Below are 144,179 nucleotides of genomic sequence, written 5' to 3' on the forward strand. Positions count from 1 at the left end.
AATATTTAGTGTTCTTCCTTCTGCATCTTTCATATAGAATTGAATTGAGCTAAAACTCTATCACAAAATTCAAAAACCTCGTAAGGCATTTTAGTGAACCACCCCCAGTTCTTTTACTACATTTCTTTTTATTCAGGTAAAGGTAATTGAAGTTCCGAGACCAGAAGTTTATTTTCATATCCTATTCCTAGGACACAATTTTAAAATATACGTCTTTAATTCAAAGAATGAGCCGTCTTACCCTACTTCCTACAGCTGTTCGTCCAACGAATGAATAATATATTCGCTCTTTTGGGGCTGATGGTGTCTGCCTGAGGAACTAGGGACAAAAGTATTCATAATTAAAATATGTCTGTATTAAGTATTATTAATACCACATATTTTGATTAGACTCTTCCAGGCTTGTTACACAAATTGGATCGGTCGTGAAAAGGCAATATTTATATTTGCCAATGATAAATGCTGGAAATATAAAAAAAGAAAGACCTTTGGGGGGGCGGTCGCCCCCTTCGCCCCCTCCGTGGATCCGCCAGTGATCCCAATGTTTTCTTCTCATTTGTGTTTATGGATATATGCAACTTTGTGCATGAAAAGGGCAGATGTCGAAAGTGTTACAACTGTGTAAACGCAATATTGAACTGATTGAACTCAAATAATGTTTGTAGTCTTGAATTCAAATAATTGTTATTTACTGTCTCAAAGCAACACAAAATGGACTCCAGTCCTTTCTACAATTATTGGTTCAGCTTTCTGAATGCCATTTTATGGAGAGAGCTTTTACAATATGTGCATTACATTTGTGAACTAATATGTAGTAAATATTGACAACTTTTTTAATTTACCATTTTATGAAGAAACGAAAGATTATTTTTGAAACAACGACGAATGCTGAATGGCATTTCATTGAAAGCTTTATTTATTTATTAAACAAACGTCCAGATGAGACTTCACAATAGTCACCAAGGCTAACAGCAAACAATGGGAAAAAGATTGATAAGAGCCTGTTTTTCAAACGTCAACTGCTGTACGTCTGTGTCAAAACTGGATAATTTCACATATAGATTTGGCTGCTTGTTAAGTATGTTTCTGTTCTTAATATGTACGAGGTCAGAAAATGCTGTCTCACAGATATGTAGTGGTAAATGATGTTACGATAAAAAGATAAACTGTCTTACACTGGAGTTAAAGCTTCTTTAATAACGATAACGAAGACGAAGGAAACAGCATTTTAAACGTCGAATCACAAAATGGTTCGATAAGTTGTTTTTTTCTTCAAGAGAAGAAGTCTATGTTCCGAGTCTAGGAAGGGAATTTTCATTCAGTTATTTATTTCAGGACAAATCGGAAAATACAGATATAGTTGAGATGCAAGTGACCAAAAATGTTTAAAGAAATCACTCAATATGTGAAGGGAATCGCGATTTCCTTCCTCCAAACCGTGCTCTACAAATTTAACTCTTGATTGTTGCTTCTGTGTCGTCTTACATTGTACCTTAAAGGCTCAAATTAAGAGTATTCAAGATGTTAGGAATATCCGCCAAACAAGCAAGAGATGTGAACCATGTGAAATCGTTTAAATAGGGTGATAACTCAAGTTTAGAACTAGAGAGGAATAACCTTACATCGTAACAAGGAAACTTTTTTACGTTTTCACATTCAATCAATTCTTGAAATCTATGGTACTTTCGCAGAAACGTAGTTTACGAAGATTTCCTGCATGTTATACTGTACATTCTGACTCCATAGAATTTCTGGTTGCATAACAAAGTAGGATATATGGTTAGTAGAGACCAATATCATTAAAAATATCTGCCGGAGGTTTAATGCCACGCTCAAAAAGCTCTCCATTGACTTCTATCCTTAGCCAACTGAATCCAGTTTCTATTCTATATTCCTATTTCTGCGAGATCCACTTTAATATTATCCTCTCATCTGTACCTAAGTCTTCCTGATGGTCGTTTTCCGATTGAATTTCCAGTTAAAACTTTGAAAGCGTTCTACTTTCTTCCATTCTGGCTACGTGACTGCTCACCTAAGCCTCCTAGACTTGATGACCCTAACAATGTTTGGTGAGCCATATAAATTATGTATGAAGTTTTCCTCGTTATGAAGTTTTCGCCATTTCTCATTATTAAAAAAATATACATTATATATATATATATATATATATATATATATATATATATATATATATATATATATAGCTGAAAACGGGACAAGTTCCGGCTTTTTAAAAACCACGAGAAATGAGAAACGGGTTAGTGTGTAAATTAGTTTCTGTTTACCTTAGCAATACCTTATGCATTCATATTGTAATGTAACATTATATATATATTTATATTTATATAAGCTATACAATATAAGCAGCATTTAACTTACAACATAGTAGGACATGATGCTGCTATATGTAAGGAATTTCGGTTCAATTCTTGCCTCTTTGTTATTATTTAGTACTTTTAGAAGGAATAAAGGTATTGAGTTTGTTATTTACTTCTTTCGCTTGTATAAAAGGGACAAATACTACTTTTTCCATCTATTGACGAGATGACCAGGCCATGCTCCTAAAACGGAACTTTCCCGGTCAAAACGGGACGTATGGTCGCCCTAGTTTGAGGGCAAAGTTGAACCAGGACATAACCCTCTATCGGAGAACTAATTGATGTGCGAAACTGAATATCTATAGCATGAACCCATAATCACACAGTTCTTGTATCTAGGAATAGTGTGGGTTAATGGAAACTTGACCCACTGGCCCAACATCCATCGTGATCTAGTTCCCACTGAACCTATTATCCACCGTGAGCTACAAACCACCATGACCCACCACCCATCTAAACCCATCGTCATTAATTCTGAACTATGATGCACACCTCCTTTCTACTGACTAAAGAGTTTACTCTTGTAATAAAACAAGAGCGTGCAATTATCACTAACCGGAGTTTGAATTTCTACGGTCAATCGCTCAAGTACTGCTTTCTTTCAATACCGGTGGATCTGACCTTTCTGATATAAAATGGAAAGTGTTTATCATGGGGCATAATAGGATAAATTTTAATTTAATTATTATATATAATTATATACATATATATTTTTCAGTGGATAATAGATTAAAAGTCTGAAATCAAGGTAAAGTAGACCAATGTAAAGAGAAGGAAAAGTCACTGTAAAATTCGACTGTGTCTCGAAGCCAAGTAGGAAGTCCTATTGCTATTATTACAATTACAAATATCAATATCGAAAAGTGTCTGAAGTTCTTTTCCCACTTGGATATACTCATCTCAAGTAAATAAACAGAAACAAATGAAAAAGGAAGAAAAACGGAGGTCTTCAAAGTAAAACGTAGATAAATTCACCACTATTCAGAAGATGCTGTCTACAATGCACTGAGCAGAGTGGACGGTGGGTCGTAGTGGGTCGTAGTGGGTCTGTCGGTCAGAGTAGATCAAGTAGGCGGTAGATCACAATGGGTCTCGTCATGTTGACCCACGACCCATCGACCCACTCACAACTTTTGATCCGTCTCGGCTTGTATACATATACACAGGGTGTTAAAGGGTGTTAATGAACTATACTGACAAACTGTAGGGCGTGATTCCTTACATCAAAATAAGAGAAAAAGTTCTTATCGACCTGTGGGGAAAAGTGCATAGTTTCAGAGCTAGGGCTGTCCAAAATCGCGAAAAAGCTAGATTTCAAGAGGACTTAGTTCGAATTCGAGAAACTATGGATGGTGATCCTTATCAGCGTAAAGGAAGTCATGCATGTCCAATCAATGGGTGTACAGAGTATTCTCTGTAGGGTGAAATTCCCAGACATGCCATCAACCGAATTTTGAGATGTGCTGTGACTTTATGATTGGTCCAAAGCAGGCAAACGATAAGTCTTGATAGCAGTGAACTCGGAATCCTTTGGCGGGATGTCGGTAGTGTTGAGGATCGCCAACAGCATGGTGCCTCGTACTCGGGAAAACGCATGCTGCGATGTTTTCTTTCGCACTTATTAGTAAAGAAAACGTGAAATATGCTGTGACGAAATACATGCCAGCACACGTTATTCCGAACACGAGAAAATACATGAAGCTGCCGGTTCCTAACACTTCCGACTTCCCTCCGAAGAATTGGGGTCCATTGTTGTTCGTGCTTGCCTCCTGCCTACTTTGGACCCTCCTTGAAATCAGGCTATACTGTATCTGAAAACTCTATTGACACCATATCTGAGAATTACATCCTCTGAGTAATACCCTGTATACCTATTGAAAATGGATGAAATATACACTTTTGGAATTTTGTATCCGTGACTTCCTTTACGCTGATAAGGACCACCATCAACAGTTTCTGGAATTCGAAGTACGGCAAAGTATATATTCGAATATATATATAAATTTCATATTCCCTCACATTTTCAAACACCATGTTAATTTTCGTTTCAGATTGTGGAATAATAACCATATAATTTACAAAACAAATATCCTCAATGCTTCTACTTCCAACTGGAGAAACTAATAACTAACTAACTAACTAACTCTATGGCGTATGGAACCCGCAGGTTCAGTGCCGCGTTCACAAAAGCTCTCCACTGACTTCTATCCTTAGCTAATTGCATCCAGTGGAGAAACTAATTTGATTTTAAATGCTATATTTTGCTACTTAACATTCACATTTGGCCTTAAAGATTTCCCGCTTTTAGGTATAAATTTGGTTGTTGTTAACAAACGAAAACTAAAACGTCTCTAAAAACAAATGAAATAATGCGGTATACTTCTCTCATTACCGTTAGTGATATATGATGTTCGATTGTTGGTGTTGGTTGCTTGTTTAATTTAAAGTTTGGCGTTCCTTTCAGCACCGAGGGTATATAAGACGTGAAATCAATGGCGTAGTCACGGATGGGCTGACTCGGCTCAAACTCCACTTAACGCAGTGATATTAAAATATATTCTGCTTACATACAATATACTGTATTCCATTTGTGATCCCAATGTCACTTTTCTTTTAGCACCTGGCGTAAGCATACGGGTTCTTAGAGGTGAGGTGATTTTATTTTAGCGCCCCTTTCAGCAGCGAGGCTATATGAGACGTGGACATACTGATTAACGTGGAATCCGAACCACATGAGCTCCCGCCGGGAATCGAATCCGGGTCTCCCACGCCAAAGGTAGGGATGCGCACGAGACAAGATTTATGGCTGTCTCGTCTCGAAAATGTGCTGTAAAAGTGATGTCTCGACTCGAAAAATATATATTTCACTATTGGAAGAGCCCTGTCTCGACTCGAATTTTGTCAGGAAAATCCTGTCTCGAATCGTCTCGTGCGCATCCCTAGCCAAAGACGCGTACGCTAACCGCTTAGCCACGGAGGAGCTCTGCGGTATCTTAGAGTTTCACGCCAAGCATTCCAAGTGTATGTGTGTATGTGTGGTACTTTATTTCTCGGTAACTATTGGCGGGATCCAAACCAAAGTTTGGAGACAAGTGCCTAAGGAATATTTGGTGGCTCGGCTACGGACAAGCTCACCTGGCATTAAACGCCAGAATTTCTGAGTTTGATTCACCGACTATATTCCTTCTTGTTATAATTTATCACATACATAAAAACTATTGTACAATTATCCTTAAAGAAATCTCTATATTTAACTCTACATAAGTTTTCAACATATTAATTACATGCAGTATTCTTCATTTTTTCGATACTATTTCTCCGTGACGTACATATCAAAATTTACTGGCCGCAGTTGCGAATATTAACATTAAACAAGAAAATGGATTTTAATATATATTAGGGGCGGATCCAGGATATGATCAAGGGAGGGGCTAAACCATATTTTGCCGCTTTATCCACTGTAAAGCACGATTGAATCCCATTTTATCCTGTGTATATCTGAGCTTCAAGGGGGGGGCTATAGCCTCTATAGCCCCCTTGGATCCGCCCTTATATATATATATATATATATATATATATATATATATATATATATAGGGTCTTTCAAAAAAACACCGACGTTTGGGAGGCAATTCCTGACACCAAGCTAAGACAAAAAGTATAGACCAACCTGGGTGTACAAATGCTTCCTTTCGCAGTTATAGGCTGCCGAAAACATAAAAAATTGAACTTTAAAGGTCCATAGCTCCAAAACTATGAGACCTATCGTAGTCGGGTCAAGACTTCACTTCCGAACTAGTATCTGCGCTATCCAAAAACATACAATACGGGTCAAAAGTTTAAACTCAATTTTGTATTTGATAGAAATGAATAAATAACACAAGCGTCATGTTGCAATTAGCATTGAAACAGCTTTATATTGAAAAAGAAAAGTACACTTTCACCGTAACAGATGTAACGTGTACAGGTTATGCGTTTTTATTGCCAATTTTTGATTCTTCAAAATATCCTCCTTTTGCCTGGATCACAGGAGCACATATTCTTGGCATTCTAGCTATTAAGTTTTTTAAAGTTCGGGATGCATTGTTAGTCCAGAAAGTTTGTAAAGCTCCCCACAGTTGATCCTGATTAGTAGAGCGCACTTTTCGAACATTTCGGCACAATTCATCCCATAACATTTCGATAGGGTTGAGGTAAGGAGATTGAGGGGGCCAGTCCATGTATTGCAATAGGTTTTGTCTTTCTTTTGTCGCAATGTAGTTTCTACATAATTTCGATACATGTTTTGGATCATTATCGTGCTGGAAAACAAACCCGGGACCCACGATCCGCTGCCCACGAGGGATAGCATGACGCTCCCAAATGATGTGATAATGTTTTTTTATCTATCGCTCCCTCAATTCGTACGAGATCTCCAACTGTATCGTCGGTAAAACTACCCCAAAGTGTAACAGTACGTATAACGCATTGCGGTGTCATGCGTTCACCAACCAGACGAACATACTGCCTACGTTTATTCCCCCACAATTCAAATTTTGGTTCGTTATTGAACAACACTTTGGACAATTGTTCCAGAAACCAGTTTTTGTGTTTTCTCGCTCATTGGAACCGTTTCGCTTGTACTGTTTCCTTAGCAGCGTTTTTTTTTCAACAGCTACTCTACATTTTAACCCAGATTCTCAATGTCGGTGTTGCACAGTACTCACAGACACAGGCTTCTCCCTAATAGCATTTAGTTCCTCGCGAATTTCTCGAGGTTTTCGAGTCCTCTGGCGCTTACTTTGAACACAGATGAATTTGGCTTCACTTTTGGACGTTACGCTAGGTCTCCTAGATCGCTGGCGGATTTTATTCTGCCCAGTGTCTCTCTGTCGTCTTTAGTGTTGCCACGAGACGAGACAGAACCCTTTTAGACGAGACAGACTAGTTGTCCCGTCTCGAAAACGAGACGGGACGTCTCGTGAAATGTCTTGTCTCGTCTCGTGTTCGAAAATCAAAACGCTGGCGGGAATGGCCAAGATTGAAATTGCCAGTGGTCATATAGATGGCAAAAGGAAAATCTCCTTTGTGAGAAAACATGTTGAAAAGCCTTCATAGAAAAGTGTCCTCTGTCTATTGAATGAAACAATCGTGATACATGAGCTTCCAAGAATATCATCCTTAATGTCTTGTCCCCAATTCCCCTTGATGTATACTGAGGAATTCACGAGACGAGACAGCCTGAAGTCTCGTCTCGTCTCGTCTCGTGGCAACACTAGTCGTTTTAAAATTGTTACAACAGCCGTCTGAGATAAGACACTATTTGTCGTGTCGTATACCCTTCCTTATGTAGTGCAACAATAACAGCACGTGTTTTCACACTCAGCTCTGATTTGCGGTCCACTTCTGTAATAAATCAAAAACAGTTGTTAGTATTTCTTGATACACATACGCAGTGGCGTATTTAGGGGGGTGGCAATCGGGCTCAAGCCCCCAAAATAAATTTGTCATATAAAAAAACTTCATTAAACTTTGTCGGCACCCAAATGGAAAGATATAAATGCTTATTTACGTGTTGTGCATAGCCCCCCCCCGAAACAAAATCCTATATACGCCACTCCACCTACGTATCGACACTTCCTGCAAACTAACGCATTTTTTAATCAATTCTGCAAACATGTTACTTATATCAACATCACACAAAATAAACCTGGCGAACACCAGAACCAATTAATTTTACATACAATTTACTTTTAGTTCAAATTAATGCAAGTTTGTTATTATGTTACACTTGCCTCCAAATCAGCATTGCCAGATACTTTTGTTCATTAAGTCATCAGTCACAAAATTAAAAAGATAATGAAGCACTAGCAAATAGTTTTCCCTTGAGGAGATATTGTACAACATTTGTTACTATTTATCTTTTGTGTGTTCTACTCTACAGTTAGAATTATTTGCTTAAACATTGCGAATTCGAATTCCACACAAGTGAGTTTAAACTTTTGACCGGTACTATATGTTTTAGAGTCTTAAGGTTGGTTTAAAGGGCCAAGTTTTGGCGATAGATGGCATTACAGTCTTCGTATCTCTCCCATGTATTTTTTATCTTTCACGAAAATTCACGATTCATCTTACAAATTTCAACCTACAGACTTCATTTTTTTTAGAAAAGGAACTTCATAATCTATCGAAGGCAATAATCCATGCCGATTTTTTATTTAAAATTTTCTTCATTGTTGAAATGGCTTGATTGTTGAAATGGATGTCCAAATCTTTAACAATGAAGCTCTTTCAGCAGTGAAGAAAATTCTAAATAAAAAATCGGCACGGATTGTTCTCTTTAATAGGTTATGAAATTCCTTCTCTAAAACTTTGAAGTCTCTAGGTTGAAATTTATAAAAGAAATTGTAAATTTTCGTAAAAGGTAAAAAATACATGGGAGAGATAGGAAGACTGTAGTGACATCTATCGGCAAAACTTGTCCCTTTACACTAACTTTAAGGTACTCACACAACAATTTTTGTAGAGGGAGTTTGGCTACGGTCATAGAATTTGAAGTACTCACCAACTACCTCTATAAAAATTGTTGTGGAACTACCGCAGGATTCTGAAACTTGGATATTTGGATAGGGCACATATTAGTTCCTAAGTGAAGTCGACCTGACTACGATGCTCCATGCCATAAGCGTTGGTGGACCATCGATGAGCAACTAGCGACATCTCGCCAAAAATTGGCGCCCCGCAGCGACCATCCGCGGTGGCCCTAATTCAGTTTTGAAAATCATACCACCAATGGCCTACCATCGACACAGACGCGACGAAACGCCAATGAATCACAAAATTACTCCCCCAAAATGTTAAATCGTCTATATGCATGATCTGTTTGCGTTAAGGTGAGTCTAAACAACACACACACACACACATAGAAAAGAAAAGAAAAAAAAGAAAAGAAAAGAAAGAAAGTATCCCGGGCAAGGGCGCCCATGTTGTGGTTTCCAAGGGGGGCAACTATAAGCAACATTTCAAATGTAGTCTCAAATTTTGCGGTAACTATTCTAAAAATCTATTGAGTTTTCGATCTTTCGAAGTACAGTACCTTGTCCCCCTGATGGGCGCCCTTGACCCCGGGGTAGGCGCGAACTACCAACCTTATGACTAGTACGTGCGTGTTCTTCCGACTTCGTCACGGAGGCGGTGAAGAATGCCGATGATAGTGGTTAGGCCCAAATTAGCGCCTGTGCTGAATAGGCTGGAGATTACGGCCACATATTTGATTCTCTCTGTACTGGCTTCCAGCGTTATATTTCTGAACTTTCGAGATCAGTATGTTGATGAGTTGATTTTGAGTTTAACGTCCCTTTTCAGCAGCGAGGCTATATGAGACGTGGACGTACTGATTAACGTGGAATCCGAACCACATGAGCTCCCGCCGGGAATCGAACCCGGGACTTCCACGCTGAAGGCTGGTATGCTAACCACTTAGCCACGGAGGAGCTCCAGATCAGTATGTGTAATGACATGACTTCTATATAATGCGTTGCTATATGTTATGGGCAGGACACGAAAGTTCAAATCCGAATTCAGTAACGAGATCAGAGAGCTTAATCGCCATTTTTCTCTCACAGAGGTAATTTATACAAATGCCTATCGTTAACCTAAAATATTTAGTCACCAATAACGACCTGCCAAATCGAAACATATTGGTGACAAATTTGATACATAGTCGTACATGTTTTGGTTTTAAATTAGCAAGACACCAGACTTGTAACCCCAGTCGCCATGACGACCTGGCGACCAGGATTTCTTAAGTTATATATATTTTGCTGTGTGTATGACCACCCCTTGGTGAGTTTCTGGCTATGCCCCTAAGTGGATCTATAACTTCAAGTAAAATCCGAACATGAGCTTCCACCAGGAATCGAATCTGAGTTTACCATGCCGAAGGCACGTACGCTAACCATATATGTCTACGAGGGACTTCAATTGTTGGTGTTGATCCAGTATCGAGTGTTGAGACAATTGTATTTCTACTTTTATCTTCCTTCCTTTCTTTAAGTATTTTGGGGCACGTAAATTAGATATAAAAGCGTTATTTATTATTATTATTATTATTATTATTATTATTATTATTATTATTATTATTATTATTATTATTATTATTATTATTATTATTATTATTATTATTATTATTATTATTATTATTATTTTGAAGTTTAGAACCCCTTTTCGAACAACAAATGCCATGAGACATAAATCTACAGCTTAGGGCCAGGACGAACTACATGAAATTTCAACGGGTTTCGAGCCTGGGAAAGGTGTAGAGCCGTAGCTATAAAAATTGGCGTCCGCTACACTCGTTTTTCTTTTTTTAAACATATAAAAAAAAAGCTAGCTTTTGTTGTTACGCTACGCTCAATTTCTATCAAGCTTCTTGGACAGACCACTGCAATATACAAAATCGTTCGTTATGTATGCTTTTACAAATAAGAGCTGCTTTCAAAAGGCTTTTAAAATGTTCGAAATGGGTGACAGCATTTATTTCCAGTAATAATTATAAACTTTTGTAATTTTACTCTGTATGTGACCACACAAATAGTATTTTAATTTCGATTCTTTTACGGTTAAAAATATTTTGTGAAATGTAACGGAAGTTCAGAAGGAGTCTTCTTTGTGAATTTCTCTATATTGATCTATGGAGGTGAAGAATATGTTTAATGTTTGTATTTAAAATCAAAAATGCAGTTTGGCTACTACATATATTTGAATTTTAATTACTTAATTTCTTAATGAATGAAGTTTGAGTTGTCAGTTAGAGCTACTTTTAAGAGCTCCAAACTCTGGGATGGGTTTTGTTTATATATAAAACAAGAAAGTTTCCTCTTCTGAGGGGCGATCGCCCCCTGGATCCGCCCCTGGTAAGGGTGGAGTTGCAATTTATGTTCATTCCTTTAACTTTCTGTGGTCACAAAATGATTCAACTCAGAACTGATAGAAATGCAGATAATTCCTACTACTGAATTGGCAACTCTGACTGGAATGCATGGGCGTCACCGTTGTGCCGGAAAATGCCGGCTGATTCTTTTATATCTTCATATAACGTCGTAAATAGATTTGTATTGATGTTCGCTAATATAATAGCTGATATTATGAAGTAAAAAGCATTTATTGAAGAAGTGTAATTGCAGAAACTGTCTTTGGCAATGAGAAATCAATACTTGCGACATGCTATTTAGTTGTAGACGCTGTATACATTTTCAATTTATTATTCACATATTTGTGTAATTGATGAGTAAAGACAGCAGAAAATTGTGTTCGAATGATCATAACTTACATAGGGATTGCAAAAGTATTTTGAGTATTGATTTAACCAATACTTGTAAAATTAATGTCATGTGCATTAAATAGACAGTAATAATAGCTATTCCACTAAAACTGCATAGTCTGCTAGCCTAGTTGTTACTGATTTGCTGAATAGTTTTTTTTTTTTTTATCACTATATTTTTATCATTTGTGATACACAACTACGCAGATTACTCCATGTCCGCCCTAGGATTTGTTTCAATACTTTTGTCTGTGAATATGGCTAAGAATGATATATTATTTATTTTCTTTTAAAATCGAACATACCCCTTTTGGGAACATCAAGACATGTCTCATTTACAATAAAAACACATGTCACATGGTTTCGAGGCCCTTTGATTGACAACTTCATGGGAGGGAAGGGAATAGTAGCTCAAACTGTACTACACGTGAAAGGGTGCTAGTGTAGTAAACTTGCGAGAATATGTGAGCTTCAGATAATTTAAATTGCAGTTTCCTTTATTATATGATATCGAATAATGAATGTCTGTAATAGATAAAGTAACTACTTTCATCCTATATTAATATTCATTGACGTAATTATCACATAATTGGAAGTTTTTACAACGTATTAGAAAATATTATGATGTAGTTCCAAATTCTCCTTTAACTTAACCTGCGTAAGACGAGCACAGCTGGCAGATGTTTATCTGCAGCTTCCCGCGCGTCGGGCAGTTCACATTTTACTCCTTATTTCGTACACACTTGAAACATAGTTCTTTGCTAATATACAAATAGTTGTGTTAATACAAATATTATATGAAAAAGACACACAAATCAGTTATAACAGCACAATTTTAAATTGCTTTTGTTGAACATCTGATCTGTAGGGTCGAGAACGTGTTTTGTAAAGTCCCTGAAGGGCGGAGGAATATGAATTACATGGTCACACTGTTCAGCTGTTTCCCGCCAAAGATCGCCATTACGGAACGCTTGGAGGCGTTGTATGTGTGATTGATACCGAAGATTTTTAGTGAAAAAAGTGTCTATAATTCTGTGTTTGATAAAGCTCATAACGTTGCAATAGCAGCAATTATAGAGAAGATATGTCAGTATTTAATAGAAGTGGGGAGAAGCGACGTTTAGAAGAATTACAACATCAAGATCAGGAAGTTATCGGTAGCCTGTGCAGGTAAGCAAACCAGCCGCCGCATGACGCTACAACTGGGAGTTTTTTTGTATGCGTTTAAAAATAGAGAATTTTCATGTAATTTGTAGACTTTTCTTATGCTTAGTGCATTTGATGTATGTAACTTACTGATCTAGAGAAGTTGTAGAATCATTTTGTAATCGTATATACAGGAAACATTTCGAATATGTGAAGAAACTTGCATTTAAAGCCGGTGGGTGTAGTCTCGAACGTGGCGAACCCGCCGGTTGGTCAGCTGTTTTGCCCGCGCCATGTTGTGTATATATACAATCACATGTTTTTATTACGCGTTTGTATAAAAGTTTTGTATTGAAGAGAGTGCATTACACTATTTTGTTTTATTGTTTAAATAAAAATGTATCATCTTTATATTATTTCTTTTTGCTACTGGAGTTTCTAAGCTTTTTTTTGCGGGTTAACTACAGGTTGTAAGAACCACGTGGCTGATTTTTACTTCGCGTAATTCAGAAGTAGAAATGTACGTTATTTGTAGTAGAAACTGTACGATAGGTGTTTATCACTGAACTGATTGTGTATATATGTTACCACAGTGATCCTTTAGTTGTATAGGAGCATTCAAAATATGCAGGTCGCAATACGTCCTCCAGTGTGTGTTGTAGAAAAATGTGGAAGGCGCGATGTTACAGTTAAGAATTGCTGTGTATTTATATCGAGTTCTTGTACGTCAGAAAATTTGTAAACAATACATGACAGTTGCATTAAAATATCTGCAGTTCCTGGCATAGTTGAACATAATTGTGCAATTTATTTTTAGTGTTAATGGCAGATAATATGCAGTAATATTTTATATGGATTTAGATTGTTCCTTTTATGAATGCATTTGAACAAGGCTAAACCTTACATGCCTATGCAATTTTTATTTTTCAAATTTTAGGTTCGGTTTTGTTTCAATATAGGAGCTTGAGGTTACACAATTTAAGTAATTTTACGCTATCATTTGGATTTAATAGGGAGGGATTGCCATGCATGAAATAAATCTGAATGCCTACCCTGTAAAGCTTGCACATATTGTGTGATGTGGTGGTGATGCATTGAGTGGGAGTTTGACTTGATTCACTAGCATGTGATGCTTGCGTCAGTGCCACGCCTATGCTACTGTGAAAACAAGCGAAGATAAGATGAGAGTAACTTAAGCTAAAGATCAAAGTTCGGCATTCTACACATGTAAAAAATAATGTGTAATAAAAACGAACTCTTTTATTTTGTTGTATACACATATGCTGGGGCACTCAGCTTGTTACATGCTTACATTTTAAATCTCCAATGAGTCGAGTTGCGGTGATTGAGCATTTAGTGTTGCGCATAGTTATGGAACGACTATAAAGTGATCTGCATGTCTTCTCTTATAAAGTGGTTGTATTATTATTTTCGATTAGACACTTAATTATTATTATTTAGCAGAGTTTGGCGAAACTTGTTCAGGAATTAGTGTAATTATCATACTGTTTAGCTCTGTAATTATTTGTTTATTATGGCTAATTAATGAATGGAATGAGACGTGTGCGAGGACAGCTCATAAGTATTTTGTAATGTATGCAAATGGATGAATTGAACATGGTTTCTCGTGCAACTCTGGAGGGTGTTGTAATATCAATCCCGTAGTCAACTGAAAGTTGTATAGGCACAGTATCTTGAATCATTCATTATACAGTTTTATAGAGCATGGAAAAATGTACCATGTCCCTGCCGTGTCTAGGTTTGAAATGAGATATTTTAGTTAAATGTCGCACTATTATGTTCTTTGAGCTAAGGGAGACAATGATTAGGACAAGTGAATGATGCTGCAAAAATTAGCTGAATGAGAAAGTGGGAGTGCCCCGAGAAAACCCACGGTGTTTACTATTAACTAACTTGACCGGGGATCGAACCAGGGACACTACACACCAGAGATAAGCGCTCTACCATTGAGCCACCGTGTCTAGGTTTATTCAGGATTATTCGTGGAATTATGTTAATAATTTTTTGACCTGCCTTGCGTAACTTTACACTTTTATGTAGCTATTCATTGCAGCCTGAATTGCAATTTTTCTATGCTTTATCTAGTTTGTCAACATTGATAAGTTCTTAAGGCTGGTGTCATATGTTTGCTTAGGCAATAGTTTCTTCTACTGTTTCTTTCCTTTAGTTTTTATTAAAGTTTTTATACATTCCATAGAATCGTATGCTAATAGAATTTAACGGTATTTCGTAGGGATCATTACTATGAAATATGTATTATCACTTTACTATTTTAACTTATGAAACAGTAATGAGCAATCACTATTGCTGTACATTATTGTAGTAAGTTATAATTTGACGTTGTCTATGGCTATGTAGCTGATTCGACAATAAAATTTATTATTATTATTATAAACAGTGGAACTACTGCATTGCAGTCACTCGGGTGCTACTTTAGTATTTGGGAGGTAGTTATTACTGGTTGTGTGTGTATATCCTAGTGCCGTGAAAATTATTCGAATTCTACTGGGAGTACTTGCTGCTTCAAAACTGTAATTTGTATGATTAGTTCAATAGCATTATGTTTTGGGAATTATCAAGTGGGAGACAATCGCTGGCCGTACTGACATGTAACATGTTCACTCTGATTTCGCGGATATTTATTTAATTAGTCAAGAGAAGACTGGTGGACAGAGATAAATTTATTAAGTTTTTTTTTTTTTTCGTTTTGTTTTGTTTCGGGTGTGACAGGAAAAACCTTCGTAAAAAGCTCCTACGGAATGGTTGGTGCAGATTGGGTTAGTCCGTGGTGTATGGCATTTTTAACACAGAACATTTTTATTACCCGAAGCGTAATTAACGTTCATATGATGTAACAAGAGAAATGTTATGTATCCGACCTTGCCTTTTGAGGTGACTCTTGTAAGGAAACTTGTGCCTCGGAGATTGACCTCCTGTTGGAAGTGGTTGCATCACAGTTCTTTACCATTTCGACATCTTGTAAACAAACCTCTGGTCCTGAATTGTTACGCGAGGGCGGTGCACAACCAAATGCATTGCGTTGTTGGAAATTTGATGTTAGGAAGAGTAAGCTGCACGGTTACTACTACTACTGCTTACTGAGAACCATTTAACGCTTGACAAAGACTGACGAAGTCTCCCCAGCCGCACGAATTGACTTCTAATTTAATTTTAAATTTAAATGCAAACTAGGCCTATTAATATTGTGTTTGTATACATGGTAGGGGAAAACTGGGACAATCACTTTGCATACGGTGAGTTTTTGGTAACGAATAATAGTAGGGAATTGTTAAGGATTACCGTTTAATCTTTTTCTATAAAAATCTTGTTTAGGGGACTTGTTACATTTACAGTAGGCTGCTGAAGATTAGTACGGCTTTCCGTGGAGTATTGCGAAATGTAATTTTATTGAGTATTCCGTATTTTCTTTCAAGTATGAGTGATCTCATTAGAGGCTGGGTTAACGGTCACAAACTATTAGCGTTCAGCTTCGCTTTTATTATATTCAGAAGTGTGTATCTGCATTAAAAGACTATTCACAAGAGTTATTATTATTTTTAAAAAGAGGAGAAAAGACATTTTAGACAGGTTATCAGCCGAATTCGCTGAGATCAGAATTTTAAGTACGAATGATCATGTGTATTTTATCAGATATTTCATTAATTTGAGAATATCATTTTAAACTTGACTGGTTCATTTTCCGTTAAATGTCAGTTGAGTTTAAGCTTGATTAGCATTTTTAAATAGAGAAATCATTGTTCAGGCTTTTATTTGTTGCAAATGTGTTACTGTTTTATTTTCTTTTTAAAATTTATTTATTAAAGAAACTAGGAAGTTGAGCTATATTAATATCACCGTATATAAACCAAGTGCATAAGTAAATTTGGAAAGGATGCGCAGATTCTAAGATACCCCCCCCCCTGATTTTCGCAAAAATATCAACTGTCATTTTATCTTTGTAGTATTGTGTTATTAGCTTATTTGCAGTTCGTGATATGTACACTCATGTTCAAAATTATTGTCGCATGTCTATAAATATGTTGTTGTAGGCATATAATTTGATAACGAATTCGCCCGGTATTTTTTATAATGTTAGTATGTGTATAATCGACAAAGACATGTATGTGGCAAATTTCATGTCAAAAGAGCAGTAAATAAGAACAATAAAACAAAAATAAAACTTTCTTCTCCATTTAACAAAATTTTGTTTTACTTACTTTAATTTTCGTATTTATAATTCTTTTCGTATGAAATTTACCACAGATATACATTCCCCGATTACGCACACAGTATCAGTATTAAAAGTATCCTGCAAAATCATTATCAAATTATATTCTTACAAGAAGATAGTTATAGATATGCGACAATAATTTTGGACATGAGTGTACATAGGTTTTTGGGTTTGAATTCGTAATGTCGCATATTCTAAGTTTTACATAGGATTAATCCATTTATCCCCCTCTGCTTGAGCCAGTTGGTGAGTTTGAGTCATGTAATTGATATCAACTATCGGAAACCTCTCCATGCTTTGAGTTTAGCCGTTGTATAGTTGGGAGATTGTTCATAAAATGTGAGAAAGCAAGTTGGTTGTAGCCGTTAATTCCTCTCCCCGTCTCCAGGGAATCTTTGAGATACATTCCCCTCCTCCAAAGTTATGTCTTTTGAAAAACTCAGCAGTGCTGTATGCGCTTCCTTACCTTTGGTTGAACGAGCTTTGATTTCTCCCTTTTGAGGTTTGGCTTTCAATGGTCTTTTTCTTCTCAGTTTAAAAGCTCTTCTTATTTTCCATTCCTGATCTTTCTTTTTCTTTTTCTTACGGGAAGGAGGGGAGAGAAGAGAAGGTTGATTCAGGTGTGTGACGACTTGGTAATGTTGAATGAGCGCTCGTAGCTTGGAAGGGAGGAAGAACCTTTTTTGCCCTATAACGGACACTACACACATTTCGTTTTGGAGCGTATCACATAATGGCAGACCATGGGAGACGCGTCCATGGATCTTTAAACATAATTAGTCCTGATCTCGTATATATTATACAGATTTTTTAAAATGCTATTTTCAGTAGTGATACAGGCTATTATCTTACTTGATTTCGTACGTATATGTATCAATATGAACGGAATCTGTATCGATGACATCTTTAAACCGGAGGTAAAGAAATCGTGTATAGGCGACACCTTGGAGGAGGGGAAAATCGCTTTTGGTACAATACAATAGAAGGGTCGAAGGGAAGAATTGACGTTTTGGGATGACAGTCATAATGTATTTCTGAGAATGTAATTATTGATGTTCCTTCCTAATTACTATGAAAGAATTTCAGAGAGGGGGGGGAGGGAGAAAACATGCCAGGCACTCATCAAAATTTACTCTCGTAAAGATTGAAGAATGGACTTGATGTATCCTTGCGCTGGGCGCTTCAGCTTCTTGCGGCAACATCTCCATGAATTGATTGTTCAAACAATGTATAGGCGTATATATAATTTATTTCAGAAAACATTGTTGATTTCTGTGAATTTATGTCGAGGTAGTTTATCAAAATTGTAACATAGGCTGCATTAGTTATGTGTATAGTTCAGTTAAAGAGAAAAGGTTTTACAACTAGTGGTCGCTAGACGCGGATGAAATTTGTTTGACATGTGGTAATATAAGAATCCAGTTTTCCATTGAACATCTAAACAACGATGAAAGGAAATCTTCGAGTGTTACGTCTCACATTTATGTTGGGTGGACTAAAGGAGCCCGTAATGAGGAGAAATGAGTGAAAAGGTGGAATAAAGAAAGTGGGAGGAAACGGGAGGATCCTGAGGGAATCAACGCACACAGTATTTTTGCACCACAAGGGTCACTTGGCGCTAGCTGGGATCGAACCAGACCCCACACATCAGAGGTGAACGCTTTCTCAGTGAGCCACTGCGGCCCCATGTTTTAAAACAGTATACTACTGTTCCATCACTATACAAATGGCTGGTACTGATCGTTGCTCTTTGCCATGGCACTTCCAGTACGAAGATATAGCCTATTACGCTGACATCAAGGGCTTGGAGGAGGAAAGAGGGGGGGGGGACTGATAGTACTGGCCTAGTGGACTTCAGCTTCTATAGTAATAGTCAACCGTTGCTTAACAGTCGATTGGTGACCTGCCTCTTTCCAGAGAAAAACGAATGCTTCCCAAGTCATTGTGTTAAAATGTAGGAACTGTGGTTTGAGGTGCAGGTGATGTGATCAAGTATTATCAGTGGTTCTCAGTTGTGCAAATGTGTTCTTTACTTATCAAGTGAACCTTGTTCTCACAGCAGCACCTGCTTCTAGTTGCTGTATAACCCAACACATTTTAATAACACAACACGCCGAGGGCTATTTCTTTTTCTTTCTTTCTTTTCTTTTCTTTTCTTTTTCAAATTTGTACTTGTATCTTTCTAGAAGTTTGTTTTGTTTGGTGTTCAGAATATTATGCTACATTCAGGAGCGTGAAGTGGGAGAACAGATAGCTAGGCAATGGGTAAACTTGGTCTTCCTTTCTCCCAAAGCCCTGTAATCTTATCCATAATTCGAATTAAACGATTGCGAATCATCAGTGGTTCGTACGGTTGCTGGGATATGGCTTTTGAAAGAGAGATGGCTCGGTCTCTTCAGATAAACAATATGTAATTTAAAAAATGAGGTAGAGCAATCGCGTACAGTGGTGCTGCGGGTCGTGGATTGGATTCCAGACTGTACGAACATAGTTTAAATACCAGTTGGTGGAGCCCTCCTACTTTACTTACATTTCTATGTCTCTAATCTAAGGGCATAAAGCGTAAATATATATCATTTCAATAGATGGCTTTACGAGGCAATCTTCACGCATGACTATTTTATTTAAAGACAATTTCTTTCTTTTTTTTTCATCTTTGGGTCGACAGCAGTGTGTAGCCGGGCGTGTTTACAACTGAGAATATAGGATTATGTACGGAGCAAACTGTACAAATGCAAATTGTCTATCAGCGCATATCCTTCCGCCAGGCTTAACCATATGGTATTAAGCTAAAGATTCGTTTAATTTAATACTGACAATTAATATATCTAAAGTATTCTTTACTCTGTTCTGCCAAGAAGTTATGATTCTCAAGATCGAACAATTTCGTAATATTTCAGATTAGCGGATAGCATTCTAGGGCGTGAAAGAAGGTAATAACTGAACCGGTGAAGAAATTCTGTGCCATGGAAAAATATCATTAGCGCAGAATGTAGTATCTGGAATGCGTGCTGCATTAAGAACAAATTGTGAGTTCTGTGTATTTAACGGTTGTTGCCTATGAACAACGGTCTGCATTTCATAACTACTTTTATTCATTAAAAATTTTGACAAGAAAGGTAGTATTTCGGCAGGTTTATATTTTTGAGATATGTACTTGAACATTATATGGACAAGAAATAGTGCGATGTTTATTAGAAGTAGATGATCTTCGCTTACATGTGATATGATCTTAAGTATAGTGGTGCGTGCCACAATATGAGCTACTTCGTTTACTTGTATTGATTGGCAGTGTACATATTTTATTGATCGTAAATAGTATGTTGGACGGGAAGCTAGTTCCAGATTGCGAGTGGGAGTTCCAATCCAAGTGTGGGAGGAGAGATTGTTGTTAGGTATTCAACCGAAATTGGGTTCCGTTCGCACGACTTCCGCCTCCGTAAGGCGCAGTTCATCTGAGAATTATAAGGGTGGACAAACAGCGATGTGTTCTATTTAAATCAGTTTATACGAATTGGTATAGTGATTCAGGAAGAGTGCATATGTTAAGATGGAAGGGAACATATACCAAGAAAGAGGGTTTTCATTAACGTGTTTATTTAAATGTAGCGTCCCTTTGCAACACCGAGGCTGTATAAGACGCAAACCCACACTTTAATGCGGTCTGAGACACCGTAATGCGTTCAGATTTGAAGGCTGTACCACCATGAATCGAACCCGGGACGAAGTGTACCAAAGGCTCGTGTGTTAGTCACTAGACCAGCTGAGAGGGTTATGAACGATTTTTGGAGGGTATATGCCAAGAAAAAGTTGTGTATTCTCTTAAATGTGTTAGAGGGTATCGTGTTAGTATTATTATTAACAAAGAAAGTTATTGATCCGGGGCTGATACCTAATTCAATTAGTAGCTTAAAATGTACATTCTGGGGGGAAATGAAGATAAAATGGACAGAGAGAGAGAGAGCAATAAAGGAAGATGTTTTAAAACGGATAGGAGAGAAGAAGACACTTCTAGCCAGCATCATTCGGAGGAAGGCCAATTGGATTGGACGTATCTTACGAGGAAATTGTCTTCATACGGCCATAGAAGGAAATATGAAAGGAAAGCGAGAAATAGGAAGAACACAAGTGATCGATAATTTAAAAAATAGAATTAAATATTGGCAGTTAACAGAGGAAGCTGAAGATCGAAACACGTGGTAGAAGAAACATTTCCAGACCTAAACTAAAGTTGAAAGAAAAATCATTAGTCCTAGGACATGCCGAAAGGCAGAATACTTAATAATAATAATTCACATTCTATTTCTTTTCTATTATTTTTAAAGTACAATTAATATGTATTTGCGTATATGAAGTCAAATGTAACGACATTTTTAAATTGTAGGTAAATTATTCATATTATTTTGTTCAGTTATACTCAATACTACTACCTGTTTTACTTATTTATTTAATATTCGGTTAGAGTTTATACTCATATGTAACTTCATGGGAACGTAAGACAGTTAAAAAGCGTATTTCACTGTTCATGGAAAATGTGAAGCTTAAAAAATAATTTATCCGAGTTTAGAACAAATAGACGAGTTAGAGCCACCCTTGTGTTTACATGCATTGTTTAAACCAGAATATTGATTATCAAAATTCATACACTGAAGTCCATATTTCGGAGTACAAGATGGAAATTATCTGTAATTAAATTTCGAATGTTGTTTAGAACAACAACTAGATATTCCAGTTGTTTTCGAATCAACGTTACATGTGACATATGTATTGAGGCAACCAGTATAGTGGATGTACGATAGTTTTTTTTAGAACAAGCATCGCAAGAATTACGGAAAAAGTCATGGTGACCGGTAAACCTGTGATCCAGCGTATCAGCTGGTTGTCAGTAATTGTGTAATGTGTTTTTCTCCTGTTCCACTGATACAAGCAATCGGCCACAGTTCCCCAGTGGGAAAAGAGGAGAGTAGGTTTTACACCCTTTCACTGTGAGTTATCGACATCTCACCTGAGGCTACCAGAAAAGGGATTGGCTTGGCAGCAAGCCAAACAGCCGACGAGACAACCAGAAAGGTATTCAGCGCTCGTAGCTGACTCATGGCGGAGTGCGAGAAGGTCCATGGACTAAAAATCTGTGGGCGCTCGCAGACAAACCAATGAGAGACGGCCTTCGCATCCTCCCCCCCCCTTTCTCCGTCTATTTTTAATACTTCCAATCCGTGCTGTGACCAGCTGAAGCGGGCCGACAGATTGTTAGTGTTTTGATTATTATTATTACTACTATTATCGGTATTCTAAATTAAGATAAAACAGATAATCAGTGTTGCCTGAGGCATAGAGCAATCGAGGAATATAAGGAGGAAACGATAGGAGCTAACGAATCAAACTATTTTGAGGTTACACCATTTGATAGTTTGGACTTAGATCAATTTGGATAGACATAGGCCTATGTTGTGTGTTTTGACCACGGGATATGTAATTATCTTTTTCCGCTGACACCGTTTATAGATACATGACATGTCAAGAATTTACAGTGCATGGGGATGAGAGAATTGGTAATATCCTTTGTATCACTTATTAACAATTAAAATGTATGATTAACTTGAAATTACAGCACCACTGCTTGGAATATGCGTTGTGTCTGAAGCCAGACTGAGATTGTGGATCGGATTGTGAACTCAATTGGCACCCGTTTGGCTATTTGAAGCTGGGCGCTGCAGCCAGACAGTCCCGATATAGCAATGCCTGTGCCTGTGGGATACGAGAAAGATCATCCCACTCTCCACGGACCAAACCTTATTTTGCTCTGCTACTACTTGACACGCTCTCAGCCCACGCCGTGGGAGTTTTGGACGCTTCCCAAGTAGCTTCATGTTATTCAAAGTTTCTTTCACTTTTTTTTTTTTTTTTTTTTTTCGTTAGCCTACGCGTCGTATGACTTATGAAACATTTGCCGAAGAATCATAACAGAAGTTGCCAGTGTTAAAAAGCTAGTTTCTTACACAGAGCTCCTCCGTGGCTAAGCTTTTAGTGTACGCGCCTTTGCCGCGGGAGACCCGGGTTCGATTCCCGGCGGGAGCTCATGTGGTTCAGATTCCACGTTAATCAGTAGGTCCACGTCTCATATAGCCTCGCTGCTGAAAAGGGACGTTAAACTCAAAATCAACTCAACTTAGTTTCTTATACAGGGCAAATGTTAAAGAATTATTGGTTTTTGATTAGTCTGTACAGTTATGATTATCTTTTTAAAACTATATTCTGGCTCAGAGGTAGTGTGATAGCTTCTGGCACGAGGAGTCCCTGGTTTGGTTTAAGACAGGGGAGTTTGTGATGAACATCATCTTTCCCGTGAATATTCTCCAGTTCCTTCCCAATTCTTTGATAAGCATTTACTGCAAGTTCATCCGAGGACACAAATTAGTAAATTAAATATTTCAGTTGTAAGAATTCGTTAAATTATTTTATGCTTTGCAGGTATTGCGAGTTTCAGAAATAAAACTGAGTTTTTTGTAATATGTATATTATTTATAGGATTTTCCCATGGTCGATAATTGATGAATTTTCCGATTTATAGTTGAGAGTACTGTCATTGTAATAGAAAGCAGTTGTAACACAAGGGCTCGAGTAATGAATCAATAAGTCAAATAAAGGACACCCTAAAATATAAATTAAAAGAAAATTAATATCTTGCTTTCGAGCAATTTGGAAGTTCTCTACCAGCGAGCTATTCCATTGTATTTACATTTAACTTTAGTAAAAAGGAATTTGATTTGTTGAGTCGTTTTGTCCGACATCGAAAGGAAATAAAATGGAGAGGACGTCGAATGGGCGCGGGAAGCAGCTGCGAGCTGAAGTAATTTGAGCCACTTGCTAGTACTTCCTGCCGCCTTTGCAAGCTGTCAGGATGGATGCTTCAAGACCACAAGGGAAGCAGCCGGCCACCCTTTCTCTTCCTGTTAGCAGTAACCTCAATACATCTACAGTCCAGGATTCTTAACATGGGAATAGGACAAGTAGAGTACAGAAAAATAGACTGCAACACATGTTTATTCGATGTTATTTTACCGAACCTTCCTGTTTCGTTTTTGCGCTGTACTTTCATTATATTTTTTCTTCCTTAAATGTTGCCCTTGCTTCGAGAAATAATCAGTTCAATCATTTTGCATTATCCAAGTAGTTTCAGTTAAAAGTAACCGAATATAATTTAGATCCGCAATTGTAAAGTATTAGGTTCGTTAAAGATTTAAAGTGTATTTGTATGTTTGTGATGGTTTGAAACTAATATTTTCAAGTTTGAATGTCGTATTCCGGGAGACACTTCATCATATGAATTTCTCAACTTGATAAAAGAATTAGAACCAATTATTTTCCGTCAAAGCTAGAATTATCTGCCGCTTTCCTTGGTTTGTAACCTTAGTAGTTTCTACGCGACAGCGGTTGTTAAAAGTAGATCCAATGCAACGCTACCTGGCGTCTTTTGTTATTTATTGTTTTTGGAGGTTATCCATGAAGTGTGTGTGTTTTGACGCGTATTGGTGTTATGCTTTTCAATGACAACATTGGTCGAAACTTGCATGTTAACGTTGCGTAGGAACGAAAAGAAAGTGTGGGGGGAAAGGGACGATGTATGTTGTGACCTCGTTATGATACCCTCGTGCTCTCCCCGTGCCCATTACATCGAAGTGAGCACGCAAGCCTCGTATTGTCCACCTGTCCGAGTCGCTCATTCCTCATTGACAACAATTGTAGTAGGCACCTGATCGATAGACTGTGCCGCACAACACGGGTGGTCAGTCAGTTGTTTATATTTTTATAAGCCACTGAAAGGAAGGGGGAGGGAACAGCATTGTTAGTGATCAAATTAAGTAATTATTATTAAACAATTTCTTTACCCTCTGTGGTGGGGACCCGAATATTCATTTTTCTCTCTCTCTGTTTGTACCTGACATCTATTTCTTTGTCGAATATTATGTCCACTTGTTTTCTGATTACATTCACTAGTATTTTTATTGGACTATGTATGTGCTATTGAGTATAAATGAGGGTAAATATACTCAGATTCTTTCACCTCATTGGTGTTCATGTAGGCGGCTCTAGAGGAATGGACAAATGGGATTTCTCTTGCTATGTGACTTTGTTTTTATACTTCTTGTATGTAATGAGTCATGTGTGTAATAATGGGATGATGGTGTCAAATTATTGGGGAAATAGAAGTGGGAAGAAAGAGGAGAACCCTTGAAAACAGTACTGTCCACCACAAACAGTAGTGCCCCACACCAGAGATGAGGAGATTATCTTTAAAATGGAGATGATTTCTAGGATAAGTGGGGCTAACGAAAGCTGGAATCAAGCTCGTAAATTAAGTGGAATCTGTAGCTGAGTGGCTATATTGATTCCCTGTTGGCGATAGTAAATGGTGTGCTGTAAGGAGGATATAGGCTTTGCCGAACTATGCCTTGGGATAAGAGGGAAGCACTCTAAAAAACTTCAGCCATCGTTACACTTCCAGTTAGTGTTGCCCAGCCTTTTTAAAATTCGAGACGAAATGACAAGTATATCTAGTCTCATGGTCAACACTAGTTCAGCCAAGCCTTAGACCTCAAACACTTGTAGTGTTGGCATAATTCGTAATATAAAAGTTGTAAATTACCATACTGAAGGGCATATGTCAGTGTTTAAAGGTACGGAAATCATTACACAATATTCTTCACTTATGTCACCCTTCGTGGACCTCTGGTGACGCGGAAAGATTCTAATAGCTTTTACATGAAATTAAGAAAGGAAAAATAGGACATAAATTTTGTACATACATTTACAAAATGACAAAGATAGTATTTTCACATTTATCGGAGTAAAGAGCGTCACCGATTTTTCCATTCCAAGAAATGTTTTTGAGAAATGTCCTTTTGAGAGAGTTACCTTGTATCTTCTACGTAGTATTCAGGTTTACTTATCTGAAGACAGAATTTTATAAGTGCTACCTACACAGATCACACATTCTGCTCGAATTTTAATGTAAGAGTACAGTTTCAAAACTGTTTTCTTGTTACGGAAAAAAATTTCGTTGAGCTATAAGGAATGCGGAAACAAGTTGTTCCCCGAGGAAAAGTTTTGTTTTATATCAGGGTTCATACACTACCTGGAAATCTCTAGTACTATCATATCTAGTAATAAATAAATAAATAAAAAGCGGAAATATCAGGGAAATTGAATTCAATATTTCTGCATATTTTGAATGTATTCGGGTATGGAACAAAAGTATTTACTTATTAATTCCCTTACTAGGTTTCTCAACTTAATATTTTTTCAACTTAAATTTTATTTATTTTAATTATTTATTTTCTTGTGACTCAATATTTAATTGCAATCGCTCATTGGGGAGAAATGTGGCCATTCTTAAATATATAAATATATTATTCTTAAAATTTGTGTTCTTTTACTGTTAGTTTCTTCCACAAGACCTGGAAATTGCAAAATTAATATCTGAAAAACCTGGAAAATTCAGGGAAATTGAGTTCAACATTTTTGGATGAACTGTGTCGTATTTAGATTCGAACATTATAAATGTACAATGTTTCTATATTTTCCCTCTTAAGTTCATTTTAAGTCTACAGTTGTTCCTTGTATATTGATTGCGGTGAGTGTCACAGCCGGAATTGAATTTCGCCAGCCATTACGATTAACTTGATCAATTCGGCTGCTTTGCGTGGTACATTTTTTTATAAACATAATAAAAGTGAAGGAACTTGATGGTTTTGTGGTTGTGTGTAATTACGTAAGACCTGGCAATTCTTCATAATAATGTTGGATAAGTGTCAGCAGAATTCATCTTAACCAAACTTCTGCTTTCTTTGTCAGCATTTCCATTCCAAGGTTTGTGGACGCAAGCATGTTGGTGCTCAGGAAATTGAATAGCCCTGCACGTCGCACATTATTACATAATGTACATGTGGGCTTCCACGAAGGTCAAGGGCTGCTGTTTGAACTGAAGCCAAGTGTTTTCATTAGTTTTGTCAACTTCCTTCTGATTCTTACACCTTGGCATGTTGCTTGTAGAGCTTGCTTATTACTCAATATTTTCAGTTGCATTTTACGTCGCTCTAAGAAATAATGCAGTGTGCCTTGGAGCTAACAATTTCTTTTCAAATTTTTATTTACATGAAGTCATTTCGCATCCAATATCTTGTAGATCGTGTAAAATCGGCTAAATATATATTTTAAAATTGCTCAATATACTATACTGTATTTGAATATTGAGTAGTTTTCTACGCCACTTGGTGGTCACTTAGGAGTTGTCCCAAACTGAATTCGCATTGGAATCAAACCCGAGTAATATATGTAGGAAAGCATTTCATTTCAATTTAGGGCACGATCCTGACAGGTTCGTACATATGTAAAGAATCTATTAAAATTAAGCTAGAACATCCAGCAAATCTAGGTGGATAGGTTTGTTGTATTTAAATTTTCTTGCTTTTATTTCTAGAAGAGTTCCACTTAGGAACTTTCTGTGCGTGCTCGCGCGTTTTTGTATGTAGCAAAATGTCCCGTGCAGTATATCATTGCCTGAATGGGTCCGTGGTGAGTATAGTAGAAATGAGATTGAGATTGAATTGGAAACATTATTTTCAAACATTCCCATGATCAGATCTTGTTGTTGAAGTAGTTTCACACATACATATGCAAGAATTCGAAATTGAGGTTCTTTGATTTGATCTAGGTCACACGCGGGTCAAGTTTGAGAGATATGTAATCTTACAAATAAAATAGTAATTAGCGGGGAAGGGGGGATTTGTTGTTCCTAAGTTATTTCCTACTTCTAGAAATAGGATTATTTCGGAAGCTAGTTAAAGAAAGGCATTTCCTTTTATACTAGTAGTTGTTTCCCAGAAGTCTTCGTCCTAATTTCCAAATTCCCTTTTCGTAAGCTACGAGATACCGCAGCTAGTTGCATGAAGCGTCTTACTTTTATATATAAAGATGCTTCTAATATTGATTAACAAATTTCCAGAGACAACTATGAAGGCAGTTTTACATTAGAAGAACAATGAGACAAAGATATAAGGGGGAAAATCTTCATGACGCCTGTTGCTACTGAGGAAGAATTTTGTAAAGGGAACTTGGAAGACTGCGAGGTTTGAATGTGAGACCTTACGATTGCGAATCGAGGTCAATAACTGTTTATTTACGTGACTATATTGTACTTTGAAAGTTACTGTATTTCAAAGGCATTCGATGTTCAGTATTAACGCATTAGTGCTACTGAATTTTATATATATTCCTGCGAGTATGTTTTTGTCTAGTGTTTCAGTGTGGTAATTAAATGATGTTCTCAAGAAACTGAAATCGTTGCCCAGTTACGTTACTTGGAGAATAGTCCCTTAAGCTACAGGAACCCTCCCCTCACCCTTCTCATTAACAAGTTTGTGTATTGAAAGTGTAATAAATATTATGAAATTCACTTTGTACGTTGGTTGTTTTATATATATAGTTTAAAAGAGAACCGTATTCTGGTTTTAAATATACTTATTCACGGCTATGTGATGATCTGGGAGGGATGCTGGTTGCCGTCCAGGAAGAAAGGGAAACAGCTGCATCATCTGATGAAAGCGTTGACTCGTCGTCAGCTGGTGTGAGTCAGCCGTTGTGGGCCTTGAGCAGGAATCGTTAGTGACGTGTGGGAGTGGGGGACCCTTCCCGCTGTTTGGCGACCGGTTCAATCTACGCAATTGTGTTACATTGGGCGGTTTCACAATTGCATGTAATTCTCGGAACATTGATTTCACTGTGTGTTCATGTGAATAGTTCGTAAACGCTTGTTAGTGCTTCGGATGTGTAGTAGCCAAGCGCTGCAGTGGTTAAGGTATTTGTTGTTCATCTATGGCTAGTGCATATGTGTGGTGTCGTATGATGTGTATTACTATGTGAATCGTTGGAAACTTCTGTGTGCAGTGAGAAAAAAAGTGGATTACTCTTTATAACGTTACTACTCTCCTTAAGTAGCTATAACCCCCCTTGTATCGAAACAAATGAGCTGGGAAGATGTGTATGCTCTTCCCTTAGCAATGTGTACCCTGTTGTTTTCGGCCTTAACCCTACATAACAGGTGTAAAGGTCTATAAAGTGTCAACAGTTGATTTTTTTTTTTTTTTTAATTGGGTATATGTGATCACTACTCCAGTGTATTGTTTTCTGTTCATAAGAGCGTAAAATATTTTTTATGACGAATGTTGTTGTTCTGTTTTCTTATCGAATAATATTAGAAAAATCACGCAGGGGGCCGCGGTGGTTCAGTGGTAGAGCGTTCACCTCTGGTGTGTAGGGTCCCTGCATCGATCCTAGCTAGCGCCAAGTAAACTGTGGTGGACAAACACCGTGTGCGTGGGTTTTCTCCGGGCTCTTTTCTTCCCGCTGTCATCTTTGCACCATTTCATTCATTTCTAATAATCACCGTCTCCTTGATTCTAGCCGGCATAAACGTAGGACGTAAAACTCAGATTTCATTTCAAAAATCAATCAGAAAGCCCCCCCCCCCTTCAATCCATATCTGGTCCTACCACGATTAAATAACCTGGAGTTTACACTTCGGTATATGTGATACCACTTAGGCCTACCTCTTGTTGCGAAGATTTCGTCGTTCAGTGCTATACGTTTATGTTGTGATTTTTTTCATAGTTCTTCTCTCTCTATAATCATTCGCTTCCACTTATTATCCCAAACTAAAGATTGCAGAATAATTTTTTTATATGAGACATATTCTATATTTGGACTCAGTTTAATTTTTGAAATAAATATGTGGCTTGTCCGTTCAAGCTCTTAAGAATATTTTTAATGTATTTTGAAGCTTACTAAGAACTTTAGACAAAAAGTGTGTATGTCTCAAGCATTTGCAATACTCTAATAAAGTAGCTTACATCATTGTATTTATTATCGATTTCATGTAGTTCAAAAGAACCAGTAAATAGAAGTTCGGGGAAATCCGTGAGGTTCTTGCTTGCGTAAATAAATGGGAAGACAAGAACATCATGAAACAAAATGTTGTTTTGATTTCGTACGCTACATAGTACAAACCACAATAATGATACTCTAGTCGAAAAAAAAAAATATTTAGTTTTAGAAACTAGAATTAGGAGATGCCTGTAAAGGAAACACAATTATCATACAAACCATATTCACCAGAATATTTCAATTTGCCATTCCGTCATTACCTAGCTCCTAAATGAGGAATGTCACGGTTATACAATATGTCTAAAGTAACTAAATGGCATCATACGCTATCTTCGGGGTTCTTACCATGTGTAACATCGAGGCAAATTTCACGTGTTGCGAAGTGCTATTAAGTAATCACGTATTTCAGTGTATTTCAACGTGTCGCAGAATTTATAAGGAACTGACTTTTATTGAAGTAATGGTAACCCTTGTCAAATTTACGTCCTAGTGGTAAAACTGTTTAATTTTTTTTTTTCGTACCGAATGAATTTAGTGCTGTTTTTGTCCCGAGCTCGAATCTAGGTCAAGTGGACGCCACATTGTGTAGTCTGCTAATTTGACCGAAGGTCGTAGAGTAATCGTGCGTGTGGTAGGTTGTGAAGTTGCAAAGTAAGTTTCACGTTCTTTGCCTCCAGCTGATAGTGGTTCGGTGCTGACAGTCTTAAAATAATCCAATAATAATAATAATATAGTTTGACTTTCTCTGGATCTTATTAATAGACAAGATGGGGACTAACCTAATGAGACGTAGCCTATCCAGTCGAAATTGGAGAACCATAATTCTCTGTTTTCATTTAGATTAAGATACCTCAAATCTGTAAAGGTTTAACTCTTTTTGGCTCCGCGTAGCGTAGTTGCTAACGCTCTCGCCTTCGGTGCGAGCGGTCCCGGGTTTGATGCCCGGGGGATGGGGACACTCGGTAGAAAAAGTGTAAAAAAAAAGGATTTCAGTCCAGCCATCCTGAATAAGGTTTTCCTCATTCACACCAGGCAAATGCCGGTGTGGAACCTAACATAGGTCCCAGGCAGCTTTCTTCCTTCCTTTTCCCCGGATGGTGTTGCCGCCGAGGGTCGTCATCCCTCAAACGTGACGGACTAACAAGGCCATAACTGTCAAAAGCCCACAAATCTAAATTCTAATCCTAATCGTTCCTTGTTCATGCCTAATTTCGAAAATCGAGGTTATGTCCGTTTACAGTAATTTCTAATTTCAGCTGCCTTCCCTGGGGGCCGCGGTGGCTCAGTGGTACAGCTTTCACCTCTGCTGCTAGGGGTCTCAGGTTCAAACCCTGCTCCCGCCAAGTGAACTTTGTGGTGGACAAACACCGTGTGCGTGGGTTTTCTCGGGGTTCTCCCGTTTCCTCCCACTTTCTTCATTCCACCATTTCATTCATTACTCATCATCACCGTCTCCTTTAGCCTAACCGGCATAACCGTGGGACGTAAAACTCAAAGATTTCATTTCATTTTCTTGTCATTCACTTGACCTCCAACGACTATTATTAATATCATTCATTCATTCCTGTTATATGGTGACTTCTTCCAAAACAATATTCATGACTTATTCAACAGCGATCACATTTATAAAATGAAGTTGCTTTCAGTTCTAATACCATACGTAAATAACATTTGATGTGGGGAACTGCAGACCCTGATATTGTTGAAAATGCTTTTAAAAAATGTAGCTGAAATTTTTTAACGTTATTTTCTATTTCAGATTGAGCAACAGGCCCATCTCCCCGAAAAGTCAGATGGAGCAAGAGAAAAGAATTCGTCGTGAAATCGCCAATTCCAATGAACGACGGCGGATGCAGAGTATCAATGCAGGGTTCCAGTCCCTCCGTACGCTGTTACCTCATCACGAGGGCGAAAAGCTTAGCAAGGTAAGTTCGTTTCTTCTGTGATACGTAATATAGAGTCACTATATAAGCCACACCATCAGTTACACATGTTTATTAGGGCTTTCCAAAAGGTGTCTAAAAAGGGTAACAGATGTAATTTTTAATAGGTGTAAATCAGCAGTTTACGGAAGTTCCATTAATTGCACTAAGGGACACACGCTTGTAACTGAAAATGCTTAATTTGAAAAATAAAAACTGATCAACATGTGATCAATACTGTGTTCGGATTTAGTAACAGAAGGGCATTGTTCATCAAACTAAATTTTCTCACTTCCATTTTTACAATGTCATAGAGCAGCGTTCCTCAAACTTGTTCACGTACCATAAATGGTCTTCAATGTTGCCCTTGTGATCCTCTTTGAACAGGAGAAAATATAAAATTCAAGTGAATTGGTATCACACACTACAGCTGAGAATCTCAAACAGATACAGATTGTATAAATATTGGATTATACAGTTTAATGAGATGAGGATTATATAAATTCTAATAGCTTGTGACTTAAGGAGATAATGAAATGCAACTTACCACAATCATAGATAATGTTATTCTGTAACAGAAAATATGAATCTGAAGAATTTTCAGTGTTGCCAGAATAACAGTTCCCCCAAAATCTAAACGGTGTGACATACATCTTGGCATTTGAAGGCGGCGCTCCAAGTTCCCTTTAAATGCTGCTAGCAAATGAGAGGCCAGCGGTATTGCCACGTTTATTTTGTACACATCCACGTCTATCCCCTATCACCTGATTGCGCTGTAGTATGTCTGCTTAGCCATAGCCACACCCCTTAGCACTCGGCAACATCGCGTCAGAGCTTGCGTTTTATTCGTTTAGCTGAAATGCCAAGATGTTTGTCACAGGCAGTTAAGGCAGCGGCTAGAGGAACGAACTCAACTGCATTTGATTATGTGTCATGTTGTTTTGGTGTCCTGTGATTTACTTTTTAAATAACATATTTAATTTTAATAACTGTATGTTAAAACTATTTTGTTTATTACAAACTAAATATAATTATTATTTAAAAAGTAGTTCACGGGATTCCAAGACCTGGTGATACGTAACCAAATGCAGTTGAGTTCGTTCCTCTAGTCGCTGCCTTAACTTACGAGGAACGGACATAAACGTGTATCTGGACATCCGAATCAAACCTAGTCCATTCGATAAAAATAACAAAGATATGTTAATGCACAGAAAGTGAGGTGCCATGGACAACGGAGTGAGTCCCTGGGGCCCTTTAACCCTGTTAATACGTAAAAAGAAAATCGTATACTCACAGTGAAATAGCTATTGCATCAGTACTGTTCATTGGAAAGTCATGGTTTATAGTTCATTCTCTCCAGCATGAAACAAGCTTTCCACAGGTGTACCAAGTTTTGTATTGATAGAATAGGTATGAGGGTAAAGCGTAGTTGATATGCGAACTTTTCCTGGTATCTATTTTGTCTATCAAAATGAAACTTTGTACAATCATTTCTTATTCCCTATAGTATTTTTCGAGATACATTTGGATTGTGAGTTTTTACTCGGCCTCACCAGAGGAATCCAAAGTTGATGGGAGGGATTTCTGAAGGGAATTTTCCAGACATTCTTCTAATTTTCCCTGTTCAAGTACGTTATTTGCTTCAGTACATAGCACAACTGGAAAGCTTGTTTCATGCTGGAGTGAATTAACTATAAACCATGACTTTCCAATGAACAGTGTTGATGCAATAGCTATTTTACTGCGAATATACGATTTTCATTATATAACCAGGGTTAAAGGTCCCCAGGGGCTTACTCCGTTGTTCATGGCACCTAATTTTTTGTGCATCAACATATCTTTGTTATTTTTATCGAATGGACTAGGTTTAATTCGGATGTCCGGATAACAGGTTCATGTCCATTCCTTGTTAGATTTTGGGGTAAGTGTTATTCTGGCAATACTGTAATTTCTATGGATGGCAATAGTGAAAATTCTTCAGGTTCATATTTTCTGTTGTAGAATAACATTATCTATGGTCGTGGTAAGTTGCATTTCATTATCTCCTTTCACTTAACGAAAAACAAGCAAAAGAAAAATGATAAATTGTATTATATTTAGTAAAGCAGGCTCTTATGGTGGAATCCGATACATTGTAATGCCGTCAATTTTTTTTAAAGACAATGGGGTATCAAACGTGACACCGTACACCAAACACCATCCACTGCGTGATGTGTCTTTTGTTAATACGAAGATACAATAAAGAATTCTAATTAATACTTTTTTTTTTTTTTATAAATATAATCATGCGAGTATTAACATATACTGAGTAGGATGGTATTTAAAATATTCTAACTAATAGCAGTAGTTCTCACTTGAAGTTTGAGAAATGGTTCTCTACAGTTACTACTGACGCATTTATTTCGTGAAAGAGAAACAGAGCAATCTTCAAAACTTCGAAGGTCTCCAGAACAAAATTTACTAGGCCTACCAAAAGTAAACAATATATATATTATATAGATATAATTATAATATGAATTGCGTAATATTGAGGGCTGCTAATGACGTTTTTATCTATTTTTGTTTGTTTGTTCGTGTAGAAAATCGTCTGAACATGAGATTTCCCAGTACTCTCTGGAATTTTGAGAAAACCAGTTTTCCCGTATTGTTGTATCTTCTGCCGTTTTACCTATTACGGGGAGAGCCGAATATTGTTTATATGCTTTTGACCATATTTTCTGAATGATTTGTGTAAGAAGTTAGTATTGGTGCTATTCAGCTGGTTCGCTAGAGAGTTCTTAGAACCTTTTTTGTTTCAAGGAATTTGAATAGTCCCGTGATTACATAAATAGTAATTTAATAGTATTCCAGTGATGTTACTTAATTCTGGTTGCATGGATGTATTGTACTTTGAAAGTGAGTGAATGTATTGGCGGGAACAAGCCTTTGAGCGTCGCGTGCGTCGCCTTCAGATTCAGGAAATAGGACAGGAAAATAAAACGGCAGGTGGCGTCTGTTGTCATTCCCTTTCCTCCCTCACCTGTAATGCGTTGTTGCCTAGTTGGCGTATGCAGACAGCTGGTGCTCCCCGTCCCATTCTATGAGTCACCCAATCTCTCACCTTTTGCATTTATTGACAATCGATAAAAATGGCAGGCGTGAAGAGAATTAGATGTGATTTTTTTCAGAACAGAATTGTTCTGTCGTAGGTAGTCTTTCAAGACTGTAATGTAATCATAATACTAGTGTGTTTAGTTCAGTTTTGACATCATCAATTCTCTTGACTGAAACCTTTGCCACGAACTGACATATAAAGTTAGAAAACTTAAAATAAGTCGTAATTTAGCCTTATTGTGGAGCAAATAAATTTTTAAAAGCATCTTTGGCAACACGCTAACAGTCAGTTTGTAACAGGAAACAAACTTCATTTAACGATATTTGTGTTAGTGCTTTGTGTACTACTGAATTGAAAGAATTGAATTACAAACGAACATAGTAGAGGAATGCCTTTAGTGATGAGGCGTAAACATTTCACTCATGTTGACTGAATTGTTTAGTTAGATGTAGTCATCAAATTGTAGTTTGCAACTATGAGAAGAAGAGTTAAATAGTAGTAATTTGTGCACCCAGCCCTTAAAGAGCTTCTGTTTTGAATGTCCTGGTAATGGAAGTACCTAGATAGTTATCGTAATGATGTCTTATTTGGTCGTATGTTGAAGGGATATGATTCGACCTTGACCTAGCATCCTTGCGGAATGGGGCGGATGGATCATTTTACGGGCTACGATGGTATCGAGTGTCTTCGGTTGGGTTGTCGACCTGCAAAGTTTTCGGAAGCGCTCTCATCCCTTTCTCCGTGCTTGTGTAGACACTTACCGGTCGATAAACGTCGCGAACGGAAGCCGTCTTAAATAAGCTGTGGAGCTTGGCTGGGTTTGGATGGGACAACTGGGGTCCTCCGTTGCCATGGGAACGCTTGGCGCAGTCTGCGACGGAATGGGATGAGGAGATGTTTGGCAGAGCAACGCCCTTCACAGTAGCCCCGATCTAATAAATGGGAGAGACAGACATACTGCAGTAATTTCTTTCAAGAATCTTTACGATTGTCCACGCTATTAATACAGGTTAATCACTTTTTCAGATAGGAACAGTAAGATTTTTTTTATGCTTAAATCCATCATGTAATGCAAGATTATTAAAGAAAAAAATCTCAAGTTGGAAATTTTAATGTTTTATATTGAAATCGTAACCAGGCTATTTCTGAGAAGTTCAAACACCTTTTTATCTGTTAAATTAGGAGATAACAGTAGAGATTCCAGCGCCACTAAGTGGTGTGCCTTGGAGAAATAGATTGTCTGCAACTAAAGATGCATGAATTAATCTTCCTGTATTATTATTATTATTATTATTGTATAATACGCTGTTATGTGAAATAAGAAATAAAGATATGGATACTTCCGCGTATTTAAGTTTGATTTGAGCGTTGGTCATTTCTATGGCCTACCGAAATTTTCTTGTGGACGGTGAGTTTCTTCAGTTGCTTACAAATTACATGTTCTTGTAGTTTCTTCAACTGGAAATACTTTCTAATGCACTCCATACATGTAGTTGATAGTCACCAGTCACTAGTAGAAAATATGTTTTAAGTTAAAATCATTAATGTGCACTACATAACCACGTACTTTTCTTCAAAACACCGAGTACGATGGTGTTTTGAAGAAAAGTAGTTATCCAGAGGAAAATGTCAGTAGGGCATTGAAATAATGGATGCTTAAATCAGTTCAAATACACTAAGGTATACGACTTTATTTATTATTTCACATAATAATGTATTACACAAAAATAAAAAAAAATAACATTCTCATGCTTAGTTTTCGAGTTGTGTTGTATCTGTATCTGCTGTTGCTTGTTTTCTTGTAGCGGTGGTACATACATACTTCTAAGCGACGCATAAACTACTTGTAAATTCATAGAACAAAATTACTTGCTTTTCGGCGCAGGAGATCAATGGAAGCTCAACTCAGAATCAACCAGTCAACCCAAAATACTTGCTTTACAGGAAGCGATGTAGACTTTTAGAGGAAGTGCATATTTAAGTATCTCTGCTCGAGAAATTATTCCAGATTCTGTTCTTTCTATGAAGAACTCCCTTCATAGTATTTCCAAGGCTTCAAATCGGGTAATCAAATACGAAACCTGTTTCATTTTTTTGCACACTTATCCGTTGTGAGAAGAATCATTTGCCTAGCTTCTTAACAGGAATTGTATAGTTTTATTATTAGTGTTATTATTACTATTTATTTCCAAATTAGAAAATTATTCACGTGTTTTTCTATACGAGATAATACCAATTTGTGCTTTCTGTACAGGGCAAATTGTTTACTTAAAATAATGGTGTTCCTGCAGTTCTCAAACTACCATTAAAATACTCTCTCAAAGTTCAAAGATCCACTGGACAAAGAATTTTCGGTCAATAACTTCTGATTAATTAGATTGCAGAGTTCGATTTTGGTGGGACGCTACATATTCGTTTTTATCTCAGCATCGTAAGAGAGTTGGCGTTAATTGAATTGAACGTGTAACGAATTAAGAGTGATGTGATGAGATCACCCACTTAAAGGCCATCTGGCCACCCATAACCTTTTTGGTAATCTAAAACCAGTGGAATTTAATAGTAATGCTTTCTGATACGGGACAAATGATTGGGACAAGTACTATACAGGATTAGCGTTGATAATGCTTGTTTCAAGATGGACGGGTTTTCGTTGCTACAAGAAATAAAACTGAGAAACTTAACAGGATATTGAAGGATTAAATATAAATTAATTTTCCTGTTTCTCATAAGGGTTTGTGCTGCTGCAAAGAAAATGAAATTTATCAGTGAAATGGGTTAGTTCTATGTTTAGAACCAACAATTGTTCTTTTTTCGTTGCTCTTCATTTCTCGTTGGAAGAATTAAAAAGAGCCTTTGAGATGTTCGTACTACATGGAACGAGGCCATAAATGCCACACAACTGTTCACTAGAAGTCGTAAACGTTGGTGCAGTAAGAAAGAAGTGGGGCTCAAATAAGGCTTATCGTAGTTGCATTTCGTGGGTTGAGACAACTCACGTGACCACCAACGACTCGAAATGAGAAGTCAAGAGTAAGCAACATGGAATGTCACTGCAATAAATCAGGTGGCGCTAAAGGTGCAAGTATTCAATGTGACTGCGAAAGAAACTTTTTTTTTCTTTCTTTTTTAAATTTTAATACAGTAATTGAACACCAGTTAGGTTACTGCTAATATTTACAAATGAATGTTACACGTTTCAGCAGTTGCTGTGTCCAGACTATTTTTTTTTTTTTTTTTTTTTTTAATGAATTGCAAATTGAAAGGCTGTTTTGTGGAATGCAGATGTACTTTGCTAACATTTGTTTTATTCAGCAGTGGCCAATATGTGAATAGTGGCCTCCGTCGAGAATTGAACATGGACTGTCCGGTTTGTAGGTAGATGCCTTAGCGATACGAAATAGCTGAATCATTTAATATTTCATGAATCTGGAGAAGTGTAATAATTTAATATTCTCTAATTTACTGGACAGAAAATAGAAAGTGTAGCTTTTCCCGCACATATAGTAAAAGGTTTGAGTGTGGTAGATTGAATTGAAATTGATGCTCCAGTCGATATTGCTTGTATATTTTTGTTCGTCATCTTCATGTTTATTTATCAGCATAGGTCACAAATTATTTATTACACAGATGCACCTCAGTCTGTAGCCTGATCTGTCCTCCGTCGAGCGTTCACCTCTGGTGCTTGGGGTCCCGGGTTCGATCCCAGCCCCCGCCAAGTGAACTTTGTGGTGGACAAACACCGTGTGCGTGGGTTTTCTCGGGGTTCTCCCGTCTCCTTTAGCCTAACCGGCATAACCGTGGGACGTAAAACTCAAAGATTTCATTTCATTTCATTTGTCCTCCGTCGAAAACAGCCATCATACATCAATCGACAACGAAATAGATGATCAAGTAGTGAGAGGGTGGGGGAATTTGCCGAGAAAATTATGTACGTGGTAAGGAAAGTATACGATTTGGAAGTAGTCCAGTTGAGAAGAAACTCTTATACATTCTTAGCATTTGAATTTTAATTAACAGAAGTAGTCTTAAGAGATTTCACGTTATTTTGAAGTGGGTGAAGTTATGCGTCAGAATGAATGACACTTGTATTGGATAAGAATTGGCAAGTAATGGGAGCCACTGATCGTGGAGATTAGTTTAGAAAAAAAAAAAAACTTGTGAACAATTGGAACGCTTTCTGTTATCTTGTTACGACTAGTTATCATGTGTTTGAGTCAGCTGATATCTGTGGGAGTGTCACTAGGGCGGTTGGTGAAGGAGAGCGACTTAACATACGCTGTTCTGGTTACATTAGAGGAAATGTTGCTTCGTGTACATTAGCCGAGGCGCTGCTTCAACAAGATTTTGGCACAGATTCAAACCAAAAATAGTTCACAGTTGTAGAGGATCGTTTATCAACTCAATACAAGAACGTAGATGGTTTAAAATAGGTGTTGTTCTTTTCTCGCGTGATGCACGTATCTGGTTTCAATTGGCAGTGGCGATGATGAGTTCCGTTATCCGTTTGTTGTGTTGTCTTTTGCTTGATATCGTGACACACGAAGCATAAACTAGCTTACCTTGGATTTATACTGTCTAGGCCAAAATAATTACACAGGTTAATCTATACTTGTACACATTCTGTTGGGGGAATGAGAAGAGCATCGTAAGTGTAGAAAGGAAGGTACCATCTCAACATATGTCTGGTAGGACGAACGTTTTCATCCTGCTTGTTCTAACAGCAGATTGGGTAAGCAACGATGTTGACTTGTTTTCTTATACAACGTAGAAGATTCTTTCGATAATTACTTTCGGAGTTGCGTATTTTGCAACAAATTATTTTTTTTTACAAGTTTTAGAGAGAAAGAAAAGCAACAGTCAGTAGACCCATAATAAATGTTCTGCGTTTGGCCATACAGTCGTTGTCTCCTGACTTTTAATATGCTTCAGATCCCTATGAGGTTCTAAATAGTAGGTCACGTGGCTGTTGTACAAGAAAGTAAAATGCAATCACGCTGTCTCGAATATCTTGATCGTAATGTAATATTTTGTAACATTCTTAGTTTTTGTGGATTTTGCAGTCCTCTGCCTGTAGTTTTCTATTGAAGCTTTCAGTATAAACATACGGAACTCCAAACAGTGTAATTATAAAATTCTGAAGGGCGCTAGTTCATAAGTTTCCATTCTGTGTGTACTTTAAGGAAAACCTTTCAAGAAAGAGAGGGAATCACTTGAGAACAGATGTCATCCCTATATTTCACCAAAATAAACAAATGAAGCGTTATCCAGATAAATCCTTGCTTAAAAAGTCTCGTTAGTGATTAGGAAAGCTTCGATAGGGGACGCAGATTTTGCACCAAAATTTGAGTTTCTGGATGTATGAGTATGAATGCTGTTTAAAAACTAGTATCATAATACTCCATGAAACATGCTTCGCTGGTAATAAAATATTGCGAAGTATCGGTATATTGAAAATAAAATTTCCATCTGTACATTTTTGAGTATCTTGTATTCAAGCATAAAAAATATACACATATCTATACACTTACAAGAAAGTCAAACAACAATAGTTTCATAATGTCATGGATATATAGAAAGTAGAACTCGTACATGCCGGTAAATCTAGGGGGCACAGGTTTTCAAGAAAGACAGCTATGTAATCGTTACATATGATGTGTTCATATAGCGTCAAAAGAATTTTTTCTTTAGTATTTATATACACATGTACGCGCATTATCATAACATAGCTCGTTGTGTATTTGTTGGACAAAGCCAAATAATTATTTATTAGCATAAATGACGTCATACTTTTAAGGAGGCTCGACGCTGCGTCAAGAAGCTGGAGGTGTGTTCGCAGTCGTGCATCGCCCTAGACGGCCTTGGGAGGTAAGTGGGTGGAGGGGCCTTGGAGCGGAAGCCATGGTTGTTCAGTTTGGAAACTAGTCAGTGTCAGAATCACTTCACATTAATTATTGCGTGGGAATTTGTGTGCAATTTTTTTTTCCCTCGTGGTTATGTTATCACAAAAGCCTTCCAGAATCCACGGTTCGATTTACAGTAGGAGTTCGTGGTTCGGGCCCCATATGAAGCTATAGATTCATGTCTGATATAACTCTGCTGTAGAAAGGAACGTAGCAGATAAGATTAATCTGCGATAAAGGATCGATCTTTATACCGTGTGGTTTTCTTAATTAAGAATGTGTAGTTTCATTGGAAAGAGTTCAATGAAAGCAGGTGTTTCCAACTACTAGCCCGCGGTTCATGTGCAGCCACATGAAACTTGTAAACTTCGTTGATAATACGGAATAACATTTGATATCCTCCCCACGTTACTTTTCCGACACCTCACTCGAGAGGTAAATATTTTAACGTATCTTTGTGTGCAGCAGATGACATTGCATGTGGCGGGGATATGAAGCGGATGAAATTGAGGGTAACAGTCTGCGATATTGATTGACTAGTGCAAAATATGTTTTTCATTAGATTGACACGGGAGTTTGCGAAATTCAAAGCTTAAGTTATTTTTATCGTTCTTGAGATATACGAAACTATTAAACGTAGAACTCAGAAATTTTGAAGAATTCTTGTACCCTAAGACGAAATTTTGCGAAACGTGACCTCTAAAAGGGGAAAGGAAAAGTTTTACTGTTCCCAGATTTCTGAAAATGTTTAAAGTACAGTCCGCAGCAAAAAACCTGCAACATGGGCATGTAAGTTTATTGTGAAACTACGCCTAACAGCACAGGGTATCAACATAACGTCTAAGTGGCACGAATCACGCCAGGAGAAACCTCGGCGTCCTCCAATGCACACGTATTTTGGAGCAAAAGACTTCGTTGTTTCACAATAAATTTACATGCTCATGTTGCAGGCTTTTTGCTGCGGAATGTACAGTCTTGAAATTTTACATGTACCCAAGGATGGCAAGAAGATGGAATTTTACGAAATATAACCTGTAAAGGTATTGGTGGGATCATTTTACAACAACTCCAGTAAAACCGAATTTGCATCAACAAGTATTTTGAAACTAGAAAAAATTGTACACATCTTTCAGGCATTTTCCAGAAACTTGTCCGTTCTTCGCAAGGGAAGTCATCATTTTTTTTCTATATTATAACATTCTCTGCACTTCTTTCATGTTCAAGAAATGAGTTTTCACATTTACTGTTAGAATGAAGATACGAAATGCTGTGAGAAGTTAGAGTGGGTATGCTTAAATGCTGTGAGTTACGGATTGTATCTGGTTACGATCCCATTAGTAGGTATCGTCTTCACAACAGACATATAATATCAGGCCATGCTGTTACTATTTTTCTGTTCATTAAGCAGTGTCGTTGTACCGACATTTATCTGTAATGGGTTGACGGTGGTTGACTAAAAGAAATTCACTCTGCGAAATACGAATAAATACGAATAGATCAGCAGCTTCTGTATATGTTGTTCTGTGGTTTTGATTTAAAATGATTATTTTCATCAACTGTAGTATAATGTTATCCGTTGGTCGAGTTGGAACTAAATCTCATGAAATGTGAAGATAGATGACTTGACAGTGTAAATTTTAACTGTATATTACGAGCTACTAGGCTAGTGCGTAATCAACTCTTAAGAATTCAACATTTACTAGTGTATATCGTGTATCAGTCGTACTTGCTGCGAAATCTCGCTGTAAATACTGCAATATGTGTGTTTCTAAAGTCGTTTGTCGTTGGTTTGCTATCGTTCTCTGCCCCATCGCTCCAGCAGACAAGGGTTTCGATTTTTCAGTACTTTTGGTGACGTTATGGTTGCTATAGCGACGTATCGATCCGTCGTTTCCCGCCGCATTGTAGGCCCAGTTCTTATGAGCAGGTCGGGGGAGAAGGGGGTATAATTGAGATTGCATTAAGTTGTCTTTGGACGGCACACGCTATCCATAATAAATAGTACGTCTTCCATACGCTAGATCTAGAAGCTGGGAGTTACATCTTCTGTAATTACAATGCTTATTCGAATTTCACATTATGTCTACTTTTGACAAGAAATTTGTATTCTTCATGTAGTGTAGTCTGTTTCACAAATCCTAAAGCTATTTCCGTCTCATTTTTGAACTTTTGTAACGTTTCGCTATTTGAACTAACAAGGGAAATCCATACCTCAACCTGATTTGGAAGTTAAAACGTGACTTGTCGATTAACTGAACTAATCTTGCCATTTACGATTTATGTTTCATTTCTATCTTTTAACTCAAAATCGAAAACTTCTCTCATTGGTAATCCTTTGTAACTAAATAGAACTTTTGCAACAATTAGAAATCTCCGTGAATTCATTGAACTTCTATGAGACAGTAGGTAAGACGAAATATAGTGGAAGTATATTGTTTGGTATTTCATAGATGTCAGGTACATAAGTAGCTGTTATTACTATTCTCACTTCACGTACAGAGAGAGAGAGAAATGGATAGAAACATGTGGGTGAGACTTACTTCATGAAGTTAAGCGTTGCTTAGTGAACAGCTGAGTGATTTTGTGCAGAAAACTTGTTTTTGTGGTCGGCATTGTACGATGCATTGTTTATAACCAGATGAATTGCAATCGGAGCGACGTAATATCGCTCCTATTTTTGTCTGCCTGTTCCGTTGTGGATGACTTGTTTTGCGTGCTTAACTACAATACGAGGTCAGGGGCAGTTAGCTCGACTTGAGTTGTGGTGTGCTCAGCCTCTCCCTCCTGTATAGCTAGCAAGCACCTTGACCCCTTTCTATTTGTGGATCACCTGTCTGCTTCCCAGGCTAATTCCTTTTTCTCAATTTTACAAGAGAATGGCGCATCCCAGCACTAACACATGGAAATCTAATACTAATGCTTTGATATATTGTTTGCTAGTGTGAAGAAGAGAATTTAGAATGACGTGACTTGGAAAAGAAAAACATAATTCCATGTACGTATACATTTTGAATGAAACCGTGGTTATGCTTCTTCTGTATAATAGAATGAGATTAGACGGAATACTTATTATTTCAATATAAATTAACTATTTTTCGGATTATTCAGTTTTATTCTATATCCTGATGGCAGGGTTACGTTTAACTTTTTAAAATGTGTACTGACTACTTGTACACGATCATTGGAGTCGATCTGTGAATACTAGTTAACATGTATTTTTAACGAAACTAAAATTGATCTGTGACACGCAGCATATGAGCGCTTCTTAGTAGCAAGCGCAGAGTGGGAAGGGAAGGGAAGGTGGTAAAAAAGAAAAGAAAAAAAAATAGAATACATTTCACAGCTACTTGAATTGTACGTAGAAGATAACACACCTTGCTCGTTCTTTAAATACCCTCAAAAAGCGGCCTTTTTAAATGCAGGAAACTCGAATTGCACTTACTTTGGAGGGTTTATGTAACTTGAAACTCAGTCGAAATCTATCAGCTCATCTCCGAGTGGACTGAAAGACATAAAACAAATTATTGGGCTCTGCTTTAGGTATATTTTATTCTAGAAATGAATGACATCATGTTTTTTTTCCATGAAACCGGTTGTTATAATATCTATTAGTATTTTGCATATTACAAATTGTTGGCTATTAAATTAATTGTTACAAATGTGGAGAAACATCGTTATTAATAATACTATACTTTATACTATATCATAATTTTATATATTGCATATATAACCTGAAATCTTAATGAGAGCTCAATCATTGATTCATCCGTGCTCTTGATCGATGAGTAAAAACGTAATAATTTAACATAGAGCTGAATCGTGTGACTAGTGGTTGTTCCCAGGAAGTATTGTAGAAGAACGTGGGAATTCTCATTTGTTTCCATGGCGACCGGCATCGTCCATCTTTACCTTCCTCACGGTCCCGTTGCTAGGGCAACCGTCAGTTGTAGCTGCGTGGGTGGAGAGAAGCGCTCGTATGACCTTTACAAGCTTTGGCGGTGGCGGGATGCTACGTGGACCAGACCCAGCCGGGTGCTCGAGCACTGCATCGATCGGTCACGTGATGGCGGGATTCTCTTCCCTTCCCCTCTCCACCTCTGGAGTTCCCATACTTGCCCTCCGCAGTCTGGAGGTCGAGGAACCAATTCGCTATCGAGATGGCAAGGACATCAAATCCAGATGCTACACTCATTCAATTTTTTCCCCTTTACTTTAAATGAGAAGCCCATTACTCTCCATACTCCTCGTTGGCATTTCTAAGATGAAATGACATCTCAGAAGACTAACGCGTATACTATTGTAAAAGAAAAATATTTTTTCTTTCTTTTTGAAGGTCACAATTCAAAAGTAAGTGGTTATTAAAAGCAGTTAAGTGTGCAAAAAATTAATGCATAATATTGACGTTTTATGTACGGAAGCCCATTTTACAGATCCCATATGGCTAAATTGTTAATTTTTTGACTTTGGTACGCGAGACCTGGGTTCAGTCCTCATTAGAAGCTCATATATAGTTCGGATTAAGTTTTCACATAGACACGACACTGAAAATAAAGATTTGAACTTTGGTCCAAGCAGATGACGACCTGAAATGGCAATGTTTTCTCTATTTCTTTATTTGAAATTTAATTGTTCTGTCTCAATAGCCGAAATTCATTATATTTATTTTGGATATTTAATAACCTTATAATATAGTTGAAAATTAGTGGTGCACTAAAAAGATTATTGATAGGTTTCGTTCTACTTCAGATATTTTGTTTCTGTGAGTTTTGTTTCAGTACATTCAGTGCAAAATATTAAAATCATTGGATGGGGTTATTATTGAAGAAACATGATGATTTTATCTTTGACAGTGAAATGGTGAGTTTATGTTATTCTGCAGAGACAAAAGACGTCATTTATGAATTGAAATGAGATAATGCATAGGAAGCTAACTGGAAATTAATTTAGTAACGCAGTATTGTTCAAGTGCGAATAGTTCCATATTCGGTATGTTAATCTTTTTCAACAGAGAGAGAAGGGGGGCAAACGTACTAGTAACCAGCCGACAGCCAACCGCATCCTCCGAGCCCAACCCAGATCGATACAAGCGCCACTCGAGAACTTTATAAATAGCAAAAGTCTGCCAACGTACGAATTTGTGCTGTTAACGTAAACTGGAGCTGCTGCTCTACCCATCACTTGGATGGAACCATTTCCTGAAATCTCTGTGATTAGGGGTTGGGTTTTTGGTTTCATTTGATTTCATTTGTATGGCAGTATACACACTGCAAAACCAGAATCCACGGTTTAATATCAGCATATAACTAAAACGTTGTCAATTAATATTTTAAAATTATAGCAATCACACAATTAAGTTAGTTGATCAAATACGTTTTTGGAACTGGTAGGGGAGCGGTATTTTAGATACTCCAGGACCAGTTTAAGTACAGAGTTTCTGGGTGACATCTCATAATTCCTCAGTTATTCTCACGATCCCGCTGCATTGCCAATATTACCAGGTTTCCTGCAAGCCATCTGTCAAACTGCTGATCCAAACGCAGTACTTCTATATCCATAACGAAAATCCCTACACTAGCGTGGAGAGGGCGTAATGAAGTTTGGAATAGGTGAAGATACATTTAAAAGGATTGGCTAGGATATTCTACGTACACTTAATTCTAAAAGCTTGTGTTGTAGGTATTTCCATCCATTCATCCCTAAATTAAAAATAAATTTATGGGTCACGCCTGGCGGAGGAAGAGAGGCATCCTGTTATCATTACTGTATATAGATTCTGAGCGCTTTTGTGATACTGTGGATCGTTTCTAGTTTTTGTATTTATTGCTGCATGATTCAAAGTGCACGGCGCTTTTATCAAACTTATAGGATCCTTTATTTTGCTTTTTTATTTTTTATTCAAAAACTTTTATTTTGTAAATGCGCCCTAGACACAGGCCTAATTGGCGTAATGGGAAATACAAGCCTTGTTCTGAGCGTAGCAATAGGATGTCCAGTGTATGAGAAATTTCCAGATTGAATCACTTTCCTTAAATACTTGTCTCGATAAAACAATGTGGACGTTCACAATTTCACATCTTATAAATCATAGTTAATTTGCACGTGTATCGATCTTGTCCATAGAATTCTTGTGCGTGAAGAGGACGAAACTTTTTTCCCTTGCAGTCGGATGCGAAAGCGTATAGCAGAGATAACATGAAAGAACCTGGCGCCAACTCCCATGATTTTTTTTTTCTCCCTTTCCTTCCTCGGCTGCCAAAGCCAGTCAGTTGACACGCAGCTGTTTGGAGTACGAGTTAGGACGGTAAGGGGCCAGTCCAAAAATGGTAATGAAGCTGCACTCATGAACGTAACTGAGGCGTGGACGTAGCATTTTTCTTGGAACGGCCCGTGCCATGCCTGAGATGAATGGAAGGAGGCTGGAAAGATGATAGTATGTGTCCATCATTTCCCTCGCGCTTTTATATATGTACTTCCGGTGTTTTCAGCCAAAAATAACACATTGGTATTTGTTTTCAGCTGCTTGTAAGATATTAGGCCATGCTGTAGCAGCTATACGTAGGTTATTTATTCATGTTTGTTGCAATATTATTTTGAACTAAAGTGAAACGTGTTTAATGCGTTATAGACCACATCTTCATTCAGGTAGCCTTATATTATATATGCTTTCAATAATGCAAAAGAAAATTTCTAATATGTCAAGAAAAGTAAAAGGCATTAAGAAATAAAATCCTATGAATACTGAAAGAGAGGGAGTATTCCGTGAGTTCAGTATGAATTAACTTGGCCAAAGAGAAGTTTAATTCGATTAATTGTTTTTCCAGATCCATTTTTAATCTTTGTCAGACCGAGATTTTCCCTATAATACTATTGGATATATTAACTAGCATTTTCAATATTGGATTTAAAAAGTTTGTCAAGTGCTATATATGGAGCATTGAACTGTATGGTTCAGAGACGAACATTACGGAAATTTGGAGGAAGATGGAGAAGATAAGATGGACAGAGAGAGCAACAAACGAAGATGTTTTAAGACGGATAGGAGAGAAGAGGACACTTGTAGCCACCATCCTTCGTAAAGAGGCCAATTGTATTGGATACATCTTGCGAAGAAATTGTCTTCTTCACACCGTCATAGAAGGAAAGATGGAAGGGAAGCGAGGAATAGAAAGAAGAAGAACACAGCTGATCGATGATTTGAAAAATGGAAGAAAATATTGGGAGTTAAAAGAGGAAGCTGAAGATCGAGAAACTTGGAACAAACCTTTCCAGGCCCAAATCTAAAATTGAAAATAAAAATCCTCATTAATCCGGGACCTGCCGAAAGGCAGAGTACTTGATAACTGAAGGGCAGGTAATTCGAAAAATGAATGAATTAAACAAACATGCCTTTGCACTATGAGGAGAAAAAAAAATGAAATGAAATCTTTGAGTTTTACGTCCCACGGTTATGCCGGTTAGGCTAAAGGAGACGGTGATTATGAGAGATGAGTGAAATGGTGGAATGACGAAAGTGGGAGGAAACGGGAGAACCCCAAGAAAACCCACGAGCACGGTGTTTGTCCACCACTATGAGGAGAAAAAGTGAGTTCCTCAGTTATAGAATTGAAGTGTCATCGTCCTTTGATAATAACTGCAAAGCGTTATTGTTCCGGGTTGATGAGATAAATCCCAAATTCTAATTCTCGAATGGGTTGCAAGGAACGTGAAAGTCAATAGGGTGTAAATAGTATTACTTATTCGTGCTGGTACAACAAAATCTACTGGAGAGAGAGGTTTACACTTCAAAATCATCACAAAAATCAGATTTGAAGGTTTAAAATTTATATTAATTTTAAATTTAGTTCAGGTTATATTAAAAAAAAAAAAAAAAAAAAAAAAAACTCGTACATTGAAAATTGCTAAACCTTTGAATTGAAGAGGTAAGCAGAAGGCCTCCCTTTGCTATTTAAAAAATAAATAAATAAATAAATAAACGTTGTAAACTCAAGTAATCGTAGATTCCGGTGAGAGAGCTTTGTCTGCCGTCTCAAAGGAATGAGAAGTGAACAGTACTTGTTCGACGGCCCACCTTCCAAGAAACTCGTTCTTCCTTCTGGCTATCTGTGAGCTACACACTTTACCAAATGAGGCCAGGATTTCAGCGACTAGGCAAACACATCTGGACATTCTACACATGCCGAGCGTTTTTCTCTTTCTTTCTTTTTCTTTTTTCTTAATGTATTATTAATGAATGATGTGCTTCTCGGTTATTTCTTGTATTTAGTCAGTCTGATAATTACTTTCTATAGTCTCACATTCGAAATGTAGCCTCGCTCGTTTCCATATCTTGCTAATAGGTTTACAAAACATTGTGCCTGCTTTTCTCTCAGAATGGACTTACTCTCATATACTCAGCATTGCGTGTATTGCTATGGTTTCGAGTAGCCAAATAGTGATACTTACGGTTCTGGATTCAGTTCCATCTCTTAAGTGTATAACGCATTCGTAGAAAGAAAACTGCATTTATGTTCAGTGTGACTTTTTTCCCTCCAGTTGGGAGCAGGTTTTACGTAGCATTGAACATCCAAATATGTCTGTATTTGTTTGTCGATAAATACACAAAAATTGACCAATTTTGATCTAAAATGTGGTACTCTTCCAGTAATCTCGCTTGATAAGGGCTGAAAGAGGATGAATTTACGTTTGTATCGCTGTTTGCTTCTAACGATTAGTAAGAAAGTGTATGACGAATGTAGGCACTTGGAGACATGCTGTGGTATTTAGGAGAAGCCTGTTTATAGTAGAAGACTACAAAGTATCATAAAGAACCAGCCACTCGTTTATTTATTTAAAATAAAATAAGGAAACTGCTTTGTAAATAAGGTACCTACAGAATGTTATGCATTTTAATATTGGAGTTTATAATTTTAAATGATAGTGGAATATGTTAAGTATATTTTATTATATAACCTTACAGTTGTGTTGTGTACCTAACGTACTCTCTCATGCATTGTATGTGAAAGCCTGGTAAAGCTTTTTGAAGTGGGACCGTACTGTCTGGGCTCTTCACGGTCACGTGACGCTGTCTGGATATAAATTACCAAGCCGTGCGAGTAACTGATCCCATGTAAAGTCATTGTAGGAAAGTCACTTAACCATTAACTATGCACGCGTGTTAGAGAAAAGAAATATTATCCTAATTAGTCGTTAAGAAACCGTGGAAAACTTATATAAAATGTAGTTTCTTACACCATATCCTTTATAGGTGAGATGAAGTAGTTCGATGTAACCGGATATCGAACCCGGTGTCTGGCTTATGAATAGCAGTTCTGTAACCGCACATGTAATCATTTCCTGACCACTGGACATTTTTATTATGAAGTCGATTCTTTACTATTCTTACTAGACGAACTGTCATAACTCTGTTGTACTTGGAAAACCCAGTGACTATATATTAATTAAAACAACGCCAGTTGAATTAGATATTATATGACAAACGGAAGAAACTAGTTTTTTTTTCTTCACTATATCCAAAGATGTTCAATGAAATTTAGTATTAGAAAACATTGATTGTGAGATACAACCAGTGCTTTTTATCACACTGTACCGACACCTTTTTTCTAAGTTAAAAAATGTTTTCTTTTTTATTTTAAATAGTATTTATGAAATGATTTTTTCAGTTCAAATCAATTTGAAGACTAGAACAACAGTATACTATATGGCTGGCATTTCCTTCCGCTTTAAGATTTAAGCGCTAGAATTTGTCTCAAATGAAAAAAGTATATAATGGTTTTCGTGTCTTCAGAAAAAAAATAATCTCGAGCGTACTATTTCCTGTAAAGCAGAGTTTGGGATTTATTGCAATAATGTCCAGCGAATGTGAAAAGGAGTTGTCTCAGAGGAATGTTCCTTAAAGGTTCCAATGATGACCGACAAAAGAGTAACATCAGTTAGTAGAGATGGTAGGACCACCTCCGAGTCATTTTGCAGTTCATAGCAAAAGGAAGAAGCGAAGGCCCTATATTCAAAATGTAAACGTTTCGTAAATGAAGCTTTTATTTATTTATATTTTCAAGCTTTGGATATACCTAATTAAATCTTGTGTTCATTAATATAGGTAGTATAGGTTGTCTAAGCACGAGAGGAATTACCATTATAATCCATTGTGATCTCAGTGATTCAGCAGTGAAAATATCTGGCTGTTGCTAGAATAGATGGGTAGCATAATGTAGTGGTTTCGGACCGGTGTGTCACGAAATTTTATACCATATAATTTAAAAGATAAATTTTGTGCGATTTAGCAAGTCGCTATACAACGTAATTTATACTTATCGTGAAACCTTGGATACGGTAAAATTTATTTGAGACATTGTAAGAGCAGTATCTCGATATCTTAAGTGTTGAGTAAAGTGTGTCGTGAGTCAGAAAAGTTTGTAAACTACTGGCGTAGTGGATTCGTATATTAAGCCAAAGATCTTTGTTCGGTTCCCACTCCAGCTGTACATTTTTCACTCATTGAATTTCATTACATAGTGTGTTTTGTAAAATATTGAATCAAAGGTTGTAGTGAACACTTTTATGAATAGAGAATTGATTTGATGTTAAGTTTAGAGCCCCTTTCAACAGCGAGGTTATATAGGACGTAGACCTACAGCTTAACGTGGGATCCGAACCACATGAGCTCCCGCCAAACCTATAAATAAATGTGTTTGAGTTAGAGTTGCATTTAGATTCTTTCTGACAACGACAAACTGAATGAGAATTTTCAAATCAGTTCTTATATATTATACATCGCAAAACCAGTTGCCTTCGAACATTTTTCATTATTTCACTAATCTTCATGCTCCTAGTTGTATTATCTTACATCATTTTTTTGTTTGTTTGTTTGCTTAAGGATTAAAAGTAGCATTAATTAAAAGTTTAATACTTATACATTCTTCTGCTAGTTTTTATATTAAAAATTATTATAATGTGAAACAGAATATTGCATACCAATCTCATTTCACGGTGTAGAGATCGTTATAGTCTAATCAAATAAAGGCATGTAATATTTATTGGATATTAAGGCAGAGAGAAAAATACCTAAGGACTTCTATATGAAAAAAAAAAATCCCCACATCGTTTTCCTCTTAAGGACGAATTTTCATAATGTGAGAGTAATGAAAGTATCTAGCGAGGGAAGTACTTTTTATTCTCTACAAAAATCATTACCATTCTCGCGTGATTTTTCTACATTTAAAAGAATGTAAACAGCAGCAGGAGTATATTCTGAAAGATCATTCCTTTATCACTAAAATAATTACTTTAGAATGCTTCTGTTTACAACCAATTTGATGTAACACAGAAACTTTCAAAAGAGTATATCGTACTCTTAAAAAGAGTACATCTGATCATCTTATATAGACACACGTGTGTTTCAGTTCGGGAAACATAGAAACTCGTGACTTGATAAATGTTATGAATAGCATTTTACGGGAAGTTTTATTTAACGAAAACAGTTTTTGTCCACATCAATGGACAAATCTGTGCTGTGGAAACGAGCTACAGGTTGCTGCTCCTAGTGAATGCCTAGATAACACGGATCATTGGGTATCAGTTCATCCGACAGGAAAGGAAGATGATGTGTAACAGATTTAGATAACTTAGAAGACCGTTCCCTCCCTGCCGTTGCGAAAACGGCAATGTGCTGAAAGTAGTGGGGAGGATTCTGTATCGAATTGTGGAGTGGAGTTGCCAGTACCAGGTCTTCAGAACACGCAATCTTGGCTGGCTTGCGTAATTTTGTTTCATTCATGTGTACGCGCCAGTGACGCAATCTTTTCCCATTTGGTGTCCTTTGGCTGTCACAAATTGCATATATCCGGTGGCGAATGAGAGATCAAGGGAAACCGCCAGTCTTGGCTGCTCTAGGCGTGTGCTCAGTTAGTAATGCAGATCAGCTGGTCGCCTATTTTATATTTTGGTGCGTTCATGTGCATCATAACGTTAGCAGTAGCAGTAAATGTGAATGAATCCTTTAAGTAGCTCCAATCCGCTTGCTTTTATGTAAACCCATTTTTCTCCTTGGAAGCGGGCAAGCTCCTCCCATCCTACAAGAGTTATTAATTAGTTTCTGTACAAACTTATCCGTATCTAGAATGTTCATTCACACAAAAACGCATGCAAAAAGAGTACACTGTAGCTTGGAGACACCTTTTTGCAATCAGGTGGTGGGCTAAAAGAAACCTAGGACTGGAGTCATTGATTTCATTGCCCTTACAAATAGAAATGGCGTCGCTGGTTCCATTTCATGATTGTTTACTTGCAGTGATGTAATGGTAGAATTTTTGGTGGGTATACGCTGAACCATTTTCAAAAATATAGCGTGTACCAACCTTTGTATACGTTCGTTGTTTCGCAAATTTGAGATAAATAAACGTTGGGTTATTTTAAAATTTTGGGTGGGGGTGCGCTCCATTAAATCCCTGCGTTTGAGGCTCAAACTGTATAGGTTCTCATATTAACCCAGATGTGGTAGATGTAACGCAAGTTTAGAATGTCCACAAGTTTATTAAAAAAAAAAAAGTATAATTCAGACAAGAAACCACATTATAGTTACAAAGTCATTTGTATGTGTTTTTATATACTCAAACATAGTTTATGTGGGTTTTCTCACGGTTCTCCAGTTTTCTTTCCACCTGTTTCATTCAATATCATTACCGTCTTCCTTAGCTTCGTGGTACGTTCAACTGAAAAAAAAAAAAAAAAGCATGCTTGTAGGTAAAAACTACGTAGGCTATGTTAAAGAAAGGAAAATGATGAAATGATGGAGAACCGATATGTTTATCCTCATTGGATCGGTTTAATATTTTTAACGAGTTCTAAATAGTTTAATACACGAAATATTGAGGCAGCGAGTGGCACGATTTTAAATAGCTTTCTTCGGCATGTTTGGAACCTGGATCACATAGCAGTCAACTAGTTACTTGAGATGCTGTATAGCGGGGCGCTTAAAGCAGTTGTCGGGTCAGCCATTATGCAAAAATAAATGGCGCTAATGGCATATGCAAAAAAAAGTGGAGAATCGCATAGTTGTCGTCCTTGATCGGTCAAACGCCAGTAGGTACGAAAGTCATGAGGATGTCTTGTTGCTGTTCTATCGAGCCGACGAAACGCCCCCTTCTCAACGGCTGTCCTATGCTGAGAAGCGGGGCGTGTGTACTGAGAATGGAAGAGCCCGGGTGAATGAGCGTTGGAACGTGAGGGAATGCGCGGTGGGTGGGAGAGAAATGATTTCATGTGGAATGCGACGCCGGGAGCAGAAGAGGAGGCCTAGCTGGGTGGGAAAAACATTTTCTTCAAGAAATAGATTACAAAGAGAAGTACCGACCTTGAAAGTGCAAGTTCAGGACAATTCATGTTGCTTCTGTGGGTGAGAATGCAGTGTTCTTGTTTACATGTTTAATGCAGAAAGGACTGTATGCGACCAAAGTATTATTTGAATTTATTATTTCCCCAATCTATCTATATATATAAAAGAGAACGCACAAAATCCTTTGTCCGCTCATCACGCTAATACGGCTGAACCGATTTCTTTCATTTTTGGGGGGTTGTTAGGATTTGGACCCTAGATGGTTTTTATCATATCACTTTAATTTTCAATTACCAGTGTCTTGAGATAATTGACCAATCAGGTGTCCATACGTAGAAAAAATCCTTTATCCGCTCATCACGCTAATACGGGTGAACCAATTTCTTTCATTTTTGGGGGGTTGTTAGGATTTGGACCCTAGATGGTTTTTATCATATCACTTTAATTTTCAATTACCAGTGTCTTGAGATAATTGACCATTCAGGTGTCCATACGTACAAATCCTTTGTTATTAGTTCATCATAGGTATAAAAATAAACGTATTTATATGCAACCCGCATGACCCTGTGACTCGGCGGGTTAACATACATGACAGGCGCTATAAATCACTTGAAAGCGAAAAAGTAAAAATTATCTAAGTAACAAAGTTTATTGCGTTCCGGGATGACCGCAGCGAAGCGGGGCGGGTTGGGGTGACCGCAGCGAAGCGGGGCGGGTTAACATAAATGACGGGCGATATAATGTTAACATTAGTGCAATCTTCTATGGTTTTTATCATATCACTTGAAAGCGAAAAAGTAAAAATTATCTAAGTAACAAAGTTTATTGCGTTCCGTGGTGACCGCAGCGAAGCGGGGTGAACGCTGCTAGTATTCCATAAGCAAAAGAAGAAGAAAAATGAATTTTGAATTGAAAACAGCTGAGAGAAACAAGTATATTCGAAAGTCGACCTTCTCCAGTTCCTATTAAGCCTTCAATGTTTGCAAACGTCGATTTACTCATTAAAAGAAAAAAATCGACCATAGATTTACTGTAATGCGAGTTTTCACTTCTAGGATAGTGTTCACTTATCAGTCTGCCATGTTATAGGAAAGAACTAGCTGCATCACCATTATTTTCAACGAACTTAAAAAGTTCGTTACCAAATTCTCTGTCTGTCTGTCGATCTGTCTGTTATTTGCGATTTTTTTTTCAATTTCCAACCCTGCATTCGATAGAGCATCAAAAACTATATGAGAAAGTGATTAAATTTTTTGCGTCACTCTTACCGTTCCCGAGATAGAAAAAAAAATGGCCGATTTCTAGAGATTTAAGGAGCCAAGTCTCGGGAACCGTAAATCATAGAGAGATCATTTTTGTGTTGATCAATACCTAAGAGGATGGTAAATGTTTTGGTACAAATAGACCTACCAACAGGCCATCAATTAATATCTGCACCAAAATGTTTACCATCCTGTTAGGTATTGATTAACACCAATATTATCTCTCTATAACTTACCGTTCTCGTGATATTGGCCAAAAAATGACAGATTTACAGGTATTTAAGGAGTCATATCTCGGGAACCATAACTTATAGAGAAATGATATTGGTGTTGATCAATAACTAACAGGATGGTAAATATATTGGTACCAAATAGACCTACCAACCCTCCCGCATTTCGACTATCACTGCCGCTCTCCCGCAACGAAGTAACAAACTCCCGCGTAGTCGTAATACGAGGGCTGCTATATATATTTCTGGCCTAATAATGAAAATACGAATATTTATCAACGAAAATGGTTTTATTGTTTTTCAAAATATTCTCCATCAAGATTTATACACTTTTGCATGCGCTCAAACCAATTTTCGAAGCACTTTTTCCACTCCGATTGAGACACCTCCAAAACATGGTTTTTGAATGCTTCAACAGCATTTTCTGGCGACGAAAATCGTTGACCACGCATTTTTTTCTTGATGTGTGGGAATAAAAAGAAGTCATTGGGTGCCAAGTCAGGGCTGTACGGCGGATGACCCATCACTTCGACGTTTTGGCCGGTCAAAAATGCGCTGGTTTGAGCCGATGTGTGAGAGCTCGCATTGTCATGGTGCACAATGATTCGTCTTCTCTTGTTCATTTTTCGAATTTCTCCGAAGACTTCAGGCAAACAAATGGTGGTGTACCACTCAGAATTGACCGTCCTACGTTGCTCAAGCGGAACAGTCGCCACATGACCAGTTATGCCGAAGAAACAGGCGACCATTTGCTTCGAAGTGCTTCTTCCACGAACAACTTTCGTTGGATTTGGCTCGTCTTGGAAGACCCACACGGTCGATTGCTGTTTTGTTTCGGGCTCATACGCATAGATCCATGATTCGTCACCTGTGACGATCTTATAAACGTCTTTTGAAGCACCGCGATCGTATTTTTTCAGCATTTCTTTACACCAATCCACACGAGCTTTCTTTTGAGCGATTGTCAAATTGTGCGGGATCCAACGAGAACAAACCTTTTTTACGGCCAGGTGTTCATGCAATATCGAATGTATGCTGGTGGAAGAAATGCCTAGGCATGCCTCTATCTCACGGTAAGTCACATGACGGTCTTGCATTATCAGTTCACGTACGGCATCGATGTTTTCTGGCACAACGGCTGTTTTTGGACGACCTTCACGGAATTCGTCTTTGAGCGAGCGTCGGCCACGATTGAATTCGTTGTACCAGTTTTTCACAGTGCTATAGGATGGTGCTTCGTCGCCATACAAAGATTTAAGTTCATCGATGCACTCTTGTCGTGATAATCCACGTCGAAAGTTGTGAAAAATGATCGCACGAAAATGTTCACGAGTTAATTCCATTTTTTTGCCAAGTTGATTTCTTCAAGTACCTGTAAAAGAAAAAAAAATTGTCGTAAGTCAAAAAGTTCTGAGTACATTTATGCTACAAAATGTCAAACTTTCCAATGGAAATGTCAGATTGCACCTGGCAACACTTAGTGTTGCCTAGGCCAGAAATATATATAGCAACCCACGTAGAGTAGTGGGGAAAGTAACTGCTTAACTTTTTTTTTTTAATACCCTTAAAATTTCACCTAATTTATTTTTCGGCGGAAATAAAGTATACATTGAACTACAATAATAGTAGGTACCTGCTCCCCATCCATAGGCACCTGTTCCCCATCATTAGACAATTTTGTGTTGGTCACTCACAGTAGAAACTAACGGATCGAATTTAGGGCCGAGCTGTGTTTACACCTGTGCGTGTGTGTGTGTGTGTGTGTGTGAGAGAGAGAGAGAGAGTGAGTGAGTGAGAGAGACAGATAGTCTATCCGTCTTCCGACGGCTGCTACTATTATTGTTTATATTTCGAGGAAGTCTCCCGCCTAAAATTCCTCCCAGGTTGGCAGGTCTGAAATAGTAACCGATTTGGTCAGTGGCCACCAATTTATATCGGTACCAAAATGTTTACCATCCTCTTAGGTATTAACACCAATATCATCTCTCTCTGACTTACAGTTCCCGTAATATTGGTCAAAAAATAGTTCCGGTTTCGGGAGATTTAAGGAGCCTGTTTCAGGAGCTGTTAGTCATAGAGATATGATATTTTGCGAAAAACAGTACAAAGTGTGGATAAAAAGATTTACTATTACATCTAGGAACAATCACAGTTATCCTCCCCGCTCCATCTCTCCATTCTTTTTAAGTTCGTTCTGAAGCATTCTCAACTGGTTAATTTTGCATCCATGTTTATGAACAATATATTAATACCAAGAAGTGTACGCTTACTGCTCTTTTGAATGCCAATGCATGAACAGACTTATTTTAGGGTTGTTTCCAGCAAGTCCCAAAGAATCATGCTAATAAATATCTCAATGAAAGGAAGAATTTGTAAGTAAGGAAACCCCTGTATGCATATGAAAATACACTGGTCTACGGTTTCTTTACTATAAACGTATTATTTGGAAACGAAAGTGTGACTTCTGGAACCTTGCTCTTGTGTGGACAGCGCAAGTAACGAAATTACTTCAATCATTCAATCTTGTCTTCTAGTTCAAGGGCATACAACTGTACATCTACTTCTTCGCTTCATTCCTTCCTTCCAAAACCAAAGTATTCAGGCTGCTGGAGTTGTAATGTTGGAAGCTGCTGTACCTTATGGTGTTCGCATCCTAACAGCATTGTAGTGTAAAGAGGAGGTGATTTTAAAAGTTACCAAATACAACTTAGTATATAATTTTCCTTTGTACTCTAAGCTTAAAATTCGGACTAGCATTGTTCTTACTCAAAGTGCAAATCGCGTGCTAGTCGGCTTTCAGCCCTTCTGGTCTTGACAGGGAGTTTGTCATTTGATACAGATGATGATTTAAGTAGTTGCTCCATGAAGTTGTCGAATGCGAAAGGTACCTTTTTTGGCAACATTGAAAATCTGAGGGAAAATTGTGAAAAGTCAGAATTCACTTAAGCTCTCACTTACACAAAATATTTTCGCTTTTCGAAGATAGTGTTAAAAGTTTACAACATAACATTTTAATTGTAATAAAATACATGCTGAACCTGTGCTATTTACACAGCGCACAGTTCTAATATGAGCGTGAATCTTCTTCCCACTTCTTACTATATCTGTGAAAGTCCCTTTACGAACACAAGTAAAGAACAGGAAGACTTTCAAAGGGAGTGAACATATAAATGTAGTATTTTAATATATAGAATGTTGGGGGGAGTTTGTGGCAAACTTGGATAAGTGATTGATTGTACCAAATGCATTTTTTAAAAATTCCATATCAGAGTAAGTAAGCCTCATTGTGGGTCCACAAGCCTTTGAAGTTGCCAGTTTGCAATAGTTTTCCTCGTTCAGATTAAAGCAAAGCGCCTGAAATGTCCATCAACCCGCTATACGTAGCTCCTCTACTGGTTGCCGTTCATAAAGATATTTTCGCTTTTCGAAGATAGTGTTAAAAGTTTACAACATAACATTTTAATTGTAATAAAATACATGCTGAACCTGCGCTATTTACACAGCGCACAGTTCTAATATGAGCGTGAATCTTCTTCCCACTTCTCACGATATCTGTGCAAGTCCCTTTAAGAACACAAGTAAAGAACAGGAAGACTCAAAGGGAGTGGACATATAAATACAGTACTTTAATATATAGAATGTTGGGGGGAGTTTGTGGCAAGCTTGGATAGATGATTGATTGTACCAAATGCATTTTTTTTTTTTAATTCCATATCAGAATACGCCTCATTTTGGGTCCACAAGCCTTTGAAGTTGCCAGCTTGCAGTAGTTTTCCTCGTTCAGATTAAAGTAAAGCGCCTGAAATGTCCATCAACCCGCTATACGTAGCTCCTCTACTGGTTGCCTTTCACAAGGATATCATCAGTCTTAACGTCCTAGTGGCAATATTAAACTAATAATAGGTCAAAAACGACGCCTAAAATGTGGAATTGTAAAATAAAGACTTAAAAAAAAAAATGAATGAGAATGGCAAATTACACAAAATTTGGATCGACCAGCGAAAACGGCACGTTCTAGCACTCATGGTTTTCGAGATCATTGTCGAAAGGATTGGAGACAAACATTTTAATATATAGACTAGATTTTTTTTTTTTTTTTTTTGTAAAATTGGGAGTAATGAGTTGGTCCCTTCTATTACAGTTAGAGATGATGCTCCAGAATCGTAAACGTTTACAAATTTGTGAATCATCGATTTTTTTTTCTGCGGCCGATTAAATGTTATCTGTTTACGCAATCAATCCCATTGTGTTGTGTGAGAGTGACTGAACACAGGAATTTTTCTCGTGTCAGATGGTTACTCATTGCCTTCTCACAGCGACTTTTTTGTAGTTGTGATGAGGTCGCGACTTGCAAGTATCTTAACCACACCTAGAAGTCGCTGCTGACGGTCTCACGGGATGAACACGATGGGAACAAGCTCTTGGAAGTGTCTGTGTGTGAGGACAACATTATGACAGGAAGAACAGCAGCTCTTTGTGTTGCTTGCGTGAGACAGCGAGATGAAAGCATTTAAACTTCCCCTCTTTCCCCTCACCGTTTATTGTTGCCGGATGTGACCGACTGTAGTGTTTTGTTTTTCGTGGGAAATTTGTTGTTGTATATGAACATCAACAATCAGTTGAAGCTTACAGGATAGTTCTTCCATACGTAGACCATTGGAGAAATAAAAATAGCACCATCTTCAGTACCCTTATATCTGCCGTCGGTGAAATAATTTCTACACTAATAGTTTTTGGCAGTGGAAATCTTCCGTGGACACCTGCGTTAATGTAGCTTATATGTTGTTAACTACAGGTTCGCCAGAGCCTAAAAACAATTGGTAGATAGGTGAAGAACCGAGGAAATAAGCAGCATGAAATGGTTATTCCAATAACAATTTTACTGAAGATAGTGTGTGAATAACCAGAATACGAATATAGATAACAAAAAATAAATAAATAATAAAAACAATGGTTAGTACATAGAAGAAATGAATTTTTAGTGAAACGTCCCACGGTTATTTTTGTCAGGCTAAGGGAGACGGCTGATTTGACTTCATTTACGTTCTTTCTGATGCTTATTAAATGAAATACTGCGGTATGGGCGCAGGAGAAGCAACGAAAAAAATATTCTAAAGTTGCAGAAGAACAATCTTTAAGTTGATCCTGTTTTATTTTCATTTTTTTTTCAAAAAGTAGTTTATTTTCTTCACTGTAACCTAGTAAATGTATATCTACAGTACAATTCTTAAGTGGGCTTTACTCTAAGTATTTAACTAATACCGTCCAGTATACTTTAAATTTCAAATTGTTGCTAAAATTGTGTACCTTTTACTATTGTGTTCCGTTTCTTCAATTTACAAATGTTAGGTTGACGCGATATAGGCGCAATATTAATCTTTGTGCTAAAACACCCTCTAACCAAAAATGTGCGAGATTTGCGCCTAAAATCCACTTTACTAAGATACATCATCAACAAAGGAATGCTTTTACGTGGAGTGCGCTTTCAAGGAGATACGCACGATTTCATTACAAAAAATGCTATATGCCATTAACTCGGCAATGTATCCTTAAATTAATTTTCAATTTCCTGTAACAGAAGGGACATTAATATGAAATTAACCGAGCTCTCGGATATGGACGGGCGATACCGTGAACCTGTTTGTTCTCTTGTACAAGTCGCGATACAGCGCTCACTGAAACAAAGATAGAAATCAAGTTTTGTGTGAAACTCTCAAAGTCTGCAGCGGAAACTTTTCCAGTGGTTCAATAGGCCTTCGGGGATGAGTGTTTATCGTAAAGGCAAATATACTGAAGGCAAAATTTGGTTTTGGGAGGCCGGGAAGAGGTCGACGTCGAAGCCCGGACTGGACGCTCATCAGACTCCTCAAACGACGAAAATGTGATTCGTATAAAAGAACTTTTGCACATGAGAAAAATCCGCGAAGCTTGTCTCAAAAATTTTGACCGGCGACTAAAAATTTCGCCGAGTGGAACTTTGTTAAGACGTTTTGGAAGTGTGTGAAAATGATCTTTGCTTTTTGGAGAATGTTACCACGGATGATGAAACGTTGATGTTCCAGTACGACCCCGAAACGAAGGGGCGAAGTGGCACATCTCGGCATCCCCTCGCCCCAAGAAGGCTTGAATGAGCAAATCAAGATCACAACCATGCTCATTGTATTTTTGACATCAAGGGGATCGTCCAAACTTTTTTTTTTTTTTAATTGTGATATTACTTTCCGGACAGATCTTGTTAAGTTTCCAGGGCATGGAAGAAATGAAATAAAATTTTCAAAATATGATGTATAAAAAAGAAACAGATCTTAACTGATTATAATCAAGGGTCGTTTCAAATATACTCAGCCACATATAAAAGGCTAATATGCATAGGCCTATGTTACATGGCCTAACGAAATAAGAGAGAGGAGACGTTTAACTGTTATCAAAATTATTGTAAACGATGAAAATGCTAGCTCTGCAGTTAATATACTGCAAATGTGTAACAGGCTGAGTGAAATGAATTCACTATACAAAAGCAGATTAATGAATGCAATAGAAACACTTCTTAACTACCTTTTATGCCAGACAGGGACGTTCTGCCACTTTAGATGGATAGATGAGGGCACGAATCATATTTTATGAGAGGGCGATATACGTACTTCAGTAAATTTAAAAAGCACATTTGTAACAATTACAGTGTTTTTCTTCTACTGTAAACAAAGTAGTGAACTTGAAATTCGTGGCTGAAAAACGTATTAGGCCTAGTGGATTTTTTTTTTCATTATTATTATTGACCACCCTATTCAGTGTTAGGGACTTAACGATAGAAGTAAGATTTCACTCGATGAGATCATTAATATAGCCTAATTCCGGAATTTTATGTTATTAGGGAATCACTATGTATGTATTGACAGCAAGTATTGATCTGTGCGTCGAGGAACCCAAGTACCACGAACTTTTCCATTCACACTTTACGTAGGTAGCAGGAGCGGATCCAGGACGGACTTCTGGGAAGAGGGTTTGTAATACTGCTACTTAAGTTTAAGAGCTTCAAACTCTGGGATGGGTTATATGAGGCACGATCGCCCCCCCTGGATCCGCCCCTGGTAGGTAGTCAACATAAATTTATACTGAATCCCAGTGGCGTATTTACGATTTTGTTTTGGTGGGGGCTTTGCCTGAAAATGTTAAAATTCTGCAAGATATTTCATATACTTTACTGTAGTAAGCCCGGAAGCCCCCTCCCCCCGAAATACGCCACTGCTGAATCCATTTTAAAGCCTAATATACTTACTGAATGGCGTTTAAAGGTTAGGTTTTGTAAGATAGCGATCACTTTCATGGGTAGCTTAGTGCTCATGTAGTTCATTGAATCAACATGACATACAGCGTTGATTCGTGCCAACGTGTGCTAATAAACAGCCATCCATGCATCCTTCCCACTCCCAGACCTAAAGCCAAAGCCAGTACCCGCTTGAAGGTCAGATGGCGGACACTGTTGACGCTGGAAGTGAAGTAGTATTAGTGTTTTTGTGTGCGTGGGTGGGTGGAGAGCTTTCCCTGTCACGTGATTTTCCCGCGCTTTAACCCAATCGAGCGGAAGGTGTGACGTCATGTCTCGCCGGTGGCTGTTGTATGGTTGATTCGGGAATGGCGACTGAATAACGTGACGTCACTGAAATTTGTATTTTTCTTCCTATTGATTACGAGGTAGAAAAAGGGATATGAAATATTTTTAGAAAGATAAATCGGTGTTTCAAATAAACATGGCGAGGTTCTCATATTGGCGGCCTGAAAGACCTTGCTTCGACGCTTCTTGTGTAGGGCTATATGAGTTGCATTGTGAAACCTTTGTAAAAGATTTTTAGAGTTCGCTAGTGTATACGTATCGATCTATTCTGATTATTTAATCATTACTAAAAATTAATGTACCTTTAATTGTAAGCGTTATGTTGATTTCATATAAAGAGAATCAAAATAGTCGAATAGTCACCTTAATTCACCCTTATTGCTTGAAGCACAGTGTAGCAACTACAGAAATCTCATATAGAATTTATATGGATAACAACTTGTATTGTTTCCTATGTTATTGTTAGATCACATATTTCAGCAATCAACATCTGGCTGATGCTATCTGGTAGGAATTATTAGTTTTTTAGACTCATATTTTCAGTTGTTTGTGTTGACGCCCTTGGATTCGCAAGTGAAGAAACAGAAGGACATAGGTTCTTTCACCTGCCCGCATCCTGTCTGTGCCTTTGCGATATAATCAGCTACCTTCCTTTCTCTTGCCTCAAACAGTGTTGTCAGAGTTATCAGGCGGAGAAGCCATCTTGGCTTTGCGTTTGTTGTGATTACACCTTTTATCAGTAGGTCTTTCTTTATCTGCAATGTTCCACTTACATAATGGAAATAATCAGCCCTACGTACGTATTTAAGACGATACAGAAACATTTCTTTGTACAATTTGATTTTGAGCCATAAATAAACTATAAGGCTGAGGTTAGATCTTTATAAACTTGAAATAATTTGAACGCACTAGTTCGTCTGTTATTTGAGAGAGCATGGTCCGAGGTTGGTGGTTTGTTTGTATATGAGACGTTGACCTTCGCACCACCACAGTTCGTTCAAATTTCAAGGCTCTTCCACCGGGAATTAACACGGGATTCCCTTGTACCAAAGGCGCACGCGCTAGCCACTGGACCAGCGGGGAGAGCGTGTATAAGCTTGTGGTCATCATGCGTTTGTTGTTTTCTCTCACTTTCTGAAATATTTTGGTTTATGCCAAAGGTTTTAGATAATTCGTCGATCAGATCACTGGCTAGAACACAATTGGATATTAATACAGAAACATCCGGAAGGACAATGTATGCTTCCAAGCTTATTTTCTAGCGTGCCTACATGTTTATCATCATCACTTTTAGCGCAGGAGGCCCCTGGTTGTATTCCCGGTGAAGAACACACAACTCAGATTCATAGTGTCTGGGTGCTGAAGTGATATTAAACTCCAAACAAATAATCCAAAATCTCAATGATTGTAGCCTATAAGATTTTTTTATATTGAAGTTCTTTACTTGTTGACCAATTTTTGAAAAACAATAAATTCGAAAACCCACGTATATTCGGTGTGAGATATGGCATCAGTATGACCTTGACACAGAAGATACGAATTTTCCCCCGCGTGCTCATTGGGCCGTCTAAAGAGCTTCAGAGGTCAAGGGTAATCTATGGCGCATACGAACAGAATTCTTCAAAATACTGGTGTAGCGGCCGACCTGAGGCGCCTTCGGGCCGACCTAATTTTTTTCTTTTCTTACTGTTATTAAATTCATAATTACTATTTAAAAACCTTTTAATTGCTTTATTGCCATGTAATTATTGCAGGTATTGGTCAATGTTAAATTTCTCTCTTTATATTTTGTTCTTTCTGTGGAATAACTAAGCCAGACGAATACTTAAAGTTAGCTATTGTCTCGTAAGAGGAAACTCATATCTTTTTCTCCCCTCTTTGCATCTTGAGAAACAGATCTGAATTGGTAACCTATAACCTTCGATTCGCTGCACGTGCAAGGGAGTATCTAACCCTTGTGTATTATCTGAGAGTCTGATGTTATTTTCTGAATACTCTCATTGTCCTCTGTTTAAGCCCAGATGTTCTCAAAAACATGGTAGACGTATAATTAACATTTTGGCGCCGAAGTTGACACTTCGAAAATACTAAATATGTCTATTTTGACACCGTATAAAATAAGTGTCTTGGGAACACTTGTATTTTTGGTATCATTGTGAAACGATTAAGAAACCTGTAAAATCTGGATAAAGCTTGATTTTCTTTGTAATATCAAATTAACCTTTGACTTTTAATTTGGATATTATGTACTAGATGACGCTAAAGCCTTATACTGTTTGTAATAACGCGCATGCGTGACTATTCTAGTTAACACCCTAAATAGTCGTTTAGATTATCAATACCCAATCTAAACGTAAAGACTAATTTCATTGCACACGAGTATCCGCCCTTTTGGAAAGATACCACCCTACTATACTCCCACGTACGTAACGTGTGAATAAACTCCCTGAATACAAAATAGCTGTACAAGCTGTTCTCAGGGGAAAATCATTGTGTGTCTACGAGGCACGAGCTTCGTGCTCGTCGCCGGGGGCTCCGGCCCACTCTTCGGGCTCAGGCTTCTGTCCTTCGCCCGCCGGACTTGCGTTTCTTCTCTGACTTTGATAGAGTCATAGAGAGAAGAACTTAGTGCATTATCAGAGTGAGTTATTACACTGTGTTAGTGGAGAACTCCGTCATCTCCGTTCTCCTACCAAGGACCATCTCTGCTTTCGTTTCGTGTGTGCAATACAGCAAGAACTTTGTTACTGTGCTGAACGTTGTTTCTAGTAAGTTTACTACTACTACATGCAGGCAGTCGTAATTCAATCTCTTCATTGAACTGCCCTTGTTTCTCTTTTATCATTGGTCATATTCTGACCCCTCTCAAGTTTCACGCATACGCCACTAGACTTGTGCGTCATCTAAAGTTACCTCTGATGTATAACAACTTATTGCTTATCAACTCTTCTGCGCTGTACAAAAGCAACTTACAATAAAACTCATACTACTTCTAACTCGGCGTCCCAGTCATTTAAAACGCCTATCTAACGTTTTCAAAGTACGACCTCACCTACTTATATTCTCTCAGAAAGTACCTCCGAAGAAGCCGTTCGTCGAAGTCATTATTATCACATCTCTTTCGTTCTCTGGTTCCTACGCGAACCACTACACCAGTCACGCCTGTTGAGGACCGAACTCTTTATCTTCTGTAGTTGAGTGAACCATCACCCTTCTGTGTGTGTTCTGCGACTCCAGTACTATTCCTGCATTCGCCGTGAGAATTCCGATTGGAGAAAGAACTTCACTCTCCGTAGGAAGTGGAAGCATCTTGTTGGTTTTACCGCTCGAACCAATACAGACATCTTTTGGGAATTCTTGGTCGCAACGAACATCTTGTTACCACGCTAAGCTCAACTGGACTTATACAGGACTCGACGATATCTCCAGAGGCCACTTGGAACTCTTTCATCTGTGTAGGTGTTCAATTGCGAGGTGAGTGATTTAAGTTGTTTTAGTGATCTTAATTGTGCATCTTGATTCCTCGCATCGACTCAGAATCACGTCTACTTCTTTGCACCCAATATCCGATTTCAGTGTTTGTGTAAAGTGATTCTACAACTAAGGTTGTTAGCGATAACTATCTCTTCCATTTTATTGTTTTATCGATTAAATTGTTATTAGGCTAAATTATTTTAGTATAGCCAAGCCTGACCTTGTCTTGTGAAGTTTATGTATTTGAGGTCCATTAAGTGTGTTAATAATCCTGCCTCCCTTGCATTAGCTTTATTTTTAATTCATTGTTGTATAATACGTGTCTAATTATTAAGTTGTCGTCCCGCTACAAATATTTATTTCTTTGCACGAGTCCTAGTGTCTATTATTTTGGTGTGCTAATTAATCTCGTTGTTATGTGGGCTTCACGTTAACTAGTGACCCCTTTGGAGCCGCCACTGCCCTAAAGTGCTAGCAATTACCTGCGGGACATTCACGGATCAAGGCTCCCTTATAATCTCGTAAACTCGTGCTTAAGCTTTGTAATTAATTATTGTCATACCTAGGCACTCATCCTGTTCTCTCTCTCTTCCTATCAAATCACCTTGCCGACAGCCTTGTTAGTCGGACATTGTTTGAACAGGACGGACCTCCTCCCTACCGTACTAATAAATTGCCGAGCCCCATAGACTGCTCAGCTCCATTACATTTTTAATGTCAGGCAACCCTCTAAGTCAGAGATATTCTTGAGACCTTTCGTGGTCCTTTATTAATTATTCTGTTAGTTTGATTTCGGCTACCTTTGGTAGAGATATTGTCGCTAATAATCTCTTTTTATGTTCGTGACCTGTGGTGGGACTCCCTCACCAGTGGCCGCAAAAGTTCTGATCGCCTCCTGCCACCGGCCCCGACATAAATTTGGTGTTTCAGCAGTGAGATTCGATCATTAGCTCGTCATCTAATAATGTGTTAATTGATATTGATTATAGAATCCTATGTTGCTTTTGTAAATGACAAAGCAGGAGTTATTTATATTATTACTTTCATTTGTGTTAAGTAGTTTGCTTAGGGTCACATTTTATATTCTAGATGAGTAACGTATAATTTAATGTTTAAATTGTGTTAATTGAAATGACAGGTTTCCTATTACGTTGCTCGAAATTTAAATCTAAAAGTAAACATTTTGTGTTAATGTGTTGCGTTGGGCAAATGCCCCCTTCTACCCTGAAAGCTTAACTATCATTTTGCTTGTTCTAGAGAAGTCAATGAGGGAAGGAAAAAGAAACAGTCCATATATCAAAAGAATAGTTCGTTCCTTTTTCTTCAACACAGAGAGAAAACATCTGTTCTCTGTTAGTTTCCCCAGCTGGGCAAAACAAAACAAAAAGAAAAAGAAAAAGAAAGAGCGAGAAAAAGGAAGTGTGTTGGTTAGCATTCCTGGGTTGTGTACTGCCTTAGTATTCAAAAAACTGTAGGGAAAAATATCAACACAATACCTTGAGAAGGTTTATGGCGCCAAATACGAAACGGATACTTTCTTCTTCACCTATCGAGATGAAAGCTATTCCGTTCTGTATTCAAAGCTTCTCAACGTATTCTGAGTTCGATTCTTGCAATGGATTTTCGCGAGATTCATTTCAAGAATCATCAGTCGCAAGGCTGGTGTAGGAACTCCAAGTATTCAAATTCTGCTTGTGTAATTAATGAACAAGTCAGTCAAAACAAACATCATTGAAATTTTGAAATTTATTTTGAAATTTTCATTCTGTGAGTCCTTATACTCACGCGTTGTTAGTTCTTTGATTGTGGGTAAATTCTTGATCTTTCCCCGACTGGCTTCTCAGCGTTAGTGGTAAATTAAATATTATGTTAGGTGCTAAAGAGATTCCTTACACGAACTATACGAACTAAAGCCTTAATATGTTTCGTTTCTCAGTAAAAGTTCATAATGAGATTCATTATGTTTCGTTTCTCAGTAAAAGTTCATAATGAGATTCATTACTGTGATTTTGAAGTTTTCAAATTATTTTAAATTTTCTTGGAGGCCAATTTAATTTTATTGTTTATGAATGGACGTGCTTTTTGTTAATTATGAGAGAACTAAGTATACCAAGATTGAAAGTTTAAAAAGGCAATAAATTCAGTTTAGTAATTTGTTTTAAGTAGAGACCATTCTTAATAAGTTGTTGTAATATTAAGCCTAACTCGTTATTTTATTATTTTAAGTCGTGTTTGAATAAAGACAACACTAATGTGGGACACCCCTGAAGTATAGTACCCTGTATTCTAAGACCGCGAAGTCCCTTGTATTTTGATTGAATGATAAGAGCGTAAATTATTAGGATATGCGTTATTGCTTTTGAAGTCCATGGCATCAAAGTTTTGTAATTTGAATAAAGCTCTTGTAAATTTTAATTGCCAGTGTAAGGCTGTTTTATTAAGGAAGAAATACGTGAACTTAATGTAGTAGAAAGACTAATCCTAACAATTCCGTTTGTGCTTACTATTGTTATTAATTAAGGAGACGTTTAAATAATTTATTAGTAGACATTATTAATCAATGAATCTTTTCTTATTCATTATGTTAGAAGTTGAATTATCTATAAATTTATTACTTTCCGGTCACGATAAATTCGACCGTAGTCATTGTGTTAATAATTTCATTTGTTCAGGACGTAAAACCGTGCTCTGTAGTATTGTTATTAATTTTGCTATTCCTTGCCGAGCGCTAATGCCTCGAGTTGTGTAATTATTTTGTAAATTTTAGCGAGCTATTTAATTTTGGGACGTGTCGTTGGGAGACACCCTGTCGGAAAATATTGAGACAGTGATCATACCTCTCCCTTGTTCCATTAGTAATTCATGGAGTCTAGATTAGGTTAGGATGTGTCAATTCCCTTTCCTAAAAAGAGTACCAATTCCATCAAACGTGATAATTAACTATAATTATCAGCCCCAAAGCGTACATTGGTCGTTCAGAGAATTGCCAGCTGTTTCTATCGCTTGTATTAGCTGAGAATCGCGCAATCTCTAATGTTGATCTTCTGTTATATCGACCTTATTGTATAATGGTGCGTCCGCGTAATTGTAAGGATGTTAAGCCGGATCTTTGAGAAGGCTTACCCCCTTAAAGGTACGGGACCCTCCTATTACATCCCAGGTCGCTATGGACCCCCTAGGTCCCGCAGCTGTTTATTATCGTTCAGTTTACTAACGAACGACCAGAGAATGTTTGGTTCTTTCGGAAGGAAGCCCAGTGTTTCGTTCGAAAGACACCCTATGGTGTTAAAGTTTTAACTATGTGCTTTTCGAGATGGTAATGATATGTATGGAAGCTAATGTTGTATTTAAATGGTCATAAATATTCTTGCTCGCGAGTGCCTAATCTAATCAAAGGTGCGTTTGTGTAGACCTAATCCTTTTGAGCACTCTTGCTCCCTAATGAGACCAAGCACGAGTCCTTAAGAAAATCTAAGGTTGTCCGAAGAGATAATTAAATTCGCTTGTCCAATGTATCAAGTATTGTTATGTTTTCTAGCTTCCGCGTAAATTAGTGATGTTATAATATCATGAGTAAAGAAATGCTTTTGCAAGTCCAGGAATCGAGTTATTTTCTAGAATAAAATTCTTATCGGGCCTAAATGTCAAATACAGCCGCCCTGTTTAGTAAATAAGTGCATTATTGATCATTTTGTAATTGCATATAAACTCTTTCTTGTCTCCTATTTGAAATGATAAATCGTTCTTTTGTGCGTATAGATATCCCAAAAGGTCTCTAAAATGTAAATACGCGGTTAAATTCCTCAAAGTTAAAGTTATGAATAAACGCGAAGTAAATGTAAGTCCCAGGGTCATATGAGTTAATATTAGATAATAGGCTAAAAGTAATCTTTATTATACCTCTCTTGCCTCCTGCCGTCCGAGTGCCAACTTAATTTGTATCTAAGAGTCGACATCATGTCTCCTGTAAGGAATTCTCGTTGAATTGTATTAATTGTTCTTAAATGTATTTAAGTAATTATAGTCTATTCCCGTTCGATTGTATTTCTATAAGGTTGTGGCACATTCTATTTTTATCATTTGGATATATTGATTATTGTATTTACTAGGAATAGATATTTTAAGCTGTAATTCTAATAATATTCTAACGTGAATATACATTATAATAAATATGATAATGGCATTTGATATATTATGCGTTATAATGCATATGATAATTGTATTTTGATATCTACTATATGTTATAATTAATATGAATTTTGGTGAATATCCAGGTTCAAAAATTAAGATCTACCAATTGAATGATATTAATATTTTACTGTAAAAGGTAGTTGTTATCATAGTAAGGCAACAAGATAATTGCCTGAAGTTATAATTTAAATTCATTGTTAATTTCTAAACGTCAGTACTTCAGTTATATTGGTTCCTTTGTTAATAAAATGACGTAAAAGCGAAGTACCTCTGTGCGAAGAGTACAATTAAATATATGTTGATTTAAAATTCTATATTGTAACTCTACCTCTCTTATCGATTAACTATTTGTAGCAGTTCATTTTATAAATTGAGACGATTTATTTGATTAAGTTTATTAAGCGTCTGTTCAACTGCGTTGATTAATTATTTGTGGTAGATCATTCTATAAATTGAGATGATTTATTTGATTGATTTTGTTAAGCGTCTGTTCAACTGCGTGACAATAGTCACTAAACAATAATATTGAACCACGCGTTAATTGGCATATTGTTAAATGAAAATGTTGAAAGTCTAGACAATAATTGATCTTGTATATTGGTCTTATGCGCCATATTGTAATTTAGGTATTTTTTTTAGACGTAACTGTAAACATTGCCATTTAGTCTATGAACACCCTGTATTGAGCCGTGTTCCATATAAATGCTCGTTAAAAAAGGGTTCATTTTGAAACATTCATACGCTGTCCCGTACTGAATTCTAATTGTTTAAGGGATGAATGTTATAAAGTGTTTAAAATATATATATATATATGTTCTAGTTATCCCTTTCGCGCTAAAAGAAATCAGCCTTCATTTCATTCGAAAGCTTGTATGAAACATAGAAATTCTTCTTTTGGCCGTTCTCTGTTTAAAGAAAAACCAGACCCTTACCAGACAGGGCTGTAGTATAATTTCTTTTTCTTCACACCACCCTGACCTCAGCGTGGAGTGTAGTAGCAAAAAAAAAAAAAAAAAAAAAAAAAAAGAATAGAAAACATCTGAGCGTCAATTCCCAACTACCCTCCGGTAGTGGATAACCTTCGACCTCAGGGAGTCCCAGTAACCCAATTTTGGTAAAGACTAGAAGAGCATAAAAACAAACTGGCTCCCTTTCTTATCGTGTAACTAATGGTTTGTTTTGACAATTTTGGAGTAAGTGATAAAGTGTAAATTTTTAATTAATGTATCAGAAAACAAAACGTAGAGAAAAAGAAAATTTACATATAGTAATAATAATAATAAAAAAAAATGAATTAAATACTTCATTAACTAATGTAGTTATACTCTGTATACGGTAGTCTTGCGATTCTATGTAGTGTTTATAATCTCTAGAATTTTTAGGTAGTTGATTCTTGTACTTCTAATAATATAGAAGTCATTCAAATCTTTTGTTAAATTTAGTAATTCTATATATATACCTAGTGGAAATTTCGTTTAGGAAATGTGCAGTTCCTTGAATGTCTAGAGAGGTCAAGAATACAACTATCGTTAATGATTGCAAATTAGTAACAAAAAAAAAATGTGTGTAAATATTTATTATCTATATATATACTTCCTTTGTAGTTATAATTAATAATTGCATGTTACTTGAGTTTAATATCTAACTATATTATTTTAGTATGGGTCATCCATCTCCTTTACATATAGGTATATCCTTTGTATATATAGGAACTCGTATTATAATAATAATAACTATAAAAACTGAGTAAAAAAAAATATTTTAAATGTGTACTGTACATAATTGAAGTCATTTGTGTTATCCCTCGCTATAGTGTTTTAATAGGTATAGTGTATTTATACGAAATCAGGTTGTATTGGCCTTGTTAGTCTTTGTATATTTTTATAGACAAAGCTTAGTTTTGTAAATATGTAGGAACAAATCGTACCAACTAGGGAACTCTTTGTATTATACGTATATAACCACTGGTAGAGCCATGTAGTAATTTCTTAAATTTGTGAGTCACTCACAATCGAGATTTTATATCTAAATAATTGGTAGTCTAATGATAACTTTGTTTATTAACGTAGTTTAATAATGATTTTGGGTTCTCATATTTAATTCTAGTTATAGAGGTATATATATAAACATTTCTTTAACTTTTTAATTGTTTGGGTATGACCTAGGTATTAGACCTTTAGATAATCGTATATCTTCTTATATACAAAAAAAAATATATATATATACTTAAGCTATTTTGGGATTCTAGTGAATACTTCGGTACTACTGATATAATTACTTTTGTGTCATATTATTTTATTATGGTGTTACCTAATGCTATATAATTATTTCAATGGGTTTTTACTTTATGGATTTAAGTACTTCGATTATTTAGCTATAATTGTGTATAAAATAATATTCGCTGGTATAAGCAACAAAAATGTTTTACCTTTATGAACTTTACTTAAAGAATTAGTAAGTGTTGCCAACTAGGACTAAGAAATTTTAATTGAATATATCTATGTATGAGTATTAAGCAGTGTTGCCAATCCTAAAGATTAAAAAGTGTTGCCAACTCTAAAGTTTAAAAACAATATTGCCACTTAATATTTTTTTTTCAAAAAAAAAAATTTAAGCCCAAGTAGTCAAAAAAAAAATATTCCTCAGTTCCCTCGTCTATTTTTTTTTATTTTACGCGGGAGGACTGTAGCGGCCGACCTGAGGCGCCTTCGGGCCGACCTAATTTTTTTCTTTTCTTACTGTTATTAAATTCATAATTACTATTTAAAAACCTTTTAATTGCTTTATTGCCATGTAATTATTGCAGGTATTGGTCAATGTTAAATTTCTCTCTTTATATTTTGTTCTTTCTGTGGAATAACTAAGCCAGACGAATACTTAAAGTTAGCTATTGTCTCGTAAGAGGAAACTCATATCTTTTTCTCCCCTCTTTGCATCTTGAGAAACAGATCTGAATTGGTAACCTATAACCTTCGATTCGCTGCACGTGCAAGGGAGTATCTAACCCTTGTGTATTATCTGAGAGTCTGATGTTATTTTCTGAATACTCTCATTGTCCTCTGTTTAAGCCCAGATGTTCTCAAAAACATGGTAGACGTATAATTAACATTTTGGCGCCGAAGTTGACACTTCGAAAATACTAAATATGTCTATTTTGACACCGTATAAAATAAGTGTCTTGGGAACACTTGTATTTTTGGTATCATTGTGAAACGATTAAGAAACCTGTAAAATCTGGATAAAGCTTGATTTTCTTTGTAATATCAAATTAACCTTTGACTTTTAATTTGGATATTATGTACTAGATGACGCTAAAGCCTTATACTGTTTGTAATAACGCGCATGCGTGACTATTCTAGTTAACACCCTAAATAGTCGTTTAGATTATCAATACCCAATCTAAACGTAAAGACTAATTTCATTGCACACGAGTATCCGCCCTTTTGGAAAGATACCACCCTACTATACTCCCACGTACGTAACGTGTGAATAAACTCCCTGAATACAAAATAGCTGTACAAGCTGTTCTCAGGGGAAAATCATTGTGTGTCTACGAGGCACGAGCTTCGTGCTCGTCGCCGGGGGCTCCGGCCCACTCTTCGGGCTCAGGCTTCTGTCCTTCGCCCGCCGGACTTGCGTTTCTTCTCTGACTTTGATAGAGTCATAGAGAGAAGAACTTAGTGCATTATCAGAGTGAGTTATTACACTGTGTTAGTGGAGAACTCCGTCATCTCCGTTCTCCTACCAAGGACCATCTCTGCTTTCGTTTCGTGTGTGCAATACAGCAAGAACTTTGTTACTGTGCTGAACGTTGTTTCTAGTAAGTTTACTACTACTACATGCAGGCAGTCGTAATTCAATCTCTTCATTGAACTGCCCTTGTTTCTCTTTTATCATTGGTCATATTCTGACCCCTCTCAAGTTTCACGCATACGCCACTAGACTTGTGCGTCATCTAAAGTTACCTCTGATGTATAACAACTTATTGCTTATCAACTCTTCTGCGCTGTACAAAAGCAACTTACAATAAAACTCATACTACTTCTAACTCGGCGTCCCAGTCATTTAAAACGCCTATCTAACGTTTTCAAAGTACGACCTCACCTACTTATATTCTCTCAGAAAGTACCTCCGAAGAAGCCGTTCGTCGAAGTCATTATTATCACATCTCTTTCGTTCTCTGGTTCCTACGCGAACCACTACACCAGTCACGCCTGTTGAGGACCGAACTCTTTATCTTCTGTAGTTGAGTGAACCATCACCCTTCTGTGTGTGTTCTGCGACTCCAGTACTATTCCTGCATTCGCCGTGAGAATTCCGATTGGAGAAAGAACTTCACTCTCCGTAGGAAGTGGAAGCATCTTGTTGGTTTTACCGCTCGAACCAATACAGACATCTTTTGGGAATTCTTGGTCGCAACGAACATCTTGTTACCACGCTAAGCTCAACTGGACTTATACAGGACTCGACGATATCTCCAGAGGCCACTTGGAACTCTTTCATCTGTGTAGGTGTTCAATTGCGAGGTGAGTGATTTAAGTTGTTTTAGTGATCTTAATTGTGCATCTTGATTCCTCGCATCGACTCAGAATCACGTCTACTTCTTTGCACCCAATATCCGATTTCAGTGTTTGTGTAAAGTGATTCTACAACTAAGGTTGTTAGCGATAACTATCTCTTCCATTTTATTGTTTTATCGATTAAATTGTTATTAGGCTAAATTATTTTAGTATAGCCAAGCCTGACCTTGTCTTGTGAAGTTTATGTATTTGAGGTCCATTAAGTGTGTTAATAATCCTGCCTCCCTTGCATTAGCTTTATTTTTAATTCATTGTTGTATAATACGTGTCTAATTATTAAGTTGTCGTCCCGCTACAAATATTTATTTCTTTGCACGAGTCCTAGTGTCTATTATTTTGGTGTGCTAATTAATCTCGTTGTTATGTGGGCTTCACGTTAACTAGTGACCCCTTTGGAGCCGCCACTGCCCTAAAGTGCTAGCAATTACCTGCGGGACATTCACGGATCAAGGCTCCCTTATAATCTCGTAAACTCGTGCTTAAGCTTTGTAATTAATTATTGTCATACCTAGGCACTCATCCTGTTCTCTCTCTCTTCCTATCAAATCACCTTGCCGACAGCCTTGTTAGTCGGACATTGTTTGAACAGGACGGACCTCCTCCCTACCGTACTAATAAATTGCCGAGCCCCATAGACTGCTCAGCTCCATTACATTTTTAATGTCAGGCAACCCTCTAAGTCAGAGATATTCTTGAGACCTTTCGTGGTCCTTTATTAATTATTCTGTTAGTTTGATTTCGGCTACCTTTGGTAGAGATATTGTCGCTAATAATCTCTTTTTATGTTCGTGACCTGTGGTGGGACTCCCTCACCAGTGGCCGCAAAAGTTCTGATCGCCTCCTGCCACCGGCCCCGACACTGGGCACTATTAGAGATGGTAGTTTGTTTTCATGTTGTATTGCGTTGTGATAATCTTCAATCTTTTTGCAGTGTCAACACTGGAATTCTTTCCTAAAATTATAGAGGTAGTTAGAATCATACATATAAATTGGGCATTGAAAATACCCATCCGATAGATGAGAATAAACTAACTCCTTTGTATTTCAGACGTAGTGTATCATATTTTTTTTCCCCCTCAGTGTATCGTTTTTCGTTTTCCGTTACCATATAATCAGAATTTGTGTTAGTAATCGTTGGAATAGCCATGTATTTCTCTAGTATGTGATTTCTGGATTGATCAAACTTGTAGACGATAGCACAGCAAATGTAACTTGGAAGTAGCCTATGTTTGATAGTTCTCACCACTTCTCTCCAACTTTACACGAACTGAATAAGGCGTGTCAGAGTTGCATCATGGCGGAACATGTGACGGACGGGAATTCTGTACTTATTGTCTGTGTAGATATTTTACAGCGGAATTTTGAAACAAGTTAGACATGTTAAATGTGAAAGGTACCATCGTGGCATCGTTTTGTGGTTCTGTGGAAAACTCAAGAAAGAAAAACTGTTGGATGGCCAGCCTCGATACTGTAATCGACATTAAAGAAAGAAAAACGAGTTTTTTAAATCACTAAACTATTCTACATTCATTTACCTGAATGCTTGAAAAACTAATATTGCTGTGAGAGGTACAATTTGCTTATGAGAGACTATTTATTTTCATCCTAAAATATAAACTTTTTAAAATTTCAGTTCGGCTTTCCTTCCAGTACTATCAAATAGTTAATAGTAGTACGTGCAGTTGGTCAGGAATTGAATATGCTGAATGAGGAATGTCCGGTAGAAAGCCATTATCAAGGTTGTGGAACATTGTCTTCCGTTCTCGCATTTCGTGTTACGGAGAAAATAAAGCAGCAACTCCAACCATGACCTACCCTTCTGCTCGAGCGTCCTGCTGCGCCATGATTTTTAATCCACTTTGGAGAGGGAGGACAATGACCGGACCCGACCCCCAGGGGTTTTGATACAAGACGCTTCACAATTGATTTTCTTCTATAGTGGTCTATTGTTCTGGTCCCCCATTACATCTGTTCATGAATTCACACATGTTCTGACTGAGTGTGTGTGTGAACGATTGCTTTGCAAGAACATTTGTATTCACTCAGTAAATAGAAGTTTACATTGTATAGTATCTTCATATTCATACGTATATCAATTGATTCTTTCTAATTTTTGTATATTTTCCATCATATTAAGAAAACGTTGTGTTTTTATTTAGGAATGTTCTCACTAATGAATTTCCTAGAATAGACTTTAATATTAAGGCTTATTTGTCTATTTACTGAATCCGAAAATAACACTTTAGTTTAGATCGGCGTTTCCCAACCGGTGTGCCGTGAATGGGCCGCTGGTGTGCCGCGAGAAATCGAAACAAAATTATTAATTTTATAGCAATCAAATTGCAAAACGTAGAGAAAAATGTATATTTGTATTTCACATTACTATGAACCTCTACTATGAATCTACAATTTTAAGTTTCATATACTGAGAAAAATCCGTTCTCCAGACAGCGATATATTGTACAAATATACGGAAACCTCTTGCTTACTACAGGAATCAGTACGAGGCATACGCTATCCTTATGCTATATATGCACTGCCTAGATGCATCCTAGATGCTATATATGCCTTAGATGTTACATCATGCCGTTGCAGACTGTTTCGTAACTTGAAAATTTAAAATATCATTCAATCCTTTCAAAAAAATTACCTACATTTGTGTTTTAAAAATAAGAGATATTTGTTTGTTTGTTCGTTATTTAGTGACCTTCCTTCTTAGTAAAAAGGTTGGATACAGTTTTTAAAAAGAAAGCGTATTTGTAAAAACCTGAGTCCAAGTTTTCATTGCATTTGTTTTCTATTTTTAAATTTGAATGAAAAATAAGCATAATTATTTACCACGGGGGAAAACCAGTGATCGAGCTTTCTTCTCTGTGAGGAGATCAACAATAACAGAAAAAATACCACTGTGTTTTATATTTACAAATAATAATATCTATAAGTGTGCCGCGAGAATCCAAGTAACACCCGTAGTGTGCCGCAAGTTGAAAAAGGTTGGGAAACGCTGGTTTAGATCGATTGAGGAAGTTCGCCAGTACCTATAAATTAGAAAGTCATCGGTAGGTCGAGTTACATGTGAAACAATACCCGCTAGTTATTCAAACACTCAGTGTGCTTTCAAAGTATTGTCATATTCAGGGATGTAAATTTTCTCTTGCTCCATTACGCATAACAGGGCCTGCGGTGGCTCAGTGGTAGAGGTGCGCCTCTGGTGCATTGGATCCTTGGTTTGATCTTAGCTCGCACCAAGTAAGCTTTGTGGTGGATGAAACATGTGCGTGAGTTTTCTCTGGTTTCTCCCATTTCCTCCCACTTTTTCATTCCAACATTTCATTTCTCCTCATCACCGTCTCCGTTAGCCTAGCCGACATAATCGTTGGACGTAAAATTTAATTTCATTTCCGTTACGCATAATCCCCAGCTTTACAACCTAATAGTTCTGGACAATTCCACAATTCAATAAGATTCCTTGTTGTCGCAACATGCAATAAAGAGATATTTACTTGAAATAAGAAATAGCGAATTCGAGAAGTCAGCAATAAAACGTTGGAAGCGGGTTTTAATGTGTTTTAAAATAAACACAAGGGAGAGCATGTGAATGTATTATTTATAATTCTGTAATGCAGATGAGGATAGATGGGATACTGTGAGTAATTGACTTTCCCGTATATAATCAATATAATGGCGTTTCTTAACATAAGCATGATAGTTTGTAAGAGCCTGAACGGGTGGTGATGCCTCCCAGCTTTGCTATCGCCGCTCGGTTTGTTTCCCAAGTAAACAACGTGTTACGAACAGCAACATGAACTTCCGTAGTAAATCGTGTAGCTAGATTACTTACAAAGAAAGAAAAAAAAGTTGCGCAAGAGACAATGGCGCTGTGTTGTGTTTTGTGCTATGAATAGTTTTCTTTTCCAGCTTTCGTTGCCGCGTAGCCAACAGCCTCACACTCTCAACACAAGAATGACCCTGAAACGCAGGGGTGGCCAAAGAGAGGATCCACGCTTGCTCGCGTGCGACCGTAATAAGGTATTTTCGTAGCCGGAGGCGCCGCAGGTTTACGAGAGAAACAAAAAGCAGAAGAATGTAAAAATTGTCTTTCCTAAATATAAAAGTACAACCCGTTATAAAATGTACATTTATTCTATTATACACTCAACTATGTTTTGATTTCAATTGTGGTAAATAATTTCAAGCAGAAAGTGTGTTCCTAGAATACTACGTGAGATCTTTGAAATATAACGTACATATATTATATAAACGTGTAGAGTAGCATATATCCCATTCATATTTCGGAAGTAGAATAAACATTAAACTGTAGATAAGCATGAGGAAATATTATAAGACATAAAAATTGCAAAAACTTAGGTACCTTATTTTTCTTCCTTCGATATGGCAACAACGTTGTATGCAATGAGGTCAGAGGCAGGGTTAGCTATTGGATTTACAGACAAGGAATAGACTATTTTAGGCATGCGCAGTTCGTAATCGTTTTACTGTAGAATGAGCAAGACATTATTTCATAAAGGTTTTCCAGCTCCACGTGGTCGGTCTGTCTGTTGACCGGCAAGCGTCAGGTTTAAATAGATAATGAAAATAACACGGTGTGGGCTATATCTATCATTGTAATTCTACAATATAGTATAAAGTTTTTTTTTTTCCCTCTATAAATCGCTTATATAACACATTAACATCCAGTATTGTAGAGTGAAACAATTGGATGAATATAGAAATAACGTAAGATTATCGAAATCGACGAATTGAATTTTTCACTCTTAGGCTGATGACTTACAGAATTAGTCATAATTCAGAAAAGAACTGGCAGTTTTCTCAACATGTAGGGTTAGCTCGAGGTATTATTTCCTTAATGCGTGAAAGAAGGTACCCTAATAAAAATAAAAATAGTGTGAAATGCTGGGCAGATAAGTAGGCTGTTCTTTATTTCTACTTCTCGAAATTGGGTTCCTTGTTGTAGAATAAGTATTGTGTGTTGTGTATGTGTTCATAGTATATTTACACCAATGGTAAGGCGATTCTGTTCAGTGTTTAAAATAAAAACTTCATACTTTTATTTCTGTATTTAAGCAGTGTCGTGGTAGTACTTTTTTTTTCTTTAAATATAAAGCTTTTTTCCTCTGACCTAGTGCAGTGCGTAATTATTACAGAGCTATAATAATAAATGAAGAAGCCTAGAAGCGTCATGTAGTGGCAACTGACAGATGCTGGGGAAAGACTGAGCACCTGCAAGTGACAGAAGGAAGCTTTCAACCCACTGCACCTGTGACTGTGGCGTCTTCCGCTTTTTTTTTTTTTTTTCATTAAATAAAAACTTATTAAAGTGGTACATTTTAATAGACATGGCTGAGAAATTGTAGAAGTTGTGCTTTTAAAAAGTCCATATTATTTGGTAATAAGTTTATCAGTAAACGCACCCCACCTTGTAGATTTTTAGATTGTATTAAGCAGTGAACAAAAATGTCCAGTTACGTTCCCTCTATACATGCTTTCTCTTAGTCATCTAGAAATGATTACCATTCAATAATATATCCATAAATGTTCATAATAAAAATCACAACTTAGAAATAAATCTGTAGAGTTGATTGGTTCTATGTCCGAGATAGAAGGCTACAAGCAAGAAAGGATAAAATTAAATATTGATAAACGTTTGGAAGGGCAGGTGCGAAATCGTGCAGTGTTCAATTTGTGCAGTAGTCTTCCTGCTCTACTTGAGAGATCTACACCTGCTCTCTGTTCTCATTTTCAAGGAACCTTTCAAGGTTGCTCCACATAGACAAAAGTACATACAGTTGGCTTAAGTTCTGAGTATTCAATTTATAGCAGTAGCGGGTACGGATAGTCAATTTTTCTTCACAATGAGTGAACATTCCTTATGATTTCGCATCTTCTGTTGTATGTTAAGAAAGGGATTCATTCGCGTTCTGTTAATGCTTCGTTTGGTCCAGAAGACCTCGAATTCTAGATGTTTTCATGTATATTCAGGAACATATATCACTGTCAGTGCTTTCCAATCTTTTCCTTAAAGCGATAACCTATTAGTACACGACATGCATTCACTGATATTAATTATAATATAAAAGGAAGGGCTTTTTTTTTTTTTTTAAATAGGGGATTTCCCAAGTACAATTTAGTGAACATCTTTTTAAGAGGCTCAAAACTTTAAATTTTCACATTCACTGTAGTATTGGAAAAGTTGTATCTTCGTGTAACAGTTCGGTGATTTGTATTGGCTTGGCGAGCGTTGCAATCTTGCAGTTCGACTAGTTAAACCATCAATTGATACATAGCATCAGTATACAGGGTAATCCAGAAGTGTGTAAACACCCTAATATTAGTGGTAAACGCTGCAAAATACAAACAAAGTAACAATGAGGTGGAGAATACACATAGGGGAAAATATTAAAGACACATCACAGTGATGTCCGCCATAGCATGTAATGTCATTTTGACAGCAAATTTTCGAAAAAAATTGAAGGGTTGGTTGGTTCTTTCTTTCTTTGTGAACATTATGAAGTTACATTTTTTTCTGTCCCAACCAAAAGAATTTTGTCGTATCAAATGAATTAATGTATAGTACACCAAATCATTACTTACATCGTACAATAGTCAGTAACTGAAAATCTCACGTGTTTGTACATTATTTGGCATATTCTAAGTTGAAAATTCATAACTATTTGTATTACCTGATATTGGGTGCATCATGCCCTATTCAAACGGTAAATCCTATATGTATAATGTGTGTGTGTGTTTGAAAACAACACCGACAACGTTTGGGAGGTGATTCCTGACTCCAAGATAAGACAAAAAAATATAGACCAACCTGGGTGCACAAATGCATTCTTTCGAAGTTATAGGCTGCTGAAAACATGAAAAAATGAACTTTAAAAGGCCATAGTTCCAAAACTATAGGACCTACTGTAGTCGGATAAAGACTTCACTTAGGAAATAATTTGTGCACTGTCCAAAAATACATGTTTCAGAACCCTGTGGTACTCACGCAACAATTTTATAGAGGGAATTTTTGTACTGGCATATAATTTGAAGTACTCACCAACTACCTCCTATTAAAAATTGTTGCGAAAGTACCGAAGGATTCTAACTCTTCGATATTTGGATAGAGCACATACTAGTTCGTAAGTGAAATCTTGACCCAACTACGGTAAATTCCATAGTTTTTCGAACTTTGGACCTTTAAAGTTCATTTTTTTTTTTCTGTTCTCGGCAGCCTATAACACCGAAAGGATGCATTTGGCACCCAGGTTGATCTATACTTTTTGTATTATCTTTGTGTCAGAAATCACCTCTCAAACGTAGTCGGTGTTGTTTTCAAACACCCTGTATATTCTGAAATGTTTTTTGCTTTCGGAGTACAAAGGCACTATTATCCATGTATGGCCTGTGAAATCTCGAAGACGTCCAGGTGTTGGTTGGGTGCCAGGTGGTCGAAGATCTGAAGAAAAGGAGACAGTTAGTTATAAGAAACAACCCCCACAAGGCTTAGGAAGAAACATAACCTCTGAAGATCTTTCATTGCTTCTCTTAAAAGCTCTTTATGGATATTACGCCTTGGCCCAGTCAACCGCCAAGGAGGGGCGAATAGTAGCATCAAAGCAAGGAAAACTAGAAAGAATACCATCATATCCAGCTGCTGTGCACAACAACTGGAACAAAACAAAGCTATCATTAGGACTGAAGTTACGGGTACCGTATTCATAATTGGGGCACGTGGTCCTGCTACGTTGACATACTCTAGTTTCGTAATAATATTATGTATAATAATGATGCATCCTGCAAGAGCGTTTGTTTCTTCATGCTAACAGAGAAATTGTGACCTTTCCTGGGGATGGAATGAAGCATTTGAGTTGAATGGGCACTCTATATTGAATCATGTTAGGCCTTCAGCTCGTCTCTTGATACTAGTTACAGCTATTAGATGGGATTGGCGTGACTGACAGACTGAGGTGTTTTGCGTTTATGGTAGGGATTAAAATACTTAAATATTTCGCCTGCATGCTTATGCAAACCCACGGTTATGTCTGTGTTTAAAAGTACGATTAGAAAGACCATTGGTCAAAGAAGTGCATTATAATTCTTATGATGCTACATTTTTCAGTAAGTTAAGTTACTGGTTCTCAGACGATGTGTCGGCGGCACGCTGGTGTCATGCCGTCCCCTAAGGTATGACGCGAAATTTTAAAATTTAAAAATCATGAAGAATTTAGTAATAATTAGTTAAAATCGAGACAGACTGTACAGTCAACACATCCAACGACAACAATAATGCGCTGTGTTATATAGTAAATATAAAAACTGGTTTCAGTATTGGGCCACGCTGGCTCAGTGGTAGGAGGTATGAAACAGAGATGAACGCTCTTGGCTCGATCCCAGCTCGCACCAAGTGAGCTTTGTGGTGGTCTGATACGTGTGTTTTTTTCGGGGTTCTCCCATTTCCTCCCACTTTTTCCATTCTACCATTTATTTCATTTCTAATCATGATCGGTGGGACGTAAAACCTTAATTTCGTTTTCACTATTACAAACATAGGGTGGCCAGATGTCCTGCTTTTGGTCGGACAGTTTGGCTTTTGGAGGTCCTGTCCCGTGTCCGGCTTAGTACTCGAGCCGGACGCCCATTTGCCCTGCTTGCCAGTTGTCTCATTATAGATGTTTAACTTTCCATTATTCTGATGGCTCCAGGATTTGAAAATTATTATCAGTAAATTTTTGTAAGTTGTAAAGTAAGAAAAGCTTACAGTTCCAAAATTTGGTAGGAAAGCCAAAAACCATTAGATTGGCAACCCTAGCCAGGCCATATCAATTATAAATACCTGTCTGCTTCATAAGCTTTGTGTTGTTAAATATCAATAAGATAAGAATTTTAACACGAATGTAGCTATTTGTAAATGTAGCTTCCCATCTTGCTTGAGCCAAAGATGCCTGAACGTAACTAATGAATTGAAATGACATATGTGGTTAGAAGATTTACAAATTCATGAAGTCCGGCCTTCTATGTCAATGTGTCCGGCTTTTTAATCATTGCCTTCTGGCTACCTTATGCAGACATAAGGAGCCACAAAGGGAGTATATTGCTATAGACAAACATATAAATGTAGCATTGTAATAAATAGATGTTCAGGCGACTTTGTGACGAACAAGAAGTAGTGATAAATGTCAAAATCCATATCTGAGTACACCTTATTGCGGCTCTGCAGGCCTTTGAAGTTACCAGCATGTAGTTTCCGAAAATAAAAAGCAAAGCGCCTGTCATGTTCGTCAACCCGTTGTGCATAACTCTTGCACTGGTTGCCTAACACAATGATATAAACTTTAACAACGCCCTAGCGACAATGTTAATCTTATAATCTCAAAACAACCCCGGAAAGGTTGAATAGAAGAAAAAGATACAGAAGTGATAGTTTGAAATGGATCCGTGAGATCTCAATACCGAAGAAAATTTGCCATAGACATAAATGTAGCATTTTAATATATAGATTATTATTCCTTAACTCTTGAAGAATGCACTTTCGTGTGTTGTAATATGTGAGCAATTGAACAGAATAGCTGAATTACGAGATGTCTATATTGTTACTATTCCATCAGGGCCTCACGCTCTCATTAAAACATGCTGATTTAAATGTTCCGACTATTAGTTAGGCCCATCTTGTATCCAGCGTGGATTTCTAAGTCTCATCGAAGACGTTCTGCTGCAAACAAATGCTATGTTATTTTCAGTTATAATCTTTTTTTTTTTTCTGAAATTAATGAATTACTGGATTTTTCTTGTAAATATTTCATGAATCATTTCTTAATATCTTGTTACTCGTGCCATTTAAATGGCATTGGTAAAAGCGTGTCCTACAGCGGCCGTCAGCTATAAGAAAGAAGACTGAGCAGATGGTAAACGGAAGTAGTTAATCCTTTGTTAGTTGGAAGAACCGTTGGGACAAAGAAATAGAGATATTTCCACATGAATGGCACATCTTTCCCTTTTGACCTTGCTGCAGCCACTGAAGTGAAATAACGCATCATCATTTTCACTTAGTCTAGTTACATAATGGTGCTTTATGCGTCTCCCATTTCCTTATGGATAAATATGCATTTCTCGCCCCGAAGTCTTATCAAAAAGTACACCATCATTTCGTAGTTTGATTTGAATAAGTTGATTTTTATCTGATTATTGAAATTTCCGTTGTGATTATTGAATATATATATATAAAAGGGTACAAGGGAAAAGCACGAAGTCTAAATTACATGATTTTGAGAGATTTATTCCTTCAGACACTTAAGTGCCATCTTACCAATAGTATAACAACACTGCGAAAGTAACAGCTTGATCTAATTTTCTAAACGATTAACGAAATCCCATATGAAGAACCCGCTTTGTCCATCCTTTAAAACCGCTCTCCTATTTAAAAAAAAAAAAAAAAAAAAAAAACCCTACGAAATGTGAGGTACCGTTTTCCTCTGTACCCTTCATAGTATAATAATGTTACTGAAGTTCAGCGCTCCTTGTCAATACAGAGGTTGTTCAGTTTAAAGTGTAATTTGAACGATTTGAACGACAGTAATGCATTCAATGCTCTACCACCGGAGTCGAACTCGGGAACCAAAGCCATTAGACCAGTTGGGAAGCTTATATAGTGTTAGCCTATTAAGGCGGGAATCAAGGAACGATGGACTTACTGATTCCTGCAAATAGTGTTAAAATTTGAATTGTGGAATGATCTCAGCAGCTTAAGGCCGGCCCCATATTGATGAGAGGGCGGCCACTCAAGATGCAGAAAGAAAGACCGTGCTCGAGTGAATATGCGATACGAGATTTCTCGAGTAACAACGATCTCGTCCGAAAGGTTGAAGAATCTTTATTTCCCCTTCCTCTCGTAAAATCATTAATTACTATGGACACACCTGTTTGGAGTCTCGGAGGGGTATGGTCGACCATGGCACACCTGTGGTGTGAGGGTTCCCTGGTTCGATCCCAAGCCATAGAAGTTGGTTTATAGCGTCGTGACCATGAGCTTTCAAAAGTTGTCCTGTTTTTCCACATTCTCATTTTACCAGTTCTTTGGCATTCATTCAGTTTCATTAATCGTCTCTCTCTCTCTCTCTCTCTCTTTTTTTTTTTTTTTTTTTTTTTAGGTGAAAATATGTAATCTTGGGATGTTTAAATTAGAGCTAAATTCATTTATTGACTGTTGTGAGCTAGATCCTTTCCTTTTCACATGAGGATTTCCAGCGTTTAATTATACGTAGCACTTACACTAACATATAGTGTTAAATCACAGCGTACATAAATGGCCCCGCGTAGCGTAGCCTCAAAAGCTCTCGACTTGGATGCGAGTGATCCCGGGTTTGGTGGGGACACTGACACTCGGTCGAAAGAATGTGAAAAGCTTTTTCAGCCATCCTAAATGTGGTTTTCCTGAGATTTCCTCATTCACACCAAGCAAATGTCTCAGGCCCTTCTTTCCTTTCTTTGTTCCATTTCTCCGGATAGTGTGCTCGCCGATGGACGTCATCCCTCATATGTGACAGGCCCAGAAATCTAAATCCTAAATCACAGCGTATATACAGTTTAAATAAAAATTAAACACATCTCTTTAGAAATGGTATACTCTTCTTCAAGTAGATTCTTTTTTAAAGTATTTTATTCATATCTTGGTAATGACCTGTGCCTTCTACTAACAGAAATAAAGCTTTTAACATAAATATGGGTAAGCATGGTGTGTTTTCACGTAACGATAGCGCTTTATTCCCACAACCCGTTTTCATACCTTATTACCAATGGTAATCGACATCCACACGCGACCGTTTCTGAAAAGGATGAAAGTGAGAGTTTTTTACTTAATTTTTCCACGTGAGAATACAGGAAGAAACGCTTGTAATCTGATTATATCACTAAGGTGCACACACGTATTTGACCCTGTTCACTACTTGCGAAGGATATTTTAAATTCCAAGTACTCATTATCCTTATGAATTGAAGTTACCTCTCAGGAGTAGTTATATTGGCACTGCTTGTTTCCATTTTCGTCATTTGGGCTCAGTTTTACACAACGCGTAGGATATGAGTAATTGAAATATTGCTTAATTATTTGTGTTCAAATCTTCATCCCAATAGTTGGAACGTGCGATCCTGGTCTCGATTCTTAGTGGGGACAGAATCCTTGTGTTTTAATAGAGTTACTCGAATTAAGAGGTCTCCAGTCTAAAAAGGCGAAGTACGACGTCGCGAGGCCTCTTGTGGATATTAACACCTGTGTATATTAAATCGAGATTGTTACCCGTTAAGCTCGCACGTGGTCAAGAGCTGTACATGCTTTCCCCCCTCCCTCTCTCCATCTGCTTTATTTTATCAAAAGATTGTTTCAGACAGAGATTTCCTTGTAGAGACTAAATTCATGTTCCTAACTCGAAATCTAAAATAATAATAATAATAATAATTATTATTTTATGGCAAAGGGTTCGGAGACAGGTATTGTCATTTGCCTCTATCTTTCCAAGAATGTCGTACAGATGAAAACCAAATATAGGAATAGACTTAACGCGAAGATGTATGTCTGAAATTATTCAGTTTTGGTCCAGAAATACGGAAGTTAAGGGTCTTCACTACACTGAAATTAAACTACCGCTGATTTTAGTGTTTTTCTGAAATATCTTCAAAACAAATAAAAATATTCGAAAAGCGGAAACGTAGTGAACTAGACAATACGATTTTGCATGTGATACTGTTATCACAACTCATCCATCTGCTTTCGATTTGCAACTGTAGATAGATTTAGTTTTTTTTTTTTTTTTTTTTTTTTTTTTTTTTTTTTTTTTTTTACGGATTCTGTAAATAGCGGCATACCAAAAGCAGATTGGTGAATTGTAAAGGTATCACATGCAAGATCGTATTGTCTAGTTCACTACGTTTCTGCTTTTCGAATATTTTTATTAATTTTAAGATATTACAGAAAAACTCCAAAATTAGCGGTAGTTTAATTTCGCTGTAGTGAAAGCCCTTAACGTCTGAAAAATAGTATCACCCATGAGACAGTTTTGTTTTCTTGGGGGGGGGGAAACGCTGTATGATTAGAAAGAGAATCCCACTATCATTGAGGAGAGAACGACCATAGAAGAGTAGTTACGATAAACGAGGGGTGTTTATATAATTTTTGCTGTCTGAAGGTCATTGAGCATACTATTTAGTGTTCATGTAATATTCTATTATTAGCTGGTTGTGAAAGTGTTTTGCTTTGACTCCATAGTTTCTCTGTCATGGTCATTTATGAACAAGAATGCGTGACGGCTTCCTGGAAATGTTTTCAAAGGAAACGGATAATAATCAGACGGAGGCCAGGCGGTAGTTATTTTTAGAACGTTAAAAGGAGGGAGAATTGCCACATGGAGCTTGACAATTTAAAATAGCCAGAGTACGGTTTGGAGAATTTACTTGCAGTGTAAGAATATGTTTCATGAACTTCCTCCAAATATAAGAAACGTCAAGCTCTCAGCTTGGGCTTGGATATCTCAGGTTCAGTCTCCTCAGTTTTATTTTACGCCATACTATACTATGTTTTGATAGATATTGACCCATCGAGATATGAAGTATACCACGCGCATCTAAGACTATTGACCGAAGTATTCCTATCATCATTTGTTTATAATGTGCTTAGAATCCGTTAGATTTTTCATTTGGAATTTTGCAATACCCAAAATAATCAGAAATACCATGAATAGGTGGAGCAATATGTGGAAAAAAAATCCCCTCGTGTTTTAATCCAGCATCCCATACATATAAACGTGTTAAAGATTAGACTATATTTATATAATAAAAATCTGTGTTCTCTGTTGAAACACGGTGCTCTCTTCCCTGTACCTGATATATTTATGTAAGATATTTTCCGAAATAGGCCACGTTTCCACAGAGGAAAAGCTATTGGCAGATGCTCAGCGAGATAACCAGTTGACTGCATTCAGTAGTAGACCAATCGTACGTTCTCAGCTGGGCGCGTAGGGGGAGCGTCGTCTAGGGCTGTCCATTTGTGTTTTCGTACATCCGTCAGCTAGTACGATAGACATCCGCACATACCAGAGTGGCGCTGCCATCGATTCAGCTGTTGGAAAGCGGCCAGCCGGTGTTCTTTTCATCTTCATGTGTAGAAATGTACGCGATATACAGTTGAATCATAGCCTGCAGCGGAAGGACGCAACAATCAGACAAATTATTTTCTAAAAATGGAATTATATAACTGAACGAATGCATTTTCTATTTCTTCGCTGTATGTGACTAACCCAAGTTGCAGCACTAGACCAGTAACTTCTTCAAAACTGATCTAAAAAATGAATCAATACAGTGTGTTCGTAACATGTGTACACGTTTCAAAGTAGTTCTATAGAATAAATATTATTGTTGCTTCAGTACACCTGTACCAGTGTTTCTTGTCTTGCGCGTAGCTTGTCTAGGCAGTAATTCCCTTATTTGCAGGCTCATTTTGTTTCTATACTAATCATAGATCCAGTTGTTAGAGGGTTTGAATGACATCACAGCCTTTAACCTCCATGGAGATCCGTAGGGAAAGAAAGGACCAACTTCTCCTTGCTATACGTTAAGTCATGTGGATTAGAGCCTATTTTCGGATAGAACACTTACATTGTCACAAATAGCGCACTTACAAATTTTATCACGATCATTCATTAATGGACACACATTCCGGGACGAAGGCCTCAGTTTGAACCTCGGTAATAAATCGTGTTCGGATACCTTCGTCCTGAAAAGTAATTGTGTATACGATGATTTTATTTTGTACAATCCGCGGCAAAAAACCTGCAACATGAGGATGTAAGTTTATTGTGAAACTACGCCTAACAGCACAGGGAATCAACATAACCTCTAAGTGGAACGAATCACGCCAGGATAAACCTCGGCCTCCTCCCGTGCACACTTATTTTGGAGCAAAAGACTTCGTCATTTCACAATAAACTTATATGCTTATGTTGCAGGTTTTTTGCCGCGGATTGTACATGCAAATCTAGTGTAAAGTAGTATCCAGTACAAAGTACGGCCCACAGGCCAGATGCGCCCCCTGAAAGGTTCTTCCCAACCCGCGACAGGATTCCTGATCTGAGGAATGAAGAATTGGGTTTATTTCAAGAGTTGTATTAGAAACAAACTGACAGTATTAATGGATCGCAGTTACAACCAGGGTATAATAAACTTCAGTCATTAATATGGCTTAGTACCATTGTTGTTTTAAGAAATTTCCATAATGGCTCGCCTAAACTTTTTTTTTTTTTTTTAAAGTTTGCCTTATACTGGTATAAAGTAAGTAATTTATCGAAAATACCGCCAGAAGTGAAAAGCACAGACGCATTTCTTAAAATTAGAATCATATTAAAGGTTCGTCTTGTTGACCTTAGGTCAGAAAACAAGATAGTTAAATGTAGGAGAGAGTAGCCTTAGTATTTACGAAGTGTTAATTGCGTATTGTACACAAATTTGTTCTGAGGATACTTAGACGAACTCAATGAATTATTAAAGTTATAATTGGAAGGAAATAGAACAATTAGTTCAGATCGTTGATTCAGCATTAGGTTCACATGTCAACTGGGATCAAGTCTGTAATCTAGACTTTCATTATAGTCGTTGCCCACTTAAAGAAAAAAAAATCACAAGCACTTCGAAAGAAATAATTTGCGTATTACATTAGCAGATATTTTTAGTTACTGAAAGTATTATTGAGGGTAGATTCGGTCATCGGGAGATTCACCTCGTATTCAGATCTGTAATTCGATTCTGAACGTTGGTAAGATCAGTTACCGCTCTAGTCATATACTATTTAAACATACATAATGAATGAGACCACAACAGAAATAAATCTCATACTTTATTCTTAAGTAATTTAAGTGAAATAGTTTCCTTTAGTTATAAGCTATTTAAGGTATATGTGTTTACTTTCAGGCCGCCATTCTTCAGCAAACAGCTGAATACATTTATCAGTTAGAACAGGAGAAAACTCGGCTTCTGTCGCAGAATTGCCAGCTGAAGCGTCTGCTAAACCAACATGAGGGAGAAGCCAGTAACACGAAGAAGCGTAAAACAGAAGCAGGTAAGCCAGAAATTCATTTGGCAGTTTTGTTCTGTTATTTTTATTAAACTCGGCCGTAGTGGGATGAGGCACATCATTGCTGCGAATCAGAATGTCGGACACACTGCCCATAAATTTGGTTGTGATATGTGTGTAATTATTCACAGATAAAACTATGCTAATTATTTGGCATGTTGAAATCTTAAGGCAAACCGAGAGGTAAAATTTTAAGAAACCTAAAAATTAATATTCGAACTCCTTCGTGTAACAGGTACAGTATCGGAAAAGTGGTATTCTGAAGAAACATAGATACCTAGAATTTATATGAGGCTACTGTAAATCCAGCGATAAGTCTAGAACTAACTCTGGCTAAAGTAACGACACCTCTAATATTAATTGTTTTAAAATAGGAACTAGAGCTAATAACTTAAATTGAACTAGTGTAGTAGTCCTTATTGTAACGATTCGGAATCATGAAGTAATATACCGTATTGTTGAATAATTTAAAAAATATATATATATATCTGCAAGGTCACTTAAATTTATGGTTATGTAGCCTATTTATTATTTGCTGATCGTTTTTGGCTTACTCTGAGCTTAATTTAGAATATTTGATGGTATGATTTTACTGTGAAAATAGATAATTTTCTTAATATCGTAGAATTAAATCGTTTGTGTATATATAGATAATAAATCCGATGGTCTTCAGCAACGGCTGATATGTATAAAGAGATACAAAGTAAGACATACAACGGTAATTCGCGTTTTAACTCACCGTAGAAAGATGTGTTAAAAAGATTTATTTATTTATTTTTACATGCTGAATTTCTAATTTTTCCACGAAACGTTACCATTTTGTAGACTTACATTTTTTTATTATAAATAAGACAATTAACTGTACTAGCATAATTGAATATATTTTGTAGCATTTCAATGTTGGTTCATTTGTTCTCAGGAGCGGTCGCCATCTTAGATGAAACAGTTGAAACGTCAAAGAGTGCAGCTCGAGGAAATTGGGAGAGCGTTGCTGCACCTCTTATAAAAGAATCGTCCTTACATTTTGCTGGGGATACGATTGAGGGCTACGTCAATAATATAGTTGAACCAGTTCAGCCCAGGATCGCCAGAAACAAGAATTGTGCTGAACAACCCTGCCATCCTGGTCAGTAATAGTTTTTAGCGTTGGGGACAATTCTAATGTATAAGAAGTGTAGTGTAAATGTTAACTGCAGCTGAGAATACATGACCGGGTATTCATTACCTATGTATAGCGAATTATTATATAGACTTCTTTTTGTAGGCGCGAACAGTAAAAGGCTTGGCATGGGTCGTTAAGAATCGCTGTGGAAGTGCATGCCCTCAAATGATAAATCGAGATAAATAAAGTAGTTGTGAGTATCCGTTGTCTTAAGAGACCCCGACGGGCAATTTGTATCTTTTCTTTTTATTCGCATTAATGGCGACCTGTGGGCTGTTGCTGAGAGCACAAAATGGCTTTCAAAAGCATTGCGGATTATCTGTTGGTTGTATCCTCAGCTAATCGACTTATTCTCTGATAATAAAGTTTATTTATGTAAAATTATACTTTTATTGATTCAGATAATTGTACTGCGAGTGCTGCTGTAAGGTTATATTTTTAACAATTAATTGTGTTTAATTAAAACAAACAAACAAAACCCTGAAATTAAATAATTATATAATGCGTGATACAAGGGTTATTCACAGTTGAAATGAAAGACGTGCATATAGTGGCTAGAAATACTATATGCATAGGACAACAAATACTAACTATAGTACGATAGTATACTGCTAAAGATAAGCACGCTGGAACAATTTTATCTAGACCTTGGTTGTATCATGCTTGCACAGCATCTCGGAGATCAAACTCAACAACCTTCAGAGCCTTCTTCAACGGACCAAACAAGTGATCGTCACACGGTGAGAGATCTACAGTAAGAAGCCAGCGAAAACTGCGACTCATTGTTTTTTGGATGCATGTGGACGTGCATTACCGTGGAACATAAACATGGTAATTTTAGTGTTTGTGGTATCATCGGCAGCTATTCCAAGAGCAGACATAGGCAGACAATTATCAATATGGCCTTGTTGCAGAAAGCGGATTACTTTTCCTTCTTAATGGCCATTTCTGACATCCTTTACGTTGCTGGCTCGATATGTTGGTACCAGGATCATCATTAGTAGAGTTTACGCGAGACGAGACGAGACGAGAAATAGGTTATCGACCCTTTTTGTAAATTTATGTACGAAATTTTTGCCCTGATTTTTTTCTCCCTTATTTCATCTAGAAGTTACAAGTATACTTGTGCGTCGCGAAAGGTCCAAGAAAGGTATGATATAACAATATGTTAAAACCATATTTATAATTACAATATATTGTGCCATCACTTGCATATCATTAAACGTTGTTAAAAGCTCTTCATACAGTTCGTGCAATCACTTTTATCGATTTGTAACACTTACGCACTGTTGAGATATAACTTGGTTGAACTAGTGTCGCCCATGAGACTTGAGAAATTGGCTCAACGAAACAGTATCGGCCGAGATATTTCAAGTATACCACATTTGTATGCTTTTCTGTTCGTCAGTAAGATGCCACAGTAACCTGCTTTTCTGTGCGGGATGTTGTGGATGGACATCTCACGTACTGCTATGGTAATTGCCCTTCAGTGTCATGTTTACAGATTCTTCTAGATTGTGTTAAATCCGTTGTCCACCATGAAATTTAGTACTGTCTTGTTTCGAATATTCGGTCTCGTGCACTGCTTATGTACAACGAAAATTTTCACTTGGGCGAATAATCTTTGTACAGGGGTTCAATCACGCTGGACGTATCCTATGTCCTATTGCTGCTTCAGCTTTCCTTTATGCAGCGGACTACAAACACGAACCTTACAGTGTGCGAGGCGTTTATTTCAATTGAACAAATACATATAAATCACACAGGGTGTCTTGTCGGTCACGAAAGTCTTGAAATCAGAGAACGATCATGAAAATCAAGAAAGTCACGAAATTTAGCTTTTAGGTCACGATTTTTTTATATGGAGAAATATGGCATAGACTGGATTTTTTTTTTCTATAAAACGTCAAAATTCACACCAAAATGTTTATTTTCGGCTTTAGACCCTACCAAATCGCAAACAAAGCACGTTTCTATCGCATGCATGAAAATTTGGCCCAATTCGCACCCAAATTCGCTCTTCAGAATGTTACTAAATTTCATGATTTGGGAAAGAAAGGTCATGAAAATGTCACTAAATTTCATTTTGGAATTTGAGTAGACACCCTGTCACACTATTCGTCGTGCAAGAAATTGTAAATTTTTAATTGAATGGAGCTGTCAAGTTGATAATGAGTGGGGTTGTTCACTTTATCTTAAGCTACCTTTTGCTATAAAATTAGTTTAGAGGTAGCAAAGGTACATTCAAATTGATAAGTTTTAATGAAACATTGTCTACCTGTACAATTTTGATAGAATTTAACAATTTGCTATATTGTTAGGATGTAACGATATTGGAATAGAAAGCGTAGGTATTCATCATCAACAATAACTACCTGAATCTAGTATGACTATTAATATACATGCGTTTCATTGATTATATGTATATACGTACATTTGTTTAAATTACATGCACATTTAAGACATTTGGTCTCATGATTATGTAATTGTATTTTTCAGGTGTTGTTGTGTGTGTTAATGAATCATCGGATGAAGGGATCGGCAGCATGTCCCCGGAGCCTCTGGATGACCATGGGCCGGAGCTTCTTCGGCGGGAGATGATCGAGCTTCGAGTTCAGTTAGACCGGGAGAGACGGCTCCGCATGCAGTTGGAGGATCAGGTCCGTAACCTGGAAGCCCAGCTCTATCCTGAACGAATTCGTGAAATTACCCAGCAAGTTCAGCTGCAGTATCATCATCAGCAACATGAGGTAAGTTCCTTTATGTGATCATCTTCTATCATTGATTTTTCACTGTGTCTGTTGCAACTGTAATTCGATTCCGAATAGACACGTACAAAATCCTTTGTGAATGTAAAGACAGGTGTAAGTAAGCTTTTCGCGTTATTTTCTGTAACATTCAGCGTTTACTACTACGAAATAAGTGCTCCAAATTTTCGAATTCCGTGGTAGTTTTATTTGAATCTTCTAAACAATATTAAGAAAGAATTTTTTTCTGTTTTAAACTGAAAATGTGCAAAAACTGAAGTATTCTCTTTAAAGATTTGCAAGTTTGGTTAGTAAATTATTCATTGCAGCTTTGGAAAATTCAAGATTGCTAATAAATCTCCAACTGACCAAAGCAGTATATATATATTAGTGTAGTTATATATATTAGTGTTGGAGTTTAATTAGCAAGTTTGGCTTTTTTTTTCTTTCTTCAGAAATATAAGATACTTGTTGAAATGGAGCTAAATAATTGGATACCAGTTTAGATCCGACCAATCTTGTTCCTTTGTGAAGTTTGTTTTATTGTAGCAGATATTATCGTTTTTTGCTTTGAGCAAATTTTGGTGTAGTACGAACTTCCATTCAATGTGTGTTTGTATTTCCAGCAGCCAGTAATCGAGCACACTCGCCGTGAGCCAGCAGTTGCCAGTGTGAAGTCAGAGGTTTTCGTCAAGCAAGAGACCATCAAAGTCATGCCCGCAGTTTCCTCGTCTTCAGCCCCTATCCACAGCTCTCCACCACTGCATGTCAGCCCTATTCCTTCTCCAGTGCTTGAGGCGATTAACGTGAGCACAAGTCCTGCTCCCATCGTGATCACAGAGAGAAGCTCTACTCCTGTGCTCCTGCAGGAGCGATTGCCCAGTGTTTTAGAGGCAGCAATCAAGGCAGAGCCCAAGGTGGAAGTAGAACCCGCTCCCAGGGTCCCAACCCCCACGGCTAACGAAGATGCAAGCCCACTTTCAAGGTAAGATATTAATTGATACCTAACATGTAAAAATACTTGGAAAGTACAGTGTGTATATAAAATTTCTAGTTTTCTTTTGTCTGTCGATGACTATACAAAACAAGCTATCAAAGGTAATCAGTGATGTTCCAGAGATAATTTTGTAGAAAGAAACAGATAATTGAGTGACAAGTTCCTGAAGATTTGTGGAAGTAAATACGACATTGATGTATGCTATGCAGTTTGGATGTTTACCATATGTACACATCCATTTAATGTGATCAACTTCATTTTTTTTTCCACTTTTCAGTTGTTTACCGTATTCTTTTCTTGGTTTTCTCGAACACCTTCAAGCTCTCTTGTAGCTATATGATTAGCGTTACACTCCTTTGCCACGGGAGACCTAATGAGGTTTGGATTTTACGTTAAGCTGAAGGTCAAAGTCTCATATAACCTCAATGCTGAAAGGGACGCGGAACTTGAAATTAACCAATTGAGTACCCGTAACAGTACGTGAGTGTACAAATAGGCTAGTGATATAGTAACATGTGTATATATTAGTATCATGATCGTAATACTAAATACTAGATCATTGTATATACCGCAGCATCTCACTCGACAGTATTTGCTCATCTATACGTACAGAAATACGTATCTGTTTAATGAAAACACCTGGAAGTACAACTTACCAAATGAATATCGTGTTGAATCATCTTTTGTCCCCAAATAGTTCTTAAGCGATGTGGAGTAGAGTTGTAGACAAGGTTCACACTGACTTGAAATTAAGGGGTATTAAAATGAGTGAGGAAAATGCTTCGAAATGCAAGATGTCAGAGAAGAATCAGAGTTTTTTTTATACCTGCCCACAGAAGTTGTGAACAACACCTGGAAGAATCAATTCGAAAAGAAGGTGTAAGAAAGAGGCTGAAAAAATAAAATTATCTTTAGATATTAAGAAAGCTCCGAAAAGGGTTAAATCTTGCAACTTTGAAAGAAAAAAAAAAATTAAAGAAAAAAAATGCTACAGAAGAAATGTTTGTTGGACGTAGGTAATGAAAGAGAAGCTAAATTATGATATATTTACTTGTTTGTGTATTCAGAATATCGAAATATTAAAGATATCGTTAGTATTCGTCGTCGGCAATTCAAAACCTGCTATGTGCATTTTTCAGGAGAAGCGAAAAGCAGTATCCTGGTTAGATTTTTCGCTTTATAAAAGTGATAAGTAATATTTGATGCTGCACGTAACTTGATACCTTCTCAAGTAACTTGAAAAGGTATCAAGTTACGTGCGCAACATCAAATATTACTTATAACATCACTTTTATAAAGCGAAAAATCTAACCAGGATACTGTTTTTCGCTTCTCCTGCAAAATGCACATAGCAGGTTTTGAATTGCCGACGACGATATGATCAATGTTTGGTACAGTACTAATGTCCTATTGTAATCAGTGTGTCTATCGGTCACGAAAGTCATGAAATCAGAAAATGTCATGAAAGTCAAGAAATTTAGCTTTTGCGTCACGATTTTTTTTTTTTTTTTTTATCTGTACAAATATAAGCATAGACTGGAAAATTTTGTTCTATAAAACGTCAAAATTCACCACCAAAAATGTCTTTATGATACGCTTTAGACGCTACTAAATCGCAAGCAAAGCATTCCTTCTTCTATCGTATGCATGAAAATTCGGCATAATTTGCACCCAAATTCGCTCTTGAATGTTAGGAAATTTTATGGTTTGGTAAAGAAAAGGTCACGAAAATTCATTGTGGAAGTTTAGTAGACGCCCTGGTAATCCAAATATAGGAAATTTGACTCAAAATAAGCAATTACAGTAAGAAACTAGCTTACGCTGTACTTTAAAAAAATGGCTACGGGAATGGTGGAGGCCGATTAAAAAAGAAAGTTATTTTTCTAAACCTAACTATATAAAATAGTGTTCGCAGTTTGTCGGGTCAGGGAAAATGGACCCGCTTAGTCAAGGAAATCAATATGTGAACCCTTATAGAGGTAGTGAATGGTAGTAGGTGGACAGTTCCGTGAGTGTGTTGAGGGTGACTCCAAAATGACTATAGATAATCCATTACGTTTAAGTCTGGGGATTGGGCAGATGAGGGAGGTGTTAAACCTCATCCTGATATTCATCAAATCACGTCGCAACAGCTCCAGCTCTGTGAATGGGCGCTTATCATCCTGGAATATGGCACCATTGCTTGGAAACAACATCTGGAACATAAAATGGCGACATAATCATGGGCGGTAAGGGTCAGCATAAAACCCACTGAAAACTAGCATATTGCGGCTCGTTGCGTGTTTCACGGTAGGGCGGAGACTGGATCATACATATCTTTGGGCTCCGCTATACAGTAAAATCGCTCAAACCGTCCCCAGGCGGCTACAAAGGAAGCGGAACACCATTGAAGGAAACCGCGTGTTTCTTTGTTACATGAGAGGGATAATTCAACATGTCCTTCCAGTTGAGGGTGGCCTGCCAGTTGACCTGCTCAAAAAGAAAGCGATTTTGCAATTTTCACTCTCTTGCTTATGCATCCTCCGTCTCCTTTAGCTTGAAGGGCATAATTGTGGGACGTTAAACTGAAATATTTCTTTTAATTTGAATTCAATTTGGATATGTTGTAATGAAGAGAAAAAAGAAATCAATCATTAGTTTCATGATATGTACTTATATTACTCTTAAATATAGCATATTGTTAATATTATGTAACTTCCATAACGATAACGTTTGTACGAACCGTTAAGTGGTTCGCCCCTGTCCTCCCCCTCTGCAAGCCAGTGCCGCAAAAGCCCGATGAGTAAAAAGTACAATCTTTCTTTGCCACTCCCAGAAATCCGTCCTTGACCGCCCCTGTCCATACTATTATACTGAATTCCTGTAATGATTGTTTTACTTATTATTATTATTATTATTATTATTATTATTATTATTATTATTATTATTTTTATATAATGTATCCATTGATAAAAGTTTAGCGATGGCAACAACGTATTACTTCGACACCGAACACGTGCCGTTTATGGCTTATTTGGAGTGTTACTTATGAGGGCGGTTAGGGTAAATTTTCTGCTTGAGTACAAAGGAAGCCGGTTGGGGACCAATAGAACGTCTCGAGTATACACAAACACGCCCCATGGTGCGAAGCAAGGTGATGACTCATCTGACCATTTTACACGTTTCCAGTCATCAGCGGTCCATGTTTGCTTGCTAATACCTCCATCAGCTTCTTGCTAAAGCATGATGGTCCTTTATCAGTTGTTTCTCTCGGGGAACTCGATCTTGTATGTCCATGTCATGTGATAATCGACACAGGGTGTGGGAAGTATTACATAAGTTCTTTCGTCACTTTTCCGCAGGCACCTGAATATTCTGAATGACAGTCCGCTTTAATGCTCGGCAGGATTTGTCAGTGAGGACTTCCTTCCGACGGCTATTTCGATGTGGTTTTGTAGGCCTTAATCACCTGAAACACTGTCCAGCTCGACACACCCAACACACTCGCACAATTTGCTCCCTTTGGAAATATGAGAGGTCGCGCATTTCACACTATCACCGTCTGCCCAGTGTATTGCACACTGCCGTTGTATTGGTTGTCAGGTAATATGGAATTTCCTCTAACGCACTACAACCTACAACCTGTCGCTGCGTTTGCCGCTGACTGTTACCAACGCAGATATCTGACCCACGTGCTTTCATTAAATTGCTAAGTATCTGTATTTTTACATAGCAAATATTCCTTAATGTTAGTATGAACACTTAACTTCAAGAATAGTTTTCTTGAAGGACTCAAACGATCCAATATGTGGAAATCATCGATGATTAGAATATAATTAATTTTTTAATAAAACATTTTCACACACACACACGATTCAGTTAATGTGTGGAGGAGCTTCTTGGCAAACTTCTAATAATAATTTGTATCGGGGAGCATTGATATTCCTTTAGAACTTGAGAGCAATTTATTTAGCTGCAATAGAAGTTAATTACAGTTTATACCAGGACCATTCTTGGTCAGCTCACGATTAACTTATTTATATGTGACATACAAATCATGGTTTGACTTCAGTAGTTAATTTTTCTCTGCGTAATTTAAGTGCATTCGCAGTGCTCTTTGTTGCCCAACTGTTTGAGCCTAAGACTCATATGTGACACTGAGAAGCGTTCCAGTAGTAAAGGCTGTTATTCAAAAATTATTGGAAAAGAATATTTAGTTTATATTTCATGACATTACTTTCAAGTTTTCTAATTTGCGAGTGCGTTGGTGGTTTATCATACTATTAATTATAATGCTAATGATAATAATAGTTGATTGACTCTAATGTTGGGTTGATATGTTTTCTTTTTAGTCTGTATCCGGCAAGCAGGTCTCGTCAGAACCTGGAGACTATTGTGGAAGCAATTCGCCATCTGGAAGGTGACCATCTGTTCAATGATGACTTACCTCACAGTCAGAGCAGCCCCCAAGACGCCCCTCTTGCGCTCACCACCTCCGCCGGCCGAGTGCCTCCCGCCACGCCCCAGAGCACAACCAGTCTTTTGAAGGTGGAAGTGAATCCCATTGATCTTGGCTACCGTGCCCTCACCACCCCTTCTTCCTCGACCACCGTAGTAAACGCCAATGCCCCAAGCCAGAGTCACTTGACGCTTGCGTCGACGTTACAGCATCACCAACAAGTGCGACCGGGAGTTATCGTGGTGAAGCATTCGTGAAGCCAGAAACAGACTGAGAAACCGATAGTCAACGGGCAGCTGGCTCAAACTAATATCTAGTATATATAATAACCACGCAGCGTCTATTATATATATTACATAGAATGTCTCCAACAGCAGCCTTCATCCCATTTTCATCATATCCCGCTCCCACCTTGTCAACCCTACGCCCAATCATAATCATTATTATTATTATTATTATTATTATTTTGTATGTAAACAGTAGATGATGTTTTCTTTGGCGAAAAATATATATGTTCCGAAATATTTGTAAATACGGATTGCGAACAGGAAGAACAGTGGAGACATGATATTACTATTATTATTATTATTATTATTATTGTGTGGGTAATAACATCTCTCAACTGTTAATCTTTAAGGTTTGCCTTACGTTTACTTCTTTTTTCAAGCTATCTTTGTTTCGTAGCACGTGTGATAGTTTGTATGTGTCAATAAGAATGAATGGATGAACGAGAGAAGAAATATATAAATATAAATAAATATATATATATATAAAGAAAAGATGTATAAAGAGGTATTCGAGTAAATTCTGTGTTGCGTCGGCTTTTTCTTTTGTTTCTTCTTGGTCTGTCTCTTACGGACAAACCTTCTTGTATACATGTGTCTATGAGTGAATGATTGTTAATAGATAATGAATTTGCATTTTATATATATAATATATGCATATGTATATATATAATATATATAAAATGTGTATGTATGTATGTATGTAATGTGCGTATAAGTGGTGTTTGCATATTAAGAGTGAGTGACCTGTTAATAGTGTAAGTTCCCTGATGGAACAGTACTGAAAGCTATTTGAGAACTTTAGAATTCCTTCTTATATATATAAATATATACATCTATATTGTAGTTGAAAGAAAGAAAGAAAGAAAGAAAAAAACGCCCCCGAAATCACAGACTAAACTATCTATTCGATAGTTTCGAAATGTGGTGTTGGGAGCTTTTTTTATTACTATTATTTGTTTCTATAGATTAAAGCAAGAGCAAATACAAGCATGAAAAACTGATAGTTTTGAAAATGGGAATATTAAAGAGACGTCAGTAAGATTGGGAATTATTCGTAGAAATAGTCATCAATATTAGCTCCAATGAAATTGAATGGAAATCCTACTTTGTACAAGCCTAGCTACCAAATACGTATTCCTAACTCTGGCTGATCGTCTCTGATGCTTGCATACAGGAGATATCTGTATTATGAAGACTGAAAAGAAAGAAAGAAAAATTCTTAGGTTAAAATTCAAATGGGAAATTGAGAAAGTCAATTGGACCTGTTAGTTGTAGAGTCAACATTGGGGCATATAGCAATGGGCGATGTTCAATCTGAACCATAGTGAACAATATCAGGTCATATTTTATTTGCAGGAAAAAAAGAAATGTAGCACATTTAGGGTTTAGAAGATGAGAGAAGCTATAGGAAATCGGTTCCTCTCATTATAGGATCTTTTATTCAGTTTGAAACGGAAGGAGGTTGATTGATAAAAGATAAACCCCTTTCTCAACTGGATATGTTGACAATTCAAAATTTTCAATCAAGTGTAAAAATCTAAACGAAACAGGGAAATATGTGCTTCATAAGTCAATACAGAAAATTTGACTGACTGTAACCCGTTCGATGCTACATTCCAAGTAACTGTATGAAACTGAATTACTGTCAAGGCTTGTAAATAATTGTTTTATGTAATTTTGGAAGTTTTCATTTTGAGAAAACCAACTTTGCAACAGCTGTCACTTTTTATTAAACGTTGTTAATACATCAGTGTGAAAACTTGTAAAAATAATTTTATGTACAAAATTCAGTGATGGAAAATTTAAGTTATTGTAATAACTTTCTAATTTTTAAGAAAAATGTATTACTAAAATGTGAAATCTTATCAAAATAAAAAAAAAAAAAATGTAATTGTGAATAAGAGCTTTAAGTCCTGAAAATCTCTGTATACGACAATTTGTAGTTATGGTAATTCTAAAAAGTGTTTCCAGTTTTTAAGAAATTGTAAATAACATGCATTCTGATTTCCAACATAAGTATTTTGAATTATATAGGAAAAGTGTAAAGGGAAACTGTATATAATGGTCTATTTGTACTGACGACATACAGTGTAAGTAGTGAGTATAAATATGCACTATGAGTTTTGTTCATAAGAAGATTTTTAAGTAATGCTTTATACGCAACTCCAGTCACAGTGGGAGAACATCTTAGTTTTTAAATTTCATTTTTTCCTGTGGTACGTAAGCTAAAAAACAATGTACGTTTGTCCGCTAGTGTCCGATGGCATGTAAAAGTGTCAACTATCTTAAATAAAATTATAAGAGTGAACAGTATGCTACTGGACTGTGAATCAACTCGGGTCTTTGGTTTACAGCTGTCGCGGTAACTGGAGACCCAGGTCCAATTGACGGCTCAGTCGCTCATTGTTCAATCTTTGAATTTGCACGTCCAAAAGGTATGGTGTGAGAAAATCGATCATGTCCACTATTTATGTTAACTACCTTTTGTGTAATGGAATTTATAGCAATACTTTTACGTGTCAGGGAAGTACAGCGACAAGCTTTTACGAGTCAAATGGTGTTGACTGTATCATTTTGATATTTATACAGAATAGCAATTATTAGCCGTCGTTTTAGATAATTATTCTTTGTATAGAAGAAATAACAACATTTAGAGATGAAATACCCGATTTCAGATTGTATTCCTCTTTTTATAATCTGTGAATTTTGAGCAAAAGCTGACCACTTTTTAAAAGTTTAAACCTTATAATTGTGTATTACATAGTTGCTACATTTATTAATGCTTTATTTTTGCCAGCATATGAGTCCTATAATCGCTTTAAAAAATGGTTTTGTTTCTAGATTTCACATTGAGTGATCTGATAGCTGGGAATAACAACAATTTTCTTGTGTGAGGGACGTAATTTATTAATATTTATGTTGGAAATTACTGCATGGCATTTTTATTTGTTGTTATTCGATATTACAGTATTGGGTTTTATATGGTTCAGATGATCAGCCTGTTGGTTTTTACTGAGTAGTTGTTAATGATAAGATAGAAGAAAGTAATAAAAAAAAAAAAAGGGACAAGAATTTATCTTCCAAGTTCCATCATCACTTATTATGAACTGAAAATAATTCAGCATTTTTATGTTTTTAAAGAAAAAAGCTTAAGTTTAAAAAAAAAAGAAAAAAGGAATTGTGTGAAGACTTGACGTCATATAGAAAAAAAAATATCATTGTTAGGCTTTGTTTCAAAGTTGGTTTATTTATTTTTTCTTTTAAATAAGAAATCTTGTTGTGTAGTGAAGCGCTAAAACATTGTCATTTTTATTACTCCCCTCCTATATTATTTTTTTTTCTGTTTTTGTGTTTCTTAAATTAGATGGAAGCTTTGAAATGTATTGTTGCATTCCCCCTTCCCCTCTGGGATGTGTGTTTCTTTGTTGTCTCAATACATTTTTTCATAACCGTGGTGGCCCCTTTTTTTGTTTTGTTTTATACAATACAATTAAGGTAATGGTTTGCCGTACTATTATTTATTCTGTCGCCAGTTCTCATATCTCACAAGTGTTCGGGTGAATCGGTTTTTCAAGTTTTAGCTGTGATTTATATCATTGGTATGTTGCTCAAGATGCCAGCGCTAGAATTAGTGATAATTCTCAGTGGGCTTTAGTTCAGATTGAATATTTAAAAATAGGAGAAAAATGTTTAAAAGATTTTAAAAGTCAACTCTGCTGTGAAAACTCCATATATTAAAAAGAAAAAAAAAAGAAAAATTGCTACCTTCACATTGAAGTTTCATGTTCCCCTGATACCATTTTTTATGTTTATAGGTACGTATATGTAGCATTGTGATAGAAATACCAGATGTTCTGCCATCATCATCGTTACAAGGATTTTTTCGTTTAGTTCTGTCTGAAAGTTTACGTATGACATTAGTCACTGAACAACAGTGTTTGTCTTGGACGTAAACGAGCTGTAATAGCTGTAAATAAAAGCTGATTGGATGTCTTTATCGGCAGGTTTTTATTATAACGGTAGTTGCATTTCGGCTACAGTCCAATGGAAACAACGGTTCTTGTGATTTGGTACTAGTCTCGTGATATTTTAAGTAAATGATCATATGTTAAAATATTTGGATGTCAAAATTTCCTGCTTTTATCAGATCTATGACATTTTGAGAGAGTTGAAAAATCTACAAAATGTATGTAGTCAATAATTCGTAAATGCTTTAAATGTGTGATGATGGCAGCATATGTTACTGGTTTGAAACAAGCTCTATCTTTTCACAAGTTCGTGAAGTCAGTCTTAAAAGAGCCATAAACTAGAATGTAGGAAACAAAAATGAATGAAAATTGTATCCATCATATTGTTGTTTATAACGGTTTCTCGCTTATTCTCCAGTTCTAAAAATTTTCAGCCCAAATATGTGTATTTATATAATCTATTTCAATATATTATACATATGTATACATACATGGTATTACATTAAACTTTTTAAAACTAAACGGAGGTACATGTTCAATCTTTCTTTTCTATTAATTTCTTTTTCTTTTTAATGGAAAAAATAAGAACTTTTCGTTGTGTGTATCCTTGCTTTCAGTGAAGCAGGAAATCCAAAGACTTTTCTTCCCCCTTCTCTGTATTTTATTTTTCAAAGCTTTCTTTGTACTCAAAAGATGGACCAGATGTCGGATGGCAGTTTTTAAACCTCGCATTTCTTCAGCTGCTTTGGGTTAACAGAATTAGATGCTGAGAGAAAACAATTTTTATGATGGGCAAGTACAAAGTGACATAGCATTCACAGTTTTCCAATTTTCTCATCTTTTGTGGCTTTCATTTTCTTGCATTGCTTGTAAAGACATCTGATACATCATAAAATAAATCAACAATTAGAATAGTTTCGTTTCATTACTATTATAACCTTTCTTCCTGTACGACCTTATAACCCTTTAGGGATGGGTGTACCATATAAATATCTAATCGTTTTGTTGAGGACATAATGAGCCTCATTTGCACGTATTTTTTTTTTTTTTTTTTTTTCTCTCTGTCTGAAGAAAGACTTGACAACCATCTCTAAAGGGTGAATTGAATAGGTAAGATTAAGAAAGGCAATACTGGATATAAATATATATGGAATCTTTTCCTTCTTAATCCCACTCATTCAATCTAAATGAATTGTCTAGTTGTCTAATACAGACACACCTACAGAACAAGATGTCAGATAATTGATGTCGGGTGACTGTGGACAATTGGATTTTTCGCCAGTGACATTGATTTATAATCCGTGCTTCGCGGAACAATACAGTGTGTTTGAAAAAGAACTCCCTAGTTTTAATATGTCCTAGAATCTGTACAAAGTGACATACACTATTCTAGTTTGTGGTGGTTGATTCATCAACTCTCCAATTTTGGCTCCCTTGCAGCTGGCAGGTCTGCTTGGCCTTGAGACGGACCAGTGCTGTTTTTCCTTCTGTTTCCTCAGTTCAGTTCAGGCAGGCGTGCAGCGCAGAGCAACTCAGCAACAATGTGACTTCGCAACAGAAAGCGCAGTGTGTTATTTGGTTTCTGAAAACTGAGTCGGTTATAACAGTGCAACATAATTTTAGACGTCAGTATGGTGGTGAGCCACCTACAGCAAAAAGTATCCGTCATTGGCTGAAGTCTTTCAAGGAAAACGGTAGTGTTCTAAAAGCAAAATCACCAGGTAGACCGAGAACTTCTGAAGATGATGTTGAACAGATCCGTGTTTCTTGTGTTTGGAGCCCGAAGAAGTCATTGGCCAGACGTAGTCTACAATTAGGAGTGCCTAAAAGTACTGTGTATGATGATGTGCGTAAAAGACTGAAGTTGCGGGCCTACAAATTGCAACCGTTACATGATCAAACCTACTTATAAAATCGAAAGGTATGAGTTTGCTGCTGACTTTCTACTCAGATTTTTTTTTTTTTTTTTTTTTTTTTTTTTTTTTTTTTAAATGTCGTGTACAGTGAAAAGATCAGACATATCAACTATTTACGGGAAAGAATCGTCGCTGCGGTTGGGGCAGTTACACCTGAAATGTTGGTGAATACGTGGCCAGAAGTGGAATATCGTCTCTACGTGTGCAGAGCCACAAAGGATCCCACGTTGAAGTCTACCAACATTAAACAAAACTTGAAGGAATTCTCTTTCATGACATGTACTCATTGATGTAAGTTTTCATTCATTTCCCAATTAAATTTATGCTTAAAACTAGGAACTTCTTTTTCAAACACCCTGTAGTTCTTATTACAAACAGACGATCCTAGAATTTGAACCCGAGATTTCAGCGATTTTGTAACCAGAATGCTAAATGCTAACTTTTATTTGTTCTACCAAGTACACAAAACACAACTCGATACCGATTATGGACACTAATGAGAATAAGATATCTACACTAATATAGAGTTCAATAAGACCACACAACTCGTTCCGTTTAATCACGCTCTGTCACTGGTATGACAGCTGTGCGAATCGATTGACTGGAATTTCGAATGTTTCCACGAAAAGTATACCAAGTTGCCAGATGTTTCTAGTTGCATGCATTGACATTTCTTTTAACCTCTGCTATCTATCCCAAATATCTCCTTTATTTTCGGCAAAAAACCACAAAGAAAAACAATCAGTAGGCAGTCAAATCATAGTAACATCTGAGAAGTTTACAAAAATAATACACTGCAGTATAACATTACCCTTGCATTGGACAGAAGCAGTTTTTGAACGCTGCTTATTATAAAGAAATTAATTCCAATTTATTATGGCAACATGCAGCTAGCGGCGAGTAAATTCTTACGATGACCTTGGCGAGAAATGTTTGGAACGCTTTTTTTTTTTTTTCAAATAGCTAATAATAATCATAAATTCTCGAAATCAATTGATCTCAACGATGTTATTAGTGCTAAACAAATGAAAGATTTGTTTGCTTTCATTATTGCAACGTTAAAGTAAGGGTACTGCCTGTCGCCTATGATAGTGGCCTAATATTACAAGAATAAGTTTGTTCCAAGCCACCACCCAGCTCGCGCCGTGTGGACTTTGTGGTGGACAAACACCGTACTCGTGGGTTTTCTCGGCGTTCTCCCGTTTCCTCCCACCGTCTCCTTTAGCCTAACCGGCATAACCGTGGGACGTAAAACTTAAAGATTTCATTTCATTTTTTTCAAGCCAGCATTATGTAATGTTTTATGTAAACAAATCGGAATTCACAATTGTTTGTATTTACAGTAAACCGATGGGTCTTTATAAAATTAGTGTCAAATTGTATGTAGGCTCTTTGGCTTTGTGAGGCCGTGGGTCATTGCCCACCGCTTGTGACGTCACTGACACAACAAATGAATCATAACTATTAAATAATAAGATAATAGTAAATTACTTTATTTTCAAATGGTCATGCCGTCTTGTTTAATAGAAGAAAGAACAAGTTTTTATTATTTCTGAAATAATGATTCATTCTGTTCGTATGCTAATCGTTTAAGAAAGATAATATACTGAGCACTAACAACATGCATTATCTGCTATCGATACCGCCTCTTCCTCTGGACTGCTTTCTGGTTTTCCCTCGCACGTTTAGTTTCCTAACGCTTTAAGGTTAGTGTAAAGGGACAAGTTTTGCCGATAGATGGCACTATAGTCTGTATCTCCCATGTATTTTTTACCTTTCACGAAAATTTACAATTTCTCGTACAAATTTCAACCTAGAGACTTTAAATTTTTAGAGAAGGAACTTAATAACCTATTAAAGTGAACGAACCGTACCGATTTTATTTATTTAGAATTTTCTTCATTGTTGAAACAGCTTTTTTTTATTATTATTATTACACACGCCCTTTTCTCGGGCAGAGAAGGAATATTAATATAGAGAGGAGGCAGCAGAGATGGTCTAAGTGATTTAATAATTTCTATTAACTTTATTGATCATAAATTATATATTATTGAAGTACCATAGTAGACATTATGGCCTTTAGCCATAATCATTAGGATGGGTAATGAGATGGAGATGAGAGTGAGGTGCACTGAACGCCACAACACAGTAAAGGGAAGGGTTAGTTAGACGAATGCATGTTATCTTCCGATCCTGGGGCTGCTCAGGATCATGATGAGAGACACAATGAGCCCTGTTAGAAGAGATGGATTACTGTGCGTATGATGGGAAGATGTAGTGCGAATCTGAATGAATGGCAAAGGCAGCTGCGATGTCTTGATCTGGATGATTTGGTGGGAGTGAATAACGGTATAAAGTAAAGAGGAGGGAGAGTGGCGGGTGGCGAACAGGATGTTGTGGAGCATAATCGATATCACTGTGTAGTATATCAAGAAAAAGGGGATGCTTCTGAGCCAGTCTATTGGTGATGTAGGAAAGTCGAAGCTTTTCAATGTGGTACAGGATGTGAGGAAAGGAGATGCGATCATACAGATCTTGTGTAGGGCTGGGTAGCTTTATACGATATGCAATACGCAGGGCGTGTCGTTCTAGGATCTTGAGCTTGTAAAAGGTTGAATGTGCAGCTTCCCAAGCTGTGAACCCATAGGTGAGGACGGGTCGTAGGAACACCTTATATGTTGTGAGAATGGTATCTGCTCTTAGGCCCCAGGTTGTGCCAGAAAGTCGGCGAAGAAGATTCAGTCTATTGTAGGCTTTGGTGATAATCTGAGCTAAGTGAGGACGCCATGTGAGGTGAGTATCGAATGTAACGCCGAGGTACTTAACGTGTTTGGTAGGTTTGATGGGAGTATCAAGAACAGTAAGGTTCAAGCGTGTTGGGTTTCTATGGACGCGGGACCGTCTCTTAGGGTCAAGAAAAACTATTGCTTGAGTCTTCTCAGAATTTAGGCGTAATCGCCATCTCGAGCACCAACTAACAAAGATATCAATGGCAGATTGGAGTGCTGTGTTCAATTGATGAATCGTTTTGCCGAGAGCAAGAAAGGCCGTGTCGTCTGCAAACTGGAAGAGATGTACATTTGAAGGAAGTGGAGGAAGATCGGCAACGAAGAGCAGATACAAAAGTGGAGATAATGCTGAGCCCTGTGGAACTCCGGAATGAATAAAGACAGGGTGTGATAAGGAGTTGTTTACAGATATATATGTTATGCGACATGATAGAAAGTTGAAAATGAATCGGATGTAGCACATTGGTAGTTTACAGGACAGAAGCTTAAAGAAAAGCGCAAGATGCCATTCCTTATCGAAAGCTTTCTCAAGGTCGAATAGAAGTAAACATGATGGCTGTGAGCGGTTAAAATGATTCGTAATGAGATTGGTAAGGCGTAAGAGCTGGTCATGAACACCAATGCGAGGACGGAAACCTGCTTGATGGAGTGGAATGATGTGATGGTGAGAGAAATGTGGATGAAGTCTGTTAACAAGAATGTGTTCGAGAAGAGCTGGTCATGAACACCAATGCGAGGACGGAAATCTGCTTGATGGAGTGGAATGATGTGATGATGAGAGAAATGTGGATGAAGTCTGTTAACAAGAATGCGTTCGAGAATTTTGCAGAAAACAGTGGTTAATTGGATTGGACGGTAAGATGATACTGAGGTAGCTGACTTGTTAGGTTTTAAAAACATTAAGGTCTTAGAGGTTTGCCAATTGACGGGAATGAAACCGGTACGTAAAATGAAAGTGAAAATATGGGCTAACAGGAGCAGTAAACAGAAAGGACTCTCTTTAATGTGACGGTAGGTGATAAGGTCCATGCCTGGAGCAGTGTTACGTTTGCGAGCTGTGACTTCACGAATTTCTGGAACTGTGATAGGTGTGGTAAGTTCGTGATGAGCTGGAAAGGTATGCTCTGTACTGGGTTGAAGATGACGAGAATCAACATTAACATATATGCAGGATGGCGTCGTTCAGATCTTTCAGGAGGAAATGGCGTGAAGATTGTTTGGAGGTGATTCGCAAAGGCATCAGCTATGGCAGCAGCTATGGATGATCACCGTCAATGAGAGGATAAGGTGTTCGAGTGTGTTTGCCAGTCAATGCATTAAATCTCTTCCAGTATTTGGTAGGATGTGAAGTTGCGTCCAGTGTATTGCACGTTTTGACCCAGTTTCTAAGTTTATGGGCTATAACGTAGTTACGAACCGTACGTTGGAGTTGTCGGTGATGGCGTAGAGCCTCTTCGTTCTTTGTACGTACGTAATCTCGGTAAAATTGTCGAGAACGTCTGATCATGTGAAGGTATTGAGCTGGTAATCGAGGACGCCATGGATGTACTTGCGAGGTAGGTATATTCTCGGCAGATGCTATATGGATAGAAGAGGTGATAGTATCTAGCGCCGAGTATAGTTCATCCTCACTATTTGGTGGCTCGAGATGTTCAAGCTTAGAAGTGAGATGAAGTCTGTAGTTATCCTAATTAGCTTTGTCAAATCTAGGGACCTCCCTCGGTGGAATGTTTACAGAACAGTGGTGGCGAAAAGAACGTTTGATAGATAACTTGACTGGAAGGTGGTCGCTGCCAAGAGGGTCTAAGACTTCGATATGGCATTTGCCGCCAAGGGTAGTTGAGGTGATGACAACATCCGGTGTGGTATCTGAGATAGGGCGTGTTGATTTTGGAAGTTTATGCAGAATGCAAGGTATGCGTGTTGTAACGAAGTCCTGGAATTGAGCCTTCTGGCAAGCGGGTCTACTATGAATGTTAATATCGGCCATGATAATGAAGTGGCGAAAATTGTTTGCGATATACTGAAGAAAGGAGTATGGTATTGCATGGCCGGGGCAAACGTAGATGGTCGCCAAGGTGATGTATAAAGCTTTGAAATAGACGGTTGTGATAAGATATTCTGGAAGGTTGGAAATAGGAGCTTGGAAAGTACGATAAGGTAACTGAGAAGCAAATCCAATGAGTACGCCGCTATTGGCGCGAAGGGCTGGTGTTTGATTGTCGGCTCGAAAGATCTGGTATCCTGAGAACTTACAAGACATGCGAGGTGTGAGATGCGTTTCGTTTAGTAGAAACGCTGATGCATGTTCTTCCAGAAGAAGTTGTTCGAAGAGAGGTTTATGTTGATTGAGGGAACTGATGTTGAGAAAGATAAGAACGATATCCATAAAGAAATTCATAATCTCAAACAGATGTTTCCAAGCGGGTGGTGTGAAAGTGAACTCGTTGGCCTATATAGGTGGCATTGAAGGTAACGTGGAATATGCAGCGGGCAGCATACTGTACTTGTTGCAGTACATGCGGCCGTAGAAAAGGATGCACGTTTTGTAGCGTTAATGTGATGAACTGAAGAAGTTGAGATACTGTAACAGGCTGAGAATCAGGTGGTATATTGGAGGAAGGAGTGGGGTCGGTCGTTGGTTCACTTTGAGTGCGAAGTGGTGCCACTAAGTCAGGTTTATCCGGTGAAGGTGCGGGTCGAGCTTGACACTTAAACATTCATTTTTATGATAAAAACTAACTTAATTTCACATAAATGTTCATTTGCAATTCAACGTGTGAGATCATGCATTGGCAAATATGATGAAAAATTCATACGTACACGTCGTTACGTATTTCACCACGAATACAGGAAGTTCCACAACCATGCCTCGAGTCGAGTATCAAAACTACTGGGCTTTTCCAAACTCGTGGTAGTAGCGCCGAAAACCAATAATAATAATAAACCTTGTTATTAGTATGTATTATATCAGTCATCAAAATTACATCAATAATCTAAAGGTATGTACACTCATGTCCAAAATTTTTGTCGCATGTCTATAAATATTTTGTTGGAATATATTTTGATAACGAATTTGTCCGGTATTTCTTATAATGTTAGTATGTATATAATCGGCAAAGACATGTATGTGCCAAATTTCATGTCAAAAGAGCAGGAAATAAGAACAATAAAACGAAAATAAAACTTTCTTGTCCATTTACCAACATTTTGTTTTACTCAGTTTAGTTTTCGTATTTATAATTCTTTTCCTATGAAATTTACCACAAATATACATTTCTCGATTATAGACAAAGTATCAGTATTAAAAGCACCCTGAAAAGCATTATCAAATTATATTCATACAAGAAGACAGTCATAGATATGCGACAGTCATTTTGGACATGAGTGTACCTATTTCATATTTATCAACGCCTAGAGTACGTGTGTTTTACCTTGCCACGCTTCCCGCCAGTGCACTTGGTTGGTGCAGTACTTTTAAAGTACTTTCTGCTAGCACTCACATGAACGTTTTAATCCAATTGACGTCTTTTTGGCTTCGTCGTGTAGGTGTCGTTAGTTGTCAGCTAGCCCATCAAATGAGGTCATTGCTATTTGGCGGGTATTTGAAGTGCTTAGTTGCCACACACGAACAAATGTGTTACAGTTACTTGTGAGTGGTGTGACGTTTTGCTGCTTCCTAGCGAATTGTAATTCGAAACTTAACTGCAGTGTGGCAACAACGCGTTGCAGACAAATCCATCCTTTAGGTGGGAAGCGTGCCAAGATAAAACAAACGTACTCTAGTTATAAGTCAGTACTTGGAAAGTTTCAAATAAACACACCTGAACTAAAAATTACACACATTAAAAACATTCCCCACAAATCCTATTGTTTCATTTCCATAGAAACGAGTTATCATAAATATTAGTGTGCAGAATTATCAATGTCTAAATACTACAGAAAAAAAATGTTATTACTATAATACCTCTTGCATACGTCCCGTTCATGTAAATCATAGGAAACTCATAACATAACTGCAAAATATTACCCAGATTTCCAAATTGTTTTCTAATATTTTAGAAGCTCCTACTTAGGACTTCTTTTGTCATTTTAATGTAAAACAACAGGATGTAGCTAAAAGAATATCTTTCTGTCAATGCTATAAAGCACCTACGGTATAAAAAGATAGAAAGATAGAAAATGAGCTACTGCTCAAGGTTGTGTTTTTGCTAGTGATCTTATTCCCGGAAAATAAGCTGGTTCTTAGCATGTCGAAATCCGATTGAAGCGCTTTCGTTCAACATGTAATAAAGCGTCGATGTGGGCTCTCTATAGTCAATTCCCCAGTATTGTGCTGTATGGTTCATAGTGGTTTGATTTGTATTACTGAGAACCTAAGGGAAACGACTGGTTTTTGAGGGTACATTTATCACTGACCTTCAACTATATATGAGTTCGAAAGAGAACCGTTTTTTCATGAAGGAAAAACAATGATATATTATTTTTTTGACGCAAAAATAACATACTTCGGTAGATGCAATCGTATTGTGCTATTCAATTTTTCGTTTGCGTCGCATTTCTATGATTTTGTGTACAAACTGCAATGCGATATCGCTTTTAAAAAATTTAAAAGAGACTGGCTGCCTTCGTTTTTTTTTTTTTTTTTTTTTTTCAACAAATCAGTATGGTTTCCGAAGTAATAAAATTACGTTTTGGTCACTATATAAATTAAGAGATTTAGTAAAAGCATGAATTGATTTAGTAAAAGCATGAATTGATTTAGTAAAAGCATGAATTGATTTAGTAAAAGCATGTTTTGACTGAATTCTGCTCTTCAAACTTGAGAATCGTGGAATAAGGTAAGTGTTACCTTTGTTTTGGTTTAGTAGCTAAACAACAAAATACAGACTGTCTACGTTGGGTTTGAAATCATTCAATTTTACGTCCCACGATTATGCTGGTTAGGCTAAAGAGACGGTGATGAAATGAATAGAATGGTGGAATGAAGAAAGTGGGAGGAAACGGGAGAACCCTAAGAAAACCCGCGCGCACAGTTTTTGTCCACCACAAAGTTCACATGGCGCGAGCTGAGATCGAACCAGGGACCCCATGCAACAGAGATACCGTGGCTCTGATTGGATTGGATTTGATTTGATTTCAGTTTAGCGTCCCTTTTAGCAGTGAGGCTCTATGAGACGTGACCTACAGCTTAACATGGAATCCGAACCACATGAACTCCAGCGAAGAATCGAACCCGGTTTCCCACCCTAAAGGCGCGTACACTAACCGCTTAGCCACGAGGGAGCTGTGTTCAAATTGGAAACCTCGAAATAACTTTAAAACTGCGGAGTCTGGAAGGGTTGCAGAGTAAACTCTATTCTTGACATGTGTTAACGATCTATGTAACCTTGAATTTAGTAGCTATATACTGTCTTTTTATCTTTATACTTCCCTCACTTTTACTAGTAAGACATGCGACGAAATATTCTTATAAGCTTAATTAAAACAGAACAATTAAATTATGAGTCAAAAATATGTTAGTGCTCAATACTGATAAACTTAGATATTTGATATTCTCATCTAATTGTGTTGTGGACAGACAACAAATTAATAACTAAAATTGAAATCGTGAGAAAATGCCAAGATGTCATTGTGATAATCTTACTGTTGAAGGCAATATAAACCAGTTGAGAATACTCCGAGAGCATTGCCAGAACGAACTTAAAAAGAATGGAGAGAAAAGGATAACTGTGATTGTTCCTACATGTAAAAGTAAATCTTTTTATCTGCACCTTCTTCTGTTTCTCGCAAAAATTCGCAAAATATCATCTCTCTATGACTTACGATTCCGAGATATCGCTCCTTAATTCTCCCGAAGTCGGAACTTTTTTGTCCAATATCTCAGGAACGGTAAGTCATAGAGAGATGATATTGGTGTTGATCAATACCTAAGAGGATGGTAAAGATTTTGGTACCAATAGTAACCGGTGGCTACTGGCCAAACCAGTGGTCAGAGTGGCCACTGGTTACTATTTGACTCCAAAATGTTCACTATCCTCAGGTATTCATCAACACCAATATAATCTCTTCCCGAAATCGGAATTTTCTGGGCCAATAACTTGGGAATGGTAAGAGTGGTACGAAAAAGTTCACTTTTTCAGATAGTTTTTAATGCTCTATCGAATGGAGGGCTCACACTTGAAAATTTTGCAAATAACAGACAGATAGACACACACAGAGAGAGACAGAGAATTCAGTAACGAACTTTGTAAGTTCGTTGAATATTTAGGGATAAACATTGATAAGCATTTAAATTCGAATGACTGTAATCAATAACTTAAAAACAATCATATAAATTTGTTCAACTTAGAAATTGTGTTAATTCAGAAATACTGCGTATAGTGTAATACGCTCTTATACAAAGCATAATAAATTGCTGTATATGAAGTTATAGTACTATTTACTTTACACCAGAGGTATCCTGAGTTTCTTCGTGGTTAAGTGGTTAGCGTTCACGCCTTTGGTGTGGGAGACCCGGGTTGGTTTCCCGGCGGGAGCTCATGTGGTTCGGATTCCACGTTAATCAATAGGTCTACGTCTCATATAGCCTCGCTGCTGAAAGGCACTTTAAACTCAAAATCAACTCAACTCAACTAAACCAGAGATGTCCGGGACTCGCTCTCAACCGAACTTGGGCTGAACAATTGAGCGGGAGCTCGAACAAAGTTAGTGCATGCAAGTCACATTGAGATTAATGTGTGCGAGCCGGTTACAAAATGGCCATTATGTTCCAATGCCGTGTTAGCAGAAAACTATACCCCACTCCACATACAATCATAGTCGCATATAAGGAACGATAATTATATATTGTCATTCTTTATACATGTATATAGAGCATGTAATTGGAAGAAAGGAATCCTGAAGGGCACGCGAACAAATTAGTTACTGTTAATTAATGTAAACTTAACCACCATGTAATAATACAATTCTCTATAAGAACTTTCGCAATAATGCTTCATCAGACAGGAAGACGAAAAATTGGAAGAAAAAAATTCTGTGACCCCACAGAAAGAAATAGGACACTTATTATTCTGTTCCCAAAACTCCCCTCCCCTTCCCTGATCTTAAACATCTGTGATATCCTGCCTCGCTACTTGCATTCACTTTCCAATAAATATTTTATATCTTTGCAAAGTTATCTTTACTATTATTAGTAGTTATAGCATTGTTTGCAATTATTTTGCTACGTTTTATTTGTATCAGCTCCTATTTTTTTTTTAATAATAATATTTATTCCGTATATTTTTCTCTTTCTCTATATTATATAAATATGTTTCTTCATTTACTATTCGTGCATTCATACTGTCCCATTAGTTTTACCTTCCTCTATCAAACTCCGTTATTTTTAGCCTAGTTACACCATCACGTGACCAATTTAACATTGCATATTCTGGATGCGTTTCAGCTGTTTGTTTGTTTTTATTTTCTTTCTCTTCACCCTACTTCTTCCCCTCCTTATCTGATGAAACAGTTAGCGAAAACGCTTGCAGTGTACTTTTGTCTAGATGCTTTTACTATTTTCTGATTTTCTATATACATACAGGGTTTGTCCGCGACTTGACTCTGAAGCGACTGTGCAGCGCCGAGCGGTGTTACCAATAGAAAGAAGTGGGAGGGACCTTAAGCTTTTCAGCAGTACCGGGGTTAGTCACCTTCGTGCTCTCAGCAAATCAGGAAGTGCTGCGGCGTGAACCACTGTGCAGTGACCTTGTCGTACTTACAATGGATAAAACGTTAGAGCAACGTTACGCGTTGAAATTTTGTGTGAAGCTGAACAAGACGCCAAAGGAATCTTACGACATGCTGAAGGAAGCCTTTGGGGATGATTACATGTCCTATTCACAGGCAAAGAAGTGGCACAAAGCGTTCCGAGAAAATCGGGAAAACGTCAACAACGAGGCCCGTTGCGGAAGCCCATGAACATCGCAAATGGAGGAAAATGTCACCTGTGTGCATGAATTGCTTAACACAGATCACCACATTAGTGTTCGTATGATGGCGGAACAGTTAAACCTGCCGAAAACCGTTGTCCACGAGATTGTAGCAGAAGAATTGGGTATGTGGAAAATTTGTGCAAAACTTGTACCGTATGTCTTGACCGACGCGCAAAACGTGAATCGCGTTAAAACGTGTCAGGAACTGAAACAACTTTTTGAGGATGTTCCCAATTTCCTGGACAACATAATCACTGGTGATGAACCACGGATTTTTGAATATGATCCGAAATCCAGGGGGCAAAGCTTCGAATGGCACACGCCATCGTCACCGCGCAAAAAGAAAGCTCGAATTAGCAAATCCAAAATCAAGTCCATGGTCATTGTTTTTTTGATGCAAAAGGAATCGTGCATCACGTGTTTGTCCCCGCTGAACAGAATGTCACTGCTCAATATTACAAGGGAGTGCTTCAGAAACTGAACACCAGAGTCACCACAGTCCGAAAGGAGACCCAAGGGTTATGGAAACTCATGACAATGTACCCTCTCACAACGCCTTTGTTGTGACGTCCTACATGACCCAGATCGGCGTAGCAACAGTTCCCCACCCACTCTACAGTCCCGACCTATAAAGCTGAATGTTTGTCTTTATCCTCAAAAAAATCACACCTCCTTGATTTTGCCGACTTCTATAAAGGTAACTAAGAAAGTTCTGTCGCTTTTTGTGGAGGTCTGTGTTCCATTGGCCCCTTTACCGTGAGATGAATGCGAATGGAGATAAGGCAAAGATTAATTGTTGGTGTGGTAATATCCAACATACTACCTGGTTGTAGCAGTTCAGTTACACCGTGAACTTGCGTAAGGACAGAGTGAACAAGGGACCTCCACAGAGCGTCATAAGGGCATCTGTGCTGTACGAGTTCAAACTGGGGGTCAAACGCCGCTGCAACGGAGCAGAAGATATGCCAGGCAGGCCTTTGGTGAGGGTGTCGTGACTACGCAGCAGTGGTTTAACAAGCTTAAGGACGGTGACGAAACACTCGAAGACGTACTATGTGCCGGAAGACCAGCACATGTACAAAATGAAGATCTTCAGCAATTAAGGCGAACAATGGCCAGACATGTTCGGAACTGGAACTATAATTCAGTGTGAGTGGGAAAAAAAACATTCGGTAGCACCTCCATCAACTTGGGAAGCACTACAAGTTGGGTCAATGGGTCCTACATCATTTGACTCCGGGCCAGAAGGCAACGCGAGCAGACATATGTGAATTTTTACTGTCTCGTCTGAGGAAGGAGCCATTTCTGGACAGGGTGTTGACATGTGGTGAGAAGCGGGTCCTATACGAAGCTACACGGCGCCGTTATTATCCCATAAACCGGTTCCAAAACAGCCGAAGCCAGCACTGTACCAGAAGGTCCTCCTTTGTGTTTGGTGGACTGCTTGTGGCATCGTGCTTCGGGAACTGCTACCAGCTGGTCAGAGCATTAAAGATCTGCGTAATGTCAGAAGTTAAGCCGTCTTGAAGAAAAACTCAAAACTCTGGAGCCAGCACTTCTGAATGGCAAAGAGTTCCTCTTGTTACAGGACAACGCTAAGCTCCACGTGGCTAGGATGACCCGGGATACCATTCTACACTTTGGATGGGAAACACTAATGCATTCTCCATACTCCCTGGACATTGCACCGTCCGATTATCACCTGTTTCATTCCTTGGACAGTCATCGTAGAGGACGTCAGTTGAAATCCCTAGTAGAGGTGCAAATTACACTTGATACCTTCTTCGCTTCACGGCCTACCATGTTCTACCATGATGGAATCCATGGCCTTCCAGAACGTTTGTAGAAGGTCGTCGATGCTGATGGGGACTAGTTTTGATCTTCCAGGTACGTCTTAGGTGAATGTCAATGTTCGAAGGTGGTGGGTGAAAAAGCGACAGAACTTTCTTGGTTACCTTTATATGTAACTGCAGGGAAGAGACCGTAGGTTGTTTAGAATTTTTAAAGATATTTATTTATTTATTTATTTATTTATTTATTTATTTATAAAAGGCATACAGGATTACAATCCTATAATAACCTTATTAATATAATATTTTAATACGATACATTATTCTAAAATAAAATAGACAAGAAAGTAAGATAAAATAAGCAAGCTACAGACAGAACGAGACAAGATAAAAAAGATAAAAAAAATACAAAATACAAATAAAGTAAAGATACAACAAACAAAAAACAAATGTAAGTATAAGCACTTTCCTGCAACTTGTACATATATTGGAAATGGACTACAAATATTAATTTGAATTCATTATTTCAATTTCAATTCACAAATATTAATTTCAATTCAATACTATTCCATATAAAAGGACATACCAATAGTGTTTTAGTTAGTGTTATTATCTTTCGAGTGTACACATTACGAGCAAAATCCATTCCAAACATTAAGCCAGAGAGCTCCAAATACATATATAATTGCTTAATTTTTGCATGAAAATGTGATTCAGTATCAAAAAATATATCACAATATTTCGACACAAAATTATATAGTTTTAAAGCTCTAACAATCGATGAATTTTTGTGTTGAGTAGTTCTTGAAAATAAAACACAAAAGAAGAGATCGTATCTAGGCCTAAGGCCTGGTACATATAAAGAAACCTGAGAGAGTAAAAAAGGACATTCTATTCTATTGTTGAATAGTTTTTTCAGAAAAATCAGACAGTACTGATCGGCGAACTCTTGAGTGAAGTTAGTCTAAAGTATTCTCTTAGTATAGTATTGGATAAATAATATGGGCAATATCTATTATTAACCTTGTAGTACAGAAACCTTAAAAATTTATTTTGAATATCATGTATATGTTCTTTATAATATGGATTCCAAATAATAGCTGCATAATCCAATTCATTCCTAATTAAACTATTATAGAGAATTATAGGAATTTCTGGTTTCTTAAAATACTTAGTATTTCTAATTATAAATCCTAGCAACTTGTTTGCATTACTTACTAACTCCTTATAGTGAGTTGTAAACGATAATTTTGTATCAAAATAAATTCCAAGATCTTTAATTGAATTAACTTCCTCGAGTTGATAATCATCAATTGAGTAATTTGCTGTAGAATTTTTCTTCCTTGTGTAAGACATAACTTATCAGCTTTATAAGTTTTCCTCTAACGGAAAAAAAAAAAATCGAGATTCTTAGCAGATCTTAAGAGTAAGTACCCAGTGCTATTAACTGGTTTCCTAAGTGGAAAAAAGAAAATAACTAGGAAACCAAAGACATCCATTTGTTCATAATTTAATTGGTGTAGACCTGTATGAGCTCAGTGGGTATATAAGTCATTGTAATGTTAAGATTTTTGGTTCCCAAGTTATTGGCCATTAAATTTGCGGTTTGGAGTTAGTTTTAATAATAATAATAATAATAATAATAATAATAATAATAATAATAATAATAATAATAATAATAATAATAATACATAATCATAACACGCGAAATAAGAATAATTTTCATTTGTGTAATCACCGCTCAGCAATGTATCAAAAAAGTGTAAGTTATGGTGGTGTTAAGTTGTACAACATGTTGCCTATTGATATAAAGTATGAACAAAATATGAAAAGGTTCAGACAAAAGTTAAAATCATTTCTATTAGAAAATTCTTGTTATACGATTGAGGAGTACGTAAATATCATGACAAGGTAATATTACTTTATTTTACTCATGTAATTTTTTTGTACATATGACGCATGTTGCACTTACTTGAGGACATTCCTCATACTTGTAAGTTTATACAAAAGAAATAAATACAATACAATACAATAACAGTTTGGCATCAAAAGTAACACCTAGATCCTTAATAGATTGACCAAAACATTATCAACAACATAATTACAATAAACAGGATTAATTTTTGAAGTAAAAGATACAGAACATGTTTTATTAAGATTCAAAGGTAAAGCATTAACCTTAGACCAAGTGACAATGGTATTAATATATTTTTGCAATTTAACACAATCACAAACATTATTAATAGCACGATAAATCTTCAAATCGTCAGCATACATAAGAAATTGACAATTAATATTTTCTTTAAAATAATTCACAAACAAGGGAAAGAGAAGTGGACCTAAATTGGAACCCTGGGGAACAATGTCTTACAACAAATCTTCTACAAGTTAAATATGAGATAAACCAGCTAATAAAAGTTGGTGGTAGGTCATATGAATTAAGTTTATTAATAATATATCATGAGGAAGTTTGTCGAAGGCCTTAGCAAAATCAAAATATATTACATCTACTTGTGCTTGGGTTTTTAGGAGGAATAATATCATACATAAAACATATTAAATTAGACAAGGTAGATTTATTTTTCATGAAGCCATGCTGTTGATCCATTATTTCAGGAGAAACATGGTTATAGAAATAATTATATACAAGTGTATCAAAAATTTTGGATAATGTTCCCATAATACAAATTGGTCTATAATCAGTATGATCTTTCCCATTAATCTTAGAGATAGAAGAAATAAGAACAGTTTTCCAACTCTCAGGATAGGTAGAGGTTTGCATACTCCAATTAATAGTGACGCAAGAATAGAGGCTATAATACTCGTATACATAATTCCTTTAATTGTAAAAGTTGGTATACCATCAATTCCACAAGAGAATTTGACTTTCAGTTCTTTAATTACATTAATAACCTGATCGACAGTAAAACTAGAACAAAACTTAATATTTCCAAAATTACATGAAAATTCTGCTGGGGGCGCGGTGGCTCAGTGGTAGAGCGTTCACCACCGGTGTTTGGGGTCCCTGGTTTGATCCAGCTCGCGCCCTGAGAACTTTGTGGTGGACAAACACCGTACTCGTGGGTTTTCTCGGTGGTCTCCCGTTTCCTCCCACTTTCTTCATTCCACCGTTTCATTCATTTCTCATCATCAACGTCTTCTTTAGCCTAACCGGCATTATCGTGGGACGTAAAACTTAAAGATGAAAATTCTGTTTCATCATAAGACAAACGTCTTTGATATATAGATTTACATAACTTAGCCCATACATTGACAAGTTTATTAGCGTAACCTACATATTCATTTTCAATCATAATACCTGAGGAAGATTTGGAATGATTATTATGCTTATTATTAAAACCCGACTTTATGAGGATTTTTGTTAAAGAATGTTGCCAGCAACATACACTTTCCTATCCATACGAAGTTTGAATTTAACTTGCCTTCTATAGTTTGCAAAAATTTATCTTAAAACTTTTAATCTAATAGACAAAAATTGTTGATTTTTTTTAATGATGGAAATATCGACAGGAGAAAATGGTTTGCTATACTCTGCAATACCACCAGATTAACTGTGTTGTCAACCCACATAAAGTTGTGTTTTTTCAAATGGCATTACGCCACATTACTACATATTTCAAATTTACGTGTTAAATGAAAACTTACAGTATTGATTTATTTATCGGTGTTACAAACTAAGGAGGCTATAGTATCACAAACATTCATACTTTTAACACCTCTGCTACAATAATAATGTAAAGTGAAACAAACCGGGCAAGGAATGCCAACGTGCTTTCGTGTCAAAGACTATGATCAAAATACGAATTATCTCGAATAAATAGAAGCAAAATTAAAAAGGATTGAAAACTTCACTTTTTCCAAAAGAGATTATTTCAAAATATTGTTTAAATTAGTATCACATTCAATAATGTAGATGATTGTCAATAAACGTAAAGATTGTAATTCCGTTCACAACAACTTGTTATTTCAATCCGTTCCGGAGATATCACAAGCCTTGGTAAAGTGGTTACAACTACCAAAAACTATTTCTGCGCTATTATAGAAGCATAGAAAAGAAAAAGAATCACAAGATAGCGTGGAAAGGAGCAGAGGTCATAGAAGCAGACAACAGGACATTGGTGAGAAAATGGAAAGAAGCCAGGGAAATTATGAAGTCAGGAAAGAAGGTGATGAATTGGAATGCATAATAGGCGATAAATAAAGAATAGAAGAACATTCTACTTAAAAAAGAAGAAAGAAAGAGAACATAATAAGGGAACATAACGAGGATAATTAGAGGACAAGAATGTATCCAGCAAAACCGTATATTTTTAATTGGACAAGTGCACAGCTGTGCAAGTGAAAGCGAATAACTAGGTGTTACTTTTTAATGAAGAATCAGAGCCTAATTAAAAGTTTATCTACGGGAAGTATATAAGAGGTGACCAACTCCCAAGTAGTCAGAAGGAGTGGAAGTCTGGTGAAGACACAGTTATTATGTTGAAACTTTTACGTGATTGTGTGTTTTATACATATTATTACATAGCATTGCTCAGTGTAGTTTGACAATATGGAGACAAGACCTGATAGAATAATTAGAAAAAAATAATTTTTAAAACTTCTCACAAATACGTCACTTTTAGCAGCACAGCAATCTTTAACCATGTTTTTCAATTCACCGGAACTGTTTGAAATATCAAATTGCTGTAAACGAGATTATAATATTTACGTTTATTGAAAACCATCTACGTAATTGAAGGTTGATACTTATCTAAAGATGTGTGCGAAACAAAACCTTGTGATAAAAGACAAACTTTCAACCCCTTGTAACTTTCCCTATTTATTCGAGATATGTAACGAATACATGATCATAGTATTCGACACTAAGATACTTGATGTCATTGCTTCATCCATCTCACTTGCGTTATTGCTGTTGTAGAAGCCTGCAAAGTTTGAAAGTTTGCAGTATCCTCAGTTTGTAACACTGAATAAAAATATGGTATTATAGTTTTAAATATGAAGGTTTGTAATATGTAATGAACAGATATTACCATGTGAAGAACACGTTGACTACGCCACCTAAAACTACGTTGGCTTAGGTGGTGTAGGAGACTGTGTCAAACGATTCTTTGCTCTGGATATTTACATGGTACGAAACTTTAGCGCTTTTTTTTTTTAGTTTAACATTTACAAAGGTGTTTTAAGATACATGGGCCACCCTGTATATACAACGAATTTTAAAAAAAAGAAATGAAATCTATAAGTTTAACGTCCCACGGTTATGCCGGTTAGGCTAAAGAAGACGGTGATAATGAGAGATGAGTGAAATGGTGGAATGAAGAAAGTGAGAGGAAACGGGAGAGCCCCGAGAAAACCCACGAGCACGATGTTTGTCCACCACAGAGTCCACACGGCGCGAGCTGGGATCGAACCAGGGACCCCAAGCACCGGAGGTGAACGCTCTACCACTCAACCACCGCGCCCCCTACAACGAATTTAGTTTTAAAAATAATGTAAATTATAGTTATTATTATTACTGATAAACTATGATATTTAGCGCTTTTAGCGATCTTGATATCAAACACACAACAAATGCATTTTCCTTCAGTAGGTAATTCGGTAGAAGCTCACATTTTTCATTTCAACTATATGAAAGCTAAGACCTATAAAGCTATTAGATTAAGTGAATGTTATTCTCTATCCACCTTTCCATATTATATCTTTATAATCGCTTAAAAATCTAGGTAGCAGTTTTAATGGAAATTAAAGCAGTCTTAATTAACGAACTTTGGACTTGGTTTCAGAGGTTATCATACATTTATTTAAGTCTCCTTTATTGACATATGTAAAGATTAGTTAAAAAACAGAGTCTGAGGTTTTAGTTTTGGTCTCTTTGCCAACATAGATTTGTGGCATGTAACTCAGTAGCAGCTCTGAGAAACTGTACATAATGTTATTACTGTTCTTTTGTAAAAATTATAATTTCCTTTTATGTTAATAAAATTGTAGTGTACTAGCATTCAGAAGTGAAACTTTTTTTTTTTAACTTGACTTCCACAGAGAAAAGAATAGAACCGACCTCTTATGATCAGGTGTTCAGTTCTGACAGGGTGGACTACTGTTTCACAGTAAAATAATTTTATTCTTGATACTACAACTACCACCATAATTACACTACACTTTCATTTTTATTAATCACTATGACAACTTCATGCTTTCTAATTTCTATTTATGAAGAGAAGAATAGAAAGAAACTGTAAAAGTTTTTTGCACCGAATGTATCTATACCAGTTTCAGCAACTACAACTTCAAATTTCATATAACAATCTGCTTTGTGAAGATGAATAAACGCATCACAAACTTCTATGTCATACTCTGTGTCTTTATTAGGCTCATTTAAATTATTGAATGCTCGTCTGTTTGGTGGAAAACTTCGCAGTTCATAATTCGGAATATCTTCAATTCTATCCATTTACTGTAGAGAAAATCTTTATTTGTAAAAGCAGGTATAATTGCTCCACCAAAATTAATCAAATTCTCATCTGCATCTGTTATTTTTATTTCAATTTTATTAATCGTGCCTTGTTACAGAAGAAAATAAAGCATAAATAGGTATGCATACAGTTCTATGCTCAAACTTCGCATCTGTTGTAAATGGCTCTACGTATAACTCCCGCTTCTCTTTGCACATGATCACTATTTTTAACTAACATATTATCAGCTACATTACAGTGAATATTAACTATGTCAAAGAGGTGAAATTTTGGTATTTTGTCTTTAATATGTAGTTTATTTTTCCTAACACCTTTTTATGCTCAAAATCAAGAACAACACCTATATTTCCCGTTGTTACATCTTCATTGTCTGTTTCTATTTTGACTCTGTTCTTCAAACGACTTTCTGATGGTGTTACAGGGGCGGATCCAGGACAGACTTCTGGGGGGGGGGCGGTAGATTATAATACTGCTACTTAGAGCTACTTTTAAGAGCTCTAAACTCTGGGATATGTTTTATTTATATATAAATTAAGAAAGTTTCGTCTTCTGGGGGGGGATTGCCCCGATGCCCTCCCCTGGAACCGCTCCTGTGGTGTTATATTTATAAATTGATATCTTTGCCCTTCTGGAATAACAATTTCTTTGTCACCATATTAAAATTGATTTCTACATCTTCTAATGTTTGGATTTAAGTATGTACTATAAAAACCTACCAAACTCATCTTTAAATCATCATTGCTACTATCTCATTTATGGTAAAGTAATTTCTTTAATGTTGAAGTGTCACCCCTTAATTTAAATACTCTGTTCATTTATTATATAACAAATGAATGAGTTTGATTTGCCTAATGATATTCCAAAAGAAAAAGTAATAAAATTAATAGAAGACATCATACGAAAATTAGAATACAATTTAAAGGAGTGAAAGAAGAAATTACGATTTGTTGAATATACCTACCATAGTTTAATTACTTTATCTGTATTATTATCTGCAACAACTGGTTTTGTTAATGTGTTTATCTGTCACTGTCTATTCAATTGGGAGGAGGGGATCAAGATGGCGTCGGGTGTGTTCACTATTAGAGCGTTATGCTCTTTAATGTTTTCAATTACAGATGAGAAAAGAATTTTACTTTTAGACATAATTTAGTTTGTTACAATCTTTATTATATATTATTATTATTATTATATATTTTTACATATTTTTTTTTATATTTCTGGCGCCTCTACCCCCATTTATTTTTATAAAATAGTGTTAAAACAAATATACTAAAAACAGGCGAATTCGTCCATGTTGGAACGTGCCATTTTTCTGTAATTATAATTTTTAACAAACTATTTAAAACAAAACTAGTGAACCAGTCAACAGGGGTTTATGGCCGTTGACTTTCTTTATAAAGGGAGATATTTGGAACTGGATTATTCAATTATAACAACAATTTTAGCTGCTGAAAGCGCAATTATAACAGGTTTATCTTCCAAATTCAACATTGGTAAAGTGAAAGATGAATACAAGAAGAAGATAGTTAACTGTATTAACTCATTTAAAGAATAATTAGAGATGATTATATCATTAAACGAAGATATGAATGAAGAGTATAATAAGGTATTAAAAATGTTGTCACTAAAATTAAAGAAACACTCAAAACATTTTCTTTGTAATAAATGAGAAAATTTAGAAAATCTATTAATTGGAATGTAGAAGAAATGATTAAAGAAAAAGCAGTTAGAAAGATAAATGGAGAATTATCAATTGATGATATGCGATGTCTCAATATAGATCCATCTTGGTGTTGTACAGTATATTCTTGAAGCATGAATCAACCTAAATATCAACAAGTACAACAACGATTTAAAGAAGCATAATCTATATATTAAACTGCTAGGTTTATATGTTTGTTTAAAAAGAAAAGTTTATATGTTTGTCTCTAATCCTTTCGACAATGAGATCTCGAAAACCACAAGGTATAGAAACGTGCAGTTTTCGCTGGTCGATACCAAATTTTATGTAGATTGTTCAGTTCTAATTAATTTTTTTAAAAAAACATGGCCGTTATTTCTTTCTTACATTTTTTAGGGGTACTGGAAGTGTTGAAATTAAAAAAAAAGCATCATATCCTACGAGTTATACATTACAATACAACATATGTGAATGATGCACTGTGTAGAGAGCGCAGGTTCAGCTAGTTGAAATTTAAAAATCAAATATTAATATGTTTATCCAGTTTCTATTATACCAATTAATGAATGTAAAGATTATTCTATTGGTGTGTTTGATGATTTTATATTAGAAAACCAGAGCAACATTAGACATCATCTTACAAGAGGAAGACAGAAACGTTTAGATTGTTTTTATCTTGCACAAACATAGTCAATAGTAACGAAATTATTAGTAAAAGATAAACGTTAATTCTTTATGTATATTTCGTCAAGATATTACTAATCTTAAAAATGTATATAATGAATTAACAAAAAATTGGTTATTTACCAATAAATTCTCCCGTGGGAAAACTAAATACTCTCCAAACATATTGGAACAACATGCTAGTTCCATCTTCATTGGTAAGGTAATAAGAATAGAAATGGATGAGAAATATGGTATGGAACAAGGAATACATTCCACCAAATAAATAAAACGTGAGAGATGGATACTAAAACAACGAGCAGAGCACAGCGCGAAAGAATGAGCTGAATTGAAGGTGTCAGATCCAAAATATACATCAAAGGTAGGTAACCAGGTTTTATCAATGTTGCCAAAATCCATATTTAAAGTGGGTTTATATTTATGAATAATTTTTTTTTTCTTTTCTTTCCTGAACCTATCACATTTATCTGTTTTATACTGAGTGTATGTTGTTTTAGGTGAAGTGACAATTCCGACATACCCTTTTCTTATTACTTTTTTGATTATCTAATGCAGGGATTCTCAACCTTTTTCACTGACGTACCACCATATTTAATATAGAAAATATTACGTACCAGTAGTCAAATTTACTTTATAAAAGCATGATTTCTTTGTTTCAGGGACAACATTATACACATATTGGCTTATTTTATACCTAAGTAACTAAGTTTTATTTTTTAAAAATTCAGACATATATTGAAAAACATTGAAAATTCAGCTATTCTTTGAATTAGTTATCAAATAAACTTACATTTAGGATAACCAATTAGTATAAACAGAAATAGAATTCACTGAATTTATTTCAGGTGAAGGTTGTTCTTGTAACTAAACACAGCTTCTTAATGCCTGGTTTAAACTTTAGTCTTATATCGGGTTCAATATTTAACTTGTTCCTGTACTTGCTTTTGATATACACGAGAGAAGAAAACCCACACTCGAAAGGTAAGTAGTAGCAAATACCAATAGAAATGTTACAGCTTTGTCTGAAATCATTGGATTTCATTTGTCCTTTCCAACCAGAAATCTGCTAAATCCATTCTTTTGAACGTTTGCTTGAGACTTTCGTCACATCAAATCTCGATTCACTCATCTTTCTCAGAAGAAGTTAGCGTTTCTGGTAAAGTGTCTTCAATGGAAAAGGGTCCCTAATCCAAAATTCTAAAGCAAGATTTTCAGGGAAATATTCTTTGAAATATGTGATTAAGCTACCAAGACGATCCTTTATATCAACTGCGAGTTCAGTAGGAAGGAACAATTTCATTCTCAGTTAAGAAAGCATCCAACACTGCGAAGGAACTTGTGTTGTCGAATAAAGAAGTACGTGCACCCTGCAGACGCTGGTTGAGGCGCAAAAATAAATCTGCCAAGTAAGCTAACCGAGGAAACCAGAGCTCATCACTAAAATAATTGAAATCTGAGGATGTGTCCAAGAGAACAGTCTGCACTTCTGAACGAAGTTCAAAGAGGCGATTCAATACATTTCCCCTCGACAGCCACCGGACTTCAGTGTGAAGTAAAAGTGAATTATGCTCAGCACCCATTTAATTGCACAAAACGGAAAACAGTCTTGAACAAAGGTGTCCAAACTCATGAGGTCGGCGCTCACGAGTTCGGAACTCACGCTCACTCGACCTCAACCTCACGAAGTGAGCGTGAGGTCAGACTGGTTATGTGAGCGTGAGGTTAGACTGGTGGTGTGAGCGTGAGGTCGAAATGAGTTTGTGAGCGTGAGGTCGAATGAGCTTGAGGTCGAAATGAGTTTGCGAGCGTGAAGTTGAGTGAGGTTAGGTCAAAGTGGTCACCTCTGGTCTTGAATTCAAAGATCTGGCTTTAACAAAGTTGACAATTTTAACACTTTGAATTAAAACTGTTTTCAGAGGCTGAGGCATATTTCTTGTGGCTAAAGCCTCACAATGGATACTACAATGCACAAATTTTACATCTGGAGCTACTTCTTTAATTTTCGCAACAACACCACTGTGTTTTCCAGTCATTGAACATGCTCCATCGGAACAAACACCAACACACTTTTTCTAGTCTATGTTATTCATTTTCATGAATTTGTCTAATTTTGAAAACAGTTCATTTGAAGTTGTTCGAGCAGGTAATGGTTCACAAAACAAGAATTCTTCTTTCGCTGTCCCCTTATCTATAAACCTTACATATAAAAGAAGATGAGCCATGTTGGTGATGCCGGTAGTTTCATCCAATTGAACAGAAAAATATTTATTAGCCCGAATTTTGTCAACTAACTGTTCCTTAACATTTAAAGACAAATCTGAAATTCTTTGTGATACAGTGTTGTTGGAAAGTGGAATCATTTCAAGTTGTTTTGCTGCCTTATCCCCCAACATTATTCTAACCATATCTGTAGCTGATGGTAACTGTAGATGATCTGTAGATTCGAACCATAGATGATCGTGTGAGGTTTGCCTGCTTTAGCTATTCTTAAACTGACCTCATAACATGCCTCCAAAGCCTTCAAGTTAATTCCTGAAAACGAGGATATTTGTTTTTTGCTTGCTAACAAATCGGACAGTTTTCTCCACAGGTTTGTGTTTCAAATCCGCATGCTTTGTTTCAAAGTGGCGTTTGAGAAGGGGGGCTTCATTGGCTGATTACAGATTGAGGAATAGGGTCAGTTTCTTCTCCAATATATGTGAAACTGTATGATAAGTAACTGATATTGTACTTATGCTGCGCTGTACGACGCTTTTTGTTGTCTTGCATAGGGTCCTCCACTGGTTGTTCGGAGCTGGAAGTGCTCTCCCCTGGTGAAGAAGGCTTGTCATCCCTGCTTGTGCTAATTTCTTCCTTCGACCTTTTTGACGGGCCACAAATTAACCATCTTTTGGTTACTATTTTTGACAACTTCACAAGTAAAATATCACATCCCAAGACACAGATACGTTATTTTCTTCACGACACTTCACTGTTAAACACAGGATAAACTGTTTCTGCATGCAGTCTAATCCACACACACTCAAGTAATAATAATAATAATAATAATAATAATAATAATAATAATAATAATAATAATAATAATAATAATAATAATAATAATAATAATAATAATAATAATAATAATAATAATAATAAAACTGGCTCTATAAAAGTATATTTTTCTCACATTAGGTCTTGACCTATTGTTTCGGCATGTCTTTTCTGAGAGGTTTGCTACAATAACAACAGTAGCAATACAAAAAAAAGAAAGAAATCTCGCGTTACGTAGGTATAAAGTGAAGAACGCACACAAAAACAATAATCTTTAAAAACAATAAAGGAAAACCGATTGGGTGTTACTGAAATCTACAAAACAATGCTTTGTGTCATTATTGTCATTTGGCCTTTAATTTGGAGGGTTTACTGGCTGAGAATAGACAAAATTGATACTCTGTTAATGACACATATCAGCACTCTGTTAATGGTTTCTATGTTTACATACAAGTAAAAAGAACAAAGAAACTTGAAGACAGCGACTTTCTTTGTTGTTAATAGAACGCTTATCGCCTGCTTCCTATGATTGTCTCGTTACTACATCTTTTTTCTATACATTCAAACGGAACTCCTGTATTATTTTAGTATATTCTTATACAAATATATATACGAGTATGTACGTGTGTGTATCTATACGCATAAACATGTCTCTGTGTATGTATGTATGTGTGTGTCGTCGATTATTTCCTCCACGATAACTCAAAATCGCATCAACTGTCTTCAGATTTGGTAGGCACAAATTACTGCCCAATATCTGGAGCTAGTTAGATTGTTTAAGAAATTGGGCAAAGGGTGTACGCCTAGAAGGAGATGGGCTTGATAAAAAATTTAAGGACAATGTACTGATAAAAGAGAGGTCGGAAAGTTCCTAGTGTGGAACTTCTGCTCGAACATACTTCATATTTTTTGTCTCAAGTAAGACAATATTTTTGCAGAGTTTAATAGAAGTTGTGCGTACCACCCAGCAGTAGTACGCGTACCACAGGTTGAGAAACTATGGTCTAATGTGTTCTTTATTCGGCTGTTAATATTGCATTTCGTTTGATCTATATATGAAGAGTCATATTTACATTGAGCATGATAAATATCTGACCTATTTAGTGGATCAACAAAATAACTTTTAAAGCCGGCAGAATATTTTTTTAGACTTTTTTTGGGGGTGGATATTGATCCATTTTTTTGTTAATTTGAATAATCCTCCCATGTGCCCACATAATTTTAATACATAATGAGTTTGTTGGGATATTTGACTTATGAGAAATTTAAAGAGATATGCTCTATTTGTTGAAAAGATGATTATGATTTTAAAGCAATTCATATGATAACAAAGATAAATAATGGAAATTGCAGAAATAAGATAAAGAACTTTATAAACATCTAATATACATATGGTTTAAATGTTTTACGCTTATTTTTATAAAGTTTTGATCAACGTTCAAACGTTTAAACATCAAAATGTCAGCACGTAGCGTGTAGTACCCATTTTACATTGATGACTGCGCCGTTGTGGTGTGGCATGGATTCCACAAGACATCATTAGTGTTGGGGAGCCATACTTATCCATGATCAATGCACAGCCTTGTATAATCCTCGAAGATTGGTCGGAGAAATGCATGCACATGCCTTTCGACAATATTAAATATGTGCTTAATCGGGATGAAGTCGCGGTTTCTCGGGAATCACAAGAATATTCACTTCCGTGAAGTGCTCATCGAACCAGTTAGCCATGATTCGGGAGCGATGGGCTGGAGCATAGTTTTGTTGTAGATACAAGTCGACTGCAGGGTGTTGTAGACAAGCAAAAGGGTAAACATGGTCTTCCAGCAGGTTCATGTAATGCTCGCTGTTGAGGGACGTTGTCAGATGTACCAGAGCCCCATCTTATGACACCTGAACATTCTCCATACGATGATACCACCACCGCCTGATTGAACTATACTATTTTATCAAGAGGGATCCATTCCCTTACATAGTTGACTATCCACTCGTATTTGGTCATCGCCGTGTACCAACTGGCACCTCGATTCATCTATCCAGAATACCTTTTTCCATGCTTCTAGCGTTAAATGGTGGTGTTCCTTTGCACATCACTATCCGTGTGCCTTGTGCTGAGTGTTGACCAGAGATATCCTAGTGGGAGGCTTCTTTTATACCTCATGGCGAGAAGATGGTTCAGGATAGTATGGCTGCTCACACGTTGTTTCACGAGTGATTTTCTGTACTGTGGCTCATATATACATATATCCGCATTTACCATCCAAACTAATCCACGGCGACTCCTGTCATCAACGCGTCGTACACCATGACAGTTGATCCTGGCGGACTGGTTTGGCCGTAATGCGTACTCACAGTATGCTTTTGATAGAATAGTCTTTTGGAAGCCCAGTGCCTGCCCCCAATGTTGAAGACAGATTTGCGTTGCTAATTGTATGTAAATAAATTTCTTAGAAGAGAATACTGGAAACAAAACACCTAGAAAAAGTACATTATTAGACTTTCGCTAAAATACTTCATCAGATAGGATGGGAAAGGAACACATTGAAAAGAAAACTCAGGAAAATTAAAGGGCAGAGAAGTATCCAGCTCGGCGCCATGTCTGAGGTCCAGAATTCAAACATAGCTGGCACCTCAACACTTCCCAGCTTCTTATCTCTTATTTATTTTTTTTTATTCTTTACTGCTTCTTCTTCTTACCATCACATACGATGAAGCGTTTTAGCGATAGTGTACGTAAAGAAGTTACTTTCTTCTTCTTTTTCTTCTTATTTATGTATTTATTTATTACCTATAACAGAGGTTTCCCCCATTACAATAGGTGTACAAGACATGTGTTTCCAAATACTATTACGAAAAAAAAGATGTAATATATAAGTGCTTATTATATACTATTACAGTATTAACTACAATAATAATAAAAAAAATATTGCAATATGCAGTCATACAAATAATTTTTTCTACATACATTATGTTTTTTCAATTTATAATTACAAATATTTTACTATCACTTTCATTTCCACCTTCCTTCTATAACTGAAACTTCTTACTTGCATTCCAGAAAATTTTAAATACATTACCCGGATATGTATCGAAAAATAAAAATAAAACTTTTATATGCAATATCGTTAACAAGTATAAATCTAAATAACTTCTTTAATTTTTGATACATATACTTCAAATGGTAAGGGAAAATCAATATTTGAGTTACATTGTATCAATTCATTATGTTTTCTACTAAGCCTTATGAGAGGTGAAAGTTGGTGAAAATTAGCGCGTGAGGTACTATAATAAAAGAGTAACCTAATATGCAATACATCTTTTTTCATATTAAAACAAAGTGAACCCAATTCTTAATTATGAATAGCACCATTAACAATTTTATGGAGAAAGATATGTTGACCTATTTCTCTTCTAGTATATAACGAAGTGATACCAAATTCTTCTAGTAAAGATTTATAAGAAATCCTTCCACAATACGAGGACTTGGTATACTGTTTATAATAAAGAAATTGTAGAAATTTATTTTTACTTTTTATTTTTAATTTTTTTTTATTTATTAAATTTATTTCAATTTTATCTATACTCTTTCTAGTGTAAGGAAACCATATCAGGCTAGCATATTCTAACTTACTTCTTATAAAACTATTAAATAGTCAAAGCAAATGCATTTTTCATCACTTGAGTATTTCTGAACATAAATCCTAATAATTTAAAAGCCTCATTAAACATTTTATCAATATGGAATTCAAAAGTTAATTTATCATCCAACGAGACTCCAAAATCTTTTACAACATTACATCTTTTTAAGTTCTTTCCAGACAATTGATAATCGTAACATAGTACTTTTCACTTTCTGGAAAAACATATAACATTTATTTGAGTTAAAATATAGTTTATTGGCTAAACGTAATTTGTAAATCAGAATTTAGTTCATTGCAGTCAATGAGTGTATTTATCTCTTTAAATAATTTGATATCATCAGCAAATAACAAACACCTGGATTTGAAGATATCTGGTGAGTCATTAATGAATAATAAAAATATAAAGGTCCTAAATTATAACTTTGTGGTACCCCAGAATTTACCTTATATGTGTACGAATATGTATGCCTATATATTACGAATTGTTGTCTATCACTCAGATAAGAAGAAACCAGTTTTAAAAAACTATCACAAAAAACAAATTTGGACAATTTATTTAGAATATCATGATCTAGAGTATCAAAAGCTTTTGAAAAATCCAAAAAAACTGCGTCAACCGTATTTCCATTATTAAAGGAGTTAAATATATATTAAACAAAGTTAACCAAATTTGTTACAGTAGATTTTCCTAAACAAAAACCATGTTGATTAATAGATATATATGATTTAACATGATTATATATTCTTCTATATAATATATTTTTAAATATTTTTGATGGAGCTGAAGTAATAGAAGCAAGTCTGTAATTTCCTACCTCTAAAAGATTACTTGATTTATGTATTGGACAGATTCTTGAAATTTTCCAGAGCTTAGGATATATTTGTGTTTTTAGAATTAAATTATAAATATGACATAATGAAATTTTCAACACTGAACAACAACCTTTAAAGATGTATGCTGGTATCATGTCAGGTCCACTAGATTTTGATAGTTTTAATTTTTTTACAGCTTGATTATATTCCGAATCAGTAATTGGATACAGAGAAACAGATTGAGCAACTATCATATCAACAATCAAATTTAGTATATGTAGAAAGGGAAGGAGAATACACACTTTTAAAATAATCTGCAAAGGCATTAGATATGGATTTATATGACATCAACACTTCATTTTTTATTGTCATACAGCAATTTGACTTTTTTATTTTTTAAAAATGCTCAAAGTGGTTTTGTATCGTTAAAAAGAGTAGACTCTATCTGAGAGGTATATAATTTATGTGATGAATCAATCATACTTTTTAATTTCCTTCTCAATTCAACAAATTTATTATGATAATAAACCGAGTATTTCTGCCACTTTCTACAAAATTCTTTTTCCTTTATATATTCGTTAATTGAGGAAGAAAACCAGGGAAGTTAACGATGTCTTGCATTTACCACCTTCTTAGACACGTTCTTATTAGTAATGTTATTAACAATATCGTCAAATTTGTTCAATGCACTCTCAGGGTTATAACTCATTATTACTACATCCCAATTTTCATCTCTTAAGGAAGTATAAATATTAACGAAGTCAGCTTTGCTATAATTAAATATTGTTACCTGATTCTGTTTTGCATAAGTAATTTTTCCTACCAATAATATTTGTAATAGCAAAGATGGATGATGATCATCCTGTTTTAATAGTGCACACGTATTTTTAGCAATACTAAATTTGTACTTTGATTAACAAAAAACGGATCCAATGTCCTTCCATTTTTATTCTTAATATTATTTACCAATTTTAGATCACAAAGAGAGAAAAAAAAATTCGCAAGAATAATACAAATGTTACCATTGTGTAGTAAGTCCGTATTATTATTTTTAACTTCAGGGATATTAAAGTCACCAGCAATCACCATCTGATACTGGTTAGAAATAACAATATATCGATAATATTCAATATACTTATCTAATTTAGACTTTGGTGGAAAATAAACCGTTGAAAATAACCAAAGTATGTATCCCAAACTGTATCTTATTACACACTGTTTCGACACCATTAATACTAATTTCTATATTTTCAGTTTGGTATTTGTTCAAGGCAGCGATAATAACACTCTCTCCTCCTTTAGTTACTCTAGCATTAAGAAACATGTATCAATCGTCTATAAATTCATTGTTAAATTATCTAACCACGTTTCTGTTAATATTATTACATCATAATTTTCTGTAGATATACTAAGCAAGAGATTATACAATTTAGTGTTAAAACCTCTCACATTTTGGTAATAAATATTTCTCTCATTTAAAACCATTAAGTTGAAAATAATAATATATTACAAAGCTTGTACATCATCCAAAGTTCTAAGAATTAAAACGTCTCTATCATCTTGACTTTTTTAAATGTAATATTTCCCGTCTGATCAACTGCTCGCACTTCACACGCGGCGGGAGCTAGAATAGGAACGTTCATCTTCAACCACTGCCACGACGATACTGAGAATACTAGGGAAGTTCCGCTAGTGCATGTGCCATGCTAGGACCTTACTCTCTCACGTACACGTAGTCGCTTCGCGCAACATACCGTTTCCTAGCTATGGGACGCGTGGGAAACTTACTTTCTGGATGTGCCTCGTATAACCCAAATGTGTTGTGTTCCAAGTTTCTTTTCACTTTCCCCCTCTGTGAAAACTTTTTCTTATTCGAACATCGCACAAACTTAACTACGATTCCAGTAAATTTTTGATGAGTTATTTATTATTATTATTATTATTATTATTATTATTATTATTATTATTATTATTATTATTATTATTATTAGGATTTAAATTGAATTTGTTCATTTAAAAAATGAAATAAATTTAGTTATTTTTTTAAAAATTGAATTGGTCAACCTATATCTGTATCAAAAACTGGTTTAGAGTAAATTCCGTATTGTGCAAGGTGTTCTGTATATGGCTTTGTGAAGCTAAGATTGTATGATGTCGTTTCTGATAGAACAAATAGTACAATTTATCATTTAAAAGTGATGAGAAAAATTTGTTCAATATATGCCATTTGACAGGTTAAAAGTTTCATAATAAAAGAAAACAATTTCTTAATAACAATCAATAACCTTATTTATTTCACATAATTTTCACTGCTATTTATAACTAAATAAACAAAACTTTTGAAATTCTAAAATTTTCACTTTACGCGTATGCACAGTGAATGATATGTCATGTTTAGTATGATGTTTACAAGATAATTAATTGCCTTTGCCATGAGAAATTCACTAATTTAGAGAATTGTCGTACCATTTCTTAGTATAATTTTATTACACTGATACAATTTTATTTTTCAACTAGCTGAAATACCCATTCTTCGGATTGGTCAGATAAAATATCTATGTAAACAAACTGAACAATGAAAGGAAAAAATATCGGTCATTTTCTACTACTTTTACATGTCCCGGTAAACGCGCCCCCTGAGACTCCTTGGTTCGATTTTTTTTAATTGTTTTTTTTTTTTTTTTTTTTGGTCTGGGGACTGGACCAAGGTACTTATGATCAGAATTTGGTAACTCGCGGTCCACTCGTCTGGTCCCCAGACCGCACACAGACAGACAGAACACACAGAAACAAACTCATTTTATTTATATTAGATTAAATTAGACGTATAATAATCAAATATTGTTACAACTTGCAGTTTAATTCAAATTTATAATATTAACAAGTTTTTACAATATAATAATAATAATAATAATAATAATAATAATAATAATAATAATAATAATAATAATAATAATAATAATAACAATTTTTATTATAGTGCTGCGAACAGCTTTGAGCAAAAATACAACACTTTGTATGGTATCGTAATATAAACTGTACAGTATCATTATAAAGGAAAAGAGAGAAAGAATTAGAGAAAACTAACAATATATAAGGATAAAATGAAGGTCAACGAAAGCAAAATAAGTTCCCTGTCACGTTCAAACTTTTTAGATTGAATATGCTTTAAAATCAACAGACAAATAAAAAAGAAAAGAAAAAAAGTTTTAAAATTACTTCTAGTGCAATGTTGTTAGTCAACACAAGAAAATCATCAGTCAAATTGCGTAAAAGAATCAGTTAACCTTCTTAAAGTTTCACATTTCCAGTGTAGCGGAACTAAAATTGTACTACTTCTTACACTGTGGTTTGCAACTTTGAAACCAATGTTATGTAAATAGTATTCACTCTAATATATATTTTCAAGTGCTTTTTCTATGTAAACCTAATCATAAACTTTTCTTCTGTTTGTAAGTTCCTCTAAACCTCAATAATTATTCCAGTGCTCAGTGGCGGCTTCAGCTGGCAGGATGGGTAGGCACGGGCCTAGCCAAAATTTTGAAAAATATATAAAGAGTAAATATATTTTCCACTATTTATATTAATGCTAAATAACATCAACCACTACTGTAAAAGTAATTTCCTACTTTCATTAATCAATCAAATGTGGATATGTATTCATAAGCAAGGGAGCGGGCCTACCCAAAATTTAAATACTAAAGCCGCCCCTGTCAGTGCTCAATTATTATTAGAATAGTAGTTCAGTTTCATTTAACCCGAGAAAGCCCATGCTAATTTTACCCTTAAAAGGCCCAGGGGGTGCCTCGGAGGCTCCCTGCTGCATATATAAGTTACCTGAATCCACCGCGACCATTTGTATTTTCCGTCATTAATAGGAAAGGCTAGTCACTACTTTGCTATGAAATCATTGGTCAGTGGAAATAAACAATGAACAGTATCAAATAATTAGAAAAGTACATACTTCAATAGGAGCCTCAGAGGAAACCCTTGGGCCTTTATGTTAGTATAAAAAATAACGCTATTTTTTCTGAGGTAAAGTAAAAAAAAATGCTTAGGAAACGCAATCAGAGGGTGTATTTCAAAGAGATAGAAGAATTCTAGAGCGCAGGACACGGGACGAAATATCTATTAAGAATAATGACATTAAAAATTGACCAGGGTGCCTCCGAGGTACCCTTTGGACCTTTAACTAACTAACTAACTAACTAACTCTATGGCCTATGGAACCCGGAGGTTCAGTGCCGCGTTCACAAAAGCCCTCCACTGACTTCTATCCTTAGCTAATTGGATCCAGTTTCTACTTTGTATTCCTATCTCTGCGAGATCCATCTTAATATTATCCTCCCATCTGCGCCTAGGTCTTCCTAATGGTCGTTTTCCTATGGGTCTACCAGTCAAGACTTTGAAAGCGTTTCTACTTTCTTCCATTCTAGCTACATGACCTGCCCACCTAAGCCTCCTAGACTTGACGACTCTAACAATGTTGGGTAAACCGTATAAATTATGTAGTTCCTCGTTATGAAGTTTCCGCCATTACCCATTTCCGTTCCTCTTGGGTCCAAATATTCGTCTCAGGATCCTGTTCTCAAATACTTTCAGTCTATGTTCTTCCCTCAGAGTAAGTGACCATGTTTCGCAACCATACAGAACAACAGGCATGATTATCGTTTCGTATATTTTAAGCTTCAAATTCTTTGACAGAATTCGCGACGACAAGAGATTTTGAACCGAATAGTAACACGAATTCCCTGCTTTTAGTCGACATTTAATTTCTTCGTGAATATGATTTTCGTCTGTTAATATTGATCCTAAATATTTGAAAGTATCCACTTTATCAAAAGTATTATTTAATATTTTAACGCCTCCACAATTTGCCGTATTACGGTCCCGACGCACTTCCATGTATTTAGTTTTCTCTGCATTTACTTCTAAACCCATGTCCCTGCAAGCGTTTAATAATATATCTGCATTTATTTCTACTGTTCTCCTATCATCCCCTATTAAATTTACATAATCAGCATATGCCATAACCTGGTGAATGCCGTTCAACTCTAGGCCCTGGTTGCTATCTTTGATTTTCCTTATGGCGTATTCCAGCACAAAGTTAAATAATAATGGCGACAACGCATCTCCTTGTTTCAGGCCATTTTCGACGTGGAAGCTCGTGGACAAAAATTTTCCTACCCGGACTTTACTTTGGGATTCACTTAAACATATCTTAATTAATCTAATTAGCTTTCTCGGTATTCCAAGCTCTGTAAGAACGTTGTATAATGTTTCTCTCCTAACCGAGTCGTAAGCCTTTCTAAAATCAATAAATAGTTGATGTACCGGGGTATTGTATTCCCACTTCTTTTCGAGTATTTGGCGAACCCTTTGGACCTTTACGTCAATAAAATAACCCTATTTTTTTCTGAAGTAAAATAAGAAAACGTATGAACAACTGAATTAGGGGGCATATTCCAAAGAGATACGAGAATTCTAGAGCGGAAGACACGCGACGAAACATCTATTAAGGATAATTGCATTAAAAGTGGACCAGGGTGCCTCTGAGGCACCCCCCCGGGCTTTCTCGGGTTAACAATCTATTAAAACATTTTTGTACTGATTCAATTCTGTTTGTCAAAGTTTTAGAAATACTGTTTCATTTACAGATCAAAATTTTAGTTTAAGTTTAACAAGTAATTTGTATAAATACATATGCGTTCTATTGTTTTAAAAAGGAAAATATTGTTTAAAAATAAAACTTATTGACTTTCTAGTCCCTTGTATAAAATTTATATTGTGACAAAATTACAACTGTTCGTCAAATATGATTCCCAGATTCTTAATAGATCTGTTCGCTCTTTTTAAACACCATTAACCTCTTATTTACTATTTGGTCTAGGAATTAATTCGTGCGGGTGGACAAGAGATGGCGCAACGAACGGAGCGTCCCACAGTTCCGTGTATCCACACATGTGTTGCAAACCCCTGTCATCGCGTATCGTTCGTAGTATAGGGCAGTGGATTAAAGCGTCAACAACACCAGTTTGTAGTTAAGTGAACATGGCGCAATTTGTGCCTGATAAAGTGTTTTTGCGGGGTGTCCTGCTGCATTACTTTAACATGCAGAAAAGTGCGACTGAAAGTCATCGTATTTTGGTGGACGTGTATGGTGACCATGCTCTAGCTGAGCGAACGTGTCAGAAGTGGTTTGCACGGTTTAGAAGTGGTGATTTCGGCTTGGCAGACCAAGAGCGAGCTGGACAGCCAAAAAAATTTCAAGACGAAGAATTGACAGCATTGCTCGAGCAGGATTCGTGTCAAACGCAGGAACAACTTGCAGCAGCATTAGGCGTTGATCAAACAACAGTCTCCAAACGCTTGAAAGCCATGGGAATGATTCAAAAGATGTCACATTGGGTTCCACATGAATTGAAAGACAGAGACGTTGAAAGACGAAAAACCATTTGCGAATTGCTGCTTCAACGACAGAGCAGAAAGGGGTTTCTGCATCGAATTATTACGGGTGATGAGAAGTGGATCCATTACGAGAACCCTAAACGAAAAAAGGCCTGGGTGAAACCAGGTGAACCAGGTCCATCACAACCAAAACGAGATATTCACTGTGCAAAGGTTATGCTGTGCATATGGTGGGATATGAAAGGTGTGGTGTACTATGAGCTGCTGCAACCGGGTGAAACTATGAATGGAGAACGTTATCGACGACAATTAATGCGTTTGAAGCAAGCTCTGGCCAGAACACGACCAGAATGGGAGAACAGACATGATAAACTTATTGTTCAACATGATAACGCTCGCCCACATGTCGCAAAACCGGTCAAAACCTATTTAGAAAATGTCGGATGGGAAGTTTTACCCCACCCACCGTATTCACCAGACGTTGCTCCTTCGGACTACTACTTGTTCGATTGCATGAACAACGATTTGATTGGACAGCGGTTTACTTCTTCAGAAGATATCGAAACATGGGTCTCTGACTGGATCGCTTCCAAGGATGAGGACTTCTTTCGCCACGGAATCCGTACATTGCCTGACAGATGGGCGAAAGTGGTGGCTAGCGATGGACAATATTTTTCTTAAGGTATTTATGTATTTTGTGTTTGTACTACAGCTTCAATGTGTGCGTACCAACCGCACGAATTAATTCCTAGACCAAATAACATAATATTGTTTTTGTTATATATGGCATAAATTTTGTTTTTATAGTATTGATTTCAAGTAAATTATTTTTACACCATGCTTTTATGTAGCCTACTCAAGTATTGCTGTAGCAAGTAGGTATCATGTTCGTTATTCACTACCCTAAAAAATTTCATGTCATCGGCAAACAACATTATGTTTGAATATTTGATTTTATCTACGTGATCATTTATAAATAAAGAAAATAAAAGAGGTGCTAAAGGTGATCCATTTAGTGTTTCATTCCCTATATCACTGCACTAGAATGTATAGGTACGATTTTAACTCTCTCTCTCTCTCTCTCTCTCTCTCTCTCTCTCTATATATATATATATATATATATATATATATATATATATATATATATATATATATATATATATATATATATATATATATATATATATATACTATTCGATGAGTAGCTTTCGAAATAGTGAATGTACATTGGAGACAAACCAATGTTTGTTAACTTACACTTGTGATTTATAGAGTCGAACCCTTTTCAAATGTTTATACGTATTACATCAACCTGTAGCTTATTCTTAAATTCATAGTATGTGAAATCGGTAAAGTGAATTAAATTAGTTACAATTGATTTACCTTTATGGAAACTATATTGTGACTCACTTAAAATACTTCTTACATTAAAATATTAAATGCTTATATATATGATTAATTCGGATATCTTTGAAAATCAATTATCAGAGATATTGGCCTGTAGTTACTAGAATTTTGTTTGTCACCTAGCTTATATACAGGTACAACACACACTTGCTTCCATATTGAATTGAATATTACAATACGAAGTGAAATATTCAATATAGGGTCTATTT

The 144,179-nt window shown here is 36.6% G+C and overlaps 1 protein-coding gene across 5 annotated transcripts; it reads left to right on the forward strand.

Moving 5' to 3' along the window:
• Positions 1-12,372: 12,372 nt before the first annotated feature.
• On the forward strand, positions 12,373-106,247 carry crp (transcription factor cropped). 5 transcript variants are annotated; one of them, XM_081758107.1, is made up of 7 exons: positions 12,373-12,849; positions 31,779-31,944; positions 91,574-91,721; positions 92,656-92,862; positions 95,398-95,648; positions 96,275-96,630; positions 100,974-106,247. In XM_081758107.1, the coding sequence occupies exons 1-7, from the start codon at positions 12,764-12,766 to the stop codon at positions 101,335-101,337; spliced, it is 1,578 nt and encodes a 525-aa protein (XP_081614233.1). In that variant the 5' UTR covers positions 12,373-12,763; the 3' UTR covers positions 101,338-106,247. The 5 variants fall into 5 exon arrangements, with proteins under 5 accessions (XP_081614233.1, XP_081614236.1, XP_081614232.1 ...); XM_081758106.1 differs by having other exon boundaries at positions 12,383-12,849; positions 96,272-96,630; XM_081758109.1 differs by lacking the exon at positions 12,373-12,849 and adding an exon at positions 13,491-13,513 and having other exon boundaries at positions 96,272-96,630.
• Positions 106,248-144,179: the final 37,932 nt, after the last annotated feature.

The sequence above is a fragment of the Thermobia domestica genome, chromosome 5 (genome assembly GCF_964235325.1).
Source record: "Thermobia domestica chromosome 5, izTheDome1.hap1.1, whole genome shotgun sequence".
Lineage (NCBI taxonomy): Eukaryota > Metazoa > Arthropoda > Insecta > Zygentoma > Lepismatidae > Thermobia > Thermobia domestica.

Excerpts from the sequence above, each read along its gene's own strand:
- crp (XM_081758106.1), top strand. The coding sequence starts at position 12,764 with ATGTCAGTATTTAATAGAAGTGGGGAGAAGCGACGTTTAGAAGAATTA. Across the intron at positions 12,850-31,778 it reads GTTATCGGTAGCCTGTGCAG|ATTGAGCAACAGGCCCATCT; the intron begins GTAAGCAAACCA and ends TTTCTATTTCAG. Across the intron at positions 92,863-95,397 it reads TGAACAACCCTGCCATCCTG|GTGTTGTTGTGTGTGTTAAT; the intron begins GTCAGTAATAGT and ends TGTATTTTTCAG.